The sequence below is a fragment of the Suncus etruscus genome, chromosome 11, assembly GCF_024139225.1.
Source record: "Suncus etruscus isolate mSunEtr1 chromosome 11, mSunEtr1.pri.cur, whole genome shotgun sequence".
Lineage (NCBI taxonomy): Eukaryota > Metazoa > Chordata > Mammalia > Eulipotyphla > Soricidae > Suncus > Suncus etruscus.
In genome coordinates this window covers 8,340,834-8,450,690 of record NC_064858.1, presented here as the reverse complement: position 1 = coordinate 8,450,690, position 109,857 = coordinate 8,340,834, and the positions used below count along the sequence as shown (strand labels likewise).

The following is a 109,857-nucleotide window of genomic DNA, read 5'->3' as shown; positions in this document are numbered from 1 at the left end:
GCGTTTCTGCTGGTTAGTGTATCTGTATGCCGCTGCCTACGTACATAATTCTGCCCACAAAAGATAAGCCCACTTTTTAGAATTGTATATAAACTTAGTATCGTCCCATAACAAATGAACTCTTCTCCCATTTGCACTCTATCTTACGTCTTGTCTATTTTGTGTCTTTGTTTTGTGTTCACTCTCACAGTCTCTTCCAGGTGATCCTGAAGCAGTGTGTCCTGCAGGTCAGGACAAATGTGGGTTAGGGGCCACTTAGATCCTGGCACTGCATGGCTTCCAGTCAGATCCTTGCCAAGGAATCAATGAGCCTGGTCGCCATATACTGCTGGCCAAAACTGCTTAGCACTGCTTGGGTGTCAGCCCAACGTTAAGAGAACCCCCAGGTTTTAATCCTTTGGGTTTGTTTTTTTTTTTTTGCAGGGGGGTTTACACCTGGCAGCACAGGGACAACTCCTGGCTCTGCGCTCAGAAATTGGTGCTGGCAAAAAATAAATAAAAAGGGGCCAGAGAGATAGCATGAAGGTAAGGCATTTGCCTTTCATGCAGAAGGACGGTGGTTCGAATCCTGGCATCCCATATGAACCCCTGAGCCTGCCAGGAGCGATTTCTGAGCGTAGAGCGAGGAATAACCCCTGAGCACTGCTGGGTGTGACCCAAAAACCAAAAAATAAATAAAAAGAAATTGCTGTGGTAGACATGTGGGGGGCGGTCATATGCAATGCTGGGATTCGAACTACCATTTGTCCTACATTGGCTGCATGCAAGGCAAATGCCCTACTACTGTGCTATCTCTCCAACTCCAATCCTTTGGGTTTTTATGGCCACACCCTGTGGTGCTTGGAGCTTCTCCTAGCAGTCTTTGGGGAACCATGTGTGGTGTGGGTAATGGAACCCAGCTCAGCTGAGTGCATGCTAAGTGCCTAACTATCACTCTGACCCCATGTTTCTGCACTGCCAGGAATGATGGATCCTGAAGCACAGAGCCAAGCTCAAACTCCAAGTATCACTTTGTGTGTTACCATACCTACCATACCATACCAGACCAGACCAGTAAGGAAAGGCTCCACCGTCCCCAAAGGGGAAAGGGAGATCCCCAGCTGTTCCGATTGTTGAAGTCGCAATAAATAATTCATACAGATATGAAGGTTATGAGGCTGGAGAGATAGCATGGAGGTAAGGCATTTGCCTTGCATGCAGGTTGGTGGTTTGAATCCTGGCATCCCATAGGGTCTCCCGAGCCTGCCAGGAGCGATTTCTGAGCATAGAGCAGGAGGAACCCCCTGTGCTATTGGGTGTGACCCAAAAACAAAAAAAGTAAAATAGAATTTAAAAAAGGAGAAACGGGCCGGAGAGATAGCACAGCGGCATTTGCCTTGCAAGCAGCCGACCCAGAACCTAAGGTGGTTGGTTCGAATCCCGGCATCCCATATGGTCCCCATGCCTGCCAGGTGCGATTTCTGAGCACAGAGCCAGGAGTAACCCCTGAGCACCGCAGGGTGTGGCCCAAAAACCAAAAAAAAAGAAAAAAGGAGAAACATCAAGTCTCCAAATACTTCACACCACACCACACCATACCATACTGTGCCATACCATACTTTACCATACCATGCCAAACCATATCTTCCACCCCACCCCACCCCACCAAGCTCCCTTTAATCTCAACACATTTCCTAGCTCAGGCCACGACGAGGGCTTCGCGTTTGCAAATGTCCCTGCAGGACACCGTCCGCTTCCCGGCAGGCCGCGCGCCAACATGGCGCCCGCCACTTCCGGCCGGCTGTCATCGCAGGGACTCGTTCTGCGCGAGCGGCGGCGTCGGCGGCTGGAGCCCGGGCCGGGCTGTCGGAGCCCCCCGCGGGTTGGGGCCGGTGCCGCCCACGCCCCGGAGCCGAGCGGGGCCGAGCGGGGCCGAGGTCGGCCGCCATGGCCTTCCCCCACCGGGTGGACGCCCCGGAGCTGCCCGACTTCTCCCTGCTCAAGCGCCTGGCGCGGGACCAGCTCATCTACCTGCTCGAGCAGGTCGGGGTCGCACCCGGGCCCGGGCCAGGCACCCCCGTCCCCCTCGGCCCCTGCGGAGAAAGGCCCGAGCCGGGAGGAGCTTGGGGTGCCCTGATCCCCTGGCCACCGCCCCCCGGCCGGGCCTACCAGGGTCCCCCAATCCCTGGAACAGCTCTAGGAATGCTGCCCCGGGTACCCCGGGTTTGGGGGCTCGGGTTCTCGTCGCCCCCAGAAGACCCTTGCACAAGCAGCCTTCGGGCCTAGTGATTAAGGTCAGATGCGTGTTTCTGGCCCCAAGTTAAAAGGGTGGACTCTTTAAGGTTTTGTGTTTTTTGGGGGGCCGTACTCCCCAGGCTTTAAAAGGCATGCTTTGGGGCCCGAGAGATAGCATGGAGGTCGGGCGTTTGTTTGCCTTGCATGCAGAAGGACGGCGGTTCGAATCCCACATGGCATCCCATAGGGTAGGGTCTCCCTACCTGAGCCTGCCAAAGGCGATGTCTGAGTACAGAGCCAGGAGGAACCCCTGAGCACTGCCGGGTATGACCCAAAAACCAAAAAAGAAAAGAAAAGAGGGGCCGGAGAGATAGCATGGAGGTTGGAAGTAGGATGTTTGCCTTGCATTCAGAAGGACGGCGGTTCGAATCCCATATGGCATCCCATAGGGTAGGGTCCCCCTACCTGAGCCTGCCAAAGGCGATGTCTGAGTACAGAGCCAGGAGGAACCCCTGAGCACTGCCAGGTGTGACCCACAAACCCTAAAAAAAGAAAAAAAAGGTGGACTCTTTTTTTTTTTTTTTTTTTTTTTTTTGGTTTTTGGGCCACACCCGGTGACGCTCAGGGGTTACTCCTGGCTATGCGCTCAGAAGTCGCTCCTGGCTTGGGGGACCATATGGGACGCCGGGGGATCGAACCGCGGTCCGTCTCCTAGGCTAGCGCAGGTAAGGCAGGCACCTTACCTCGAGCGCCACCGCCCGGCCAAAAGGTGGACTCTTTTTTTTTTTTTTTTTTTTTTTTTTTTTTTTTTGGTTTTTGGGCCACACCCGGTGATGCTCAGGGGTTACTCCTGGCTATGCGCTCAGAAGTCGCTCCTGGCTTGGGGGACCATATGGGACGCCGGGGGATCGAACCGCGGTCCGTCTCCTAGGCTAGCGCAGGTAAGGCAGGCACCTTACCTCGAGCGCCACCGCCCGGCCCCAAAAGGTGGACTCTTAATGTTTTGTGTTTTTGGGGGGCTCTACTCCCCGGCCTATAAGAAGCATGCTTTGGGGGGGTCACTTGCATGCGAGAGGGTCTGGTAGTTGGGTGAGTGTTCAGCATGCAACAGAGGTGAGTAAGCAGGGCACAGGGTGTTGCAAGGCAGAGAATGCCTCAGGTGACCCCAGCCACAGTGAGGCGACAGGAAAGTGGCTAGAGAAGTGTCAGCTGTGGATCCACCAGTGGGATGCTGGGCCGCTGAGGGGTGCGCAGCAGGACTTTCTGCCCTGCTGCCTGCATGAGTTTGTGTGTGGCCTGGCTTGGTTTGGCCTGAGCAACTGTCCTGGCTTTTCACTTCACTTGCAGCTGCCTGGGAAGAAGGACTTGTTCATTGAGGCTGATCTCATGAGCCCTTTGGATCGAATTGCCAATGTCTCCATCCTCAAGGTACCCACCAGCCCCATCCGCACAACACCCCTCTTTTATGGGGAAGCTCTGGTGCCTTTGACATTTGGAACAGAGCACCAGATTTGCTGGTAAAAAGAGCACGTCTGTTGGGGGTCGGAGAGATAGCCTGGAGGTAGGGCTTTTGCCTTGCATGCAGAAGGACAGTGGTTTGAATCCGGCATCCCATATAGTCCCCCGAGCCTGCTAGGAGCGATTTCTGAACGTAGAGCCAGGAGTAACCCCTGAGCGCTCCCGGGTGTGACACCCCCCCCCAAAAAAAAAGAGCACATCTGTATGGAGTGGATAGAGCATTTTACTTGTCTTGTTTCCTTCGTGTCATATCTGAAGATGGTTTGAGGGCGCATCAGTGGGGTGGTTGTCTGGAACGATCCATTTCAGAGTCAGCTGAAGGACTTTCTGGTAGGGGCCAGGCCCTGTGGTGGCTGAGCATTCACTCATGATGTCCTATTGGATTCTCCCGGCAGCAACACGAAGTGGACAAGCTGTACAAGGTGGACAATAAGCCACTCGTCAGCTCCAGTGAGCAGTAAGTTTCAGGAGTGGGCAGGCAAGTGGTTCCTGCAAGCCACTTGGGACTGCCCTAAGCTGAAATGGAACATGGCCTGTTGAGCATTCTGAGTTCTGCTCGCTCTGGGATGGAGTCTGGCATGTTTTAGGTTTTGCTCATGCTGAGATGGGACCTGGCATGCTCCAGGTTCAGTTCACACCAAGATGGGGTCTGACTTGTTCTGGGATTTGATCACATACCTTCAGCCTATTGGCATCTTAGCCTCTGAACTTGTCTTAAGCTTTCTGTTCTCTTGCTGCTTTGTCTTTCCCCTCCCTGTCTTGAGTCTAGTATCTTTAAGGAGGAAATGAAGGACCAAAGAAAGGACCCCAAGGAAAGGCTTGTGTTGTGCTTAGGGCATCTCAGGTTTTTACCCTTACAATAACCCCAAACCCCACCCAGTCGAGGGTGCTCTCTCCCTCCCATGGCCCACAGTGCCAAGCCAGTCCCTGCTTCTCTGAGCTCCCATTCCATGCACTTCAATTGGACCCTCTGTTCCCTCTCTATCACCCCCTGCGCGCACTGCTCTAGGGCTTAGTTGTGTTTTTCTGGGCCAATCTTTTCCCATGCCCAGTCAGGGCTGTGTGCCATTTGGTTTCGTGTCTCCCTTGTACGTCTCAGACCTTAGTGACGAGCATCCTCCCATAGGGACTGAATCTCCAGCTCCTCTGAGCACAATCCATGAGTCTGGGCTTGGACCCTTCTCAGTCTCCTCTGGATGTTTCTTGGCCTCTGCCCAGTCTCGGGCATCTCCTTTGCCCAGTTGGTTGTGATTCCGTAAGAGCTGGGACTTAAGAAGGCCGGTCATAGGAAACTTCAGGGGTAGTGGTCTCCTTGTATTTAGACCAAGGCTATTCCTTACTATGACCCCCATATTTTGGTGGGCCTATGCAAACAATATTTGCCACTCTAACACCGTTTTTACTGTGTCCTTTTGACTAACCCTTAAAAAAAAACCTCTTAAACTTTTGATGTTAACTTAAACTAATATGTATGTGCATGAATATATAAAAATACTATGCCTTCAAAGTTAAGGAGTCACATAAATCTCATGGCTTTAGGTTGCTTTGTGTACTGCTAAGAAATGTTATAATGTCCTACGATCTGGGGACTTGTGGACAAAGTAATTGTACATGGGTTCTGCCTTATTTTTCTTAATGATTTTTTGACTGTAAGTTTAATATTTAGGCATCAGTAAGGGGATTTCTTCTGAGAGCTCTGTTTATGGGCGATTGTTCTTTCACTGTAACTTTACCTTGTCCTCTTTGCATCATTGTTCTCATAATTAAAAAAAAAAAAAAAGGCCAATTATAATTCCTCAGCTTACCAGTGTCCCTTTTTCTCAGGGAGTCTTGGATGACTGGTTTGGCCACCAAGAGAGCTGACCCCACTGTAGTTCGGGATGTTACTGTTGCCCTTGGTCGGGGGGCCCTTGTCTGTCTCATCCTGGAATTTTACCCTCATATGCCTCTGCTTGTCCTTCTAACCTGCAGGCTCTGCTTCCTGATCAGGCCCCGAGTGCAGAACCTGCGCTATATCGCCAGTGAGTCTGCCCAGACATCCTGGAGAGGGCGTTGGGCCGAACTGGCTGTAGGTGGGTCTGCTGAGCATCATCCTTCTGTCTGTCTCTAGACCTTGTCAACGCCGACAAGCAGGCAGGCCGCATGCGGAGATATAAGATCATCTTCTGTCCTCAGAAGGTAGCGTGGGGTGAGGGCCTGGGGCCGGAGGGTGAGTGCAGGCAGGCCATAGGAGCCAAGGCAGTGGTGGGGCTCTGGCTCTGCAATGAGGCTTCCCCAAATGCTGGAGTCACACCCCTCAATGCTTGAATGACTTCTTCCTGGTGTGTTCCGCAGGGCTCACTCCAGGGGGTACTGAGGATTCTAACCTGGGCTCCCCCATTGACATAAATGTGCAGCTGTTTAGAGCCCCTTGTGCCCACGCAGGAGCTGTTTAATGAGGAAGGTCCTGGGCCTGCTTGTGGAGCTTCTGAGCTGGATTCCGGGTCCCAGGGGCTCAGTTAGGTCTTAGCGCTGACCCTTCTCCCTGGGCTCACAAACACTCCTCCATGGAATGTGGTTCTGGGTGCCCGAGAACTGAGCCCTGTCACTAGGCGAGAGTTCTGTTGGCTATATCCGGGGCTGCAAAGGAGGTGCTGGGCTCTGTGTTCTGTGCCATTTTGTGGGTCTGAGTTGGGACACTCGGGGAAGCAGTAGAGAACAGGGTGAGTTCCTGACTTGTCTCCACTCCCTCAGTTCTATGCCTGCGAGATGGTGTTGGAGGAAGAGGGCATCTATGGAGGTGAGCACAGTCAGGGATCCCCGTTACTCGTCTCCCCTAGGGGTGTGGGAGCAGGGCCCCAAGTCCCAAGAGGGAACAAGATGTATGGCTGCCCACCCACAGATGTGAGTTGCGACGAGTGGGCCTTCTCCTTGCTGCCGCTTGATGTGGACTTGCTGAGCATGGAACTGCCTGAGTTTTTCAGAGACTACTTCCTGGTAACCCCCCGGCCCACAAGGGCAGACTGGGCATGGGTGGGCTGCCAGCACGGGCATCCCACTGGGCCTGGGAGGGGCATCTGGACAGTGAATACTACTAAAGGATCCCTGGGATTCACTCAGGCGCCTGTGCCAGCCTCCCCCGGACTCTGCCTTCCTGCCTAGGCCTGAAGGCCTGTGGGCTGGAGCATGCCTTGGGGCCTGTGCCTGCAGGAAGGGAATCAGCGCTGGATCAGCACCGTGGCCCAAGCCTTGCAGCTCCTCAACACACTCTACGGGCCCTTTCCCCACTGCTATGGCCTGGGCAGGTGTGCCAAGGTGTGCCCCCCAGGGCAGAGGAGGGCGGCACGGGTAGAAAGGCCAGGGCTCCTACCCTGGGGTTCACTGAGGCTTTTGTGGATCCTGCAGATGGTGCATGAACTGTGGAGGACCCTGGAGGAGGAGGAGGAGGGTGAAGTCAAGGGCCGCCGGCCCGAAATCGGCCATGTTTTCTTCCTGGACCGAGGTAGGCACTGCTGGCCGGCATTAGAGGCAGAGCAATCTTCGTACGTTGGGTCTCCATGGCCCAAAAGCACCTCAGGACAGCCCGGGCTGGGCTCTGCTTTCAGATGTGGACTTTGTGACGGCACTGTGCTCCCAGGTGGTCTACGAGGGCCTAGTGGACGACACCTTCCGAATCAAGTGTGGTGAGTGGCTGCCCTGTGTCCGCAACTTGGGGAAGTGCCTTTGCTGTGCTACCCTCCTAGCTGACCTTTCTTGCAGGGAGCGTGGACTTCGGCCCCGACATCACGGCTTCAGATAAGAGCCTGAAGGTGCTGCTCAATGCTGAGGACAAGGTGAAGGGATCCCTTCCAGCCCTCCTGTTCTCGAGGTGTGCAAGGGCTCCCTATGACTCTGGGCTGCCCAATCCCCTCTCAGGTCTTCAATGAGATCCGCAACGAACACTTCTCCAATGTCTTCAGCTTCCTGAGCCAGAAAGCCCGGAACTTGCAGACTCAGTATGATGTGAGGCTCCACTCCAGCCCTCCCTGCCTTTGGTGGCTCCCCCAGCGGGCTCTGGCTTCAGCTTCTCCTTAGGACTCAGAATCAGAGGGTGGGGTAGAGGCAAGAGCGGGCTGGGTGTGACAAGCTGGACCCCTACAGCGCCGGAGAGGGATGGACATCAAGCAGATGAAGGACTTCGTGTCCCAGGAGCTCAAGGGGCTGAAGCAGGAGCACCGGCTGCTGAGTCTCCGTAAGTGTCTCCAGGGCACTGTCCTGTTCGTCCGAGGTGGGAAGTGGGCTGGCACTGGGCCTTCGGTTGTTCCCTGTGTGAACCCCAGCTCGGGGCTATGGGCCTGGCACCCACAGACACGGTGAATGAAGAACATCTGTGTCTTCTGTGCACATGCCTGGGCCAACCCCTCCTTCCCTGCAGACATCGGGGCCTGCGAATCCATCATGAAGAAGAAAACCCGGCAGGACTTCCAGGAACTCATCAAGACTGAGCATGGTGAGTGGGGAGTGCCAGGCTACGGAAGGCTCCCTGGGGCCCGTGTCCCAGCAGCCTATCTGCCTGCTTGGATACTGGGGAGACGAGCCCTGGCAGAGCATTCACCCTGTCACCCTTTGGCCCATTGCTCATAGCACTGCTGGAGGGCTTTGGCATCCGGGAGAGCATCAGCTACATCGCCGAGCATATAGACCGGCAGGTGAGGGTCAGGCTGGGCCAGCTACACTGGAGAGCATGGACTGGCATTCTAGGCACGGGGTCTATGTACGCTGTGGGGCACAGACTGCCAGTCTGGGGTGCTGAGAGCCCAGCTGTAGAGCACAGAACTGGGGTGCTGAGTGAGGGTGACTTCTTCACAGGTCTCACCCATAGAAAGTCTCCGCCTCATGTGCCTGTTGTCTGTCACTGAGGACGGTGAGTGCCATGGGGTGAGGGGTTTTGGGGGGCTGGTCTAGCCGAACCTCTTAGCAGCTGTGTCTTCACTCTCAGGACTGACCCCGAAGGATTACCGCTCCCTGAAGACACAGTATCTGCAGGTACGGCCGGGGAGAGTTGGTCTGGAGGGCCCTTAGCAGGTGGGCTGAGACCAGCTCAGAGGGGGCAGCAGTGGCCCATTTCCTGTTTGTCATCTCCCACTTCCGGGGTCTCTCCTGCAGATGCCCTTGCCCCTATTCCCACTGCTCCCCTCAGCACAGGTTCCTGCTCTCTCCCAGAGCACCTCTTGAGATCCAGGCTTTTTTTTTCTTTTTTCTTTTTTCTTTTTTTATTTTTTGTTTTTCTGGGCCACACCCAGTGACGCTTAGGGGTTACTCCTGGCTATGCGCTCAGAAATTGCTCCTGGCCTGGGGGACCATATGGGACGCCAAGGTTTGAACCGTGGTTCATCCTCGGTTAGCGCATGCAAGGCAAAAGCCTTACCGTTTGCGCCACCACTCCGGCCCCAGCCTTCTAGGCTTTTCTTGACCCTTCTAGAATTGGGCCCAACAGTTCTGTGTCTGAGGGACTGGGCTTGTTTGAGAATGTGCCCTTGAGAGTTGGGCCCCCATTATGTCCTTCAAGTGACGGCACAGAGCTGGCATGACATGGCCTGACCTGACTGTTGTCCTGGCTGGGCGCTCTCCAGCCCAGTGTACTGTGGCACAGACAGGACTCTGGGGACTCTGGGAGAACATGACCCACTTCTGCCTCTATGTCCCCTCATGGTGTTTCCCCCAGAGCTATGGCCCCGAGCATCTCCTCACCTTCTCCAACCTGCGCCGGGCTGGGCTGCTGACGGAGCAGGCCCCGGGGGACACTCTGACTGCCGTGGAGAGCAAGGTCAGCAAGCTGGTGACTGATAAGGCTGCAGGTGAGAGCCGTCTCCCCCCCATTTGCTAATCCATCTGGGGGGACACAATGTGTGCAGGGGCAGGCTGGGACCCCAGCAGGTTTGCCTCCAGAGCCCCCACTTTGTCCCTGTAAGCAGAATCACCTTGTTCTTGGGCGGCAGAAAAGTGACCAGCATGGTGGGTTCTAGGGGAGTCTAGGCAGTGGCTCAGTAGATGTGGTGTTTGGGGAGGAGATGCCCCTTTAGGAATATGACCCTGGTCTGAGGGTACCTGCTGTCCCCATCCTTCTGTCCAGGCAAGATCACGGATGCCTTCAGCTCTCTGGCCAAGAGGAGCAACTTCCGCGCCATCAGCAAGAAACTGAACCTGGTAGGTGTTGTAGGGCAGATACGGGCAGTTGGGATGGCCCCTCCTGGCCCCACAGAAACCTTCATGCTGTTTACAAGTTCTGACCCTTGCCCCAGCTCCCCCCACCAACACAGTACAAAAGATGCTCAAAGGCCAGCTCCCCCCACCAACACAGTACAAAGGATGCTCAAAGGCAGAACATGTGCTTTTTTTTATTTATTTACTTATTTATTTATTTATTTAATTAGTTTTGGGGTCATAATCAGTGAAGCTCAGGGCTTGCTCCTTGTTCTGTCTTCAATCCTGGCAGGTTTGGCCTGAGCAAGGAAAGTGCCCTCCACGTTGGGCTATTGCTCCAGCCCTGAGCTTGTACTTTGGTCTCTGGCAACAAAAGTTCCCCCAGGCTTCATGGGGTGCCCTGGAGATCTGGGACTGAGTGTCCACAGCCCAACTCCAGCACCCATAAAATAGGAGCTAAAGGGCCTGAGAGAGCATTTGCCTTGCACACGGCTGACCCGGGTTCAATCTCTGTCATCCCATACAGTCTTGAGTCTGCTGGGGGTGAGCCCTGAGCGCAGAGCCAGGACTCAGCCCTGAGCACCATGTATGGTTCCCAAACGAACAAATCTGACAAAAGGAGCCAAACTACTCCTGCCTGCAGTTGACCCCATCAGTGCAGAATAGGCACGTCCCATCCACATGTGCCATGAGCGACCTCGTCTTAACACTGGGGGACTCTCCGTGCCCAGCTGGTCCCTTTCCATGGGCAGGGGCTGCTCCCAGCAACCCTTTCGAGCACACAGCTCCAAACACCTATTGATCCAGCCTTGCCTACTTGTCTCAGATCCCCCGTGTGGACGGCGAATACGACCTCAAAGTGCCCCGAGACATGGCCTACGTCTTCAATGGTGCCTATGTGCCCCTCAGCTGCCGGGTCATCGAGCAGGTGCTGCGGGGGGCACCCCTGCCATCAGCCTTCTCGGGTCCCTGCCATCCTGGCACCTGGCTTCAGCTGGTCCCTTGCTATTCCTGCAGGTCCTGGAGAGGCGCAGCTGGCAGGGCCTGGAGGAGGTGGTGCGGCTACTCAATTGTGGGGAACTGTTGTTTGCAGGTGTGGAGGGCTGTGGGGAGCTGTGAGGAGCTGGTGGGGGGCCCCGCGGGGTGGTGGGTGCTGAATCTCTCCTGGCCCTGTAGACGTGAGCAAGGAGGACAAGGCGCCCAGTGAGTCTTCACGCCTCATCCTGGTGGTGTTCCTGGGCGGATGCACCTTCTCCGAGATCTCAGCCCTGCGCTTCCTGGGCAGGGAGAGAGGTAAGAGCCACAGGTTTGGGCTTTGGTGATGGGACCATGTGGGGGGACGCTCTTCTACCTTCTACCTCCCTGGGATCCCCCACAGGATATAGGTTCATCTTCCTGACCACAGCAGTGACCAACAGTGCGCGCCTCATGGAGGCCATGAGTGAGCTGAAGGGCTGAAGCTGCCCCTTACCGCCCTCCCTGGATGCGCTCCCCACTGGGCTCCCCCCACAAACATGGGGGACAGGACTGATGGGACCCCTGAGTTCCGTGTTCTGCTGGGATTCCTGTGAGTGAAATGCTGTGCTGATAAGATTCTGAGGGACACCCCCTCCTCTGCCTACTCAGCCCAATAAAGCCCTGGATTCCTGCTCACCTGACTCACTCACCCGAATAGCTTACCCAACCTGGTGGAGAAGCATGGGAGTTCAGGCCACACCTGCACACACCTTGTCCTGTGCCTGCTCTGGCCCCCTTTGAGGTCACTGAACTTGCTTTGGGCTGGCTTTGGTTTCCATCACAGGGAGGTTGAGGGGAGGAAGCAGCTGGTCAGGAATCCTCACCGGCCAACATCCTGGGGTTCTCATCACCTCAAATCTGTACCTCGCTGAGCTGCTCTCACGGTGAAGTGTGTGACCCGTTGTAGGGGGTGAGGGTCGTGTCCTGTGAGAGAGCCCTTTCTGGCTGGGACCTTCTGGGTACCAACTTGGTGACCTCTTGTAGCCTTTTGGTTAAATTGAGTTTGAGCCACACCCCAAAGTGCTTTGGCTTTACTTCTGGCTCTGCATCGAGGATCACTCCTGGCAGGCTCAGTGGCCCATATGGGATGCTCCTGGCCTCAGTTTCCCTTTTTATTTGCACACTCATCTGGCCCCATCACCCATAATTTGTAAATGCTTCTAGTTCATCTCCTCCTCATTTCTGATTTTCCCCTGGATTGGTGCAAACCTTTTCCCAGTCACCACGCCCAGCTAGAAGCTGCTAGAAGCTGTTCCCTCCTCTGCCGAGCTGTCCAACCCCTCTGGGGATCGAGCTCAGACATATGTTGCTGGAGGACAGCCCTGGGTAAACAAACACCACGAGGACTAAGAAAACAAGGCATGGGTCCACCAGAGCAACATAGCACAGCAGGTAGGACATTTGCCTTCCATGCAGCTGAACTGGGTTTGATCCCAGGTATCCGATATGGTCCCCTGAGCCTGCCATGAGTAATTTCTGAGTGCAGAGCCAGGAGTGATCCCTGATCACCACAAAGTGTGCCCCCCCCAGAAAAAAAAAAGAAAAAAAAAAAGACAAGACAGGATAGAGAAAAGCATGGGACAGGGGGGCTCCCAGTCTTGTGGACTGAGAGCCCTGAAAGTCTTCCACATACAGTATTTGTTGTATTCATTGACAGTAGACTTGGGAGGGAGGGAGGGCAGCCACCAACAGTCAAATACCTACGTAAGGCTAATTGAGCCTAATTAGGCCTTTACATCTCTCCTTTCTATTTTTTTTTTGGTTTTTGGCTTTTGGGTCACACTGGGCTGTGCTCAGGGGTTACTCCTAGCTCTTTGCTCAGAAATTGCTCCTGGCAGGCTTGGGGACCATATGGGATGCCGGGATTCGAGCCACCGTCCTTTTGCATGCAAGGTAAATGCCCTACCTGCATGATATTTCTCTGGCCCCAGGCCTTTACATCTTAAAAGGACATACTGAGTAATTTAGAAATTAAGAATCCTCAGATCTCTTTCTGCCCCTCTCCTCGGATTTTCTCCTTTCTAGCTAAATTTATTTCTTAGATGTTTTCACGTCAAACACCACCTCTTTTTATTTATTTATTTAGGTTTTTGAGCCACACCCAGCGGCTCTCAGGGATTACTCCTGCTCTGTGCTCAGAAATCCCTTTTGGCAGATAAAGCTCTCCAAAATTTTACCTAGTCCAGCTTACCCAGCTTCTCCGCAAATATTTCTTTCTTTTTTTTTTTTGTGGGGGGGGGGCCACATCCAGCGGTGCTCAGGCTTTACTCCTGGCTGTCTGCTCAGAAATAGCTCCTGGCAGGCACGGGGGACCATATGGGACACCGGGATTCGAACCAATCACCTTTGGTCCTGGATTGGCTGCTTGCAAGGCAAACGCCGCTGTGCTATCTCTCCAGGCCCGCAAATATTTCTTGTTGCAAAAGTTGTATATCCTGAAAAATATTTCCTTGATGAAGCAATATTTTTTTTAACTAGCTCTCAAGAATGCCGTGTTTTTTTATATATTTTGGGAGTTATATATTTATAATTGGGTAAAGTGCCAGTCACATTTTCAACGAGCTTTGGCTTGAAAGTCCCCTAGGAAAAACACTGCTTGCTGCAAATCTGGTATCTGTGTAACAATTAACAAACTAGAATTTCTGTGCAGTTCTTTACAAAATGAGTGGTTTGGACACCCTGTGGAGGGCAGTTCCAGCAGCAGCAGCAATTGATGCTATTAAGTCCTTTTGTTTGTTTGTTTGGGGGCCACAGCCGGTGATGCTCAGGGGTTACTCCTGGCTATGCACTCAGAAATTGCTCCTGGCTTGGGGGATCACATATGATGCTGGGGATCGAACAGCGGTCTAGGCTAGCGCTTGCAAGGCAGACGCTTTACCATTAGTGCCACCACTCCAGCCCCCTTGTAAGTCTTTTGATTTCCCCAAAAGAGCACTGATATAATTTTTTTTTTTTTTTGGTTTTTGGGTCACACCTGGCAGCACTCAGGGGCCACTCCTGGCTCTATGCTCAGAAATAGCCCCTGGCAGGCACAGGGGACCTTACGACTGAACCACTGTCCTTCTGCATAAAAGGCAACGCCTTATCTCCATGCTATCTCTCCGGCCCCCAGATGATATAAAACTTTTTTTTTTGGTTTTTTGGGCCACATCCGTTAGATGCTCAGGGGTTACTCCTGGCTAAGTGCTCAGAAATTGCCCCTGGTTTGGGGGGACCATATGGGACGCTGGGGATCGAACCGTGGTCCTTTCTTGTCTAGCGCTTGCAAGGCAGGCACCTTACCTCTAGCACCACCTTGCCGGCCCCTATAGAAAACTTTTGAGATTTTTTTTCCCAGTATTTATCTAACAAGCTTTCCAAGATAAATACCTAAAGGGAATCTTGCCATGCCCTGGGAAATGTAACTAGCATCCATAAAGCTCAGGCTTTAAGTAAAGGGAATCTCTAGTTTTAAATGATAGGCTCAGGGGCTGGGGAGCTAGCATGGAGGAAGAGCATTTGCTTTGCATGCAGGACAGTGGTTCGAATTCCAGCATCCCATATAGTCCCCAAGCCTGCCAGGAGCGATTTCTGAGTGTAGAGCCAAAAGGAACCCATGAGCACTGCTCGGTGTGACCCAAAAACCTAAATAAATAAATACATAAATAAATAAATGATAGGCTCAAATTCAAACAAGTGATTAGTTTGCAAGAGGTACAGACCAAAGTTCCTTTTTCTTTCTTTTTTTTTGTTTTTGGGCCATAACCCGTGGCAATCAAGGATTACTCCTGGGGCCGGAGAGATAGCATGGAGGTAAGGCATTTGTCTTGCATGCAGAAGGATGGTGGTTCAAATCCCAACATCCCATATATATGGTCCCCCGAGTTTGCCAGGAACGATTTCTGAGTTTAGAGCCAGAAGTAATCCCTGAGCCTGCTGGGTGTGACCCAAAAACATAAATAAAAACAAAAAGGATTACTCCTGTCTCTGTGCTCAGAAATTGCCCCTGCAGGCTCGGGGGATCATATAGGATGCCAGGAATTGAACCTGGGTCCATCCTGGGTCGGCTGCATGCAAGGTGAACAAACGCCATACTGCCATGCCGCTGTGCTATCTCTCCAGCCTCTAAAGTTCTTTTTCTTTATCAGCTTTCCCATCAAGGTAACATAAGGTATTTTTACACAGGTTATATGAAATATGTTTCATTATCTAGTGAAACAAGTTACACTTAATTTCTTTTTTATTTCTTTTTTGGTTTTTGGGCCACACCAGGTGATGCTCAGGGGCTACTCCTGGCTATGTGCTCAGAAATTGCTTCTGGCTTGGGGGGCCATATGTTGGGACTCAGGGGGATCAAACCACGGTCCGACCTAGGCCAACGACAGCAAGGCAGATTCCTTACTGCTCCGTGCCACCGCTCTGGATCCTACATTAATTTCTTGAGTTTAAGTCATCATATCTGGCCAGAAAGTATTTGTGAATCAAACCAGGCCATTCAAGGGGAAAGCCTACTAAACTGTAATGACTTATGGTCTGAGACGATATCTCGCTGTCCTGCAGTGAGTCCTCATGATTATGGTCTTGGCCAATATTCCAGATGCATGTGTGGTGACAGACCTGTAGTGGAAGCCTCAAGCTCCAATCCCTGGAGGATTGGGAAAGTGGGTGTGGAAACAATGCTGACACAGGAAATAATCCATGCAAGGTGAGGGAGATAAGCAGGCTCAGGAATTTCCACCACGAGCTATCTGCAAGCAGCCAAAAGAAATACCTGCAGGCAGACAGGCTAGCTGTGTGTGGGACCTACCGCAAATGGAAGTCTCTCCGACCCAAGTCTTATTGGGAAGAATAGGATCACCCCCATGGTGGAGAACAGGTAGGGGTAGGGGGCCAATCCAGAAGTACTTCCCACCCAGGAGAAAGCTGTGTATGTGTGATGTGGAAATTAAGTCCTTCTGACTTACGGTCTGGGCCAATATCCTGTTATTATGCAGGGTGTTCTCATGACTATGGTCTTGGCCCATGTCCAGCGCTCTTTCCCAGCTCCAACCCTTAACTGGTGTCTTCTATCATGACAGGCCTTTCTCCAGGTGGAGGAGGGGGTTGCCTGAGTTCTGACCCTGCAAGCCTCCCAGAAGTAGTCAGCAGAGACAGGGACCACCTGAAAGCTGTTGACGCTGAAAATGATCCTTACTGATTGATTCCTAACTACTAGGCTTTCCCAGTAACAAATTGCTAAGGTGACCTCCTGATTGTAACCACATTCCCCATATTCCCCACCAGGATACTGGAACTCGTTTCTCCTGCTCTAGAACAAAGGTGGTAAAACTAATCAAGGCTGCAGGATTTGGGTCTGGAGCCTGTGCATTACAGGCTAATAAAACTTGAAATGCTTCCATTTAGGGAGGCACTTGCCTTGCGCTCCAGCAGACCCCTTTTATCCCCTGGCATCCCATTTAGTTTCAGGGCACCGCTAGGAGTAACCCCTGGATAATACTGGATATGGCCTAAAAAGCAAAAACAAGTAATTTTCAGGGACTGAAGAGATAGTATAGCGGTAGGGCATTTGCCTTGCACATGTCGACCAGAGATGGACCAGGGTTCAACTTCTGACATCCCATATAGTCCACTGAGCCTGCCAGGAGCGATTTCTGAGCACAGAGCCAGTACTAATCCCTGTGCATCGCGGGGTGTGGCCCCAAAACAAACATAAAAAATCCAAACTTTCTAGGAGTCTCTCTTGTGTAACCGCCTGTGTGGTCTCTCCCAGGCCACACGACCAAGTGTAGGACCCATGAATCACATGGGGAGGAGAAAATGATGAGAAAAAAAATTTAATTCAATGAAGAAGAAAAAGAAATCTAATTCAAAAAAGCAATTGATGAGCCCGGAGAGAGCACAGCGGCGTTTGCCTTGCAAGCAGCCGATCCAGGAGCAAAGGTGGTTGGTTCGAATCCCGGTGTCCCATATGGTCCCCCGTGCCTGCCAGGAGCTATTTCTGAGCAGACAGCCAGGAGTAACCCCTGAGCAATGCCGGGTGTGGCCCAAAAAACAAAACAAAACAAAAAAGCAACTAATGAAGGGACCAGAAAGTCAACACAGTGGTAGATGCATGCATTTTCCTTGCATGAGACCCACCAGGGACGAACTGGGGTTTGATCCCCAGCATCCCATTTAGTTCCCCAAGCCTGCCAGGAACGGTTTCTAAGAGCAGAGCCAGAAGTAACTTCCCAGAGAGTCACTGGCTGTGTCCCCAAAACCAAAAAAAAAAAAAAAAAAAACCCGGCAACAAATGAAGCCTTTGAAATTTGAAAGAAAACTACTCCCAGGGGAGGGAGGGATGGGGAGGCCTTGCATTTCTTTTCCAAGCCAGCATTGGGGACCACACCCAGCTCTACACTCCAGGGGGGCAAAGGCTGGGGTGGAGCAGCATCTGCCTGGCACAAGGCAGGCACTAACCAGATGGGGCCCCAGCATCTCATCTCATAGGCCCCCCTCCAATCCCTCGAGCCTGCCAGACGTGTCTTCAGGGAGGAAGCAACACCCCTGCCTGCAGGCCACAAGCCAGGCCCAAAAAGCCAAGAAGAAAAGGGGGCGGAGCGTCCCGGGCTAGACTCTGCGGCCCGACTGCGCAGGCGCGGCGGTCTGGGGGCGTGGCCTGGCGCTGCGGGCGTGGCCGGAGGTCGCGGCAGCCAATCGCGGCGCGGCGCGGCGGTCACGTGGCCTGGTTCAAACTCGCGCGGGCGCCAACGGCTCGAGCGGCGGCTGACAGCGGCGGCGTCTTTCGGCTTCCAACTCGAGCGGCGGCGGCGTCCCTGGTGCTCGTCGCGGGGCTGGTCGGGTCGCCCGGCTCGGAGGCGTGTCATCATGAGGAGAAGGTGCGGGGGTGTGGGGAGACCCGAGAGGGTCCCGGGTTCGAGTCCCGCCTGAAGCTGAGGGTTTCTTTTGGGGGGGGTCCCACCCTGCAGCACTCAGGGGCTACTCCTGGCTCCGCACTCAGACATCGCCCCTGGCAGGCTCAGGGGGGACCCTATGGGATTCGAACCCCCGTTCTTCTGCATGCAAGGCAAGCATGTGCCCTACCTCCTCCATGCGCTCTCCTCCCCTGTGCAAGGGTTTGGGGGCGCCCTAGGGCTACACCCCGCAGTGCTGGCCGCACCCCGAAACCCACCCCAATGGCCCAGTTCTGGCTTTCCTTTCCTGTCTGTGATGGGTGGGTAGGAGATCCCCTGGGTTCACCAGCTGCTTGCCCGGCTTCTTTGGGGGGGTGCCACACCCCCTCTCAAAGGCCTGGCCGGCCCAGTCCTGCACCCCAGATGGATTCCACGCCAGTTGCACAGAAAAAAAGCAAGGTTTCTGAGTTTGTTTTGTTTGGGGACCACCACCCCTGTGATGTTGGTGACTGGCTCTGCACTCAGAAATAAATCACTCTTGGTCCAGGGGGCCCCTCTGGGGTGCAGGGACTTAGTGCTCACCCTGCTGGCCTGTGGCTCTGGGCCCTCATGAGTATCTGCCTGTGATGGGGTGTTGGATGAGAGACACACAGCCCTGAGACTGACTATATGGGGTGCCAGGGGATGAAAGGGGTCGGCTGGAGCAGCAAGGCAAGCGCCCTCCCGAAGTTGGAACATTTTAAGTTTTTATTAGCCGGCCAGGAGAGATAGCGCAGCAGTGTTTGCCTTGCAAGCAGCCGATCCAGGACCAAAGGTGGTTGGTTCGAATCCCGGGCGCCCAGATCCAAATCCTGCAGCCTTGATCATGGTTTTTCCACTTTACAGAGTGGGACACTTCGTTCTAGAGCAGGAGAAGCGGTTCCTGTGTCCTGATGGGGGGAATGGGGGGGAATGTGGTTACAATCAGGAGGTCATGATAGCAATTAGTTATTAGAAAAGCCCCAGTAGTTAGGGATCAATCAGTAAGAATCATTTTTAGCGTCAATAGCTTTCAGGTGGTCCCTACCTACTTCTGGAAGGAAGGCTTGCAGGGGTCAGAAATCAGACTTCCACTTGGAGAAGGGCCTGTCATGATTGAAAAGACCAATTAAGAGTTGGAGCTTGGGGGCCGGAGAGATAGCATGGAGTAAGGCGTTTGCCTCTCATGCAGGAAGTCATCGGTTCGAATCCCGGCGTCCCATATATGGTCCTCCCGTGCCTGCCAGGAGCAATTTCTGAGCCTGGAGCCAGGAATAACCCCTGAGCACTGCCGGGTGTGACCCAAAAACCACAAAAAAAAAAAAAAAAGAGTTGGAGCTTGGGGCCGGAGCGGTGGCACGGAGTGATGGAAGGCGTCTGCCTTGCTGGCCCTAGCCTAGCACAGACCGCAGTTTGATCCACTGGCTCCCCATATGGTCCCCCAAGCCAGGAGCGATTTCTGAGCGCAGAGCCAGGATTAACCCCTGAGCGTCACCAGGTGTGGCCCAAAAACCAAAAAAGAAAAAAGAAATTGGAGCTAAGAGAGAAAAGTTGGACATAGGCCAAGACTATAGTCATGATGACTCCCTGCAGGAGAATAGCCGGATATCAGCCCAGACCATAAGTCAGGACTTCATTTCCACATCACACATACACAATTTTCTCCTGAGTAAGAAGTACCTGTGGATTGGCCCTCTACCCCTACCTGTTCCCCACCCATGGGGAGGTCCTACTCTTCCCAATAAGACCTTCCCGGCTGCATCCCACACAGCTAGCCTGTCTGCCTGCGGGTATTTCTTTTGCCTGCTTGCAGATAGCTCGTGGTGGAAATTCCTGAGCCTGCTTATCTCCCTCACCTTGCATGGATTATTTCCTGTGTCAGCATTGTTTCCACACCCACTTTCCCAATACCCCCTGGGATTAGAGCATGAGGCTTCCACTACAGGTGGCCACCACACATGCATCAAGACATTGGCCAGGACCATAGTCATGAGGACTCACTGCAGGATAATAGTGGGAGACCGGCCCAGACCACTAGTCAGAAGAACTGACCACAGGGAGACTGCAACTCAACTGTCTGTAGAGTCTCTGGAAAATTTACAGCCTAAGGGCCCATCACTGCATCCCTTCCCTGCCAGATGCAAACTCTAGAACCAGCTGCAGGATGGTGCATCTAGGGAGACTCTGCAAAGAATTTCGATCATGCATTTTCCAGCAATAAGAAGTGCTCAGGGCAGGGTGAGGTGTTGACAAGCTGCCCAGACTATCCTTGTGCTGTTCAGACTACCTAAGCCGATGTGTTGGGTTTGTGTCCCTATGAACATTGCTGTGCAGCCCCTTTGGTGTCTTTTGAGAGCCGCAGCAAAGACAGTGAACTGGGGGCTGGAGAGATAGCATGGAGGTAAGGCGTTTGCCTTTCATGCAGGAGGTCATCAGTTCGAATCCCAGCGTCCCATATGGTCCCCCGTGCCTGCCAGGAGCAATTTCTGAGCCTGGAGCCAGGAATAACCCCTGAGCACTGCCGGGTGTGACCCAAAAACCACAAAAAAAAAAAAAAAAAGACAGTGAACTGTCCTCATCCTTCCTGAGCTTCGCTCAGTCGCTTGTCTAGGATTGGGGGGGGGTCCAGATTCTCTGTCGTGAAGTGACCTCTAACCTTGTCCCTGCAAGTACCAGATACTGAGGTTTGCTTTGTGGGGCACCGTGGTGGTGGGGCTGGTCAGAAATGAAAAGCTGGAGGCCTCTTGGGGACCAGTTTGTTTAGATTCTGTAATGCTGCTGGGTAGGGCTCCTCAGGAGTCTGCGCATACGCCTGCATGGAGGCTTGAGTCACCCCCCCAGCACCCCCGGCAACCTTCAAGGGCCCTGGCTTTGAGCTGTCCTGTCCATTGGCCCTGCTGAGGGCTTAAACTCAACCTCCCCCTTGGCCTTCTAGCGAGGTGTTGGCTGGGGAGTCCATCCAATGCCTGCAGGAGGCCCTGGCTCGGCTCCGGGATATCTGGGAGCTCATTGGGATTCCGGAGGAGCAGCGCTTCCAGCGGACCGAGGTGGTCAAGCACCATGTCAAGGTGGGCAGACTGGGGTGTGGGGGTGCAGGGGCAGAACCCGACATCTGGCACTGTCCCTCCCAGCCCAGCACAGGCCTTCCCACCCTATGCAGTGTTACCCCTGAGCTCTTGAGTTTCAAATGTTGCCAGTGGCACCAGGATCCCCACAGTCCATAATTAGAGGTTTCTGGAAGCACCTGGGGTCACATCCTGGCACTAGGCACAGAGGGGCGAGTGTTGCTCTCCCCACAGAACCTCTTGGACAAGATGATCGCGGAGGAGGAGAATCTTCGGGAAAGGCTGCTCAAGAGCATCGCCGTGTGCCGGGAGGAGCTCAGCACCCTGTGTCAGGAGCTAGCCCTGGAGTCCAACCAGGTGTGATGCAGAGCTTTGGGGCTTGTGGACTGGGGCTTCCACTTTTGGGCGCCCCACATCTGGTGGTGCTCAGGGATAACTCCCAGCAGGGCTCGGGATCATATGGGATGCTGGGGGTGGAACCCAGGTCGTCCCCAACTCTTGTCCAGTGACTCGGAGGGCCGCACATCTGCTCCCATGCGTGAGTTTGCTGACAGCGAGGGGCGCCTCTTCCCGGCAGGAGGAAGGGGAGAGGACCATCCTGCAGCTCGAGAAAGAGCTGCGCACACAGGTGGAGCTGATGCGCAGGAAGAAGAAGGAGCGAAAGCAGGAGCTGAGGGACCTGCAGGTCCAGGAGCAGGAGCTGTGTGATGTGCTGTGCCTGCCGCCCTCCGACATCGACGCCGCTGCGGTCCCCAGCCTCGAGCAGCTGAGCCAGTTCCGGCAGCACTTGGCCACTTTGAGGGAGACCAAGGTGGGCACTCGCTGCGGGCCTCTGTGGGTGGACTGCGATGCAATGCGGTGCAGAGCCCTGATGTGATGTGGGTTCTCAGGCTTCGCGCCGGGAGGAATTTGTCAACATCAAGCGGCAGATCATCCTGTGTATGGAGGAGCTGGACCATGACCCTGACACCAGCTGCGAGCGAGAACTGATAATCGAAGACGAGGACGCCTTCTGCCTGTCCCTCGAGAATATCGCCACCCTGCGGAAGCTGCTGCAGCGGGTGAGTTATGCCGTGGGGTTAAGTTGAGGGACTGAGCTGACCCGCGACAGAGATGCACTGTCCTGGCATGTGGCGAGCAGGGTTCAATCCCGCCTCACACGTGGGCCCCATGTACCACCAGGAGAGAGTGCATGTTTGTCCCCAAACTCCCCTAATCTGCCCCCCAAAATAGTACTTGAGAAATAGTACAGATGGTGAGGTGCTGAAAACAAAGGGGTGCAAATGTATACAAATAATATGAGTTATCTGGGTGAGTTTAATTTTAATTGACAAGAATTTTTTTTTTTTCTTTCGGTTTTTGGGTCATACCCAGCAGCCTTCAGGGGTTACTCCTGGCACTATGCTCAGAAATCTCTCCTGGCAGGCTCGGGGGACCATATGGGATGCCAGGATTTGAACCACTGTCCTTCTGCATGCAAGGCAAACACTGTACATCCATGCTATCTCTCCAGCCCCGACAAGCATTTTTTTGACTGGGCCAGAAAGTACAGGGATGAAAGTGCTTGTGTTGCATTGTTTTGGGGCCACACCTGGCGGGCGGTACTGGTTGGAGAGGTTTACTCCTGGCAGGCTCCGGGGACCATGTGGGATGCTGGGGATTGAACCTGGGTCACTGTGAATAAGGCAAATGCCCTAATGATAGTTATGCTATCACTCTGACCCCAAAAGTTTGAATCTTGAGCTGAAAAGATAGTTCAGTGGGCTGAAGTATTTGACGTGTTTTGCATGTAGGAGGGTAGGTTTAATCCCTGGCCCCTGATTGTCCCTAAATACTGCCAGGAGCGACCCTCGATAGGACCAAACCAAAAATGTGTGGAAAAGCCGGAGTGATGGTGCAGCGGTAGGGCATTTGTCTTGCACGTAGCTAACCTATGCTAAACCACGCGGTTTGATCCCCCAGCATCCCATATGGTCCCCCAAGCCAGGAGCCATTTCTGAGTGCATAGCCAGGAGTAATCCCTGAGTGCCACCGGGTGTGGCCCAAAAACAAAAAAGTAATAGAACAATGGGGAAGGCGCTTGGTCTTGCATCGACTGATCCATGTTTGATTTAATCCTGGCATCTTCCACATAATCTGAGCGCTGCCAGGAGTGAGTTCTCAAGTAGAGCTGGATGGAGGTTGTGTCCCAGAAACAGACTGAATCTTGTGCCAGGAGAGAGCGGGGCGCAGGGCTGTCCTGAGTCTGGGCCTCTTCCAGCTGGAGAAGCGCAGGTTGCAGAACAAAGCGGCATGTGAGGCTTTGCGGGCTCGCCTCACCGAACTCTGGGACAGGCTGCAGGTACCTGCCGAAGAGAGGGAAGCAGTGACCGCAGAAACCGTGGGGACCAAGGCCAAGGTCCAGAAAGCGGTAAGTAGCCCAAGAGTGTGGCCTGCTCGGGCGACTTCTTAGCTGCATTCTCTGGCTGTGTGAATAATCTGCCCAAGTCTGGCAAGCCCCTTTCTGGCTGTTTCTTGCAGCTGCAACTGGAAGTGGATCGGCTGGAGAAACTACAAAGGGAAAATCTGAAGAAGGTGATTGAGGGCATCCGCGTGGAGCTGGCCCAGTACTGGGACTGCTGCTTCTACGGCGAGGAGCAGAGACGAGCCTTTGCGCCCTACTACCAAGGTCGGTGGGCACCCCCCCTCCCCGCCTGCACTGTAGCATCTCCGGGGTCACGGACGGGGTCAGAGCATAGCATGGCACAAGCTGAACCGGGTTCCATCAGGCCCCTGAGCCTCCCCAGCGGCTTCCAGAGAGAATGGGGGCTGCTCCCACTCTTTAGGCCTAGGGAACCCTGAAGACTGGGAAGAGGTGATATGCTCCCTCGCTTTCTTCTATCTCCAAGGCCCATGATAGCGTGTGTTTGGTCTTAGCTGGGGTCCTCGGGGAAGGGGGGCCAGGTTGGCAGACCCCGGAGAACTCCCTACTGTCTCCCCTCAGAGGACTATACAGAAGATCTGCTCCAGCTCCATGACCTCGAGGTCGGGCGACTGAAAGCCTACTACGACAGTCACAGGGAGCTCTTTGACGGAGTGAAGAAGTGGGAGGAGACCTGGCAGGCTTTCCAGGATTTGGAGGTACGTTTGGCTCAATGTTGTGTTTCCGTCAGAATCCGGGGGCGGCCTCTGTGTGGTGGTTACCTCTGAACACACAAGGGGGAAAAAAACCCATGTGAGCATACATCTGGGCTGCTCTGTAGGCATTGGGGTCCCCTGCTCAGGAAACACTTGAGTGTTGTATTCATTATTAGTTAGAAAGTCCTAGTGGTGCATGGCATGGTGGTGGATGGTGAGGCCTTTCTCTGCCCAGCCCGGCCCTTGTTGCCCCTTCAGCCTGGCAGGTCTGTGGGTGTCAGGGTAAGAGACAGGAAATGATCCCCAGCAGCCGGATGAAGTTTCAGGACACATCAGCTTTATTATAGGGCTCTAACCACCATGTGCCTATTTTTCACGTGACCTCTAGGCTAAGCTTTTGAAGTAGCCTTCTTCAGCAGCCCTCCATCCATCTAACTTCCTCTTCTTCCCTCTTCCCCCTCTCCCTACCCCCCAGGGAACCTCTTAAAGTAGCGATCAGACCCCTCCCATTTGTGGGAGGGTCTCCCTTTCCAGGTGAGAGAGGCAGGAAGTTGGGGGAGGGTAACGCCCCTAAGGCACCTTCAGGCTGTCACCTGTCTGCATGGGCAGAATATCCCAGCTCAGCTCTCTAGCTTCCCTCACAACTTGGCTGGGTGATTTATCAAACAAAGGGCTCTGTTCTGAGATTCCTGCTGCCCTGTGAGAGCAAGTTGGGGGCTCTGGCAGTGAGCACCCAACTCTGGGTCTGCGTCCCACCGTGACCAGTGAATAGGTATGCTACACTGAAGGGTGGTTCGCAGAGCCCCTGAGCAAAGCCCCAGCACTGGAACAATTCGGTAGCTAGTGAGTTAGTGCTGGGCCATCCACAGAGTGTCCTCCTTGCAAAATGAGCGGATTGCCTTGTCCTAAATCTGTTGAAACCCTGTTTTCAGAACAAAGCCTCTGACCCCAGTCGATTTACAAACCGTGGAGGAACTCTTCTAAAAGAAGAAAAGCAAAGAGCAAAGCTGCAGAAAACTCTCCCTAAGGTAAGACAGTTTCAGGGGACAGTCACCCACTCAGCAATGGCGATTGCCTTGCCAGGAGCGATTTCTGAGTGCATAGCCAGGAGTAACCCCTGAGGGTCACCAAGTGTGGCCCCCCCCAAAAAAAAACAAGAAAAAGTAACCATTTGCTTTCCAAAGCACAGTGGATCAGGGTGAGGGACACCCCACCGCAGGCCACTGGGGCTGAATTAGTTTTCCATTTCCGAGCCCCTGGACTTGCCCAGGCCTGGAGAGATTCTCTCCTGCACCGCAGCACTCGTCTAGCCTATCAAGGGGACGGGCCACTTCCCTCTGGGAACTGCCCTCTCCTTGAGATGAGCAATCTCATGCACATCTTGTCTGTCTCCTGTAGCTGGAAGAGGAGCTCAAGGTCCAGATTGAGCTGTGGGAGCAGCAACATGAGAGAGAGTTTGTGGTCAAGGGCCAGCAGTTTGTGAGCTACGTGGCAGAGCAGTGGGAACTCTACCGCCTGGAAAAAGAGCGAGCCAAACAGGAAAGAGTTGAGTGGCAAGTGTTGGGGGGGGACGAGAGGGAAGGGGAAAGGAATAGGGGACGGAGACCTAATGAGGGGCCTTCCTGAACTCCACAGCAACTGAAGAATAAACTGGAAGGCAATACTCCCAGGACACCCAGCAAGCGGCGGGGCCAGATCCCAACCACCCCCGGCAAGGTGCGCAAGGTAGGTCATGGCTTGCTCCTGGCAGGCCTCAGGGACTTGGTGCTGGATTCCTGCCTTTAAAAATCAGGCAGCACTTTGGGGGGGCTGCAGCGATAGGATAGCAGGTGCCATATCCTTTGTTTATTTATTTACCGGTATTTACTTATTGGTTTTTGGGCCACACCGGGTGATACTCACGAGTTAGTCCTGGCTATGTGCTCAGAAATCGCTCCTGGTGGAGTGGGGGAGCCTTATGGGATGCTGGGGATTGAACCCAGGTCCATCCTGAGTCAGCCATGTACAAGGCAAATGCCCTACTGCTGAGCTATTGCTCCGGCCCAACTTTATTGACTGATTGATTGATTGGTTTTGGGACACACCTAACAGCGCTCAGGGGGTTATTCCTGGTTCTGTGCTCAGGTATCCAACCAGGTTCCTCCCATGGGTTCCTCCCATGTTGACCGCATGCAAGGCTGTGCTATATCTCTCTGGCCCTGGTGCCATTTTTTTTCCTTAGTTTTTGAGCCACACTCGACGGTGGTCATGGGTTACTCCTAGCTATGTGCTCAGAAATTGTTCCTGGCTTTGGGAACCATATGAGACACCAGGGATCGAACCCAGGTCTGTCCTGAGTCACCTGTGTGCAAGGGAAATGCCCTACTGCTGCGCTATCGCTCCGGCCCCCAGGTGCCATATTCTTGACTTGCCTGGGTCTGACTCTTGGCACCTCATCGGGTCCCTGGATTACTGCTGGGTGTAGCCCCAAAACCAACACCAACAGAGCATTTGGGCTTTTGAACTCTTGAGGTTCCTGTTGTCACCTGTGAACAATTAGGATCTTAGTGGCAGTAACACATAAACATTCTAAGTGATGGGGACACGTGTCTGTTCAGAACTCAATGTTCCCGTCCCGGCCCCATCACTGATCTGTGGGTCCCTCCCGTCTAGCTGAATGCCACCACCCTGTCCGGTGTTGCGGGCACCGTGCTCCACTCCCCGGCGTTGCGGATGCCACCTTCGGGCAGGAAGGTCAGTCTGCTGCTGAGCTCCACAAGTAGTAAGAGTTGGGGTTGGGGTTGGCGGTGGCCCAGCCTGACTTGACCCGGGGCCTGTCCACAGCCGCTCTCAAACAGCTGCTCAGGGAAGAAGACCCCCCATTCTTCCAGGCGTGATGCAGGCAAGGAGAATATGGAGCCCCACGGCAGCCCGCTGAGCGGTGGGTACCCCGCCTTGGCCCCCTTCCGGCGCAACTTCAGCAGTAATTCTGTTGCCAGCACCTATTCTGAGTTTGCGGTAATTCACCTTTTCTCATGCCGTCCGCTGGGTCCTCCAGGTCAGGGGAGCACAGTGGGCTGTTCCCAGGACCCGCTGCTTGAGGACAGGCCCTGCCAGGTGAGAGGGTCAGAGGACAGCGGTGGGCGGAAGAGTTCAGTAACTCTGGTTCTTTGTTCTTAGACTCCATCCCTCTCTGACAGCTCCACTGTTGGGCTTCAGGTCTGTATGGAACCCTTGCATGCCCATGTCCCCTCCAAACTCGCCTGCTGGCTTCATCCGGCTGGGCACAGGCCCCACTAACCGGACTCCAGGCTACCCAAATTAACAACAAACAGCTCAGACTTGGATTTGGACTTTTGACCCCACCCTCCTGCAAACGTGGGTGCCCAGCTTTGTGTGTTTCCTGTCCTCACTGACCCTCAGGGCTGACTCCCCCTGAGCCGCATCTGCCCGCAGCTCATTCCCAGCTATGCCAATGAGTGTCTCAAAAGGCCTTTAGAGACCCCCGTCCCCATCACAGCAGCTCAGAGCTAGAGGATATCTCTAGTTCAGGTAATGGGACTGGCTCTGCTGCCACTCACCGAAGTTCCTTTCTCCACAGCGAGAGCTCTACAAGGCTGCCAGTTCTGATGCCGCTTCTCGGATTCTCAATTCCACCACCATTCTCACCCCGGGGAGCTCTGAACCCCACGAAACCCTGGTCTTCTCTTCCAGGTGCTTGTAGCTAGCCAACTTTTGCCTAAGGCCTCCGCATGGCCAAGAACTTTGTCCAGAGTCTTGTCTCTGGGTGCAGACCCGACTAGATTTTGCACATCAACACTGGGGCACCCCCCCCCCCAACACATCTGTCACTACTGCGCCCCACCCTCCCCCATGCACTAGTATTTATTCAGACCAGACCGGCGGTCAGTACAAAATGGTTCTCTGCGCTTACCGGAGACAGCTGCTGTATTGCTGTCTGTATATTGTTAAAGTATAAATAGAATTGTTTTAAAGATGTATAGTTAATAAAATGTGTAGCGTTTGCTTCCTTTCAGAATCACTTCTTGGTTGGCTTTAGCTCGAAAAGGGCATAAACAAATGGAGCTCAGTGGGAGACTTGCACGTTGGCTTGATCCCCTGAGACCCCCCCCCAGAATTGTTCAAAGTGTGATTTTTTTTTCTTTTTGGTTTTTGGGCCACACCCAGCGGTGCTCAGGGGTTACTCCTGGCAGTCTGTTCCGAAATAACTCCTGGCAGGCACGGGGGACCATATGGGACACCGAGATTTGAACCAACCACCTTTGGTCCTGGATCGGCTGCTTGCAAGGCAAACGCCACTGTGCTATCTCTCCGGGCCCAATGATTTTTTTTTTTTAATTTTAGATGTTTGTGCCCTAATAAGGCTTTATAAAGGGATACGGTTCTGGAGCTTCTTAGCAACCCTTTTTGTGTGGTCACACGTGACCCAGCACTTGCATATCCCTGGGACGTATTCCAGCTTTTTTTTTTTTTTTTGGGCCACACCTGGCGATGCTCAGGGGTTACTCCTGGCTGTCTGCTCAGAAATAGCTCCTGGCAGGCACGGGGGACCATATGGGACACCGGGATTCGAACCAACCACCTTTGGTCCTGGATCAGCTGCTTGCAAGGCAAACCTTCTGTGCTATCTCTCCGGGCCCGTATTCCAGCTTTTTGCTATGAAAGAGTTGTGGAAGTGGACTGAGCACACGCCACAGGGAATTGGTGGATTCGTTGTGTCATCAGTGAAGCATTTTTCCCTTTTAATAACAGGAAATTAATAAAATTGAGTCAGGTTAGTCATATTCAGGAGAAGTGGAAGCCTTCACAAACGTCTAGAATAAAAAAATCTCAGTTTGTCCCTGAGACCCAAGGTCTTGGTGGGAAAAGAAAGACCACCCCCCTAGGGTGGAGAACAGGGAGGGCAAGGGACCAATTCAGAGGTGCTTCTAGCGAACAGTTGTCCCGAATAGGATGAAAACAGACAGCTCCAAAGGTCGGACTATTTTCTAATTAGCAATTGGACAGTGCAGAGTGGTAACGGTCATGATACAAGGTGGTCTCTTATCTCACTGAACCCTCCGTATTGCCTAAAACCTGAACCCTTCATATTGCCTAAAACCGGGGCAGTCCTGGGCTGTATCCCTGAGCGAGACACCTTTCCACCAGGCAAAACAATGAACAACTCATCTACAGGAGGACAAATCTGTGACTGAACAGATGCTCAGAGCTAGGCCCTGGGGGTGGGAGACCAGGAGTGGTGCAAGGGCGGTAGAGAACATCCCGGGGCAGGGCACCTGAATATCCTACTTGGCAGAGCAAGAACATGCGGGAAAACCTCAGATGCACTGTGGGTGACACATTAGAGCAGACACGGCATCCAACTAGCAAGGGCAAATGGCAGTGCAGCAGGACTGGGTTCAATTCCTCATACCTCAGATGGTGTTCTGAGCCCACCGGGAGTGATTCTGGAGTGCAGAGCCAGCAATGCCAATGTGAACCCCAAGAGGCAGACGTGGGATCACCTCCAACTTGCTAGCAAGGGCAGCATTACCCCAATATCAGAATCAGGAGCAGGTGTAGGTTCGGTTCACTAATGAAAAAATGCAAACCAATCTGAATGAGCCCTTAGATCAAGTGGGGTTGTCACTGGGATGAAAAGTGTCTATGTGGGGCCGGAGAGATAGCATGGAGGTAAGGCGTTTGCCTTGCATGCAGAAGGATGGCGGATCGAAGAATCCCAGCATCCCATATGGTCCCTGAGCCTGCCAGGAGCGATTTCTTTTCTTTTTTTTTTTTGTTTTTGGGTCACACCCGGCAGTGCTCCGGGGTTATTCCTGGCTCCAAGCTCAGAAATTGCTGCCAGGAGCGATTTCTGACAGTAGAGCTAGGAGTAACACCTGAGCACTGCTGGGCGTGACCCAAAGACCAAAAAAAAAAAAGTGTGTCTGCACCAGCCAATCAAGGTCCTATGTGGCACATCAGGAAAAAGCCAGGTCGTTCAGTACACAGGTGTAAGTATCCCACTGAGCACTACAAGCAGCAGGTCTGGAGGGTGTTAGTCTTGTCCCAAGTGGCTGAGGATGGACACGCTCAGCAAATAAAACTTAAGTCTGGAATCCTTAGTCTTATGCCAGGCATGGTGTACGGCTAAAGTGTTGTCTATTTTAGCAAATAAGCAAAACACAATGTCAAAGTAGTAAGAATATAGTTACGGAAGCGAGGTTATCTTAGCTGCCAATAATCCGAAAAAGTCCTATCTTCCATCTTTTTTTGGGGGGGGGCCACACCCAGCAGTGCTCAGGGGGTCCTTTTGGCTCTTGGGTCAGAAATCACTCCTGGGCCCGGAGAGATAGCACAGCGGCGTTTGCCTTGCAAGCAGCTGATCCAGGACCAAAGGTGGTTGGTTCCAAACTCCCGTGTCCCATATGGTCCCCCGTGCTTGCCAGGAGCTATTTCTGAGCAGACAGCCAGGAGTAACCCCTGAGCATCACCGGGTGTGGCCCAAAAACCAAAAAAAAAAAAAAAAAATCACTCCTGAGGTGCCAGAGTGATAGCACAGTAATAGGACGTTTGCCTTGCATGTGGCTGACCCAGGATGGACCTGGATTCGATCCCTGTCATCCCATATGGTCCCCCAAGCCAAGAGTGATTTCTGAGTGCACGGTCAAGAGTAACCCCTGAGTGTCACTATGTGTGACCCAAAAGCCAAGAAACAAAACAAGGCTTGGGAACCATATGGTGTAGAATAATATATTATTGAGCCCTGGATGGTGATGGATGATGGTGAGATGGATAGAGGGGCCTTTCTCTGCTGCCCCAGGCCACATACCTATAACCCCTCCTTCCAGCTGGTGTCTTAGGAAAGTGGTGAGGAAATGATCTACAGACAGGTTAGAGGAGACATCAGCTTTATTCAAGACCCTAGCCGCCTGGGCTAACCTTTTAAGCACACTCCATAAGTAGTCCTGCATTCAAGCCTGTCTCTTCTCCCTCCAACCTGCTTCCATCATCTCCCCAAGAATCCTCTCTTCATCCCCTTTACACCCCTCAGGCAATTCTTTTGTTACCTTTATTTATTTATTTATTTATTTTGGTTTTTGGGCCACACCCGTTTGACACTCAGGGGTTACTCCTGGCTATGTGCTCAGAAATCGCCCCTGGCTTGGGGGGACCTTATAGGACTCCAGGGGATCGAACCGCTGTCCATTCCTTGGCTAGCGCTTGTAAGGCAGACACCTTACCTCTAGCGCCACCTTCCCGGCCCCCTTTTGTTACCTTTAAAGACCCATCCCAGAAACTGGTAGGCCTTACCATCAGGTAAGGGTAGGCAGGAAGATGGGGGTGGGGTGACATCATGGGAGGCTGGAATTCAAACCACTGTCCATCCTGGATCAGCAGCTTGCAAGGCAAACGGCCTACTGCTGTGCTTTATCTCTCCAGCCCTATCTTCGGTCTTAACAAGGATTATTTCAGGGGCTGGAGTGGTGGTGCAGCAGTAGTTCGCTTGCCTTGCATGCGGCTGACCTAGGACAGATCATGGTTTGATCCCCTGGTTTCCCATATGGTCCCTTAAGCCAGGAGTGATTTCTGAGCGCATAGCCTGGAGTAGCTCCTGATAGTCACCGGATGTGGCTCACACACACACACCCCAAAAAAGAAAAACATACAAAAAAAACAAGGATTTTTTCAGAGTGTATAGCTTTTCTGTCACTGGCCTCACCCAGTAGTTAGTTTCAAGTGTTCCCTCCCCAGGAAGTGCCCATTGCTAGGCACAAACACAGGACAGCAAAAGTCACCTATGGAGCCTATTACAAGAAACAACAAAACTCCACAAAGAACTTACAAAGTTCTCCCTGAAACTACACCACATAGTTGTTTTAAGAAGGAGGACCCCATCTCTGGACCTGACTTGTATTATTAATTATAGGGGCCAGAGAGATAGCATGGAGGTAAGGCGTTTGCTTTGCATACAGGTCAGTTCGAATCCCGGCATCCCATATGCTCCCCTGAGCCTGCTAGGAGCGATTTTTGAGCATAGAGCCAGGAGTAAGCCCTGAGCGTGCCTGGTGTGACCAAAAACAAACAAAAAAAATTAATTACAGAGTCCTAGTGGTGGATGATGGTGAGGCCTTTCTCGGCTCAGCCCAGCGCCTGCAGCCCCTTCAGCCAGCAGGTCTGTAGGTGTAGAGTGACAGCAAAGAAATGATCCACAGGCAGTCAATTGAAGTTTCAGCTTTATTACAAGGCCCTAATCGCCATGTGCTTTTTTCACCTGGCCTCTAAGCTAAGCAGCCTCTTTCCTGCAGCTCTGCATCCATCCAGTGTCAGATATCTCTCCTTGCTGCGTCTCCTTCTCTCCTCCCCCCCAAGCAACCCCTAAATTTCCAACCACAGACCCCTCCCAGATGGGTCTCACCATCCAGGTGAGATCAGCATACGGCATGGGGGGAGGGCAACCCTGACTAATGAAGGAAATTCCTCTAATTTTACAAGGTGGCTCCTGTCTCGGGGCCAGACTAGTTAAGGAATCAGTCCCTGCAATAAAACAAGCAAATGGTGACAGGAGTTAATCTCTGCAAACAAAGCCGATATTAGATATTCGAGGTGAGTGGGCAGGTTTACTTAAGACTAGCTGAGTGGGGAGTGGGGGTCTCCAAAAGAAAGAGACGTGGCCAACCTGGGTTTGATGCCCGGCGTCCTAGAGGTCTCTCGAGCCTGCTTGGAGCAATTCTGAGTGCAGAGCCAGGAGTAATCCCTGAGAATTGCCAGATGGTCCGTCCCCCCCCCCCCCCACCGCCCAAAACAAAACAAAACAAAATAAAAAATGGTGCTGAGGAAAGGGAACAGAAAGGAGATGCCAAAAGAAACTGCAATGGGCTGCAGACCCCCCAGGAAGGTTTGGGCCATGCATACACACACACCCACGGCATTGTGAGAGCACCGTAGAGGGAGTACCTTCAACTCTGGTGAGCACACCCTCCCCACAAACACCAAGGCAGGCCCAAGTGTGTCCCTGGTTACTTCTTGATAGCACAAGGGCTGCATGGCCAAACTTGGCCAGCTGATCTTCGGAGTCCAGGTCCATCCCGGTTCAGCAGAGCCGAGTGGCCCCAGAGAAGAACCAGAGGAACCAAACACAAGGGAACAGGAGAGGCCAGCCAGAAACTACTGCTGTAAAAAAGGCTCAGAGCTGGGCTAAGAGTCTCAGGCCTACGCCAGAGCAGCTGAGCAGAGCCCTGGTGTGGGGAAGGGTGGGAGACGGCCTCTCCAAAGCCCTCAGCATCAGGGTTTGTTCAGGACAGGATCTGAATTCAGGAGACCAGATCCCGTGATCTCGCCATGTCCCAGAGAGAGGCATGACCTGGGCGCGAAGCTGCCAGACTCAGTCCTTGGCGATTCCTGACTCCTCTGGCTTCCGGGGCTGTGCTCAGCTGCTCCTCGATGCAGACAAACGTGCTCCAGGGCCCACAACTCACGTTCCGCACACGCAGGTGCTGATCCGCAAAGTACTGCACGCAGCGGGGCTGGTCGGAGCTGGCGGTGTCACCATGGCCGAGTTGCCCATACTTGCCTGGGGAAGGCCCTGGTGCGGGTCAGCGGGTCGCTGGGTCAGCAGGGCCGCGCCCCATCAGGCCACACCAGTACAGAGACACTTACCCCAGCCCCAGGAAAACAGCTCCCCGGTTCCTGCAAGCAAAGAGTGTGATGAGGTGGCAGGGCTAGCTACCTGCTGTCCCTTCTGCTGCCCCCTGGTTGAGGTGTGTCCCCAGGAAAAGGCCAATGCCAGTGAGGACGTAGGATCCTCCCCCTACCCCAGTCACCCCACTCACGTGTCACCACTGCCGTGTGCCGGGACCCACAGCTGGCTGCAACAGCATCTGCGCCACAGAGCAGGTCCAGCAGGGCTGGGAAGGGCTGCACGGAGATGTAGGGGGTCCCAGCACCCTCAGTCCTATCCTCAGCAGTGGCTTCACCATCCAGTCCAGGGCCTGCAGGGGGACAAGAAAGGCATAAAGTGGTCCTAGGGAGTCAGTCAGGGATCCCAAGTGCTGAGTGCTTCTCTGAGGCAGGGCCTCACCTGACATCTTCCTCAGGCTCCACGCGGGCAGGCCCAGCTGGCCGGTCTCATTCCAGCCCCAGGCATACAGGTCTCCAGACTCTGTAAGTGGGGGCTCAGGCTGAGGGGGGCTGTCCTGTCCCTCATATCAGTACTGCACAGGTACTGATATAGTACTGAGCAATGGGGCAGTGGGGAAGGGGCAGAGAGAGCTGAGGACCCCCCTGGGCAGGAACTAATCATTGGGCACAAAGGGTAGGGCGGGCGCTTGCTTTGTACATGGCTAACCCAAGTTCAATCCCCAGCACCCTATGGGGTCTCCTAAGCCCCACCAGGAGTTATCCCTGAGACTGACTGAACCAGGAGTGAGTGAGATCTAAATGAACACTGCTAGTTGTGGCCCCAATAAACCCAATCAAACCAAACCAGCTGGTGCCTGAGCTAGCCAGGCTCGAGCTCCATCGCCTGGGAGCAGCTGAGCCTGCAGTGTCTGCACCCCGAGGCCTCACCGCCTCTGCAGCCCACAGGCATCACGCACCACGGCCACTCCTCGAGTCCTGTCCACTCTCGGCTGTTGCAGTGGACAGGAATATTTGAGAAGAACCGCCAGCAGCGCTGAGCCACAGTGGGGTGCGGGTGCGCAGTGGGTGGTCACTCTGGGAGGGGCCGACCTCAAGAGTCCTGGACCAGACAAGGAGGCTCCGTGCATGGGAGGGCACAGACTGGGCGCCCAGGGACTGGAAGAGAAGAGGCCTGGGGCGGCAGGTCAGGGCTGCTCACTCGCCTGGCCTGCACGGGGAAGGGACAGGGTCGTTCTCTCACCGCTCACACACACTGAGTGCCAGCCTCCGGCGGCCACAGTGGCCATGCGCAGGCCCTGCAGCGCTTCCAGCAGCCGGGGCTCCGATGTGGGCTCCAGCGTCCCATGGCCAAGCTGTCCATGCCTGGCAAAAGGGGTGAATACTGGGGTCTCCCTTGTTGGGGTCACATCCACCGGCTAACCCTGCATGCTCGGCCTGGCCTCGCTCCACGCACCTGCCGGAGCCCCAGGAGAACACCTGGCCCGCCTCGTCCAGTAGCAGAACATGCTCTGTGCCCAGCTCCACTCGGCGTGCCCGCAGCTCAGGGCCCAGCGACAGGTAGTGGGGTGGCTGCGGGCTCACGTAGGCTCGGGCACCGGGCAGCAGGGGCAGCAGTCCAGGGTGACCGTCACCATCGCCTCCGGGGTCCAGCTCGCTGTCACCTTCGCTGTCCAGGAGCCGGGTCCAGAGGGGCTCCCCACGCAGCGCCTTTGCAGGCATCCAGGCCTGCAGCTCAGTGCGCGGCCCCGGGCCTGACCGTGATCGCAGGAGCACCAGCAGCTCCTCTGAGGCCCACACGTCCCTGCAGCCGCTCGCCACGCCGTCCACTGAGCCAGACAGCTGCACCTGGCCGCTACCTGCGGGGACAGCAGAGCTATAGCAAGGGAGGCCGGGCAGGTAGGACACGCAGAGCAGGGCTAGGTTGGGGTGCTCACGGGTCAGCACGGCAGTGTAGCTCCAGCCGGCGCTCACACGGCAAACTTCGGCGTCTGGCAGCCGCTCGGGGCGCAGAACCTGGTGTCCATGGCCGGAGCCAGGCAGCTGCCCAAAGCCACAGAAGCCGAAGACGAACCAGACCTCCTGGCTTGTCCCCATTATGCTTAGTGGCCCGTGGAACGGAGCAGGGTCAAGTCTGCAGTCAGAGACTCTCGCGGCCCCGCTGACCGTCACGTCACTGACCTTCTCCTGGGGTTGCAGCTGCCCGATCTAGAAAACGGAAAATACCAGCGCCTGCCTCCCCCACCCTACGTGCAGACAGATCTGGGCGATCTGGGCCTCCAGGTTCCGAGAAAGGAGCCGAGCACGACGTGGCCTTGACACGGGGACCCTGGTGTAGGGTGGCCCTGCTGGATGGACCCAGGAGGGCCTTCCCTGCCTTGGGCCTCCCCGAGTTTGACCCTTTGACTGTGTATTGGGTCTGGTCCGACCCACACAGCGAGTGGGATTCACTTCTGAAGGCCGGTGTGTAAATGACCGTAGGAGCTTCTTTCTCTCTATTCTAATTTAATTTTACAATAGACACGATTGCAGGGCTGGAGAGATAGCACAGCAGTAGGGTGTCTGTCTTGCAAGCGAACCCAGGATCAATGGTGGTTCAAATCCCGACATCCCATATGGTCCCTCGTGCCTGCCTGGAGTGATTTCTGAGAACGGAGCCAGGAGTAACCCCTGAGCGCTGCCGAGTGTGACCGAAAAAGAACTAACCCAAAACAACGATTGCAACTGGGACTCATCCAGTCATCTTTTACCATCCCTTGTTCTATGTGAAAGACAGGACAGGGGCAGCCGTGGCCCAATGAAGTTGCTGGGCTGGACCAGAACTTCTGAGTCACTTCCTCGCACCCACTCCCAATTGGGTCACAGGTCTTTCCTGCAACCCAAGCTTTTTCGTTTGTGTTTGTTGGGCTACACCCAGTGACACTCGGGTTACTCCTAGCTATGTGCTCAGAAATCGCTCCTGGCTTGGGGGACCATGTGGGAGACTGGGGGGATGGAACCACGGTCTGTCCTAGGTTAGCGCATACAAGGCAAACGCCCTACCGCTTGCGCCACGGCTCTGGTCCCCAAAGCTTTCTTGTCTTGGTTCGACTTGGTTGGGATGCAGGGATCGAACCCGGCTGGCAGCGTGCAAGTGCTGTGGCCCCAGCCCCAAACTTCTTGATCAGTCTGGGGGCTCCGGGCCTGCACTCACTGGACACAAGATCCGCCTTCTGGTTCTTTGTCGTTGATTTCTGGGGGGCCACACCCGTCAGCACTCAGGGGTTACGCCTGGCTCTGTGCTCAGAAATCGCTCCTGGCAGGCTCGGGGGACCCTATGGGATGCCGGGATTCGAACCACCGTCCTTCTGCATGCCAGGCAAACGCCTTACCTCCGTGCTATCTCTCGGGCCCCAAGATCCGCCTTGCGACCTGGATGCAACGACCACACGGAGCAAGATGCTGCGACCAGCCCAGCCTTGGACCACACGGAAAAATATTCAAAACGCCGCACCCCGGCCGAGACGCTCATTGGCTGCCGCGTCCTCCCAACAACCAATCACCGGCGAGAGAAAGCGGTGACGTCACCTGGGAGGCTGGTTCATTGGTTCCTTCTACCCAATCGCGCCCAAGCTCGTCTGAACATGCGCGGCCGGGCGAGGGCGGCTCCGTAAGAGCAAGACCGGCTGGAGCCGCAGGGTTGAAATGATAGCGCACTACTGCGCACGCGCGAGTGAAGCCGAACCGGATGTAGCGCGCTCGCTCCTCGCCCTCCCATTGGCTCACGACCTGTCACTCATCTATGTTCAGCCAATGAGCACTGAGTAGGCGGGACGCAAGCTGTCATGTAGGGTGTCAGGTTACCAGGTTCTACCATATACTCTAGGGCAGGTACCTTGGTGTCTCTACAACAGACCTGCTTATTATCCAAAGGCTCCACTAGGTCTGGATTAATTGCAAAGGGGATTTTCTTTTGGGTATGCACCAGAGATGCTCACCCTGGTATCCACCTGCCCTGTGTAGGGCTTCCCAGCTCTTTCTAGCTTTGCCATTCACTATTCGATCATGCTCAGCCTCCTCCCTCTCCAGAGCCCTTCCCCAGGTACTGGACAGTAATGTGATACCCACACTTTTATTATTGTTGTTGTCATTATTACTGTTATTATTATTACAGGGGAAAAGGGGCCGCTGACGCAGGCTCAGTGACGCTGCCAGATGTGCCCTGTGAATGGTGAAGCTGCCAGATGTGCCCTGTTAGGGCTGGGGCCTTGGTCCAGATGCACAGGCTTGGTCCTGTCCCCAGCTGTGTGTCCCCAGTTGTGCGGGCTGTGACTGAGCGTGGCACAGCAGGGTAGCTGAAGTGGGTCGAATGTTCTCAGTGCTCAGCAGAGGGAGGTAAACAAAGTGCACAACTCACTCTCCACCCTCGTTGGGTTTGATCAGCCCATACTCCACTGCCTTCCCGAGGCAGGCGACAGCCACCCTGGCAACAGGACCCTCCTTGGCCTTGGCCAGCACCGACAAGATTTCCAGAACCTCACTCTCCATCAGGCTGCCTGCCAGCTCCTTGGAGGCCTCTGCCATGTTCAGCACCACCACAGCACCCCGGTGCTGCAACTCCTGGTTGGGGCTCAGCAGAAGGGCCTGCAGGATCTCAAGCCAGTGTGTGGTCTGCAAGGGGAGGGTGGGGGGTGGGAGGTGCAGGTGGTGTGAATACAGGCCAGAATCCAGAAACAGGATGGGGGAAATTCCTCCACCCCCAGGTAGTCCCCACTGACCACTTCAGGGATGCGTTTGCAGAGCGATGGCCGCATGGAGGTGAGCATGGCCAGGCCTCCGGCTGCCGCCTTCCGAAGCAGTTCATCATCCTCACCGCTGTATAGGACTAGCAGCTTGAGCCGGTCATTACCCGTGGCCTCAAAAAGGTCCTGGACCTGAGCACAGAGAAGGACACAGCCTGTCAGGGAAAGCCCAGCCCCCAGCACCGGCTCTCCCAGCCCCCCGAATTTCTTTGCTCCTGGCCTCGGTGGCAGCTGGGTTAGGGAGCTGGACCCCACACCCACCTCTTTGCTCATGGCCATATTGCTCATGCACTCAGTGGCTGCGCGGCGGATCATCTCGTGTTCCTCAAACATATAGCCCTCGATCATGGGCATCGCCTTCTCCTTCAGAATCTTCTGCCTTCGGGGCCGACATCAGCAGCCTTTCATTAAGGACCCCACCCTCCCTGTACTCCCAAACAATCTAAATGAAGGAACCCCCTGGCGCAGGCAGGTGGCCAGAGCACACACACACACACTGCAGGAGTTGGAGGGTCGAATTACCTGGTTGAAGGTAGTGTTGGATCCTTGCTAGCCCAGGAGAAACTGACGCTAGTAGTGCCAGGATTGGCGATGGCTAAAGGCACCTGGGCAGAGCTGCCTCAACTTCCCAACCCCTGCCCACCGGTCTACTCGGACAGTGGGAAACTGAGGTTATCATGCCCAGCTGTGACCACAGCACGCCTTTTTTTTTTTTTTTTTTTTTGGTCACATCTGCCAGCACTCAGAGATTACTCCTGGCTCTATGCTCAGAAATCGCTCCTGGCAGCCTCGGGGGCCATATGGGATTCTGGGAGGGCACTTTCATGCCCTTCTGCATGCAAGGCAAACGCCCTATCTCCATGCTATCTCTCCTGCCCCCTGCCTCTCACTCTTACCGTAGTCGTTCGCTAATGCCCGCCAGGTTGGTCAGTGCCAAAAGCGCCTCGAAGTTCTGCAGACCTGAGCAGTTGAGGTGTAGCAGGGACACTAGGGGCCGAACCACCTCGTAGATCTGTAAACGCCCTTATAGCTGGTCAGGGATGCACCCCACTTGCACCCCCTTCCCGAAGCCACTTCTGGCCCATCTGCAGCACCACGTACCCGCTCCCCAGGGAAGGTCATCTCGGGGTTAGAGGTAATGGTCAGCTTGGCCAGGGCCTGGGCCGCCTTGGTCTGCCCCACATCGGTGCCCTCCAGAGCCAGCGGAAGTAGAGCCTGCAGGATGAGCGGGGCACCTGGGCATCAGGCTTGAGGGGATGTTACCTGCTCAGACTTCATTTCCTCTCCACATGTTTGGACACCCTCAGGACCACCCAAACTCTTGAGGAATCTTTCAGAAGGGCCCGTGGGGGGGCATCTAGGCAGCTCACCTTGCCCCCGCCCTGAGCTACCACGATGCCGCGGTCCTCCACATCCTCCACCAGAGCCAGGAAGACCCTGTAGATAAGGGGTTCAGTGCCGGGGGCTCGCCACCAGGACCCGCTCCCTGGCCCACTGTGCCAGCCCACCTGGAGAGCAGCTCTCGGGAGGCGTTGGTAAGGACAGGGCTGTCGGTTTTCACCATGCAAGTCAGCGCCGACACCACACCGGCTGCCAGCAGCTTCTTCACACGGGCTCGCACGAAGTTTGGTTTGTCCTGCAGAAGGCAGGACTGAGTTGGGGGAGCCGAGAGGACTGGTGCAGAGGGGTAGGCACGGGGAGCTGTAGCTGTGTGGGCAGCTCACCTTGGGGTGCTGCTCGGGCACGTGCTGCTTGGCGTACTTGGCCAGCTCCACCATCTTGGGGTCGGGCTCCTCATAGTCATAGCTGTTGGTGCAGTTCACCAGTGCCGAGGCCGCAGCGAAGAGCACTGACCGCTCATCTGACTGGGAGGGAAGATCCGGGATGGGCATCACCCCCCTGCTGGAATTCAGACCACCACCCTCACCCATTCTGTCTCAGGTAAGACCCTGTGTGGTGCTGAGGATCAAAGCAGGGCAAGTGCCCTCCCACCTATACTCTTTGTCTTTGGCCCTGAGCTCACATCTCTTCGTTTTGGTTTTGGGGTCACAGCCAGCAAAGCTCAGGGCTCACTCCTGACAGTGCTCAGGGAACCCTATTGGGTTCCAGGGATGAATCTGGTTGGCTGCCTGCAAGGCCACCGTCCTTGTTGTGCTCTTACTGGCCTGGCATGAAGCAGAGTCCCGAGGTGGAGGCTGAGACAGCACTGGGGGTCCCCAGCGCTACCTTGCTGAGTTGGAACAGGGCCTTCAAGGCTGCCTCATCCTCCACGAACTCCTCCTTTACGTCAGCATCAAAGGTGAGGTAGGCCAGGCCCTCCACAGCCCAGCGTCGTGTGCTTGAGTCTATGCCCTCACTACACAGCCACCTGCAGATGTGGGGCCAGGGCGGGTCAGAGAGCTGTGCCACGATGGTGGGGCAGGATGGGGGACAGCCCCTCCAGAGGCGGGACCCAGTGCCATGGGCTCAGCAACACTCACTTCCGACACTGCTTGGCCAGCTTGAGGGTGGAGCCTTCTGCAAATTGCTTCATGCTGAAGTCGGTTCCCCCTGCAGAGCCGAGCTTGCACAGGCCCTGAGGAACCAAGAGGTTTCATGGTCACCACCTGGAGGCTACTGGTCCAAGACCCAGGCCCCGAGAGGCCTGCTGACCTGTTTTGGGGAGGCTGAAAAACACTTTGCGGGGGCTAGATATAGTTCAAGGAGATAGGGTGCTTGTCTGGCATGCCTAGGTGCCAACCCCACAACCCATTGGGTCCCTCTAGCCCCTCCGGGAGGGAGGGCGACATGAGACCCTGGCTAAGGTAAAACCTTAGACCATTTACTGTGAGCAGTGATACGCTCAGAGGGCAGTGCTCACATGTAACTCTAAACAGGCTCAGGGTGGGTCATGCATCCATCTGCCCACCTACCCATCTGCAGGGCTTACCACTAGTGCCCGGATGCGGATACTGTCCTTCTCGCTGCGCTTGTACAGGTCCTTGAGCAGCGACACGCCATTGGCTGTGATGAACGAGGCGCGCTTGGCCTTGCCGGCTGCGTGGATCAGCGCCTCCACGGCCACCAGCTGCTCCCGCTCCTGCTCTGAGGCACAGAGCGCTATCACGCTCTCCATGACCCCGCTCAGCTCCAGGGCCCGGTTGCCAGCATCGCATGGGCCCTGCAGGAGGCAGGACACCGTCTGGATGGCCCGGAGTTTCCCGGCCAGCCCGTGGCCCTCAAACCAGCTCCTATGGAGACGGGGTAGCATTCGGTCACATTCAGGGCCAAGCTGGCAAGAAAAAACACCCACGCCAGCCCTGCTCCTGTAATGGGTGGCTGGAAGAAGTGGCAACCCACGGGGCATCATTCTGGACTCCCTACGACCTGGCCCAGCACTGTACCCCGAAACCAGCTTGGCCTAGTGGCCAAGTGTTCCACACCTGATATAATTCTCACAGAGACGGTGGAAATTCTCCCTTTCGGCGTCACACTTGAGGTCGTCGAAAAGCTTGCTGAGGAGGATGGAGGCGCTCATGCGGCTGTCGGCCGTGACTGTGAGCTCCCCGGGGGGGTCCTGCAGTGAGCCCCCCACCTCCAGTATCTTCCTCAGGCCTAGAAAGGCAGAGCTGCATTAGACGTGGGGCTGAGGTCTGGGGCCCGTTCTCCCATCACCCACTAGACCCTCCTACCTTGGTCAATGACCCAGAGGGTCAGATTGTTGTTGGGGTCCTTCGGGGACGGCCGGGGTACCACCTTGATGAGCAGTGTCAGGGCATTGTCGCGGCCCTGCCCGGAGACCCCCGGCTCAGTCAGGAGCTCTAGCAGGTTGCTGAGAAGCACCTTCAGCTCCCGGGCGGGGTCTGGGGGCGGGAAGGTAGGTGGTGACAGCTCCATGAGGGGGAGGGTTTTGCTGCCTGACAGCGACCCCAATGCATTTGCCTGGTCTGGGGATCTATGAGACTGTCACCGGTCACCCCAACTTTGCCTCCTGCGGCCCCCCATGTAAATTGATATTGAGACCCCTGACTCAGACCTTAAGGGGGTGTCCAGACTCCTGACCAGTTTCCATTTAACAAGCGACCTTTGCCCATCCAGATATGCAGGTAAGTACAGTTCAGGATATGCAGTCGAGCAGCACCCCACATCCCAGGTAAGACACAAAGTAGGTTCCAGCTTCTAAGCACCACAAACAAGCCCAAGAGGAACAGCTGGGTATTGCCAGGTGTGGCACCCCTCCAAAAAAATAAAACCACAGAAAAACCCATATCAAAACATAGTTTGGTCAAAGAGACCTGTAGCCGGTGTTCATAAGCTGCACTCACCCACAATCACGGCACCCTCTTTGCCCCGAAAGCCCTTCTTGACACCGGCCTTGAGGGCATCAAAGATGACCTGCAGCAGGTGGCAGGTGGCTAGTGATACGGCCGAATTATCCACGCCCAGGATGGAGACCAGGCGCCGTGTGCCCAGTACGCTCAGAGTGGCCACCGTCTGTGAGGGAAGGCAGTGGGATCCATGTCAGAGTGTGGCCTAGTCAGTGAGTGACTCCCCCAAAGTAAGTCCTGCCCCATCTCCTCGGGAAGGCCATGAAGGATCAACTCATCCTGAAGGCCAGAGGACATATGGGAGGACAGCTAGGCAGGCTAAGGCCTCTTACCCTGGACTGGTGCTCCGAGCAGATGCCCACTAGTGTGCGCAGAGCCGCCAACATGAGGTCGGACTCCCCAGTATCCAGCAGGCGTTGTAGGAGTTGCACCCCATTGCTCCGGAAGATCCGCTCGGCCCCTGCATCCTCTCGGGCCAAAACCACCAGGTTCTGAGATGCCTGTATAGGGTGAAGCATGGTATAGCACCTTGACCTCTCCCTCTGCGAGGGGTAAGGAAACTTGTCCTGAGGGGTCAGAGGTCAGAGGACGGGGTGCCCCCTGCTCCAAGTCCCAGACCCAACTGCGGTGAGTGCTGGGCTCACAGGTACCTTCTGTTTCTTCTCAGTGCCTTTCTCCTGAGGGTCTAGAAGGATCTGGAACATCTGCTCCACTTTGGCATCAGTTGAGGACATGTAGCGCACCTGGGAGGGATGAACCCCGCTGTCCGTCTTACCCTGGTCCCGCCCAGGGCCCTGCTTAGGCGCTCACATCATCCCAGGCAGGAAGAGACTCGCAGGGCCTCTTCTCCCAAACTTCCCTTCCGGCTGCTTCCCGCTTGGGGCGGTGCCTGTCAAGGTGGGGCATGGAGCATGTAGTTCCTGGCACTGGGTTTAGCACTTATATTGCGGCCTTTGCCAACTGTCTCCTTAGCTCCTGAATTCTCCTTTCCTAGGCTTGTTTTATTTATTTTTGGGGGCGGGGCCCACACCTGGAGTTACTCAGGGGTTATTTCTGGCTCTGAGCTTAGAAATCACTCCTGGCAGGCTCAGAAGATCCTATGGGATTGAACTCAGGCTAGTCCTGTGCAAGGAACGAGCCCTCCTCACTATAGTATGGCTCCAGCCCCTCTCCATGGGGAGGCTTCACCTTGACCCCACACTGGTTGGTTCAAGACAGTTTACAACCTAATCTTTATATGCTCTTAACAACCACTGATGCTGCGTCTCCTTAAAAACTAATGAGGGGGTGAAGCCCAGTCTCCTCTGAACACTTCTAGCATCCAGTCTCTCCCCTAGGACACGAGATTAGCATTTTTTTTTTTGTTTGTTTTTGGGTCACACCCGGCAACGCTCAGGGGTTACTCCTGACTCTACACTCAGAAATCGCTCCTAGGGGCCGGGCGGTGGCGCTGGAGGTAAGGTGCCTGCCTTGCCTGCGCTAGCCTAGGACGGACCGCGGTTCGATCCCCCGGCATCCCATATGGTCCCCCAAGCCAGGAGCAACTTCTGAGCACATAGCCAGGAGTAACCCCTGAGTGTCACCGGGTGTGGCCCAAAAACCAAAAAAAAAAAAAAAAAAAAAAAAAAAGAAATCGCTCCTGGCAGACTCAGGGGACCATATGGGATGCTGAGATTCGAACCATAGACCTTCTGCATGCAAGGCAAACGCCTTACCTCCACGGTATCTCTCTGGCCCCAAGAGATTAGCATTTGATATGCACCTTTCAAACACTCAGACCTAAGGGGGTCTCCAGACTCCTGACCATTTCCATTTAACAAGCGACCTTTGCCCATCCAGACATGCAGGTAAGTACAGTCAGGATGTGCAGTCGAGCAGCACCCCACATCCCAGGTAAAACACAAAGTAGGTTCCAGCTTCTAAGCACCACAAACAAGCCCAAGAGGAACAGCTGGGTATTGTCAGGTGTGGCACTCCCCAAAAATAAAACCACAGAAAAACCCATATCAAAACACAGTTTGGGGGGCCGGGCGGTGGCGCAAGAGGTAAGGTGCCTGCCTTACCTGCGCTAGCCTTGGACAGGACCGCGGTTCGATCCCCCGGCGTCCCATATGGTCCCCCAAGCCAGGAGCGACTTCTGAGCACATAGCCAGGAGTAACCCCTGAGCGTCACCGGGTGTGGCCCAAAAACAAAAAAAAAAAAAAAAAACACAGTTTGGTTAAAGAGACTTTGGCCGGTGTTCATAAGTTGCTATTTCCAGGTCGTGGATCTGTGGAGCATCCTCAGGGCCATCGGAATCCATGTCCGACCCCCACCAATGCCCAGTCCCCCCTACAGACCTCACAGCCTCGCCCCAGGCCCCCTACCTTCTCCTGAATCTGGCCCCCAATGTTCCTCAGGGCCTCCTGGAAAACTCGGCTCTTGGGCTCCAAGCTCAGACATCTCTGCAGGTCCAGGACGGCCTGATCCAGGCGGCCCAGCTTCTCCAGGGCCTGGCTCCGGCGGTACAACGCCTTGACATCCCCACCGTCCCTTTCAATGGCTGGGCACAAACAGGACATCTGTCAGCAGCACCCCAGGGAGAGAGCCCCGTCTCCAAGCAGAAGAGGGGGAAAGATCGGCAGCACCAAAGGCGAGGGTAGCTGCAGAGAAGAAAAGGCCCGAGACGTGGGCAAGCTGGAGAAGGCAGGTGGAGGTGTGTCCGGGTGAACCCTGCCTTGCATGCACCGGGGGGACCCTCTTGCCCTTTACCTTTGGACGCCTCCGACTCGGCCTTGTCATAGTCCTCCTGCCCGGGAGAAAAAAGTGGGGAGCATTGAACCACGAGCCCCGGGATCCCGTTGCACCCGTGTCCGGCGCTGGCACACTCACCAGCTTGAGGTGGCAGGCGGCCCGGTTGCGATGCAGCACCGCCTGCTCCTGGGGCGTGGGGTGCAGCTCCAGGGCGCGGGTGTAGACGGCCAGGGCGCCCTCGTAGTCGCCGCCTTTGAAGAGTTCATTGCCTTCCTGGCGCAGCTCCTCCACGGCGCTGGCCTGCGGGGCCGGAAAGGTCAATGCCCGGCCCGGGAAGCAACCGGGGGTACCAGGGAGCCCGGAGAGCTGCTCACCGTCATTGCAAAGCTGAAATCCCCGGGCCCGCGCAGGCGCAGTCTCTGCGTTCGTATTTCCAGGCTCGGGTCTTTGCTCGACGTCGCCCCGCCTTCTTCTTACGTCATAGGGGCGTAGTCTGTCAGCGCGCAGGCTCAGTCGTGTTGGTACTGTCGGGTTCTCGACGGCGCCACGCCCTTTTTACGTCATGGGGGCGTGGTCTCGTGGCGGGAGTGCGCAGGCGGCGCAGTCTCCGCTTGGGTACTTCCGGGCTCGGGGGAAAAGCTTTGCTCGATGTCGCCCCGCCCTCTTTACGTAAAGGGGGCGTGGCGTGGGTGGTGGGCCCGAGCGCGCAGGTGCAGTCTCGGGTGTGCTTCCGGGCTCTTAGGCGTGTCTTCGCTCGAGTCGCCACGCCTTCGTTGCGTCATAGGGGCGTTGGCCTGGGTGAGCCCGAGTGCGCAGGCGCTGACGCCTCTGCGCGCTTAGTTCTATTCCTCCGGGACCTGCAGGGGCCGTGCGGTGGAAGAGGACCTCGAAGGCTGCGCGGGACACCGGGGAGTGGGGTTCCGGGGCGCTGGGCTCGGGCGGCCAAGGCCCCGACCGCGGCAGAAGTGCACAAGGTCCGCGGTCATCAACGCCGCAAGCAGCAGGCTGTAGAAGCCCAGCGCCAGGAGCGGGCCAGGGCCCCTGCGGGAGGGAAATTTTTCAGAGCCCGGTGCAGTGGGGTTTGCAGTAGAAATTCGGGGACCCAAAGGTACCCCAATGCACCCCCCGTGGAGAGATCCGGGATTTAAAAAATAAACGCCAGTTAGGGAGGACGTTTGCCGTGCCCAGGTTTGATCCCCTGCATCTCCTAGGATCCCCCCTTCCAGCCTGCCAAGAGTGTGATTCTTGAGTGCAGAGCCAGATGTCACCCCTGAACAACCCTGAGTGTGGCCCAGAAACAAAAACTAAAAACAAAAGCACAAAGCTATCAGCTAGTGATCTGGAAGAAGCCGAAAACAAGGTTTCCAAGAAAAAGAAGCCGAAATTCTCCCTCAAGGAGGAGCCACTCAGGAGCTCTGAAAAATCTGGTTGCAGCAGTAAGAGCAGTGGCAGAGCCAAGCAAAAGAAAAAAAAAAATCACAAAAATAATCTCAGGAAGACTAAAAGGACACTTGGGTGACGCCCTGGACCCCCAATAAAAACAAATTTAAATTAAAAAAAAAAAGGCAAAGAAAAACCCACAGGCCCCTGTGAAGATAATCTCCAGGCTGCCAGCCTCCCTCCGTGGCCACCCTCCATCCCCAGTCCGCACAGTGCTGTTACCAGCTTTCACACACCCCTTCCCTCTCCAAGACTTGGACCCCTTGCAGCAACTGTTTGCAACTCTGGAATTTCATTCACTGGCTGCCCATACCACCAGCCTGCAGGTTCCAAGAACTCAGACTTGGGAATCTGGAGGCTGGACCCAGCACTGGATTCTGGGCCCAGGGCTCACCGGAAGATGGGTGGGGATGGCAGGGAGGACAGGTTGACCTGATACAGCGCCTCAAATTCTGCGAGGGTGCAGCAGGAGCCCCCCAAAGCCTGCATGTGGCAGCAGTAGGCCTGCTCAGGACTGTCCGAGAGCCGTGGGCAGAAGAAGCCAGGGTAGTGGCGGCCGTCGGCAGTTCGGCTGGTCTCGCACAAGTGGGGGTGGTGGGCCAGAGCTGTGGAGAGGGGCAAGGGGGCTGCAGAGCTCTGGAGTTGGGGGGGACTACCCTCACCTGCCCAAAGTCAACATAGGCCTCCCTCTGCCCAGGGGACTATGTCATACCTGAGAGATCAGTGGGTTGGACCAGGATCCCCCAGCTGAGGAGCAGCAGGCCGGCCAGCAAAGGGCAGCATCTCCTTTGGGAACCCATGAACCCACCTCTGGTCACGCTGCTGCTCCTGGAACCCCAACATCTCTCTCAGCCTAAGCCATGGCTGTAGACAGTGAAGAAAAGAAAGACAGGAGCCCTGGATCCCCTGTGACTCCCCAAACACGAACCTGGGCTTCTGTCTCAGGCTCAGGAGGGGATCAGGGAGCTTGGCCAGTCAGAATGTGACCACTTTGGCCCTCTCGGTTCCCTCTGAGAGGTTGGTGGTTTCTGGAACCTGCAGGGACACAACTCAGAAGGAGCAGACAGTTCTAGACGAATCCAGCTTTGCATTGAGGGCTCCCCAGGCAGCCTTGGGGCTCAGCCTGCCCCATTTCATCCCTCGAGACCTCCCCATTGCGGTCTACACCTTGGCAACCGCCTGTCTAGAGGGAAACCCAGGGCCATCCTCATGTTCCCCCGGGAGTCCCCATGTGCCTGACACCCCCAGTCTCAGGGGGACTGCCCGCTTGGGGTCAGGCCTCGTGCCCTGTAGCTTCCCTACGCTGCGATGGGATTGCTCTGGTAGTTGGGGATCGGCAGCCAGCAGTGATCAGCCCTTAGTCCAACAACATGGAATTCCTGGGACTGTCCTGACAACATCCATTTCCCCGGGGGGCCCCTGTCTGGAGCCTGGGGCCTGAAAACAGCAGCTGGCCCTGGCTGAAATGTACTTTGTGTGTCTGCATCTGAGCACCAGAAGACAGTTCAGGCTGGGCTGTCCTGCCTTTCCTTCCAGGAACCTGAGCCTTGAGAACCTTGAGACAACTCCAGCCCACCAGGCCCCATTCCCAGAAGTGTAAATAGAGGCCTTTGAATTAGTCCTCATCTGTTTCTCAATTGTTTTTGTTTGTTTGTTTGTTTTTGGGCCACACCCGGTGATGATCAGGGGTTACTCCTGGTTATGTGCTCAGAAATCACCCCTGGCTTGGGGGACCATATGGGATGCCAGGGGATTGAATTGTGGTCCGTCCCAGGTTAGCGCATGTAAGGCAAACGCCCTACCAACTGTGCCACCGCTCCGGCCCCCTCAATTGGTTTGGTTTTCTTTGAATTAGTCCTCATATGTATCTCAATTGGTTTGCATTGGTCTTGTTTCCCCATTGCTTTTTCATCTGGCTTTTTCTTCCACTTGGGGGAGTAGGGCTTTGTTTTTGATCTCAATAAATTCGAGTCAGGAGGCTTTAGCTGGGAGCTACCATCTAGGCTTGTGGTTCCACAATGGTGGAGCGACTGGCTTGGGGCTGAACAGCTTGCAGTGTGAGTTTCTTGCCTACTAAAACCTTTAGGGCCAGAGAGATAGCATGGAGGTAAGGCGTTTGCTTTTCATACAGAAGGTCATTGGTTCAAATCCCGGCATCCCATATGGTCCCCAGAGCCTGCCAGGAGCGATTTCTGAGCGTAGAGCCAGGAGTAACCCCTGAGCACTGCCGGGTGTGACCCCCCCCCCAAAAAAAAAACAAAAAACCTTCACATCTGTGTGGCTTATTTATTGCGGGGGGAATTGCTACTGGACCAGCGTCTCTTGTCTTACTCGGACTGGGGACATGGGATTCCTTCTTCCCCCTGAGGATTGTGGAACGCTCAACCTGTTGCTATTCAACACAGAAGGATCCACAGCCGAAATCTTAGAATTCTGCAGGATTCCTTGGGTCCTGGAAAAGTCTGTGCCAGGAGGGAGAATTGCTTTTCCACGGGCATCTACCCCGGTACCTCCAAGCCCTGAACTCAGTGCAGTGCAATTTGAGGGCTGAGTCCTGCAGGGGCCCGGCTTGTTGGTTTGTTTCTGCGAGTTCACCGGGCTGGATCCTTGGACCCTGGACCTTTGGACCTGCCCGCAGTTCTCCCCCAGGCCTCCGTAGCACCAGGCGGCGCTGCGCCTTCTCGTCTCCGGCTTGCCAACGTCTCCTGCCCGGCCAGGCCGGCGTGATGGCCTCGGAAGCTGCGCTGCTGCTGGAGGCGGTGGACTTCGCGGCTCGCAAGCACCGTTGGCAGAGACGGAAAGACCCCGAGGAGACCCCCTACATCAACCACCCGATCGGTGGGCACGATGCGCCGGGAGCTAGGGTTCTGGGGTGCTGGGGATGGGGGGGCGTGCCTGGTCCAGTGCCAGGGACTGTCCAGGCTTGGCTTGAAGTCTCCTTGGCCCCCTGCGCCCTGATCGCCCGCTGTGCCCCGCAGGGGTGGCCCGGATCCTGACCCACGAGGCGGGTGTCACCGACATCACGGTGCTCCAGGTAACTGTGGCCCAGGGGGCGGACCCGGATCCCTCCCCGCCCAGGCCGGTGTACCCCGCGGCTGAGTGGGGGGCCCCTCGTCCCCACCCAGGCAGCCCTGCTCCATGACACCGTGGAAGACACGGACACCACCTTGGACGAGCTGGAGCGACACTTCGGGGCGCAGGTGCGGGGCCTGGTGGAGGAGGTGACAGACGACAAGGAGCTGCCCAAGCTGGAGCGCAAGCGGCTGCAGGTGGAGCGGGCGGCCTGCAGCAGCCCCGGGGCCAAGCTGGTGAAGCTGGCAGACAAGCTGTACAACCTGCGAGACTTGAACCGTTGCACCCCGAAGGGTACTTACTGTCCCACGTCCCTGAGTCAGGGCCCAGGAAGGGGCTTTCCTGGAACCGTCGCTCTGTCTGGGCACTACTTAGGCTGGCACCAAGTTGGCCCTAGTTCTGTCCCTGGCATCCCCTGGTGAGCACAGAGCCGGGAGCAAGCCCCAAGCACCACTGCCTGTGGCCCAAGGAAAACAGAAGTGCCCGTGTTCTGGCAGAGAGGGAGAATACAGGGGAAGGGCAACCCAGGTTCCGTTCCTTGAGGGACATAGGTTTCCTCAAGCCCCACCAGGAATGATCCCTGAGGACAGAGCCAGGAGGAAAGCCTGAGCATCTGCCAGTGTGGTTCAAAATCAAAAAAAAAAAAAAAAAAAAAGAGGGACCGGAGAGATAGCATAGTGGTAGGGTGTTTGCTTTGCAAGCAGCCGACCCAGGACCAATGGTGGTTTGAATCCTGACATCCATATGGTTCCCCCCCTCCCATGCCTGATAGGAGCCATTTCTGGGTAAACCCTAAGCACTGCTGGGTGTGGCCCAAAAAACAAGAAGAAAAAAATCCAAAAAAACCCCCAAAACAACCAAACCTAAAACATGTGTTCTTGGTACTGCCAAGCCTCAGCCTGCTAGGCTTGTAGGACCCAGGGAAGGGAAGTCTCGGGCATCAGAAATGCCCTTGTACCCCAGCCCATCAGACAGATGGGGCCCAAACCCAGAGTGGCTGCCATGCGTGACACGTTTCTGTGATTCTTGCAGGATGGTCCGAAGAGCGGGTGCAGGAATACTTTGAGTGGGCAGCACAGGTGGTCCGGGGGCTGCAGGGGACCAACCGGCAGCTGGAAGAGGCACTCAAGCAGCTGTTTGCAGATCGGGGCCTGAGCCTGTGAGCTGGGCTGGAGGCCCTGGATGGCCTTTCTCACCTTCAGCCCCCGGTAGCCACAGGGTTTCCAGACCAGACACTTGCCCTTTCTTATCCTAAAGGTCACTCCGGCTGACTGCAACTGCGGCACAAGCCCCTCAGTGACTACTGCTCTTCTGAGGGGACAGGGGGTGTCTTTGCCACTCGGTGTCTGGAGCAGCCGTCTTAGGTTGGGCAATAAAGCATTTGCTGCTGCTTGTCCTGCCTCCAGAGTGGGGAGCCAGTGAGCCCTGGGGATGGCAGCTTCCAATTGGGGTGTACCAGTAGAGGGCCTCATCCCTCCAGATACTGGTGTCTTATGTGCTTGTGCTGCAGGGAACCTGCCACGCGGGTGCTCGAAACCTGTGGAAGGCCGCAGGAAGGCGAGAAAGCGAGGACAGGGTTGTCCAGCCTGAGCAGAGACACACTAACAAGTTCTGGTACCCTCTTAGGAATACCAGGCTATGGTACCCTTGTTTCTGGGGCAGCTGTGAGGGATGTTCCTTCTTCCACCAGCCAAGAGCCAGCTGCACAGAAGGCAGTGGCCAAGGTGGCCACCAGCACTGAGCCCCCTGGGCAGTCCACATCAGCTTGCACAGCGCTGTCCAACTCCCCCACATGTGCACACACACTCACACACACCCACACATGTCTGCACGCTACGGAGCAAAGGCCAACAGGAGCCAACAGGAGCCTGGCAGACCCAGAAATCAGTGTTTATGGGTTGTGGGAAGCAGCAGACTGACAAACACGGCAGGTGTCATTTGGGTCAAGTCAGGCCTGGAGCTGGATCTCCAATATTAGGGGCCGACTGGGGGTTCCACGCCAGGACATACTGTAATGACTCCAGCTGCTGGGCCATAGGCAAGCCCGGAACCACAGTTCTCCTTTGTGAAAATCAGGGCGCATGGAAAACCTGAATCAGGCATTTTCACAAGAGATCTAACCGCCACTGAGTGAATTCCTCATCTAAGGAAATGATCAGGTGTTTTCTCGGGTGCTCTGGTCCAGGGGAGGTGCTAGGTGTCATCCCCTCTTGCGTCTCCAGGCTCCCCAGGCTGCCAGGGACCTGAGAGCCTTTCCACACTGCCACGCACTGGGGCTTCCATGGCAGGGAGAAAAAAATGTGCCACCCTAGCACCCCTGGGCCAGAAAGGACTTGGGTACAGTGGGACTGAGTCCAGGAGCCAGGGAGGGTCCCCCACCCTTACCACCAACCCCCAAGTCTGCACTCGGACCAAAAGGGGTTTCTGCTCCCTGCACAAGTTTTTTCACACCCACAGCTCCCTCCAGGCACAGCCGCAGAGCACAGTGGCCGTATCTCTGGTACAACCCTGGGCGGCAGCGCCTCCTGGTGACTCCTTTCCCTCTTGGCTCCTCCATTGCACTAGGGCCTGGGCCTCCTGACCCGAAATGGAGGCTTCCCAGGGCCCCCCACCTTATCTCTGCGCAGCTCGACATCCCAAGTGTGGGAGCTGCTCCCACCCGGAAGCAACAAGTGAGCGGGCGGGCCAGTCATCCCAGCTCTGAGAGGTAGATGAGACCCGGGCCCAGGTGTCTCCATGTTGGGGCTCCAATGGGCAGCCTAGCCCAGGCGCAGCCGGAACGTGGCCACCTCCATGGGCTCCAGGTAGATGTCCGTGCTGTTGGAGGGCGAGGCCAGTGGGTACAGCAAGGTCAGTGAGCTGGGCTGCAGGAAGGTCACGTCCAGGCCCTGGAAGAGGGTTCCCAGGGCCACCTGCAAGATGGGACGAAGGTGCAGGGGGTATGGATGTGTCTGCAGGTCTGGGAGCCGTTCAGAACCTGCCAGAAACTTTGCCCTGATTGCAACACCCACACCCATGTGTATTGGGCAGGAAGCCTAGTCTGTTCAGCTCCTATCAGGAGGCAGAGAAGCTTCCAGAAAGGCTCTGCATGGTGCCATTTTCTGATGGGCCTGGTCGAACCCCAACAGGACACAGGGTCTTTAATGGCCCTGTACCCCACATCTCCACCCCTTCTCTCTTCAGAGCCCCTGCCATGCCCCAGAGTACTAACTGGTATACAGTATACCAGAACCCCCAACCAATAGGGGTATGTCCCTCATCTTGCTTTGGCTGGTCCCAGAACCCCAAAGAACAGGGCGCCCCCTCACCTTGCCTTGGCTGGTGGTACAGTTGAAGCCCAAGTTCTTGGCCTCAAGGCCACAGTCAAAACCTTTCCGGTGTAAGATGAGAGCGGCTTCCCCTGAGGGCAAGGATTCCTCCTGGGGACAGATAGGATGGACGGCGGCATGAGACCTGCTGGTCACAAGTGTGGGCTATGCACCTGCGCACACACACACACACACACAGAGCCAGGCTGCCCTGGGCCTTCAGGGGTGAGTGTGGGCATAGCTAGACACACACACACATCAGGCTACCCCCCCACACACACACAGAGCCAGGCTACACACACACACACACAAACACATACACAGCCAGGCTAGTACCCTGGGCCTTCAGGGGTGGGTGAGGGCATAGCTGGGCTCACCTCGGCTGGCAGCGAACGCAGATTCAGGAGGTGGAAGTCGCAGGGCAGTGGGGACCCCAGCGGGTGGAAGGAGCGCAGGCTAGGCCCAGGGGTCTGGCCCAGGGCCACAGGCAGGGCCTGCACGGGTGCGCTGAGGTGCGCTGCTGTCAGATGGCTGAGGAGGGATGGGTAGCTGGTGGTCAGGGGCTCGGGCACCTGCAGGCCAAGAGGACAGTCAGAGCTCGGGGAGCTCATCTGGGTCCCTCCTTAGCACTTCGCTCGGCAGGACGACGCCCCACCTGCAGATCTCACCTGGTGGCTGGAGGTCACCTGGCGGCGCTCCCACAGGAGTCGGAAGTGATTACGGGTCTTCTTGTTGTCCTTGAGTCCTTGGCCAAGGCCCCGGTTGTCATCTTGCATCAGACGCCGGTCCAGAATCACCTCCAGCTGGCCTGGGTGGGTGGGTGGGAACAGTGAGCCCAGCCCGGGGAATGTCAGGGACAGAGCTCACGACAAAGTGCCAGGAGTGGTGCCTGGCAGACAGAAAGTTGTTGCTTTGTTTTGTTTTCAGGCTACAGCCAGTAGTGCTCAGGAGTGACCCTGTGGTGCTTGGGGGACTGCATGGTGTGTGTGAAGGTTGGGGTCGGGGTCAGCTTTTCTGCTCCATCCTCAGAGGTGCTACCCCGATGACCTTCCTCCTTCCCTCTGCTGGACTCAGGCTGACACTCAAGTCCTTGATCCCTTTCCTGGGCCACCCTGGAGGGTGTCTCCAGAACTTGAAGGGGTCCCTGGCATCTAAACTATTCTGTAGCATGTTTCCTCAGTTAAAAGCTGACAGTATTAAGACAGCAAGATGGTGTTTGCTTTGTTTTAGATGGTTTCTAATTGTCCCTCTCTGCTCTTTTTAGGGAGCCAGAGGGAAGCATTCATCGTCTCACACTCACCATCACTGAGGCTGGACACGCCAAGCGCCTGGGCTGTGTGTAGAGTGAGGCGGCTCTGGGCATCCTGGATGTAGGCCATGACGGGCATCGGGTAGAAGTTGGCCTGCAGAGGCAACTTCCGAAGACGGCGCCGGGGCTGCACCTGGGGGGACCAGGCTGGCACTCAGGGGTGCCCACATGGGAGAGGTGCCAACTTATCTCCCTCACCAGCCCCCCGAGGCCAATGCTGCGGGGACCCCCGGATGAACCTGAAAACCATTGAGGTCGGTGAAGAAGACGTCCTGGCTCTTGATGTCTGTGTGCACGCGCAAGGCCAGCTCCTTGTTCACGTAGTCCCGGATGTCCACCAGGCACGACACGTCCAGGGACAGCCCCTCCACCCCTGGGCATGGACAGAGACTCAATAGCCCGCTAAGGGGCCAGGGGCTGACAGAGACCATAAGCTAAGAGACCAACCACAGGCTAGGTGGGGTTGGAGCCAGGCCCACCCTCTGGCATTCAGGACACAGCCAAGCCAAGCCACACCCACCTGGCAGGTTATAGAGCCGGACCACCAGGTGGACGTGCTCATAGTGTGTGGCCACTTCGGAGAAGAACGGGCCCTCGGTGACCCGCAGCACGGGTAGCTCCTTGGGGACATAGGGCTGGGAAAGGGCCAAGATGGACCATCACCCACCATCTGAGGTAGCAACTGGCCCCGGGCCCAGTGCACGGCAGGTGCCAGTCCCCCAGTGATGGCTACAAGCTCGTGTCCCCCAGCCCGGCCCCCTCTTCCCCTTGGCTCCCCACAGAGACCCCTACCTGGGCCTCGCCATCAGGCAGGAAGAGGTAGGCCCCACTCTTGTCCTTGGATGTGCGGGTGCCGTACACCAGGAGCTCCATGCCCAGCCAGTGCTCCCGCTCCTCGTCTACCCTTCGGACACTCTGCCGAGAAACACAGCCCTGACCCCTGGCCCCACAGCAGCATGTCAGGCCTGCCCCAAGGACCGGCCTGACACCCCCCAGTGCCTCCCGCCTAGGATCCCCGCTGGGTCCGCTCTTAACCCCGCGCCCTTACCTTGGGCAACCCCGTGAGGCCTGAGAACCAGACCTGCATGTACTGGTTGCTGAGAGAGAAGTCACCAGCGCCGGCATCGAGGACACGCAGGGGGAAGGCCCCAGGCTTACTGACTGACAGCCGCCGACCGTGGAGGTAGACCCTCGTGGAGGAAGCCAGCGAGTGGGCCCCGGCCTGGCCCGCCTGCAGCTGCAGCACACTCAGGCCCAGAGCAGGCAGGCGGAGGGGCACAGACACCTACAGGGGCACCAGACGGGCTTCAGTGTCGAGTGGCTGTGACATGGCTGAGCAGCATTGGCAGAGAGACACAGCATCTCACCTGGTAGATGTCGGGGGCCGTGGTAGTGGCTGACTTCCAGTGGGCGCTGACCTGCACGGCCAGGGGTTGCCCATCCTCTGAGAAGACGCGCACGTGGGGTGTGTTGACCAGCAGGGACACCAAGCTGAGCCGCTCCTGGTCCAGTGGGTTGAACAGCACCACGTACCTGGTGGGAGGGACATATGGGCTAGTCCCTGGCTCTGCCAGTTCCCGTCCTCGCTGGCCAGCAAGAGAGACCCAGGGCGGAAGGGAGGGTGCTCACCGGGGCGCAGCATCCAGCTGGATCACAGTGAGCTCAGGCAGGGCATCGTGGCTGGCGCGGCTGTCATCCTGGACCCACAAGCAGGGGGACAGTGCTGGACTGGACTGGGCTGGGCATCCGCCCTATCCCGGCTGCCCCCAGCACCCCCACCCAGCTCACCATCTGCAGGAAGGGGGTGTCGGGGTCGAAGCGGTAGGTGGCCTTGTCTGCCAGTACCAGGAAATGAGCCGCATTGACGATAACTTGCTTCAGGCCCAGCAACGCACGAAGTAGCCTGGGCAGGAACAGGACAGTGGCAAGAATAACTTCTCCCCCTACACCCGAGCCTGCAGGCGTGTCCTGCACCCACCCAGCACTACCGCCGCTTGGGCTTCACCTGACCCCGTAGTCCACCACCACAGCCTCCTTGGCAGTGCCTGTGATGGCATCATGGTGCTGGAATAGCCCCAGGGCACGCCGTGCATCTGTGAGCAGCGCCAGGTTGGAGAGTGGGTACTGGCTGGCTAGCTGGCAGCGTCGGGCGTGCGCCACAGCCAGGCTGTAGAGGATCTCAGCACCGCTGTGGAGAGATGGCAGCACCCGTGTGCCCCTTCTGTGCTCTTGCCCCATAGCCCAGGTTTAAGGTTAAGGGGATGGGGTGGGGAGGACGATTGGGAAAGAGATGGGGAGCTCACCGCAGGTGAGCTTCCAGGACCCGGTCCAGGCTCTTGTAGAACGGTCGGGAGGTGAAGTAGCCAGTCCAGTAGTGGTCCTCCCGATCGGCGTAGGAGAAGAAGTCCCCGCTTAGCACAGGAAAGCTGGGAGGCCGGACGCCCGGCTCCACGCCCGTCTTCTTGTAGAGCGCGTCAAAGTACTCGGACAGGGTGCCGAACTGGGCCTGCGAGCACCCCAGTCCACAACATCAGCTGTGCCCCCATGGCTGGTCCCTGCCCACCTGCCTGTCCGCCTGTGGAACCCCACCTGCACGTGCAGCTCGGGCTTGCTGTTGAGGAAGTCGAAGAGCCGCTGGTAGTTGGAGAACTGAGCGTCCCACTCCTGGGGCTTGTCATAGCGGAAGTCGTCGCCCAGTGGGACCAGGAGCACGTTGGTGCGGAAGAGCCGTGACTTCTTACGGTATTGGTCCAGGAGCAGGGTGGCCCTGGGGGAGCCGCGGGAAGGTGCTGACACGGGGATGGGGGACACTGATGCCCACAGGTCCCAACCCCTCCTCCAGAACCTCCTCAATCTCTGTCTGGAGCTAAAGGGGAATCTTGTCTGCCGTAGGACTCAAGACTCTGGGCTCAGTTCTTTTCTTTTTTTGCAGGCTCAGGGGACCATATAGGATGCTGGGGATTGCACACAGGTCTGTCCTGGATCATCTGCATGCAAGGCAAATGCCCTACCGCTGTACTATCACTCTGACCCTGGACTTGGGTTCTGATCCCCCAGTTGCCCTGCGCTGAATGACCCAGAGCAGCTAAAACCTTCCTAGACCCCTGGGCCCGGAGAGATAGCACAACGGTGTTTGCCTTGCAAACAGCCGACCCAGGACCAAAGGTGGTTGGTTCGAATCCCGGTGTCCCATATGGTCCCCCATGCCTGCCAGGAGCTATTTCTGAGCAGACAGCCAGGAGTCACCCCTGAGCAACGCTGGGTGTGACCCAAAAACCAAAAAAAAAACAAAAAAACAAAAAAAAACAAAACAAAAAAAAACCTTCCTAGACCCCTCCTGAGCCCAGACTCTAGAGGAGTGGTCCTCAAACCATGGTCCACAGGCCAAATACCGTATTTGTTCCCATTTTGTTTCTTCACTTCAAAATAAGATATATGCAGTGTGCATAGAAATTTGTTCATAGTTTTTGTTTTTACTATAGTCCAGCCTCCAATGGTCTGAGGGACAGTGAACTGGCCCCCTGTTTAAAAAGTTTGAGGACCGCTGCTCTAGAGTGTGAGAAGAACATCTGGGCTGGTAACATGCGTCCAAACGAACTATATCCGGACATATAGCAAGGACCATCTGCATCAAGCTCCTACCTCCTTTCTTCCCATCTGAACTCGGGTAAAGGGGCTAAAGAGATAATGCAGTGGGTAGAGCGCTCGCCTCGCCTGTGGCCAAGTCTGGGTTCCATAAGGTTCCTGGTGCCACCAGGAGTGATTCCAAGCATCGAGCCAGGAGCAAGCTCCAAGCACTGCTGGGTGTGGCCCCCAAAACATATTAATGAATAATGCAAAGCATGCAGGGAGACAGCCCCGGAGCACATTTCCAACCTCTTCTAATCCACCTGGCATGTGCATGAAACCCCAGGCCAGTGGCGCTCAATGGGGGGGGCGGTATGTGAGCCCCAAGATATTCCAAGGGAGCTACAGGGGGGCCATATCACAAGACTTGGGAGCCAAGCGCAGGCCAGGGAGAAGGTAAGGAGGTGGGACGTGGCTCCACTGAGCTCAAGCCCCAGAAACAAAGACACTTTCTCTCCAAGTACACCGGTTAGGTTTCACCCCCTCAGACAACCCCAATCAATTCGAGCACTGCAAGTGAAAACCAGTTTGGCTCCTTCCATTCCTGAGGCCAGTCCAACTCCTACACAATCACTGTCACTGTTTCCATCACTCTTTTCTACCTTTGTGTTTGTTTTTTTTTTGGTTTTTGGGCCACACCCGGCAGTGTCAAGGGTTACTCCTGGCTGTCTGCTCAGAAATAGCTCCTGGCAGGCACGGGGGACCATATGGGACACCAGGATTTGAACCAACCACCTTTGGTCCTGGATTGGCTGCTTGCAAGGCAAACGCCACTCTGCTATCTCTCCAGACCTTCTACCTTTGTGTTTTGATTTTGGGGCCACAACTGGCTGTGCAGGGATCATTCCGGATGGGGCTCAGATGCAGGGGATCAAGCCTGGGTCTGCTACATGCAAGACAAGTGCCTTAACCCCTGCCCTATCTCTCTGGCCCCGCCCTTCTGGCTGCATGAGCACCGGGTGGCCTCCCCTTCCAGCACTGGGCTGGGCCGCGCCCATCTCTGGTAGCAGGGCCCAGGCCAAGCTCCAGAGGCAGCAGCGGCACGTACCTCTCGGCCACATTGGCCTCCGTGATAGTCCGAGGCGGCACCTTCCAGGGACAGTTGATGCGGCCACCGGGCAAGCGTTTGAAGTCAAACTGACAGCAGATCTTGGGGTCGGGGCCACAGGTGTGGGGGATGTCGTAGCTGTAGAAAGGCATCATGTGGCAGAGGATATCCGTGCTGGCGTCCGAGTCTGTGGGGGCACACAGGCATGACTGGGGGACGGGTGTGAGACAAAGTTGTCTGGACAATGGGGGTGGCTGGGGGGAGGGGTGGCTGCAGAGACCCCAGGGCCCATGGAGAAAGGCTCACACAAGCTCAGACCCTCGGGACGGATGGCAGGGCCTAGAGGGGCCAGGGGCTGATGTGTCCCCCCACCCATGCAGATCGGGTGCAACTCTGGGCTCCTTGTCCTGGCCTGGCCTCACCCCACGTCTGCCTCCACATGAACTCCAGACTGTGGGTGGCAGAGAAATGCTTCTTGATGATGTAGTGAACTCTCTGGATAAGCATGCTGCTGATGTTGGCACGCCGCAGCAGGTAGGGCATGGTGGAGCTGTGCCCGAACGGGTCCACGGCCCAGCCCGAGCGCGGGGTGGCACCTAGGCAGGGCGTGAAAACCACCAGCCTTGAGGGCCACTCCCTGGGCCCTGCTCCCGCTGGGCCAGTTTGCCAGGCCCAGAGGGTGAAGGACCCCCCACTCCCCACCCCGTGCCCACCAAGCACCCACCAAGGTTCCGCTCCAGCCACTGGTGACCCTCGAGGAGCTGGTCAATGAGCGCGAAATAGTGCGAGTTGGCCTCGTCAGGCATCACCCAGCCGCCCGTTGCCATTTCCAGCTGCCCGTTCCCGACCAGCCTGCAGTGAAGACTCAGTGAATGGAGGCAAGTCCTGCCCGGCAGGCAGGGGATGATAATGCCCCGGGCTAAGCCCAGGCCTGCGAAAAAAGGACAGACCCCAGCCTCTGTCCAGGCTCCTGGGAATGTGCCTCACGCTTCCTCTCCACTTGCGCCGCTTTGGCCTCTCCTAACACTATTGGCTGGGTCCTCTCGTTCTAGGGCCCCTTGCTGCAGCTCTGATCTCTGCTGGGGCCCCACTCCTTCTGCATGCACTGACCTGCGCACGGCGTTCCTCTTCTGGGTGCTGATATTGTCCCACCACTTGGCGAAGAAGGAAACCTCGGCCCAGAGGAAGCGGCGCCGGGGGTCCTCCTGCAGCTTGGTCACCATGCTGTTGAGAATGTGCTGCGTATGCTCCGCGTAGTACTTGTCGAAGGTCTTGACCCAGCCTGCAGGGCCCACAGCAGCCTGTGGGACGGCCTGTCCCATCCACGCAACCCCCACCCCATCATGTCCCCTCCATGCTCATTTACCATCCCATCAGAAAGGGCATGGGGGGGGGGGGGCCGGAGAGATAGCATGGAGGCAAGGCATTTGCCTTTCATGCAGAAGGATGGCGGTTCAAATCCTGGCATCCCATATGGTCCCCTGTGCCTGCCAGGGGCGATTTCTGAGCACAGAGTCAGGAGTAACTCCTGAGCACTGCTGGGTGTGACCCCCCCAAAAAAAGGGGGGGCATGGGGGGGCAAAGAAACAGTACAATGGGGCAGGATGCTGCTTTCAACACTACTGACCCCGGTTTGATTCCTGCCACTGGATGTGGTTTACTAAGCAGAGCTGGAAGTGGGCCCCAAGCACAGAGTGAATCCTGAGCACAGAGCCTGGAGTGAGCTCTGAACACTATTGAGTAACTCCCCACACCCTCAAAACTAAACCCACTAAATGGGGCTGGATGACTCAGGGCTTAAGACGCTTGCCTGACAGCCAACCCCGTTTTGATCCCCAGCTCTACCTAGCCTTTAAGCACAGAGGTGGCGGCAGCCCTGAGCACAGCTGGCCAGGTTGGGCTCACCTGGGTCGTTGTGCGAATGGGGAACCACAAACACCTGCAGGTCCTCCGCGTCCCAGTCGTGCGGGCTGTAGGAGATGTCAAAGCCCTGCTTCCACACGCCACCATCCACGTTGTCAAAAGGCAGCTCCTCGGACACCGTCAGCATCTGCAGCGACAGGCAGGCAGGCAGGGGACACAAGTTCCTCATGAGGTGTGGAGCAGGGATCCTGACCAGCTGGACTCTTTTTATCATTTAAGATTTTCAGTTTTGGGACCACACCCAGAGGTGCTCGGGGGTTACTTCTGCTTCTGCGCTCAGGAATCACTCCTGGCTCAGGGGACCCTTTGGGATGTCAGGATTGAGCCCAGGTTGGCTCCGTGCAAGGCCAGTGTCCTCCCCGCTGTACTGTTGCCCTCCCCAGCTGGGCTCTCACCTGCAGCTCTGGCTTCTGGCCCTGGCCCCCCAGTGCGAACTGGCAGTCTTGCGGGGAGACGGAGAGGAAGCTGGGCCGTGGCTCAGGTGGCACCACCCAGGAGCCATTGGCCGTGTGGTAGGGCAGCAGTGCGGGCGAGCCCTCAGCGTGGGCCGTCAGCTCCAACACCGAGTCTTTGATATGGCTGATGATCTCGTGGTTCTCCTCCAGCAGCTGCTCCAGCTGTTCGATGCGGTTCTGTAGCACAGAAATTTGGCTCTGCCACGAGAACAAAAGGGGTCTGTGTCATCCATCATGGCTCCTGGTGGCCTGGAGAGTGGGCTGGGGGACCCTGCTGCCCAGGCTGATGATGTTGGGCCCTTCCAGATTCAAATAGAGCCTACAGGGAGCAGGCTGGGGTGGGACGGTAGATGCATGAACCACACGTGGCCTGCCACTAGGCCCAGTGGTGTGCCCTGAGGGGCATCCCTGAATGCCACTGTAAATCAGCCATGCCTTCCTGGACCGTGGCCAGGGCAGGGAGCTGTGCTGATGGCTGTTCTTCCTCCCAGCTTTTCTAGAAAGCTGCCCACAGGGAAGGGACGCTCCTGCCTGGGGCTGACCAAACCCAGCCATCTGAGGTGCCAAAGAGCCTAATGAGTCTATTGGTCTGAGTGTGTACATTATGTCTGTGTGTCTATATCTTTGCTGTGTCTACGTGTGTCTCTGCACATGTGTGTGTGTGTGTGTGTGTGTGTGTGTGGCACCAGGCCTGACTCACCCGGGGAAAGTTGCCTCCATTCTGGTGCCGAGATGGATCATGCTGAACACGGTCCAGCATAAGGTAGAGTGAGAAGACGGCCACGCAGAAGATCGCTGCCCCACACACAGTCACCTGCTTCTTTAGCTTCATGGCGTGTACCTGGTGGGAGGGACCAGGTCAGGCAGCAGTTCGGGGGTGGGGGGCAAACCCCACTAGTGGCTCTCCTGCCACTACACTATGGTGGCCCTGGGCTTTCGTGAAGGAGCATCTATTTGCCATGCTCGGGAGCTGTTGGCGGCCAGGTATGTGTGAGCACTGCTTTGAATAGACGCAGGCCTGGGGCTGGAGCAAGAGCACTTGCAAGTGTTTGATCTCCTGAACCCCACCAAGGAGTGACCCCTGAGTTAAGAGTCGGATCTAAGTCATGAACACCACCTGGTGTGGCCCCAAAACTAACAAAAACAAGCTGTGTATCATGGCTGGGAAGCATGAGATCTGACAGAACCGCAGCCCGTCTCAGCTCTGACCCCTGTTCCTCCAACCCACCTTGGGTTTGAGTTTGAAAGCAGCCCCAAGCTCAGGGAGGTTGAAAACTCAGCTGGCTGGGCATGGGCGTGCAGCCATTGCAGTCTGACCTAGGAGCACTTGCCTTGCACGTTGGCGTCTCCAGGTGGGACCCTTGGCACCGCAGAAGCACGCACACACACACACACAGAGACACACCCATACACACACTTAAACACGAGTCCAGGTCAGGTTATGTCTGACTTGCCAACAACAACACAAAGAGAGGGGAGGAGGAGGAGACCAAAAGATCAACCAACACACACGGGGTGGGAGAGATCGCATGGAGGCAGAGCATTTGCCTTGCATGCAGAAGGTCGGGGGTTCGAATCCCATAGGGCATCCCACAGGATCCCCCCACCCCCGAGCCTACCAGGAGGAACCCCTGAGCAAGCCGGGTGCGACCCCAAAACAAAACAGATCAACACACACAGAGGCACCCCATCGCCTGCTTCTGAACCAGCGTGCCCCAGGCTGACCCCACAAGGGCGACAACCGGCCCCTGGAGACGGGCCACGTGGGTCCCTTGGGGTGAAGCAGCTGTCAGTGCCCGTCACGGGCTCCGGGCGGCAAGCGGCGGGGCCCGGCCTGGTCCTGCGACCCTGCGATCCTGGGCCCTGGCTGTCCGTCCCCGGCCTCCCTGCAGGCAGGCCCGGGCGTCGGGGATTCTCTCCCCGGGGGGCCCCATCCCGGGAACGCGGCCGAGCTGTCACTTTCGGGGCCAGGCGTGGGCTCCGGGTGGGCCTCGTCCTGCGGCTGCGGCTCCGGCCCTGCCCACGCCTTACCCCGTCCGCGGCCCGGCTCCGCGCCGCTCGGGCCCGTCACATCCTCCGGGGCCCAGGCGCGTCGCCCCCGCAGCTCCGCGATGTCGCGGGGACCTCGGCGGGCGGGCGGGCGGGCGGGCGGGCAGCCCACCGGTGGCGCCGTTAGCCCCGCGCCGCGACGTCGCCTACAGCCGCCGGGACCCCAGCGTGAGGGCGGGGTCGACCCCGACGCCGGGCCACGCCCCTTCTGCAGGCAGCGGTCCAATTAGGCTCCTCCTAGCCTTGAGAAGCCCCGCCCAGGCGTTTGCCTCCACCAACCGTAAGGCCCAGCCTCGCAGCAGGGTCCCGCCTCCTCCTTAAGGCCACGCCCCTTCCTGTCGTCGGGTCCCGCCCCCGTCAGGCCCCGGTCCAGTCAGATTCCGCGCAGCCTCGAGGCCCCGCCCAGTCTTTTGCGTCCACCAACCGTGAGGCCCCGCCCGTAGCAGATCCCGCCTCCCCAGGCCCCGCCCAATTTCGGTCCAATCAGGTCCCGCTGAGCCTTGATGCCCCGCCCAGTCGGCTGTTCCCACCAATCTTTAGGCCCCGCCCCTCCGCCAGAGCCTCAGGCCCCGGACCTATCAGTGCTCACCTTCCGTCAGACCGGCACAGTCAGACCCGCCCACTCTTCTCCCTCCACCAACCGTAAGGTCCTACCCCACTTTAGGCCCCGCCCCATTAGGCTCCGCCCTGCCTCTAGATTCCGCCTCCTTCAGGCCCCGCCCCGACAGGCCCCAGCCCTATCAGATCTCATCTTCAGTCAGACCGGTCCAATCAGATCCCGCCCAGCATTGAGGCCACGCCCCTCCACTAAACCACGCCCCATACAGGCCCCGCCCTGCGCGGCAGGATCCAAGCCGGCTCCACAGTACGCAGATGCGGTGACGATGATGCCGCACGCACCAGCCACGCCAGGCGGGACGCGTGCCTTGCATATTGTGTTCTGTCCCTCTCGGGCACCGTAGGGCCCACAAATCCAAGAGCCCTGAATCCCTGAAGAATGCTCCTGCTCCTAGCCTCTTATTATAAGATCTATTATAATTATAATGCACACCAGCTGGTGTGCATGCGGTGGGTCCAGCACCCCAGCACCCCAGGGAGGTGTCTGTCTCTCTTCCTTCATCTTCTTAGAGAATTCCCTCAGAGCAAGCGCATGGTCACTCGGTGCAGGGTGCTGAGGCCTTCCCCAAAGCAAGTCTCCCACCAAAAAAGGTGCCACTGGCCGCAGATCACGCTCGCTGAGGTCCGCAGGGGTGCAAGAGAAAGGCGACTTTTCTGTCCACTGGGCAGGACAGTTGTAGGGCCCTGGCAAGGTCCTGGCAAGCCTATTTATGCCACCCGCAGACACTGCACAGCACTTCTGTCTGATCTGGGGCAGGGAATGTGGCTCCCAGGTGCGGAGAGAACAGAGTTTGAATGTGTGAGGCCCTACCTAGGTCTGCTCTTGGATTCCCCATGACCCAAAGAACTCCTAGGGTTCCCCCTGAGCCCTGCCAAGATGATCCCTGAGTGCAGGGCCAGGAGACAGCCCTGCGCATCGCAGGGTGTGGCCCAAAAACCAAAAGAGAAAATATAAGCACACAGAAGCCTTGTGTAATCACGGGGTGCATCATGTGAACTCCCAATCTGTTCTTTCCTCCTGTCTGTAGCGTAGATCTGTGTGTCTGACCCAAAACTGGGAATGGGGTGGAGAAGGGTTGGAGGAAGGCCAACACCTCCTTATCTGCTCAAAAGGAAGGGCTGAGGTGATGGATGGTACCTGGCATTCTGTTGTTCTCTAAGGCATTGGACCCGTGTCCACAAGAAAACTGTAGAAATCTTATTTGGATAATTTGAGATTTGATTCATTAAAATGCCATCTCCGTGTTTCCACTCCCGGCTCTGGGTTCATCACCAGATCCTTGTCTGGATGGATTTGCTAGCTGGGAAGCTTGTCATGAAGGTGTGAGACTTTCTCACCATCCTTCACCTCATTTTGTTTTACCTTGTGTTGTGGGACACTCACCCTCCTTCCTTATGAATTTTTCAGATTAGTAAATCAGAATCTAAAATTTTCATGACTGTTCTCTGAGGGCTGTGTGTGTGTGTGTGTGTGAAAAAGAGACGAGAGAGGAGAGAGAGAGAGAGAGAGAGAGAGAGAGAGAGAGAGAGAGAGAGAGAGAGAGAGAGAGAGAGAGAGAGAGAGAGAGAGAGAGAGAGGAGAGAGAGAGAGAGAGAGAGAGAGAGAGAGAGAGAGAGAGAGAGAGAGAGAGAGAGAGAGAGAGAGAGAGAGAGTCTTTTTGTTTCATTCTGTTTTGGGGGCCATAACCTAAGTGACGTTCCAGTCTTACTCTCAGGGAATCATTCCTGGTAGAGATCTGGTTCCTGGATGAGGTGCTAGGGATGGAACCCAGGCCAGCTGAGTGCAAGGCAAGTGCCTCACTGTGGGGGGAGGTCAAACCCCTTGTTGATGGTCTCCAAGTCTAAGAATGAGTCCCAGAAAGATAAATTGAATCCCATTCTTCCGTCCCCCCTTTTGGGGGAGACTTTGATAATAATATCCGGAGTAAATAATCAACGAATGCAAAAGATTAGGGGACCAAAGGTTCAGCAAAGAAAGTCTTTTGTCAGTTGCAGCCAGCTCCTAAAAGCAAACTGAACAAGCTGTCAGTTCTGGCAAAAGAGCTCCCTATGCCTCCCCAACAAGCTATTTATTTGTTTCCTTAATCACCCCCACCTGGAAGATCCAGGTGGGATGACAGGCAAAAACAATATTACAACAATTACAACAATTACTGTGTGTGTGAGATCCATCAGTGTTGATACATGTATTAATTTATTTGGAATTTGGGGGTTTGCATGTGGGTGCATGTGATGCTGGGATCAAAATGGGGCCAGTGAGATGCAAGACAGGCTCTTTAACTGTTCTACCATGCCACTCCCCTGCCCAAGTTTTTAATTGCTGAATAGATATTTGGGTCATTTCCAGATTGTGTGTGTGTTTGTGTGTTTCAGTTTTGGGGCCATACCCAGCGATGTTCTGGGGTTACTCCTGGCTCTGCATTCAGCAATTACTCCTGCTGGTGCTCATGGGACCCTATAGGATACAACCAGATTTGGTTGCTTGCAAGGCAAGCAATTTACCCACTATACTACCACGCCTGTCACTTTTTACTTTTATTTATTTATTTGTTTATTTATTTATTTATTTATTTATTTATTTGTATTTTCGGGTCACACCCAGCAGCGGTCAGTGTTAATTCTGGCTCTATGCTCAGAAATTGCCTCTGGCAGGCACGGGGGACCATGTGGAATGCCGGGATTCGAACCACTGTCCTTGTACATGCAAGGCAAACGCTCTACCTCCATACCATCTCTCTGGCCCCATCACTTTTTGATTTTTGTTTTGGCTTAGGACTTATTATGTTTAGGACTTATTGCTGGCTCTGTGTTCAGGAATTGCTCCTGGAAGGCTTGGGGGACCATATGGGGTACTGAGGATTGATACCAGATGGCCATGTGTATTGTTTCCAGTTTATTCTACCTCAACCTCCTCTTATGTTAACTCTAATGACTATATCATCTCTCTGGCCCCATCACTTTTTGATTTTTGTTTTGGCTTAGGATTTATTATGTTTAGGACTTATTGCTGGCTCTGTGTTCAGGAATTGCTCCTGGAAGGCTTGGGGGACCATATGGGGTACTGAGGATTGATACCAGATGGCCATGTGTTTCCAGTTTATTCTACCTCAACCTCCTCTTATGTTAACTCTAATGACTATATACTAATGTAAATACTGGGAGAGGTGCTTTCTTCCTTTCCTATCCCTTTTCTTTCTCCTTTTGCATTCATTTTTTCTTTTTTTTAAGTTTTTGATTTTTGGCTTTTGGGTCACACCTGGCAGTGCTCATGGGTTACTCCTGGCTCTGTGCTCAGAAATCGCTCCTGGCAGGCACGGGGGACCAGACCATATGAATTCAAACCATATGGAATTCAAACCTCCCTCTGTCCTGGATCAGCTGTGTGCAAGGCAAACACCCTACCGCTGTGCTATCTCTCTGGCCCCTTTGTATCTTTTTTTTTTGTTTTTTTGTTTTTGTTTTTGTTTTTGGGCCACACCCAGTGGTGCTCAGGGTTACTCCTGGCTGTTTGCTCAGAAATAGCTCCTGGCATGCACGGGGGACTATATGGGACACCGGGATTCGAACCAACCACCTTTGGTCCTGGATCGGCTGCTTGCAAGGCAAACACCGCTGTGCTATCTCTGCGGGCCCTTTGTATCTTATGTAAATTCTTCTATTATTCTGGGGTCACAGCAATACAATAGCAGGTAGGGTGTTTGCCTTGCATGTGCCAACCCGGGTTCGATCCCTGGCATCTCATATGGTCCTCTGAGCCTGCCAAGAGCAATTTCTGAGTGCTAGAGCCAGGAGTAACCCTGAATGCTGCCAGGTATGGCCCAAAAACAAAATTTAAAATTTTCCATTGGGGGGGGGGGGCGGAGAGATAGCACAGTGGCGTTTGCCTTGCAAGCAGTCGATCCAGGACCAAAGGTGGTTGGTTCGAATCCCGGTGTCCCATGTGGTCCCCCGTGCCTGCCAGGAGCTATTTCTGAGCAGACAGCCAGGAACAACCCCTGAGCACCGCTGGGTGTGGCTCAAAAACCAAAAAAAAATTTTTTTTTCCATTTTTTTATCTTCAATATCACTAATCCTGTCTTCTGAGGGATCTAGTCTCAGATAGGGACTTTCTCCTTTAGTTTGTTGAGTTCCTATGAAATTCACATGCTGCAATTACAATTTCAGAGATGGTGTCTCCACTTCCACCTGGGGCTGATGCACCAGAGAAAACAAGCAACAGAAATAGATCCAGAGAAGACTCAGATATTGGGGTTGGCAGATTCGATGTTAAAATAAAGACTGTTATCGGGCCGGAGAGATGGTGTAGTGGTAGGGCATTTGCCTTGCATTGCCAATAACGTGGGGAGGGATCCCATATGGTCCCCCAACTTGCCTAGGGTGATTTCTTTTTTTTTTTTTTTTTTTTTTTTTTTTGGTTTTTGGGCCACACCCAGCGGTGCTCAGGGGTTGCTCCTGGCTGTCTGCTCAGAAATAGCTCCTGGCAGGCACGGGGGGGGGGGGGGGGGGGGGGGGAACGACGACCATATGGGACACCGGGATTCGAACCAACCACCTTTGTTCCTGGATCGGCTGCTTGCAAGGCAAACTCCGCTGTGCTATCTCTCTGGACCCGGGTGATTTCTGAGTGCAGAGTTAGGAGTGAATGATGAGCACTGTAGGGTGTGGCCCAAAAACCAATCATTTAAAAAAAAAAAGACTGTTAATATGTTGCATGGAGATAAAGAGGAAGAAGATAAAAGATAAACAGAATTCCAAGGGTGTTGGAATCTGTGGAAAAGGAATCTGGGGCCAGGTGTGCCTCAGGTGTCAAAATTCAAGTCTTGCAGGCTCCATTCCCTCTGGACTTGCTCTTTCTTTTTTTTGGGGGGTGGGGTGGGGAATTTGGTCTCACCCGGCAGCACTCAGGGATTATTCCTGGCTCTCTACTCAGAAATTGCTCCTGGCAGGCTTGGGGGACCATATGGGATGCCGGGATTCGAACCACCGTCCTTCCGCATGTAAGGCAAACGCCTTATCGCTGTGCTTTCTCTCCTGTCCCGGACTTGCTCTTTCTTTTTTTTTTTTTTTTTTTTTTTTTTGATTTTTGGGCCACACCCGGTAACGCTCAGGGGTTACTCCTGGCTATGCGCTCAGAAGTTGCTCCTGGCTTGGGGGACCATATGGGACGCCGGGGATCGAACTGTGGTCCGTCCAAGGCTAGTGCAGGCAAGGCAGGCACCTTACCTCTTGCGCCACCGCCCGGCCCCGGACTTGCTCTTTCAACCCAGCTCCATTCCTGCCTATGGGGCTCCACAATTGCGCAAAATATTCCATGGGGAAAAGTGGCTCCTCTAATTCAGTGTTCCCAAGGTGAGCAGTTGTGATTGGGGTCATCTTCTTGAGACCATTCTAAGTATATCCTGCAGCAGCCGCTGAGTTTTTCTGTTTGCTGAAGAGGGCGCTTCCTCCGAGCCAGCCACCACACTGAACCTTTTCACTTCATTTCTCCCTTGTTGGTCAGACCACTTCCAGATAACCACATGTCAGCCATCCCCCCCCTTTTCAAGACTTTCTGTAGGCTTCTTTCCATCTTTCCTGGAACATGACTCCATCTGCCCCTCTTTCTTTTTTCTTTTTGATGGTGGTGGGTTTGGGGTTACATCTGGCATTGTTTGGGTGTTTCTCCTAGTAGTACAGAGGAAGGGACCAGGATGGGCCCGAGTGCAAGTTTCTGTGACACTCGTGTCTGCCACCTCACCTGACTCTCATTTCTGCCACCATCGCACTTTCCCTTAAACACCATGCGTGTGGGGGCCAGTACAATACTGCAATGAATGGGGCACCTGCCATGCATGCAGCCTTGCATTCATTCTTTTCTCTGTGTTTTTTGTTTTTGTTTTTGGGTCACATCCGGCAGCGCTCAGGGGTTACTCCTAGCTCTACGCTTAGAAATGGCTCCTGGCAGGCTTCGGGAACCCTATGGGATGCCGGGATTCGAACCACCATCCTTCTGCATGCAAGGTAAATGCCCTACCTTCATGATGTCTCTCTGGCCCTGACTCAAGTTTTATCCCCTAGCACCACCAGGAGTCAATTCTGTGTAGGTCCAGGAGTGATCCCTGAGTGCAGAGCCAGGAGTGAGTCTTGTTTGTTTTTGTTTTTGTTTTTGGGCCACACCCGGTAATGCTCAGTAGTTACTCCTGGCTATGTGCTCAGAAGTTGCTCCTGGCTTGGGGGACCATATGGGACACCGGGGGATCGAACCGCCGGTCCATCCAAGGCTAGCGCAGGCAAGGCAGGTACCTTACCTTTAGTGCCACCGCCCGGCCCCCAGGAGTGAGTCTTGAATACAGAGCCAAGTTGACCCCTAAGTATGGCCAAAAACAATTCCTGAGAGCAGAGCCAGGAGTAAGCCCTGAGCACTGCCAGGAGTGATTTCTGAGCACAAGGCCAGGAGTAAGCCCTGAACACAGAGTAGGCAGTGAGCCTAAGCAATGCTGGGTATATCCCAACCCCCTCGCCCAATAAAATAGAACAGAAACCAGGCTGGCCTCTTCTGCTTCCTTCTAGCAGCTATGGGGGCAGAGGTAGCCTGAGGGACACACTGTGGTCTCCTCCCCAGAAGCAGAAGTTCTCAGCCTGCTGCAAGCGCCCCCTGAGGCCTTGGACCTTAGCAGCTTGATTCCCACCCATTCCCCTTCCTTGATGCTGAACCTGGGGCCTCCCACAGGAAGGCAAGGCCTCACTTTACAGGACCTCTTTGCACACATGCACAATCTTGCATGCAGGCTCTCACCCTGGCCCAGTGCCCCTGTCCAGCCAGCACAAGGCTACTAATTCCATGACACAGATGTGGTCTGAGGGGAGGTGGTCCCCATCACCTGCCTGATTCCTTGTCATGGCAGGTTTCAGCCAGGTTCCTGCCCCCTTCGGATTCCACTGGGGTGATGAGAGAGCTCCACTGGATTGATTTTAGGGGCCTGTGGGCACACACCAGGAGCCCCCACAGCAAGCAAACTAGTCTGGATAGTTGGTTTCTCTCCTTGTGGGTTCCTGTGACCCCAGGAATGCATTATTCGTAGTCCACTCATGGGGCTGTAGACCTGCAAACCCTCAGGCCAGTGCCCTGATGCGACCCCTCCAATCTCCCCACCAAGCCCATCTCAGCGTCGTTCCCTCATCTCCAAGACTTGCATCCAGCAGCCAGTGCATGGGGACCACTGGCCCTTGGGCTCCCCAGTTTGAGCCCCGACCCCGTCTCCGCTCAGGCTTCCAAATCAGCACACCTGCCCACAGCTCCTGTGGCACGAGTGGTTTTATTATTTCCACCTGTACAAGTCGGGGGCACCCCCCAGCAGGAGCTGCATCTGGAGTCCGGGCTGACCATTGCGCTCACCGGTGCCGCTTCCGGATACTCTGCAATTCCTGGTAGATGGCGCTGAAGCTTGGCCGCTGCCAGGGCTCGTGGGCCCAGCACTGCTCCATGAGCCGGAACACGGCATCTGGGCACAACTCGGGGCAGGGCAGGCGGCCCCCTGTGGGCACACGGGTGAGGAGGCAGGAAGGGGCTGGGAGTACCCATCCGAGGGGCTGTCTGACCCCAACCTCCCAGGTGGGGAAATGGGGCCAGCCCTAGGCAGGAGCTATGGGGTTGGGGGTGGGTGGGGAACCAGCGTCAGCTCCCTGGGACAGATGCACCCCCAGCACGTCTTACCCTTTTCCACGAACTCCCGAGTCTGCTGGTTGCTGAGGTTGGGGTATGGCGAGGCGCCCAGGCTGAAGGCCTCCCAGAGCAGGATTCCAAAGCTCCACACATCACTCTCTGAGGAGTAGCGGCCTGTGGGAGGCAGGACCTTGTAAGCAGGCTGTGCGTGTATATGTGTGTCTGTCTGTCTCTGTGTGTGTCTGTGTGTGTGTCTGTGTGTACCTTGTGAGCAGGTTGGGCTGTGTGTGTGTCTACCTAACCCCCCATCCGTGGGGCGCAAATACCATAGTTGAGGGCCTCGGGCGCCGTCCACTTCACTGGGACTTGCCGGAGCCCCCCAGAAGCTGCGTAGACACCATCAGCTTCTTCCCGGGACATCCCGAAGTCACTGATCTTCAGCACGTTCTTCTCGGTCACCAGGCAGTTGCGGGCCGCCAGGTCCCTGCGGGCAGGAGGGGTGGGTTGAGTTCGGGTCCCCACAGCCTACACCCCCTGCCCTTGTCCAGTGCCCACCTGTGGATGCAGCACTTGCTCTCCAGGTATTCCATGCCCGCTGCTGCATCCCCCACCAGCTGCAGCAGCGTCTTCATGCGCAGGCGCGCCCCCTCCGTGCGGAGGAAGGTCAGGAAGTCACCCCCTGAAATGGGAAGAACAGCCCCCCAATTTCAGCTAAGCTTCCCTGGGGAGGGGAATGAGTTAAGCCTGCATCCCAGGAGGTGCCTCACTGTTCTCACCTTGCACCAGCTCCATGACGATGTAAATGGGCTGTTTCTGAGTGCAGACGCCAATGAGACGCACGATGTTGGGGTGGTTGTACTGCTTCAGGATCCTGGGGGAGTGGATCTCACAGGTCACCTCCCCAGCTCGTGCAGGGACTGGGGGATTGCTGCCTGCCCTGCCCCACACCGACCACCCACACACCCACCTGGCTTCCTGCAGGAACTTGGCCTTGAGCTCGGCAGGGAGGGTCTCCCGGCAGGACTTGACGGCCACGGGCATGTTGTCATCTCGCAGGCGCCCGCTGAATACCTCCCCGAAGTTCCCCTGGAAGGGGTACAGTTCTACATAGTTGCCCTGTACCCAGCCCTCCAACTCCAACTGGCTCTGCCCAGGGACAGCTCCCAGGATGGGAAGAACCAACCCTTCCTCACTGCCAGTACTGTGTGGGCCAGACTAGCCATCTGGGTTTCAGGGAATAATTGCTTCCCAGAGGAGCCTTAACCAGGGGTGGCTTCTCCACACACAGGTGGGGGTGGCAGAACTGTGCCTGGGGCAATAGGGTGGCACCATTCCCAGTCGAGATGGGGATAGGTCAGGCAGGGAATGCCAGGATCTGAGGGTACAGCGGGGAATGCAGAGGTGTGCAGAGGGAAGCCAGCAGAACTGGTAAGGGCCTTGAGGCTGCAAGCAAGCCAGCTGGGAGACACTCACCCGCCCAATCTGCTCCCCCAGCACCAGGTCCTCGTGGTTTAGCACCCACTTGTCCTGCAGAGGGGGCAGGGACAGCGTCAGTCAAAAAGTGTGCTGGGGGCCGGAGAGATAGCATGGAGGTAAGGCGTTTGCCTTGCATGCAGATTGATGGTGGTTCGAATCCCGGCATCCCATATGGTCCCCTGAGCCTGCCAGGAGCGATTTCTGAGCGTACAGCTAGGAGTAACCCCTAAGTGCTGTCCGGTATGACCCAAAAACAAAAAACAAAAACAAAAACAAGTGTGCTGGGCCCTGCAGATGACAGAAACCTGCCCCCCAATCTCGGTCTAGGCCCCAGGTGTGTGAGTCTGGAACTGGGGAGACAGTAGAATAGTATGGAGCATGCACTCGGTCCCAAGCACTGCCAGGAGTGGCTTGCAAGCACCGTGAGTGCTGCCCAGAATGGCCCCAAAACAAAGATGAAATTTGATTTACAAAACAATGATAAAGGGGGGGGGCAGAGTCATAGCACAGAAGGGTGGGCACTAGCCTTGTATGTGTCCGGCCCAGGTTTGATTCTCTAGGGTCCCATGGGGTCTCCCTGAACACCACCAGGAGTGATTCCTGAGTACAGAGCTAGGAGTAAGCCCTGAGCACTGCTGGGTGTGGTCCCAAAACAAAATAAATTAAAAAAAAAAAAAAAAGGGGATTAGTCACATGAGAGGCAAAAAGAGGAGGAGGCAGGAACAGGGTACAGAGTCAAAATTTTGGGGGGGACATCATCAATGGTGTTCAGTGTCCCTTTGGGCCTGCTGAGAGGTTCATACTGGAGGCAAAACCATAGAAGTGTCTCTTAAACTGGACCTCAACCCCAAGTGGGGTGGGGTGATTAAATGTTGGGGTGGCAGTCAAGGCATTTGCCTTCCAAACCAAAAATACAAAACCATGATGAAAGGATGGGGACTGGACCACCCAGGAAGGGTGGTGGGATGCTGACCTTGGGTACAGCCCTGCACAGGATTACCCCACTCTTCTTGGTGAGGGGTTGCTGGGAGCGCAGCAGATGGTCGACCAGCAGTGGGATACTGGGAAATCCGTCTCCCTCTAGCCGGTACAGATTCTGCGGGGCAAGGGAGTTGGAGGCTGAGGGGCAGCGGCTCTGAGGGGTCCCACCCCACACCCCCTGGCCCGGCCCTCACGTACGTCGGCTGACTGGATGATGAAGTGTCGCAGCTGCCCATCCCACAGCACCGACAGGACGGCCTCCTGCTTGCCCTGGCTCTCTCGCACCAGGAAGTCCCCCGAGTGCGTCAGCAGTTCGGCCACCTCGGCCCGAGGGATGGCGCCATGGTACCACAGCTGCTCCGACAGGGGCTTCTGCACTTCAGGGACCAGCTGCAGAGGTGGGGGGAGCTGGGCAGAGGAGGGTCACTCAGCCAGTGGGGGGGTCACTTAGAAGCACCTTGCTCACCCCCCACAGTTCCTACTGATGGCCAAGTGGCATGGCAGGGCTACGGACTGGTGGTGGACCCACCGGCCAGGCTTACTCCTGGGGACCCCAAGCATTGTCCCGTGGGAACTTGAGCTATGGTAGCACAAGCAACAGGCCTCTTCATCACTTGTGCAGGGTGGCAAAAATCGGGGAGTCCCCCCCCCCCTATAAAATCCAGAGCAGAGATGCTAGGCGGGGTACAGGGATCAGCAGCTGCCGACCTGGAGCTGGGCCGACCCAGGGCCGGCTGGGCACACGCACCGAGAACTTGGGGCGGAAGATTCCAGAGATATGGCTCTTCAGGAGCTCCAGGGTGGGCGTCCTGCTCCCGTCCCGCTCAGGCTCCTGGGGCCAGGGACACACGTCAGCGCGTGGCCGGGCTTGGGGAGGGGGAGGGCGAAAATGAGGAGGCACACCGGGGCCAGCAGGTGGGCAGGGCGGAGGGCGTGGAAGGCAGGCGGCACACAGCACATGGGCAGCAGGGGGGGTGGACTGGGGCTGGGGCCTGGGGTGGACAGGACGGAGGCACGCACCATGCACGCACACTGGTGGGGATGTACACGCAGGCAGCAGTGCGCACACGCCTAGGCTGGGACATGCATAAGTGGAGGCACAGGCGTGCTTGCTCACCGAGGATGAGGTGGAATGACGATCTTCCTGCAACAGTGGCACAGGTGGCGGCTCCCCCGAGCCCAGTTGTTCCACCTTGGCCTGCAGCAGCTCCTGTTGCGCCTGCAGCTTGGCCTGGCTGCAGAGTGCCACTTGCAGCACTTGCAGTGCCTCCTGCAGCATCTGCTTCTTGCCCAGCAGCTGCACTCTGCAGGGGTGAGAGAGGGCACAGCAGGGCTCAGCTTGGGCGAGGGGTGGGAAACAAATGGGGCACCCGGGGCCCTCGAGGCCCTCACGCCACTCACCGTTGGCGGGGGTGCGTGCTCTGCTCCTCTACCTGGAGCTCCTGCTGCAGCTGCATCACAGCGGCCTGCCGGGTGGAGACCGTCTCGGCGGCCGTGGCCAGCTCCTCGGTCACGGAAGTCAGCCTGCACAGGGCAGCGTTATCACTGGGGGCCTCGCAGGCCACTGGCGCAGGGGATAGTTCCTCCCGGTACCTACATGTGCTGGACACTCTCCACGGTCAGCTCGTTGAGCTGCAACTCCCCTGGCTCCAGGGGTTCCCCCTCATCCAGGAGCGACTCATCGAAGGTGACACAGGGCGGCACATCCGGGGCGGTCCTGTGTGTCCGGGACAGATGTTAGGGCCTGGACAGTGGCTCTGGGAGACGAGCAGGCTGGGCTGGACCTTACTCAGGCCTTACCCATGCTGGCGCAGGAAGCCCTGGTACTCGGCCTCGGGCTGGATGCGGGTGGCAGCGGCCGCCATCTCCTGATGCACTGCCACCATCTCGTCCTGCACCAGGCTGCTGATCTCCAGGTATTCCTGCAGGATCTCCTTCCTTGCCCAAAGAGACCCAGGTTAAGGCCATGTACATAGCAGCATCCAGGGTGCATGGGACAATCCCCCCACCTTAAAGTCCCCCCTCCCATTGCCTTTATTTTATTTAGTTTTTTGGGCCACATTCGGTAGTGTTCAAGGGTTGCTCCTAGCTCTGTCTCAGGACATCTGGCAGATTCAGGGGACCATATGGAATGCTGGGGATTGAACCTGATTTGGTTGGCCGCGTGCAAGGCACATACCCTCCCTGCTGTGCTACTGCTCGGGCCTCTGGATGCTATTTAACTGGAGTAGCCCCCATGGCTGAGACACGGAGGATGATGGGAGTGGTGGCCACAACACGGGGAGAACCAAGATGCCATCATGGGAGTCCCAGATGGTTTGAGCTAACTACTTTGATTGACCCCATAACTCCCGACAACTCCGCCTGCTGAAAGCACCCCAGGCCAGCCCAGCACCCATAAAATCTCACCAGGCCTCTCTCCACCCTTGGGGCTCCTCTCTCTCACATACCCTTTCCACTTTCCCAAAGCAGAGCCCACTGGTATGCACCTCCCAGCTGGGACCTTTTGGTCCTGCGCCAGCCTCTGGTCTGACCTTGCTGATCCTATTCTTGCATGCCCTGGACTCCTCAAGCACGGTGCCTACCTGGCTTCCCAGCTGCTCTGCTCCCCAGGTTAAGGCCATGTACATAGCAGCGTCCAGGGTGCATGGGACAATCCCCCCACCTTAAAGTCCCCTCTCCCATTGCCTTTATTTTATTTGGTTTTTTGGGCCACATTCGGCAGTGTTCAAGGGTGCGCCATTTCAGGCACCTTGTACCCCAGAACCCACCATGGAAGCCCAGGCCTTTTCCCCGCCCCAGGCCCTTCTGAATTCCCCCTCGGGTATGCACAACCTATCCTGTGATGTTCCTTTAATTTTTTGTGTTGGGGGGTCACACCCGGCAGTGTTCAAGAGTTACTCCTGGCTCTGCGCTCAGAAATCACTCCTGGCTGGCTCAAGAGATCATATGGGATGCTGGGATTTAAACCACCGTCAAATGCCCTACTGCTGTGCTATCTCTCCAGCCCTGCTCTGCGATGTTCTTTATCTGCTTATCCTCTTTCCCTGCAAACAGATCCCAGAGAGTAGACATTTCCCTGAGCCCCACTTTCTGCTCAGAGCCCCAGAGCCTAGAAATTGGGGCCCAGACAGCTGCCCTGGGATGGGCTTTGCAGGTGGATGTGTGGGCTCACAGGATTCGGGCCATCTCCTGGTGCAGGTCCTGCATGGACTGGAGCAGCCCTGGCAGGAGGAGCTGGTGGTGGTGCTGGTGGTGCAACTGTGCGGCGCGAACACTAAGCACGTAGCGGTTGTGGTGAGCCAGAAGCTTCCAGAGGCTGCGCACATACTTGTCCTTAGCCTTGTCGCGGTCCTTGTCTGCCAGGTGGGGGAGGAGAGGGATGTGGGGATGGCAGTGGGGAGCTGGGCACTCCCTCCCCGGTATGGGTCTGCTTACGAGCCATCACAAGTTCCCGACACGTACCTTTGCTGGCCTCCTGGTATTTGCGCCGAGCCTGAGCACTGTCCCGTGCCAGAGCCCGGTACTGGCTCTTGAGTTTCTCAATGTCCTGACTGTGGGTCTGGAGAGAGAAGAGGAGAGACCAATGAGGCAGGACACAGGTGGTGGCAGTGTCTGTCTGTCTGTCTGTCTGTCTGTCTGTCTGTCTGTCTCTCTCTCTCTCTCTCTCTCTCTCTCACACACACACACACACACACACACACACACACACACACACACACACGGCTCACGACAGGTCTTGGGAAAGGGCAGCTATGACGGAAAGACCCAGCCACCACATATCACAACTCTAGGATCCTGTGAGGGATGTATGGCTCTTGTGGGGAAATACATATTTTTGGGGGGGGGGCTGGAAGGGGAACCACACTGGACTGTGCTCAGGTCGACTCCTAGTTCTGCACTCAGGGATCCAACTTAGTTGGCTACAAGTAAGGCAAATGCCCCACCCACAGTACTCTCTCCCTGGTCCCCCAAATCCATCCCTTTTTAACTAAAAGTCCCACATTTTCCTCTTGTAAGGAGCTTGTCATTTTTACCAAAGGGAACAAGAGAGGGTCAAGGGGCTGGAGAAATAGCACAGGGGTTAATGTGTTTGCCTTGCATGGGGCCAAACTGGGTCTAATTCCTGGCATCACATATAGTCCTTGAGTACTGCCAAGTGAGGTCCCTGAGCATAGGTCCCCTAATAAAAAGAAATAAAAAAAAAACTAAAAAAGGGTCTAGGGCTGGAGAGATAGCATAAAGGTAGGGCATTTGTTCTGCATGCAGAAGGATGGTGGTTCAAATTCTGGCATCCCATATGGTTCCCTGAGCCTGCCAGAAGTGATTTCTGAGCATAGAGCCAGGAGTGCTGAGTGCTGCCAGATGTGACCCAAAAACCAAAAAAAAAAAAAAAAAAAAAAAAGAAGGGGGGGTGGTGTCTAGACCAGAGTTCTCATTCCATTTAATGGGTTCCTCTGGGCAAGTCCCCCTCACACTCCTTTGAGCCTGAGTGAAACTGAGTGAATCACATAGACGAGACCATTCTGTTCTCTAAAGAGCACGGTGGGGTGAACACGAAGCCTCTGTGGAAATCACTCGTGGAGCAGGGGACCATTGGAGAACAAATGGGTGTCGCTGGGTTCCTGGAAAACCCCCTACAGATGCAATGCGGGCCGAGTCCCGCCACTAGGGGCCGCTGGAGCCTGATGCCAATGGGGCTAGTTCAGTGGGGGACCAAGTCCAGGGCCTGTTCTGCACAGCCTGAGACCAGCGAGCTGCATTAACTCAGACCCAGGCTGTCTGGTTTCCCTGTCCCGGTCCTGCTACTGCTCTGGGATGTTGGGGGGTCTGGAAGGTGTATGGTGCAGGGGATGAGGGTGGCGGGATCAGAGACAAGGGCTCTCAGCTCTGGGGCTCTCACTGCGCCCTGGACACCAGGGCTGTGTGGACAGTGAGTCGATGCCTGCTGGAGAGGAGGAAGCTGTGGCAGGCCAGAGCGGGGCTGTGGTCAGGGCCGCTGACTTCCCCCCCTGGTCCTACCTTGGTGAGGTCCTGCTGTAGCTGCTGCCACTGCTCGCTGTAGCTCTTGCGCAGCTGCTGGCGTTCGTGAATTAGGAGGCTCAGCTTGCTCAGGGGCCCCGAGTTCAGGTCCTCTGCGTGCTGCCTCAGGAGCCGGCTCAGGCCTTCCGTCTGGCGGGTGATCTCGGCCCAGGACTGTGGCACGGGATGGGGGACAGACAGCAGTGTCCACTCGCGCCTGCCCAAAGCTGTTCTCTCTCTCTAACACACACACACTTTCCCCGTGCCCCTCCAGTGGACAGGGCGGTCATGCCATGGGCATTCCCGAACTAGGTGATGGGACTCACTTGGCTGATGGAACTCTCGAGGCCGAGGCCGCGGCTCTGGCCCCCGCTGTCCAGCTGCGACATGTGGTGCAAGAGCCCAGCATACTCGCGGTCACTCTTGACCCGCTGGGCCATCCACTTGCGCATGCCTTCCAGCAGCCGCAGCTCTGCCTCCTGCATCTGCTGCAGGGCCCCGTGGCCCTGGGTGCTGCACAGCTCCGAGGAGAAGCCCATGGCATCAACCTGGATGGAGAAGGCCCGTAAGGAGGAGACAGGTTGGGCCAGGTCTGGTCTGGCTCGCACGGTGGCCCGCCTGGCGTGAGACTGACTCCTGGGCTTCCGGCGTCCGGCCGGGCCCTGGCGTGGGGCCCACGGCTAGGAGCTCCCTCTCCCAGGCTTCCCCCCAAACGCCACAGCAGCCAGGGTGGGTGTGTGCTGAGCCAGAGCTGCCCTTGGCCTGCCCCAGCCAGGATCAGGACAGAGGCCCTAGAGCTGCGCTGCTGCTTCAGAGGCTGCTGCTGAAGGACTCCAGCCCAAGGCCCCACCGACCCTCAGCCTGTTCCTGCTTTGCTGCTTCCTCCTCCGGTGGTTTCAGTTGCTGGGGCCTGGGGCGGGCCACAGAGGGGAAGGGAAGGGAAGGGGCGGGCGGGAGCTTGGCCCCCCTGGCCCCTGGCTGGCCAGCCGAGGAAACGGAAGGGAGGAGGGGCGGGGAAGAATGGCCCAGGAGCCGCCACCGCGCCCTGGAGCCCCGGGAAATGGCCCTGGTGTGCAGGGGTAGGCAGGGGCTGAGGTTCAGCTCCAAGGAAAAAGGGGAGCCCCAGGAATGCTAAGGCACAGCGACCCCTGGACCACGATCCAGCCTGGTTTCAGGCCCTGGTCCTGGGTCCCTTTCTGCCCCAGAGACACAGAGAAAGAGCTGGCCCTGCCCAGGTCCCCTGACTCTGCACTGGACTTCCATCCTGAGGGTCTGAGTCCTTGCAGGCCACGCTGGGCTTATACCGGCCCCCTGGTTCCCAATGTTGCTTCATCCACTCCTCCCGCTGGCCAAGAGGTGACCCCATGTCCCCCAATCCCTGGGTCGCCTGGGCCCCCCACCCCAGAAAGAACAGTCTCAGCACACAGGGCACAGTGCCTGGCTTGCATAGTCTCACGTTTAATCACTTAAAAACCTCTAACATTATCTCATGTCCATTAAATAGAACCAACAACGCTGGGCCTGTTTAAATTACAAGGAAAAAAGAAAATCCCTGTGTACCAACCCAGTATCTTACAAAACCTGCCGGGCTGGCCACAGGGTGGGGTAGGGTGGGGGTGAGAGGACACGGGGCACCCCTGGGCAGGTGGCTGGGTACCCAGAGGGAGGAGGAAGAAAAAGGGGCTCCCGGATAGACGACGGGAGGGGACTGATTGTCCTCGTGGGAGGGGTGCAAAAGGCACGTCAGAAGAGGGGTGTTTGGGGGGCAGGAAGGCTGGGGCGTTCTCCACCAGGGCACAGTGTTGGAGGGGCTCGGGGTGCTTGGGCCCACCCTTGGCACTTGGAGAACCCACAAGCCCTTGGCACAAACCCCTGCGACCGACAGTGGGTGACTGCCCGCCCCTCCCAGCGTGCCCCCTTTCCTGGGCCCGCCTGCCCCTTCCGCAAATGGGGTTCAGCTCCGCTCACTCCTTGGCAACATGCTAGGGCCCCCCCACATATATTTCACGGCCCTGGGCAGATGCGGGGGGGGTCAGCAGTGTGGACACTGGGCGTGGGGAGGTGGGTGGTCCCGCCGCTACCCCCTTAAAAAATACAAAATGAAACGCCCCTTCCCCACAAAAAAAAAAATTAAAAAATTGAAAAGAAACAAGGAATTAGCATCTAAAGTGAAATCGTCACCAAGTGAAAATATATCCTCAAACGGCCCCTGAGGTCCCCACAGGGAAAGCAGCATCGGGTGGGCGCGGGCGGGAGGCCGCTTCGCCACCCACCCAGGGGCTCCGGGTCTGTGAGTGCCAACTGCCCGGCAGCCCTGGGCTCAGAAAACAGGGACCCGGCAGCCCCCCAGGGGCTCAGCGGGCAGCAAGGCTGGGCCAAAGGGGCACTCGCGCTGCCTGGCACCAGCCTGGCTTGGTCCCTTATTGGCTCACCGCTGGGTCGGGGTGGGGTAGGACAGGGTGAGGGTGCCGAAGCCCTTGGAAAGTGGCCGCCTCCGTCACATCCCCCTCGGCCAACCTCCCTGCTGCCTGTGGGGGACCATTATTGCTTTAGGGGGACGAGGAGCGGTGAGGGAACTGCAACCAGCAGGGACTGGAAGAAGAGGCAGCCTGGGAGAGCCGCTCCAGTCCCTCTCCTCTCTCCGCACACGAGGGGCGAGAGCGGGGAGGCCTCCGGGGACCCCCATTTCAGGCATGGCGAGGTCTTGGCCCCCAGAGTTCCCAAGATAGAAAAAAATACTTTGGTGAATGCCGAGGCGAGGTGGCCGGGCGCGTCAGAGCACGCTCTGGTCCTTGATAAAGGCAGTCCTCTCGCTGCGGCCCTCCTCCTCCTCCGAGTCGGACGGGGCCTCCTGCCAGGCGTCGGGGGGCAGCCCCTTGTAGGAGATGAGGCCGCGGTCCATGGTGTACACCTTCATGCTCCGGAAACGGAAGCCCGAGCGCAGCTGCAGCACCAGGAAGACAGTGACAAAGACCAGCACGATGAAGGCGCAGCTGAGGACGGCCATCACCTCGGGCAGGTGCGAGGGCAGCAGCCCGGCGCGCGGCTGCAGCTCTGAGTCCGGCGGGGCGGATGGCTGCCGAGGCGGGGACGCTCGGCTGCTCTGGCTCTGCCTCGAGCACGTCTGCTCCACGGGGTCCAGTGAGGCGTGGCTGGGGCAGCTGAGGCAGTCGGTGGGGGCCGGCCCACGGCAGGTGGCACAGGAGGGGTGGCAGGGCGCACAGACGCTGGCACGGATGGTCTCCACGGCATTCTCGGCGCTATAGTGCGTGGTGAGAAGCTGCGGGGCGAATCCGGCCGGGCAGTGCTGCACGCAGCTCTTACGGTGCAGGGAGAAGCCTTCTTCACACACTGAGGAGGCAAGACAGGGGTGGTTCAACAGGGGATCTGCGCACCCCCATCCTTCTCCAGCCCCCTGAAACCCAGACTGACCCACACAGGCCTGGCTGGATGTAAGGGTCTTGCAGCCGATACTCTCAGGGGACGAGGATGCTCCCTCCGGGGCGGTGCCGTACAGCACCAAGGTGAACTTGGTCAGCGTCCCTGGGGGAAGTGAAAGACACTGCCTCCAGGAACCCGCTTCCTGGGCCCCTCTCTGATCCCTTTTTCTCCCCGTCGAGTTCCCGCCCTACCATAGTTGTTGGCTTCGCTGGTATTCTCAATCTCGAGCACCCACTCTCCAGAAGGGTCCTCGTCCCAGGAATGGGTGGTCATGAAGGCCCAGTCGTTGAAGCCATCTGCCGAGTAGTCGTGCGGCCTGTGGGGACGGGGATCGGGCCACGTGAGGTTCCCTGGTCTCTGAGGACTGTTCCCACCTCCCCTGCAGCACCACCTGGGCTGGATTTCCAGGCCCCAACAGGACTGGGCAAGGGGTACTGGAGAGCCTGAAGCCAAAAGTCCCCCCTATCCCGAATCAGACCCAGAGCAGATCAGGGTTGGGCAGGAGGAGATGGGGAGGCACCTGGCGGCCAGCAGGGTGGATCGGGTGCCCATGGGGCTGACCAGGTGGATGGCCAGGTCGCCGCGCCGGTTGTAGGACAAAGTGAGGCGCGCTTGGACGTGCTCCAGCCGGCGGATGTGACTCGGCTCCCCCAGACAGGCGCTCACTGTCTTTCTCACCTCCAATCGCTTCCCGATGTCCCTGCAGGGGATAGGAGCACCATTGGGGTTGGGTCTGTCAGCAACCCAGCCCGTACCCGATGCCCAGCCTTCATCCTTCCTTACCGGGGCTCTGTGAGGATTTCGAGGACACACTTCCGCTGGGGGCCCACGGAGGTCCAGTTCTGAGCCAGAGCCACCATGGCCCCCGCATCCAACAGGCCATAACCGTAGGAATGGCTTACTGTGGTGGGGTGGTGGGCAGGTGAGAGGTCTGTTCCATGGCAGGGGATCCCCACCTCTACCCACCGTCACCCAGCCCAGGCCGGCTGTGCCACGCTCACCTTTCCGGCCCACCCCATTGGTGGCCCAATCGTTGGCGTTGAGGTGGGCTGGCTTCGAGGTCTGGACCACCAGGTGCTGCATGTCCCGCCATGTGAGGTTCTGACTGTTGAGAAGGGAGCGAGGCCGGGTGTTCAGTGTCAAGGTGGAGCCGAGTGGCCCCCAAGTCCCATCTCCAACGAGAACTCACTTGGCTTCCAGGGTGAGCGCGATGATGCCTGCCGCCAACGGGGCAGAGGCCGAGGTGCCCGTGTGCGACTCTGTGCACTTCTGTCGCAGGTCAGTGGTCACCTGCAGAAGGACCCAGGGTTAAGCTCATGAAGGGCAGCGGAGGCTGGTGGGGTCCCTAGTGGCGAGACTAGCTCACCGTGGGCAAGCTAACACTGGTTCCCAGCCAGGCTTCGGTTTCCTTTTTCGTTTTGTTTTGGGGTCATAGCCAGCAATACTCAGGGGTTATTCCTGGCTCTGTGCTCATAAATCACCCCTGGCAGGCTCGGGGACCATATGAGATGCCGAGGATCAAACCTGGGCCTGTCTCGGGTCAGCAGCATGCAAGGCAAATGCTCTACTACCACTATTTCTCCAGCCCCATTGGGCCTCAGTTTCTCAAGATTCTAGGAGCCTCCAACCCGCTCTCAAGTGCCCCTTCCACTCACAATCTGCTTCTCGTTCTGGTCGCCGCTGCTGTAGGTACTGGCCAGGGTAGAGGAGCAGGCCTCGCTGTACCAGGGCACGTTGCCCCGCTGCGTGGCGCTACTGATGGACAGCGTGTAGATGCTGTTGGTATAGCCATCGCAGTTGCAGCTGTCGTGCTCCCGGCCCCCATTCCCTGAGGCCCAGACGAAGATGGAACCCAGTCCACGGCGGCCCTGCGGACAACAGAAGGCATAGCTCACTGGCCAGCGGGGTGCAGGGGAATGGGGACATAGGGAGGCCAGAAAGTGAGCAGGCATAGCAGGAAAGGCAGGAGCTGTCCAGGCCCCCCAGCACAGATCCCTGTGGGATCAGGCGTGCGTGCAAAAATGCACTTGTTGGTGTGATGCCACCAGGCTGCTCAGTGCCCAGGGCATCAGTTGCTATGTGACGAACATGGGTGTGGAGGGATGGAACTAGGATCTCACATGGGCAAGGCTACCCTGGCCAGGCCAGAGACTGTCCCCAGTTCAGTTCCTCTAATCCCTTAGTCATTTCCTCCTTAACATTTCAATAAACACTTTTTTGGAGGGTTCCTTTTTTGGGCCACACCTGGCAGTGCTCAGGGCTCACTCTTGGCGAGGCTTAGGGTAACCTTATGGGGTGCCAGGGATTGAACCCAGGAGGGCCACATGCAAAGGCCAACACCCTCCCCGCTGTGCTATTGCTGGGGCCACTCAGTCAATATGCTCCTTGCCAAATCAAACATTTTGTTTTGTTTCGTCTCAGGACCCCACCCAGTTGTGCTATCACTCTACCTGCTACAAATTAAACATTTTACAGAAGAAATGGGCCGGAGTGATAGCACCAACGGATAGCACAAAGGGCGTTTGCCTTGTATGCGGCCAACCTAGGACGGACCCAGGTTCGATTCTCAGATCCCATATGGTCCCCCAAGCCTGCCAGGAGCGATTTCTGAGCACAGAGACAGGAGTAATCCTTGAGAGCTGCTGGTGTAACCCCCAAAACCAACAAAACAAAACAAAACATATTATAGAAGAAAGGAGGACGACACGGATGAGAAGTGAGAAGACATATTGATACTTTGGTGATGAGGGTGGTGCAAAGTCTAGATGCCAGAACTCAACTGTGAAAACTGTTGCGTGTCATGCTACTGGCAATATGATGGTTCTAAGAGTTTGACAATATGACCTTTGGACCATGACATCGTATGTCATGCAAAACAAACATGAGTCTTCTGAAGTGCAAAAATAAACAAGATTCCATTTTTGTTTGGTTTGGGGGCCACACCTAGCAGTGCTCAGGGGTTTTCCTGGCTCAGTGCTCAGGAATGACTCCTGGCTGCAGTCTCGGAGGACTTATGGGAATTGAACCCAGGATCAGCTGCGTGCAAGGCAAACGCCCTCCCTGCTGAGCTATAGCTCTGGACTGTAAGATTCAGTTGTTTTTGTTTTTGTTTTTTTAAAAAAGGAAGAAAAAGGGCCGGAGCGATAGCACAGCAATAGGGCATTTGCCTTGCAAGCTGCCAACCCCGGAAGGACTCCATTTTGATTCCCGGAATCCCATAGGTTCCCCAAGCCTGCCAGGAGTGACTTCTGAGCACAGAGCCAAGAGTAACCCCTGAGCACCATGGGGTGACCCAAAAACAAAAAAAAAGGAAAGAAGAAAAAGAGGAAGCTGAAGCAGGAGCTGAGAAGAGTGAACTGTGGGGACCGGCCCTCACCTGGCTGACCCCCCGGAAAAAGGCCTCCTCGGCCAGGCGGGCAGGCCCGTCCACTGTCTTGCCGTCGTCCTCGGGGCCCCAGCTGGCGCTGTAGATGTGGATGTGGTTGGGGTTCAGGCCCAGCGAGCGGGCCTCCACCGCGTCCGTCACTTCACCATCCAGCATGCGTACCCCTGGCCATGGAGGGGCAGGGAGAGGGGGGGCCGCGTGGGTCCAGCTGCCGGGGATGCCCCTGGAGCAGGCCGTGTTCTGCACCCCAGGAATGGCAGGGACGGGGAGCCCCAAGTCCCTTACAAATGATGGCCATACAGAGGTGAAAGCCAGGGATAGAGAGGGGCACACTGTAGGGTCCGGCTGGTGACCAGACCCTTTGGGGGCACGTGGGAGGGGTGAAGGGGGACTCAGGGAGATCCTGTTGCACATGCTCCGCCCTCTATGGACCACCCTCAAAGCAGTCAAAGACCCTCTAAAAACTTGACACGTGGTCCCAGGAATCCACATTGGGCCCAGAGAGCACAGTGGTCAGAGTACAGGGCCCTAGGCACCCTGGTACTGCCCGGCCTCACACTGAATCATGGGTCTGTTTTGAGCTGAGCACTAACTGGGAGTCCCCATCCTCCGTTCTCTGTCCCCTCCCTTGCCCAAATTAATCGAGGCCTTCAAGGAAGGTTTTGGCAAAGTCAGCTCAGGGCTGACTGCGGGCTCTATGCTCAGGGATCACTCTTGGCGGTGCTGGGGCATCCTTTGGGACGCTAGAGATGGAACCCAGATTAGCCACATGCAAGGCAAGCGCCCTCCCGCCGTGCTGTCAAGGGAAGGTGGCAGGGAAATGGGAAGACAAAACTGATCCCTTCAGCCCTTTCCCACAGCAGCTACACCACACCCACCTCCAATTCGAGCGTTGTAGGCCACACCGACACCACAGACTCCGTTGTTGGCAACAGCAGCCACCTCTCCCGCACAGCGGGTACCGTGCCTACAAAGCGAAGCCACAAGTCAGAGGCGGGGCAGGAAGGGGTAGAGGGATCATCCCCAAGACCTACTTAACCACAGCCACCTCCCCTCCACAGTGGGTACTATGCCTGGAGAGTATCGTGCAGCGGGTACCAGACTCAAAGAGCACTGCACAAAGAGTATCACATCTGGAGAGCACTATGCAGTGAGTACCATGCCCAAAGAGCACTGTTTCAGTGGGGGAGGGAAGGAAGGGCAGCAGCACTGTTTTTCTCACCTGTTGTCATTCATTTGCGTGTACCGAGGCTGGGGGTCGGGGTCCTGGTCGTTGACATCAAAGCTGGCATCGGGGTCCTGAGAGGGGTGTTGTGGTATCAGGAGCAAAGTGCTCAGTGTGCACCCCTCCCCCTGCTCCCTTCACTCCTCATCTCCTCCCCTCACCCCGCGCCCTTCACAGGTGCCTCACCCCACCTCCTCACATAATTGCCTGCCAAGTCCGGATGGTTCTTTTCGATGCCGTCATCCAGGATGGAGACCACGATGCCGCGACCCGTGAAGCCTTGGGCCCAAGCCTCCTTCACGTTCAGGTCCCGCTGGGAGACACCAGACTGTGGAGACACCCGCACCATGAAGGGAGACGGGGCCCAAATCCCTCCCCTGCCCCAGGGCCTCCTGAGATGCTGCCAGTGGGAGCTGAGCTACGACACGGGGGTCTGGACTCAGGACAGGGTGGCTGGGGAAGGTCATGTACCAGGTACCACTGCTGGGGGAACTTGGGGTCCGAGGGCTCCCGGAACAAATCCCGCTTGGACCGCCGCTTGGCCACCTGCTGCTCCAGCCACTGGACCTGGACAGGGGCAGGGAGAGGGTTAGAGGCCAGGCACAGAGGAGGAGCAGGGATTGCCCATCCCTGGGGCTGCACTCACCTGAGGCTCCCGCTGCAGCCGGCTGTGGTGCAGGCGGTGAGGTGACAGCGACCGCTTGGTGACAGCACGGTGCCAGAAGTGGTAGTAGTCACCGAAGATCTGTGAGAAAGCAGGGGTAGAGATTGGGGCTCTGGGAGGCGGTGACAGGATGGACGCTGGCTGCCACGAGGCCTACCAGGAAGGGTCCAGGCCCTGCCAGCACTGTGGGGTTCCCTCAGCTGCCACCCCCCCACAGCACACATACCTGGCCCAGGTTTAGGAAGCCATGCTTGCGGGCCAGACTCTCTGCCACGGCCGGGCCACCAGGAATGTTCACGGCCCACGTGTTGGTGAAGACCTTCTGGCCACGGGCGTCGGCGGCCAGCAGGGCCAAGGCTCCTGCTGCAGCTACCACCCAGAGGGCCCAGGGCCTCAGCTCCATCGAGGAACGGGTGGCCGGGCCCCCGGAGCCCCGACTCCCGGGCCTGGTCACAGAGCCTTGGCCCCCACGTGCCTGCTCTCAGCCCGTGGCCTGGGTCTGGCTGGAGGGGGCATGGGGCCGGGTGGGCAGGACTGGCACAGGAAGGTGCGGCTGCCGGCTCTGGAGGACAAGAGAGGAAAAAGGGGGAGGGTTAGCTCTTCCCCAGCCGCTAGGGAAAGCTGTTCCCTGCCCCGGAGCTCTATCCCGGTGGCGAGGGGTGCCAGCCGCCGGCCGATCTGCCTGTACAAAGCTGCCAGCATCCCGCCATGGGCGGACACGGAAGTGGGATGAAGAGAAGTGAGAACTGAGTCACTCACGACCAGAAATGACAAGGAAAGAGGCGCCCACCAGCCTGGATGCGAGGACGGGTCATAGGGCGGAGCGGTTTCCGAGTGGTCTCTTCCTGCCACCCAGAGCCAGAGCTAGGCTCCCACCCACCCCCGTGGACCACGCCCCCTCCCCCCAGCCTCAAGTTGTGCTTTTCTTTTCTCTGTGTTAGTATTTTCCCAACCACCCAGGTCTGTCTTGCAAAGGGATAAAGCTTGGAGCTGGATTTATGTCCTCGGAGGTCTCACCTACACAATTCACCCGAGTTCCCTGGATCAGTAAAGCCGATCTGGGACCCAACGGCATAGGAATGGGAGAGGGTGGCCCTGGGCTAGGGGGATGGGGCTGCGAGACAAAGCTGGACAGGAGACCCAGGGGCCAACAGGGAGACACAGAAGCTCAGCTAGGACTTCAGTTTCCCGAGGAATGCTGGGGCCCTGCCTGGTGGGGCCTGGACATCCCAGCTGACCCCTTGCTCCAGCCTGGCGTAACCTGAGCCAGGGCTATGAGCCACCTGCCTCCAACGTGAGGCTGAATCAATAGCCCAGCAGTGTTTTTCCTCTTTCGCAAACAGACAACAGGACACCTCAGCTGGGTCACATAAATGTCCCCACAGAGGGCCCTGGGAAGAACCAGGAGCCAAACCCCCGGGGTAGTAAGAGGCCAGGAGGTGGAGGCCCAGGCCAGATCTTGGACGCTCTTACACCCCCTGGCTCCACCGAGCACTGGGCTCTCCCAGGCCTTGAGCGGGCACATACCATGGAGGGTCCCCTCCAGCTGGGTGCAGTCCCGCCCCACAGGCTAGGGGGCTCAAAGGCAATTCCCGGTGTATTTTCGGTTTACACCAAAATAACCCGACAGCTGAGGGCAGCAGGCTGGGCGCTCTGGCCTCACGGGGACAGGACAGAGTCTACGAGCCTCTGGCAGAGCCTGGAAGGAGCAGCCCTGGGAAGCTGTGGGAGGCCAAGGTCCAGACAGACAGACAGACAGGCAGACAATCAGAGGAAACTCTGGGCAGCCAGAGAGCCAGGGACAAACCACAGGGCTGGGGGTTGCCGCTGACCCTATAGATATTCGTGGTCTGGAAAAGCTATGGCCACTCTCGGCAGTAAAGGGATCAGATCTGCAGCACCTGGCCGAGGTGGCTCAGGGCACAGCCCCACACCTTGAGCCCAAAGCCCGTTCCCAGAATCTCGCAAACCCTCCAGGCAGACTGGGAGGGAGGGAGAAGCCCTTTCCCCAGGTACAGGGAACAGTGAATGCTGGCCCAGAACTCAACACCCCCACTCGGCTGACTCACCCGCCAGCCAGCACCGGTGAGGCTCAAACCTGAGAGATCCAGGCCGAGTCCAGACTCCGGCACTGGGGTCAGAGAGCAGGAACCTACTGGCGGGGCCTGCTATGAGCGCAGGCAGAGGCCCAGGCACCTCCCACCGGCTGGCAGGGGCCCAAACAGGCCCCAGGGGTCTGCGGGGCAGGCGGGTAAGGGTAGGGCTCCCCGGGAAACGCGATCCTACGACTCCTTCCAGCTCTGGACCCTGAGCCGGGTCCAGTTTCAGGAGCCTCCAAGATGGGGCTGGCCTTGTGAACTTAGACCGGTCCCTTCCCCTCTCCATGGGCCTCAGTCTCCTCCGCTAGGTCACACACAAGCTTTGCAAACTTTTCCTCCCCTTTCCCCTCTCTTTCTCAGTCTAAAGCCCAACTCAGGAAATCATGACACTGGGGGGGGGACGGACGGACCGAGTCCGGCTCGGCCACCCTCCTCCTGGGCTGCGTGCCCACCGTGCCCAGCACCTGCCCGGCCCTTCCTAGACCCCATCCCTGGGTCCTGGCGGCACGTCAGTTCTCGGGTGCAGGGAGAGGAAGGTGCGCGCAACTGAGAAGGAGCAGGGACCCGGGCGAGCTTGGGGGGGTCCGAGGGGAGGGCGGCTGTCAGACGCGTCCAGCCCAGCCCAGCCCAGCCGCCCTTCCACGCGGCCGGCCACCCAGGCAGCCTCCGGGGCCCGCCTGACCTCGCCGAGCTGCGCCGGGGCGCGCGCCCCGGTGAGCGGCATGGGGACACCCACGCGTCCCGGGGCCCAGAGCCCAAGCAGCCCGGCCCGCCCGGCGTCTCTGCCGCCTGTCTCGCCCCCTTCTTGCCGGAGGCCCCCGCAGGGCCGGGCCGGGGCGCCCCGCATGCCGCGCGCGCTGCAACCTCGCTCACCACCCGCGCAGCAGCTCTCCTCCCGGGCGGCCCGGCTGGGCCCGAGCCGGGTCCGGCGGCCAAGAGCCGGCGCGCTCGGCTGGGCGTCTCGGGCCGGCCGCGGCCCCGGCCCCGGCCCCGCGTGCCTGCTCCGGGCGGCTTACCCTGGGGAGCCGGGGCGGGGAAACTTTCCCGGGCGGGCCGAGCCGAGCCGAGCGGGCCTGGCTGGGCTCGGCGCGCTCCGGGCGGGCGGCGGCGGCGGCGTCCCGGCGCGGGCGGGCGGGCGGGCGGGCTGGGCCGGGCTCCAGCAGACTCGGCCCGGCTCGGCGCTCGGGCTCGGGCTCGGCCTGGGCGAGGCTGGGAAGCGCTTCGGCCGGGCCGCGGCGGCGCGGCGCGGCGCGGCTTGTTTACCCGGGGCCGCTGTCAGCGGCTGCGGCGGCCGCGGCTCCTCCTCCTCCGGCCCGCGCTCCGCCCCGCGCCGCCTCCGCCGCCTCCGAGCCCCGCGGCCCGCGCCGACGCCGCCGCCCGCCGCCGCCCGGGATGGAGGGATGGGTGGCCGGGAGGGGCCGGCAGGCGGACGGACCGACGGGCGGGCAGGACAATCGGATGGACGGACAGGTAGACGGACGGGTGGACGGACAGACGGAAGGACAGACAGAAGGACAATCGGACGGACAGACGGTTAGATGGACAGACGGAATGACGGACAGGTAGACAAACGGACAGACAGACGGACGGACAAACAAACAGACGGTCGGGCAGACAGATGGACGGTCAGATGGACAGACGGACGGACAGGTAGACGGACGAATGAACGGACAGACGGGAGGACAGACGGTCAGGTGGATAGACGGACAGGTAGACGGACGGATGGACGGACAGACTGTTGATGGACAGACGGAATGACGGACAGGTAGACAAACGGACGGACGGACGGACGGACGGTCGGGCAGACAGACGGACAGACCGACAGACGGACAGGCAGACGGACGGACTGTCGGGCAGACCGATCGACGGTCAGATGGACAGACGGACAAATGGCCAGACATAAGGACAATCGGACGGACAGACAGACGATTAGATGGACAGACGGGAGGACGGACAGGCGGACAGACAGACGGACAAATGGACAGATGGACGGACGTAAAGGCAGATGGACAGGCAGACAAACGGACGGACGGACGGACAGACGGACGGATCGACAGATGGACAGGCGGACGGACAAGACAGATGGACGAGCAGACGAAGCTGCTCTAGAGGCCTTGCCTGGCCTCCCGGGGTCCGGCCTGTTCTGCTCTCCCTGCGATCCCACACAACCCGACCCCTGGGTCCGAGGGGTCTTAGGCCCCCCACCTGAGCCCCTTGCGGTTGTCCTCTCAGCACGTTGCAGCCTGGACAGGTGGAGGAGCAGAGCCCGGCCCGCAGGCTTTTTGAATTGGGGCGGTGGGGTGGGGCAGGGGCGGGTTTAGGACACACCCTGGCTGTGTCCAGCTGCTTCCAGCTCCGCGCTCCACCACCTAGCCCTAGAGTGCTGTGCAGGGTCTAGAACCCAGGCCTCGGGTAAGCAGGCAGGCAGAGCCTCTTCCCGGTGGATTGGTGGGTCGCTGAGAGTTTGGGAGTTTGGTTTGGGGGCCACACCCGGCTGGGCCCAGGGCTGACTCCTGACTCTGAGCTTGATTGAGGTCAGCTCCTGGCCAGTCAGGACTCCGGGGATCGAACCATGATCCCCAATCGGTTGGTGGGCCACGTGCAAGGCAAACGCCTTACCAGCTGTGCATCATTGCTCTGGCCCCTTGCAAAGCCTCCATCACCCTCATTTCCTTCTCTCCCCAAGTGCTCAGGGACTTCTGTAGCAGGCCTTCGTGTGGGCTGTGTAACCCAGGTCAGCTGCAGGCGAGATCCGAGCCTTCAGCCCTGGGCTAACCCCTACACCAGTCCTCTTTTTTGATTAAAAGAAACAAAACCTGGGCCTGGAGAGATAGCACAGCAGCGTTTGCCTTGCAAGCAGCTGATCTAGGACCAAAGGTGGCTGGTTCGAATCCCGGTGTCCCATAGGGTCCCCCGAGCCTGCCAGGAGCTATTTCTGAGCAGACAACCAGGAGTAACCCCTGAGCACCGCCGGGTGTGGCCCAAAAACCAAAAAAAAAAAAAAAAAAAAAAAAAAAAAAACCTGAGGAGGAAGAGGAGGAGGACTCCAGACTGCTAATCAGGGGCATTCTTAGGGTGGGGAGAAGCAGGTTCAGTGTGTAAGAGACGCTGGGGTCCACACCTGTGCTCTGGGGGCTTTAGTTTGCCGAGGGTCTGCCCATCAAGGCATGTGCCCAAATCCCTGTGCTAGCTCCTGCCTCCCCCCACTTTTAAAACACAACCCCAAACAACCCCTCAACAGGCACCAGGCCAGTTACTTCCCATTATCTCCAATGTACATTATTTAATCCACATAATCCTTTCTGGCTGACGTAATTAATCCCATTTTACAGATAAGGAAACTGAGGTGCACCGGGGTTAAATCATTTTTTTTTGTGTCTGTTTGTTTTGGGGCCACACCTGGTGGTGCTCAGGATTTATTCCTGGCAGACTAGGGGAAACATAATAGGGTATTGGGTGTAGAACCCTGGTTGGCTGTGTGCAAGGCAAATGCCCTACCAGCCGTGGCTTTCAACTAATTTGCCCGGGTTCTTTCCCCTCTGAAGAAGTGTGTGTTCTCTCAGAAACACATATCTCTCTTTCTCTTTTAGTCCCCTAACAGATATCTAAATTTCTTTTTTTTGTGTGTGTGTGGTTTTTGGGTCACACCTGGCAGTGCTCAGGGGTTACTTCTGGCTTCATACTCAGATATTGCTCCTGGCAGGCACGGGGGACCATATGGGATACCGGTTTTCGCACCAATGACCTTCTGCATGAAAGGCAAATGCCTTATCTCCATGCTATCCCTCCGGCCCCAGATATCTAAATTTCTATCAATAAAAATAATTTCAGGCCAGAGAGATAACACAGCGGTAGGGCGTATACCTTATACTCAGCAAACCTGAGATAAACCCAAGTTTGATCTCTGGCATCCCATATGGTTTCCCGAGCCTGCCAGGAGCGATTTCTGAGTCCAGAGCCAGGAGTAACCCCTGAGTGCCTCCGAGTGTGGCCCCAAAACAAAACAAAACAAAACATTATTTTGCTTCACTACAAACAGAAAACAGAGGTCGGAGTGATAGAACGGTGGTGAGGCGCTGGCCTTGAATGCTGCCAGCCTGGGTTCGATCCCTGATACGCTATGTGGTCCCCTGGATACCACTAGGTGTAGTCCCAAGCCAAAAATAAAGTAAATTAAAAATAAATAAAAACTAAAACCAGCAATAAAAAGGTGTCCTGCAACCCATAAGCAGGCCTTGGCTCTCCCTGCTGCTGGAACTGAGAAAGAAAAGGGGCTCCCAGATATTGACTGGCCTATGGCCACCTCACCCTTTTCCTCCCAGGGTCACCTTGTCTGTCCCACTCTCTGAGCTTTTCCAGGAGGCTGAAGAATATCCCCAGACCCCCCTCCGGAATTCTCTATTCTTCTTTGGGCATGACCGAGAGGCCACTTAGCGAGGAGCCAGGACTCCAGGCTGCCCCGGGGAGCCCAGGTACTGCAGGGAACAATACCAGAGCAGGGCACTGGCGTCAGGATTGTCCGGAAGTGAGTCACAGCTCTTCCTCTGTGGAGGAAAGGAGGAACAGGCTTGCTGCACCTCACCCAGGAGTCCCAATTCTTGCCCCAGTTCAGGGTGAAGAAGAAACTTGCCCCATCTCCCTGGGGACCTGTTTTCCCGTCTGGCCTGATCCGGGCTGAGAGCTGCGTCCCCACTGGTAAGTGGGTGCCTGACCTGTCCTGGCTTCCTTCGCCCAGAGCAGGGTCGATCCCTCTTGCCTCAGCTTCATCCTGGCCTGTTTGTCACAGGCAGGAACCTGCCTCTGCTCCAGGCTTTGGAGAGAACCCGGCTGGGTCCCTCAGTTGGACACACTTAGTGGGACATCTACCGGCCCCAGAGCCCGGGTGGGAAGCTGGGAGCATAGTCAGTCGCCCTCCCATTGACATGCAGTCAGTCCTCTGTCTCGCCAAACCCTCCTGGGCTGGCTCTCAGACACCTCAGACAAAGCCTGCACACCTGGTTTCAATCAAAATGTCGCCAGCAGCACACACACGGGCAGATCTCCACGCTCTGGTTACCTGCTGCTGGGGGAAGGTCCAGCCGGCCGGTTGTCAAGCCCTCGGGACTGCCCCGTGTTCTCCCATCTGGCACCAGGCACTTGGGTCGAGCACACTCCGCCTGTCCCACCGCAGGGCAGGGCCTGCCGGCTCTGGCCCTTATATGACAGGCAGGCCCGTGTCTGTGGGCGGGGGGAGGAGCTGTGGGGGATTTGGCGGTGACATCTCGAGTCATGCTGGGATGGTGTCCCAGCTGGCCAGCCCTTCTCACATCCCCAGGTTGGGGGGCAGGTTGGCACCTCCCTGGACCCCCCGTAGAGCCCGGTGCAGGGTGCCAGCCTGACTTACCTCTCAGACTCTGAGGTGGTCTGGGGACTACCTCCAGGCACCGCTTGCTGGGTGAGTTAGACCCACTGCTAACTTTGGGCAGAGCCCCAAGCTCTGTCGAAGTAAGTCGCTAGACCTCTGTGGCCACTGCCTTTTCATCTCCTGAGCCCAGGGCAGCAGAATCAGTTCAACCTCTGAGCTTTTCCCTAGAGGGTCCACACCTGGCAGGGCGTTCTCAGCAATAGTCTTGGGGCCCTTGGAGCCTGCAGTATCTTGGGCTGGGGTCTGTCTTCCAGTCACAAATTAGGCAGGTCAGTGTCAAGACCTTGGAGTCCATAGCGCCTCCACTCCCTAAACTGGCCTGAAATGTCCTCAAATAGTCGCCAGCAAAATCCGGAGAGATGGGGCCTGAGTCCAGGATTATTCGGGCGCTGGACAGGAGCTCCCAAACCCCAAAGCATCTGGCCTTGCACCAGCAAAGGGTCCCTGGAGTGCTTAGACAAACAGCCTCAGGGTCCCCTGCCTGTAAGATAAGGTGGAGCTGAGGAAAGGGACAGTTCTGCCAGGTGCTTTTTACAAGGGACTGTGGGCAGCAGGCAGGCTTCTACTTTTGTTTCTACTTTTGGACCACACCCAGCATTGCTCAGGAGTTACTTCTGGCTCTGCCCTCAGAAATCGCTCCTGACAGGCTCGGGGGACCATATGGGATGCCGGGGATCAAACCTGGGTCCATCCCAGGTTGGCCGCATACAAGGCAAAAGCCCTACTTACTGCTGTGCTATCGCTCCAGCCTCACTGGCAGGCTCCTCGTCTGGTCATGGTCTTGGTTTCAACAAAGCACACGAGTGGCCAAGTGGCCTAGCAGATCGGGTTGGGCACAGCATACGTGTGTGTGTGTGTGTGTGTGTGTGTGTGTGTGTGTGTGTGTGTGTCTGTGTCTGTGTTTGTGTGTCTGTGTGAATATGACATGGATAACACACTCTCCAGACTGCACGAGACTAATTCAAGATTGGTGTTTCAGAAAGTGGCTTGCATTGCTACAAACCCACTTCTTCACTACAAGTGCCCCAGGGGGCAGCCCGAGGGCTTTGTGGTGTTTCACAGACAGAAGTGGGGATACAAGGTCTGTCCTCAGCTTGGTGAGGTGCCCTGCACACCTCCAGCACTGTGTCGGGAGGAAGGAAACCCTGGGCACTGCTGGGTGTGACCCAAGATCAAATCAAGCAAACAATCTCTGGAGGAAAGTTGAACTGGGAGGCAAGAAGGGAGCAGAAGGCAGAGGCTGATCCTGGGCTCAGGGTCCTCCGAGGCCCCTTGAGGCAGGAGCTGGGACCAGGAAGCTGCTCTTAACTGGTAACAAGGGGCCTGGGATGGCTGAGTCACAAATGCCATGCCGTGTGGCCTCTGGGAAACAGACAGGACACAATCTGGGATGACAAACTCAAGCTCTCTTTAATCCCTAAACTAACAGGGCTGAGAGCCAGTGTCTCCCAGAGGGCAGGCGGTCAGTTGCTTAGGGGGAAAGGGGAGATCCAGCACCTTCACAGAGCTGGGACCCTGCAGTGAGAGACTGTGGCCGATAGCTGGAGGCCTGACCTCATGGGAGTCCCAAGTGGGACGAGTAGGGGCTGGATGAAGTGAGAGAGAAAAGTGGGGGGGGGGGTGCTTTACCCCTGCCCAACAGGCCCCTCTCCCAGACCCTGGTTTGGTGGTGGGCGGTGGGTGAGTGGGTGGGATGCTCATGTTGCAGGAAGGAAACAACGGAGGGAAAAGCGGCAGTGGAGGTCATGGAAAATGTCTGCAGGAGCTGATTGAGGCTCTATAGAAGAAAGAGTTGAAGGCCGTGGTTCCAGGTAGAGGAGCAGGAAAACAGGAGATGCTGAGCCGAGGGGAAAAAAAGAGGACTCAATTTGGGGTGTTTCCTCACTTCCTCTCCGTAAAGGGGAGAGTGAGTCTGAGAGTACAATACTGGAGGTTTTGTTTCCTGCACTTAGCCAGGCTGAGGGACAGCCTCGGGGACTCCTGAGCAGGCCTTGTGAGGAGAAACTATGGGGCCACATGACCACAGGCTGTGAGAACTGGTCCGGGTCCTCTGACCTCAGACCCCTGAGTTGACCTTTGAACTCTGGAGGGTATGGTGCAACCCCACTTCATGCAGTGGTGCTTCTAGGGCTAATGGACCAGGCTCTGCCCTCCCTTAATAGGGGAGCATTGCTCTTCACAGAGTCCCTTAGAGTCCTGGGGGGCCCTTTCTGGGAGTCCCCGGGGAAGCTGCAGTTGGCTGAGATCTGAGCTGAGACTGGACCTGTCTTGGGTGTACAGTGAACTCACTGTGGCCCCGCCAGGGTGATTTTGTGAGAAACGATTCCATTGGGAACACCTCTCTTTCCGAAGTACTGGGACAGCCCTGGTGGGACAGGCGAGCCTCTACCGAGACAGGTGCAGCAGATGACCACATCCTAACTGCTGCTGCTGCCTGGTGGGCCTCATCTTCTACTGCTCCTTTCTGAGAGAAAATTAAAAAAAAGAAAAGAATTCTGTACCTCGACACGCATTTTGTCTTCTCTCCCGCCTTTCACACTCCCTCACTTTTGTTTTTTGACCTCGAGGCCACACCTGGCAATGCTTAGGGGTCACTCTCAGTGGAGCCCATAACCCAGAGTGCCAGATGATGCCAGGAATGGGACTCAGGGCTCCAGGAGGCAGAGTGTGGGCTCCACCCCTTGAGCCATCTCCCTGGCCCTTTCCTCCTTCCCTAAAGCAAAAGGTGCCACATGACAACTCATTTTCACTTCCCAGCACATCCTGGAGACAATTTGAAGCGACAGTGTGTGTGTGTGTGTGTGTGTGTGTGTGTGTGTGTGTGTGTGTGTGTGTTGGGGGATGATTATCCAGCAGACATAGGCTAACTAGCAGGGCCAGTGCCTCCTGAGGTTGTCTATGCTAGCTGGGGACTGATCTGCCCTCAATTTGTCTCTGCCCGGATCCCCCGAGCCAATGTGTGCTAAGATGGGCGTTCCAACACCCTTGGCTTCCACGCATCATTTAAACACTGAACCCGCCTCTGTTCTTTCCTTAGTAGCCAGCAGCGATGGAAATGCTCTGCCTGGTGCCAACACAGCCACAACCACCAACACAGACCCGGCCAGTGAAGCACTCTTTGGACACCAGCAGGAAGGTGTCAAAGACATTCTCGTTGTGGTGCTGACCCCCAGCATGCTGGCAGCTGACACTTCCAGACTTCCAGCAAATGCTGGAGCCACCCAGATGAAGCACTCTTGCCCCGCTCCAAGGGCAAGAGCATTAGGTTTCAGGGCTGGTGGGACGGATGAGCCCCAGGTCACAGGGACAGAAAGTGTGGTGGTGAGAATCAGAAGCCACTCAGTTTGGGCCCCTCTGAATGCTGGTAGGAACCTTGCTCTTTGCCATCAGTCTGGGCCTTCATGCCCACCTGGACTCAGGATGAGGGGGCTGAGAGTGGAAGGTGAGTCAATGTTGGGGGAGAGTCATGGCCTGCCAGGACCTCTTTGTCCCTGAGTCCTGGAGAAAGTTGCCCCAGAAAGCCTGGGCTTCTGGCTTCCCATATCCCTGAGAAAAATAAACATACTCACACCTGCCAACAATACCAGATAACGATCTATGTCCTTGACTGGAACGGCACTTGGTGAGATTGTGGCAGATACCAGAAGGTTCCAGTTACTCCTGCCCAGCCCTGGGATGGCAGAGGTGGTGGAGACTGAGAGGCTACGTCACTCCTCATCTCCTTTGTCACTAGCTGATGTTCTTTTTTTGGGGGTGGGGGGGAGTGGTGATCACACCTGACCAGCACTCAGGGGTTACTCCAAGCTCTATGCTCAGAAATCGCTCCTGGCAGGCTCGGGGGACCATATGGGACCTGCACGCAAGGCAAACACACTATACCTCCATGCTATCTCTCCAGCCTCACTAGTTGCTGTTCTGTTTGCTTTAAGGGTTGTTCCCAGTGCTTGGAATGAACCCTCCAGCAAACATGGTGCCAGGGCCTGAACCCTCAGCTCCCACATGTGCTCTGGGTTCTCAAATCATCTCCCCGGCTTCTTGCTGCCTTTTTGAGCCTTCACTGGCCACGACCCATTTGGGAGGCTGGAGCCGAAGGCCTGCCTGGCTCATGCTTAGTCACGAAATCCGAAATCCGTGTCGTGTCTGAGTTCTTGGGTTGGGCAATGGGCATGTTAATTGTTGGAGGTGCAGTCGTGACCCAGCAGAGTTCCGGTGTGCTGCCTGTGTCCTCCTGAAGGGCCCAGGGCAGGGGGTTGTCGCTCGAGCCACTGGGCATTGGGCTTTCCCACAGATGTCCAGGGCCTCAGAGACCCTCTTTTGGGGATGCTGAAGGAGAGACTCTCTGAAGGCACCAACCATCCCCTTTTCTTTTCTTTCTTTCTTTCTTTTTTTTTTTTTTTTTTTTTGGTTTTTGGGCCACACCCGGCGGTGCTCAGGGGTGACTCCTGGCTGTCTACTCAGAAATAGCTCCTGGCAGGCACCGGGGACCATATGGGGACACCGGGATTCGAACCAATCACCTTAGGTCCTGGATCGGCTGATTGCAAGGCAAACAGCACTGTGCTATCTCTCCGGGCCCAACCATCCCCTTTTCTTTGAGGCAGTCCTGGCTTATCGCACGTCTCTTGTTTTCTTTCTTCTCAGGCCACACAGTCGTTCTTGGAAGCGAAGCTCCACTGATTCTCCTTTATTTTTGGCCACACCCAGCAATGTTCAGGGCTGACTCCTGGCTCTGCACTTAGGGATTACTCCTGGGGGATCCTGTGGGATGCAGGGGATGGAATCCATGTTGGGTGTGTGTGCAAGATAAGTGTCCTCGCTGCTGTCCTATTTCTCCAGCCCCCTTGGTCTGTGCCTCTTCTTGATTCCAATACTTTGTTTTGTTTTTGTTTTTGGGCCACACCTGGTGATGCTCAGGGGTTACTCCTGGCTTTGATCTCAGAAATCACTCCTGGCTTGGGGACCATATGGGACTCTGGGGGATCGAACCATAGTCTGTCCTAGGTTAGCACGTGAAAGGCAAACACCTTACTGTTTGCACCATCGCTCCAGCCCCTCCAATACCTTCCTTTTTTTTTTTTTTTTTTTACTTTTTGGGGGGGGGGGCGGAGAGATAGCACAGCGGTAAGGCGTTTGCCTTGCATGCAGAAGGTCGGTGGTTCAAATCCTGGTCACCTGAGCCTGTCAGGGGCAATTTCTGAGCATAGAGCCAGAAACCCCTGAGCGCTGCCGGGTGTAACCCAAAAACCAAAAATCCAAAAAAAAGCCAAACAAACAAAAAAAAAAAACCTTTTTTTTTTAATTGTCTCTAAGTTTCTGTCACTGCCTCCACTTCTAAGTCTTTGGGACCTGTCCCAACAATTGCCAACTCCTGTTCCTCCAGAGGCACCAGACCTCAGGACCTTTGCACTGGATGGTTCCAACTGGAATGCCACCACCTCCTAGCCTTTGCCCGCCAAGAGGACTTGCTTTGCTGCAGCAAACTTCCAATTCCTTCTTTGCTTCCTCATCTTGACCAGAACCTACATTGGACCCCCTCATTTTCTGGTTTGTGCCTTTCTCCCTCCAGAGTGGGGTCTGTCTGTCTGTCTGTCTGTCTGTCTCTATTCTCTGCTATGTCCCCCAATAGTCACAAAAGCCGTTGCTCGCAAAGCAGGGGCTCTGTATGTGCTGAGTGGGTGATTTCACCCAGGAAAACTTGAACCTGCAAAAGCCCGAAGGTGCAGTGCAAGATGTCTCCATGATGCTCTAGCCCCAGCAGCAGAACTGTCCTTGTATCTGGGGGTTCTGGCGTGGAAACATCTGAGGTAGTGCTGTAGTGGTGGTGGCCTTCAGCTCAGGAGAATTCTGGGATCCTGATCATTCCCATCCCATCACCCCCTGCTCCCTGTGCTCCCTGTTTTTTGGGGGGAGGTCACACCCAGTGGTGCTCAGGGGTTACTCCTGGCTATGCACTAAGAAGTCGCTCCTGGCAGGCTCAGGGGGACCATATGGGATGCCGGGATTCGAATTGGGGGTCTGTCCTGTGTTGGCTGCATGCAAGGCAAACACCTTACTGCTGTGTTTTTGCTCTACTCCCCCCACCCCACTCTGCACTTCAGAGCTACTGACAGGCCTGGGCTCCCCTTGGCAGGCCAGGGAGCCCCTGACCCAGTACTGGATAGAAGGAGGTGTGACATCACCTATCCAGGAAAAGGCCAGTGATGAGCTCATCGGGGCTGGACAGCCATGGCGGAGGTGCCGAAAGCCGGACAGGCCAGCAGTGGGTTTGATTGGCTGCATCCACCATGGATGGGACTTAGGCTTCTGCTCCCTGTGCTCACCCTCCCATAATAGACAGTGGGACTGGACTCCCAGGGTATGAGTCTGGCTGGATGCTGGGTGTGTGTGTGTGTGTGTGTGTTGGGGGGGGGTGTTGAGCAGAAGCAGGGGTGCTGCTTGGGACATCAGAGCCTTTGCGTGTTCTCCACTCACATCAAGGACAGCTGTGAGCCGCAGAGGAACCCCGGGGCGGGCGGTTCTGAACACGGGCTGGTTATCTGGGACAGGAAGTGGCTGGGAGGAGTTACAGCAGGGCGAACCCCCTCTTGAGAGCTGCATCATGATTCTTGGGACTCGGTCTCGCAGAAATGAGGTCAGTGGGGCACCTCACCTAAAGGGAGCATTCGGGGAACTCCCTGTAGGCTCACATGGGACAGAGCACTTGGGGGCTCACAGCTGTGGTCAACACAGGCCACCACAGTGCCCACGTGGCAGACGTGACTAATCCACCACCCACCGCGTCGTCCCTGCTTTGGAATCGTGGTCCCCATGTTTCCCAGAAACTCAGGGCTGACCCATCACAACTGGAGCCTGTGAAGAGCAGCAGAGCCATGATAACACAGCAGGAAGGGCGTCTGTTTGCTTTACACATGATTCACCCAGCTTTGATCTCTGGCATCCTTTAGGGACCCCCAAGCCTGCCAGGAGTGATTTCTGAGCACAGAGCCAGGAGTAACCTCTGAGCATCTCTGGGTGTAGCTCCAAAACAAAACAAAAAAATACAATGCTCTGGCCAAACTCTGGGGGGACGAGAAACTTAGCTTCTCTAGACTCGTGGCTGAGGATGCTCTCTTGGGGTCCCCTCCAGTAGTCCCAGGATCAGTGGCCTCCTGTGTGTGCCGGATAGACATGGGGGTAGTGGGGGGGGAGCTATTCCGCCTTGAGGTAGGTGCACAGTAAAGACATTGCATGTGCTCCCTGGGACCTCAGTGCTGCAGGAGGCCTGTGTGTGTGTGTGTGTGTGTGTGTGTGTGTGTGTGTGTGCTAGGTTGTGGAGAGAAGAGTCTCTCTGGCATGTTGACAGAGTTTGCAAACAAAATATTGGCCAGGCTCTGCAAAAGAAAAGAAGCTGTTTACAGGCCAGGATATGGAGTCAGGGCTCAGCTCACATATAGATGGACAAGTGGAGAGGGAGACAGGATTGGGAATCTTTTCTTTCGGTTTGGCTTAGGGGACACACCCGGCAGTGCTCAGACGTTAATCCTGGCTCTGTACTCAGAAATTGCTCCTGGCAGGCCTGGGGGACCATATGGGATGCCGGGATGTAACCGGGGCTCATCCCAGGTCAGCCACGTGTTAGGCAAGCGCCCTAAAGCTTTTTTTTTTTTTTTTTTTATCACTCCAGCCCCTTAGATTCTGTGTCTTGATGCCTTCTTGGAGCTCTTCTTCTTGGAGGGGGCCCCAGGCGGGGAGGGGTAGAGGGCGTCTGTCCTGTGGACATGCTGCCCTTCAGACTGGCGGGTCTCCGTGGCCAAGGATGAGCTTGCATACCAGAAGCCCGCTGGGAACTGGGTCTTGGCCGCCTGAGACGCTCGGGTGACGCTTCCCACTTCCTCTCACCTGTGTGCTGTGCTGGCTGCTGATCGGCTGCTGAGTCAGACCCTGGGGTAGGGGCTGGTGGCAGGAAATGGTCCCCCCACAGGAATTTTGGGCCCCAGGAAACAACAGAGGCTCTAGCGTGTACCACGCTATGGTTTACCCATGCTGGACGGCTCTTCCTGTGTTTCCCAGAAACCTCCCCGCATGCTTCTGGGCAATTCCTCATGCACAGCACACGGTGGCTAGGTGGCCTAGGTCTGTGCTCAGGGCACCTCCAGGACATAGTGATGGCAGAGGCGGGAGACTCTGAGCTTTAGGAGACTCTGAGCTGCCACGCTCTCAGGGCTATGACTTTGCTGAAGTCACTGAATTTAGGGACTCCACTCTACGGGTAGGAGAACTGAGCCCCCCTCCCTGCCGAGTCCACCCGAGCTCTCCTCCCCTCCTGACATGCTGCGTGATGAGGCCACCCCTGACTTGAGGGCCCATCTGCGTCTTTATCTCTCCAGGGCAGAATTTCTCCAGTTGGTTGGTTGATCGTTGGGAAGGCCTGGCAGGGTTGGGACAGCTCTGGTGTGGCTCTGTTAGTTTTGGCTCCGGCCACCTGCAGGTGACAAGGTAGAAGGACTTGGCACATCAGCGGCCAGGTGGACGAGATGTCCTGGCCATGCTCACAGCTGCCCTGTGGGCTCCTGTCACTCGGGTTGAGATGACCAGCACCTCCAGCTCCCAAGCCCCCAGATGCTACCCAAGGCCCATTGGGATTTCTGCCTGTAAAGTTCAGTTTGACGAATATTTCAGCTCCCCCAGGCCTTGTGGCTCCTGGGGGAATGTCTCCCTGGTGCTCTGAGCAGGGCAGAAGAGAAGTTGTGATGGGGCTGGAGTGAAGCATAGTGGGATGAGCATTTCCCTTGCAAGCAACCAACCCGGGTTCAACCCCCAGCATCTCATAGGGTCCCCCAAGCCTGCCAGGGGTGATTCCTTAGTGCAGAGTCAGGATTGACCCCTGGCCAGGTCACACTAGACACCCACCAGAGTCATTCTACGTTGTTTTGAGTCATACTGTAGGGTACTCAGGGCTTACTCCCGGAGTCATGCCAGGCAGGATCCACTGGGTCTTCTCTTGTCCTATGTGTCCAGGTCTAGATGATGATTACTTAATTCCTTTCAGTTGTACCAAGGGCTGGCGGTGCTCTGGCAGCTCAGCTCTGAGCCACCAGCTGGCAAGAGGCCCTGTGTGCCTGCCCCGAGACTTCCCCTTCCCACACACCCTCTGCAGCTTGGGACTCCTGCTGGGCTACTTTTGACAGCATTATATTTTTTGTTTGGTTTTTGTTTTGGGGTTACACTGGCATCACGTAGGGGTTACTTCTGGCTATGCACTCAGAAATTGCTCCTGGCAGGCTCAGGGGACCATAAGGGATGCCGGGGATCGAACCTGGGTCAGATGTGTGCAAGGCAAATGCCCTACCTGTTGTGCTATTGCTTTGGCCTCCTGACAGCATTTTTTTTTTTTTTTTTGATTTTTGGGTCACACCCGGCAGTGCTCAGGGGTTACTCCTGGCTCTACGCTCAGAAATCGCTCCTGACAGGCTCGGGGGACCCTATGGGATGCTGGTTTACGAACCACCGTCCTTCTGCTTGCAAGGCAAAAACGCCTTACCACCATGCTATCTCTCTGGCCCCTTGACAGCATCTTTTAAATTTTATTTTATTTTATTATTTATTTATATTTTATTATATATATTTGAGTTTTGGGGTCACAACTGGCAGTGCTCAGCGGGTTACTCCTGGCTCTGTGCTCAGAAATCGCTCCTGGCAGGCATGGGGGACCATCTGGGATGCCCGGATTCGAACCACTGTCAGTCTTGGGTCGGCTGTGTGCAAGGCAAACGCCCTTCCGCTGTGCTATCTCTCTAGCCCCTGTTTATTATTATATTTCTTTATTTATATATTTTATTTCATTTCAAGGCCACCACCAACACTGTCTGGGCTCGGTCCCAGAGTACTGCCTGGCTGGGGGTGGCTCCCCGAAGTGCTTGGGGATCCCCAGCCCGAACCCTGTGATGCTGGAGATGAAGCCCAGTCACCCCACACTTCCATCGAAGCAAGTGCACTGGTGCACTGGGTCTCAAAGCGAGCACTCCGAGCAGTACACAGGGAGTCGCTGCTGTTGGAAATTGCAAGTCGCAGAGAGCACCGAGGGAGTCGTTTCTCCTCCAGACCTCACAGGCATCTGGGCACAGCTTGTGCGGAATGTTCTCTGCCGGGGGGGATGGTGTTTCCAGTCCAGAAGCCTTGGACGTGCTGTTTTTTATGGTCCTCTCCTATCTCTCCTGGGCCTGAACACAGCCTTCCTCGGTGCTCACCCCACCCACACAGGAGCTGGGGGGCCCTGGCGGTGGGGTTTATGGGAGACCAGAAGCCACCTCAGAGCTCTCAAGCAAGATGTGCAATCTGCCCTTTAAGTCAGGTTCTGGGTTAATTTTTTCTTTTCTATATTATTCTCTGGCTACATTTTTTTCCTTTTCATTGTTTATGTTTTTGGTTTTTTTTTTTTTTTTTTGAGGGGGCCACACCCGGCGGGGCTCAGAGGTTACTCCTGGCTCTGAACTCCGAAATCGCTCCTGGCAGGCTCAGGGGACCATATGGGATGCTGGGAATTTTTTGATTTGTTTTGTTTTGGTTTTGTTTTGGTTTTTGGGTCATACCTGGCAGCACTCAGGGGCTACTCCTGAGTAGCTCTGTGGTCAGAAATCCCTCCTGGCAGGCTCAGGGGACCATATGGGATGCCGGGATTCGAACCACCGTTCTTCTGCATGCAAGGCAAACGCCTTACATCCATGCTATCTCTCCGGCCCCAGATACCGGGGATTTAACCCAGGTCTGCCCTGGATTAGCCGTTTGCAAGGCAAATGCCCTATCGCTGTGCTATCTTTCAGGCCACTCCTTTTTTTTTTATTGTTATAATATTTTGTTTTGGAGTGATAGATAGCTCAGTGGGTAGCATGCTTGCCTTGCACGTAGCCAACCTAGGTTCCATCCCTGACATCCCAGAGGGTCTCCCACGCACTGCTAGGAGTGATTCCTTCGTGCAGAGCCAGGAGTAACCCCTGAACACTGCCTGGTGTGGTCCCCCAAACCAAAAATTTTTGTTTGTTTTGGGGCCACACCCAGTGGCTCTCAGGTCTTACTCCTAGCTCTGTGCTTAGTGATTGCTCTTAGAGATAGTCAGGGGAACCATATGCAGTGGCAGGATTGAACCTGGATCAGCCTCCCTATAAGACAAGCAGCCTTTGATGCTGTACTATCTGTTTGACCCTGCTTCCAGAAATTTTTCTTGTTTTTTTGTTTTTAAAATTTTGTTTTGAGAAGCTGGAGTGATAGCACAGCAGGCAGGGTGTTTGTCTTGCACACGGCTGACCCAGGATCGATCCCTAACATTCCGTATGGCCCCTCAGGCCTGCCAGGAGTAATTTCTGAGAGCAAAGACAGGAAGGAATAACCCCTGAGGGCTGCCTAATGTGGCCCAAAAAGGCAAAAAAATTGAGGGAGGGGGCAAGCAGAGGTGCTCAAGGTTGACTCCTGGCTCTGCACTCAGGGATCAACTCCCAGAGGGTTGGGGTGCGGGGGTATGCCACATGGAGGGGTGTTTGGGGATCGAACCCAGGCTTGGCCTTGTGCAAGGCAAAGGCCTTTTTCACTGTACTATGGCTCTGGCCTCAAGCTGATAATTTTTGGACATAAGATCTTCTGTCCTGTCAGAAGCACTGAGGAGAGGAGACTTTGGAGGGGAGACTTTTCAGTCTGCTGGTTGGGTCCTGTGTTTCAGGCCTGGGTGGGGTGTGCAAAGCCTAGTTCACTGTGAATTCCTATCAGGCTGTGTCCTGATGGCTGCTCCCTGCTCCTTTTTTTTTTTTTTTTTTTAGTTTTTTTTTTGGGGGGGGGTTACACCCGGCAGCGTTCAGGGGTTACTCCTGGCTCTACGCTCAGAAATCACTCCTGGCAGGCTCAGGGGACCATATGGGATGCCGGGATTCGAACCAATGACCTTCTGCATGAAAGGCAAATGCCTTACCTCCATGCTATCTCTCTGGCCCACTCCCTGTTCCTCATACTCAGGGGTATACAACGCAACCAAGTTGGCTTGGAAAAGAGAAATACATTTTTGTTGTTGTTTAAAAAAAGAAATAATTTCTATCTCTGAGATCACAAACATATTTTCCCTCCTAGATCTTCTAAATGGTTTGTTTTTGTTTGTTTGTTTTTTGGGCCACACCTGGTGACGCTCAGGGGTTACTCATGGGTATATGCTCAGAAATCACTCATGGTGGGGCTGGAGAGATAGCATGGAGGTAGGGCATTTGCCTTGCATGCAGAATGATGGTAGTTCAAATCCCGGCATCCCATATGGTCCCCCGAGCCTGCCAGGAGTGATCTGAGCTAGAACCAGGAGGAACCCCTGAGCGCTGCCGGGTGTGACCCCAAAACCAAAAAAAATCACTCGTGGCTTGGGGGGGGCTATATGGGACACGGGAAGATCAAACTGTGTTCGTCCTAGGTGAGCCGCGTGCAAGGCGAACACCCTACCGCTGTGCCAATGCTCCGGCCCATTCTAAATTGTTAAAATATTATTATTTGCTTCTGAGCTGGGGACCCAACTGGAATTGTTATGCTCGCAGCTGGCTGGGGCTCTAATTTTACTTTTTTCATATGGGTCACCACTTGTCCCACTACCATTTTCAAAGCACCAGCTCCTTCCCCACTGGCTAGGCGAGTTGAGTCCTGAGCAAATTCGCTTCTAGCCTGAAGGTTCGAATGCTCAAGTCCCTTTGAGGAGTTTTAGCCACAAGGGCCAAAGAGGTGGCTCAAAGGGCCAGAACACATAGTTTGCAAGCAGGAGCCCAGGTTTGACCCCCAACCTTGCTAGGCCCCTGAGCACTGTGGGGTGGGGCTAACAAAGCTCTCTGAAGGCTGGGAGACAGCCACCACCACTCGAGGCCTTTGGAGTTTTATTGTTTGTTTGTTTGTTTGTTTATGCTTTTGGGCCATATTGGCCATATCTGGCGGCGCTCAGAGGTTACTCCTGGCTCTCTCCTCAGAAATTGCTCCTGGCAGGCTCGGGGGACCATATCGGATGCCGGGATTCAAACCACTGTCCATCCTGGGTCTCTGCGTGCAAGGCAAACACTCTACCGCTGTGCTATCTCTCTGGCCCATTGGGTTTTATTTTTTGTCTTTTTTTTTTTTTTTTTTTTTGAGTGGGGACACACCCTGCAATGCTCAGGGTTTACTCCTGGCTCTGTGCTTCAGGGTCACTCCTGGCAGGGTTTGGGTGCCATTTTGTTGCTGGAGGCAGGAGAGATAGCACAGGATAAGGCAATTGCCTTGCATGCAGACAACTCAGTACAAATCCAGGTTGGATCCCAGCATCCCATTTGGTCCCCTGAGCCTGCCAGGAGCAACCCCTGAGTGCTGTTCGGTGTGGCTCCAAAACAGACAAACAAAAACAAATAAAGAAAATCAAGGGCCAGAGAGATAGCATGGAGGAAGGGCGTTTGCCTTGCATGTAGAAGGATGGTGGTTCAAATCCCGGCATCCCATATGGTCCCCTGAGCCTGCCAGGAACGATTTCTGAGTGTAGAGCCTGGAGTAACCCCTGAGCACTGCCGGGTGTGACCCAAAAACAAACAAGCAAAAATATCCAACCCAGACTGGCCAATTGAAAGCAAGTGCCTTTCTGCTGATCTTTCCGGGTATGACTGAGGTATGACCTGTGAGCATGGAGCCAGGAGTATAGTTTGAGCACCTGCAGGGAATAAAACCCAAGAACAAACAGAGAATATCCAATGGGGAGCAGAGAATGGACACAAGGACGAGAGAAAATGAGTTGGAGACGTGTCTGGGGAGCGAGGACAGTGTGGCCCTGAGGGATGGGCAGGTCTGCAGGACAAGGTGGGAGGACCGAGTGGACAAGCTGGAGCTAAGCTGAAGCCCTAGTGTCTGGACAAAACAGCTCAGAATTGAACAGTGGGGTCCTGAAAACGCAGCCCTTACTGAAGCACAGTCAGGTCCCCCATTAAGAAAGTTCTTCTCAAGTGCCACAGAGAAAGGGACATCTTCCCTGTCCTTGGATTCTGGGTCCCCAGACACAAGCTTACTGAAAGGGGATGAGGAACACATAGACCCTTGAATTCCTCCCAGTCTGCACAAAAATAGTTCACAGGGTCAGAGAGAGAGCACAGTGGTAAGGCATTTGCCTTGCATGCGCCCGACCCGGGAGGAACCCAGTTCAATCCCTGGCATACCATATGGTCTCCCAGCCTGCTAGGGGTGATTTCTGAGTGCAGAGCCAGGAATGATCTCTGAGTGCTGCTGGGTGTGGCCCT

The 109,857-nt window shown here is 56.3% G+C and overlaps 8 protein-coding genes across 8 annotated transcripts; 3 read left to right on the top strand and 5 right to left on the bottom strand.

The window, feature by feature from the left end:
* Positions 1-1,795: 1,795 nt before the first annotated feature.
* Positions 1,796-11,547, top strand: VPS33B (VPS33B late endosome and lysosome associated). The gene is made up of 23 exons (XM_049783307.1): positions 1,796-2,022; positions 3,562-3,642; positions 4,128-4,189; positions 5,704-5,753; positions 5,843-5,910; positions 6,466-6,511; positions 6,614-6,708; positions 6,922-7,026; positions 7,117-7,213; positions 7,317-7,394; positions 7,471-7,544; positions 7,627-7,713; positions 7,852-7,942; positions 8,126-8,200; positions 8,335-8,399; positions 8,560-8,614; positions 8,690-8,736; positions 9,416-9,548; positions 9,824-9,897; positions 10,721-10,822; positions 10,912-10,987; positions 11,071-11,187; positions 11,273-11,547. Exons 1-23 carry the CDS (start codon positions 1,927-1,929, stop codon positions 11,350-11,352), a joined length of 1,854 nt encoding a protein of 617 aa, XP_049639264.1. The 5' UTR covers positions 1,796-1,926; the 3' UTR covers positions 11,353-11,547.
* Positions 11,548-17,736: 6,189 nt separating this feature from the next.
* On the top strand, positions 17,737-27,991 carry PRC1 (protein regulator of cytokinesis 1). The gene is made up of 14 exons (XM_049783308.1): positions 17,737-17,768; positions 20,737-20,869; positions 21,101-21,223; positions 21,444-21,677; positions 21,757-21,927; positions 23,127-23,276; positions 23,387-23,534; positions 23,850-23,986; positions 24,916-25,011; positions 25,382-25,528; positions 25,619-25,708; positions 26,636-26,716; positions 26,807-26,980; positions 27,564-27,991. The coding sequence occupies exons 1-14, from the start codon at positions 17,758-17,760 to the stop codon at positions 27,684-27,686; spliced, it is 1,818 nt and encodes a 605-aa protein (XP_049639265.1). The 5' UTR covers positions 17,737-17,757; the 3' UTR covers positions 27,687-27,991.
* Positions 27,992-33,175: 5,184 nt separating this feature from the next.
* RCCD1 (RCC1 domain containing 1) lies at positions 33,176-35,778 on the bottom strand. Its single transcript, XM_049783931.1, has 8 exons — positions 35,539-35,778; positions 35,058-35,460; positions 34,845-34,966; positions 34,032-34,124; positions 33,796-33,945; positions 33,623-33,652; positions 33,327-33,536; positions 33,176-33,201 (listed from the first exon to the last, which is right to left on the bottom strand). The coding sequence occupies exons 1-8, from the start codon at positions 35,696-35,698 to the stop codon at positions 33,176-33,178; spliced, it is 1,194 nt and encodes a 397-aa protein (XP_049639888.1). The 5' UTR covers positions 35,699-35,778.
* Positions 35,779-37,696: 1,918 nt separating this feature from the next.
* UNC45A (unc-45 myosin chaperone A) lies at positions 37,697-45,824 on the bottom strand. The gene is made up of 20 exons (XM_049783288.1): positions 45,798-45,824; positions 45,562-45,723; positions 45,442-45,478; positions 45,057-45,232; positions 43,340-43,432; positions 43,022-43,189; positions 42,687-42,855; positions 42,054-42,224; positions 41,805-41,976; positions 41,312-41,612; positions 40,863-40,957; positions 40,609-40,750; positions 40,107-40,247; positions 39,891-40,018; positions 39,753-39,819; positions 39,484-39,597; positions 39,279-39,394; positions 38,644-38,761; positions 38,359-38,514; positions 37,697-38,251 (listed from the first exon to the last, which is right to left on the bottom strand). Exons 1-20 carry the CDS (start codon positions 45,801-45,803, stop codon positions 37,994-37,996), a joined length of 2,790 nt encoding a protein of 929 aa, XP_049639245.1. The 5' UTR covers positions 45,804-45,824; the 3' UTR covers positions 37,697-37,993.
* Positions 45,825-49,589: 3,765 nt separating this feature from the next.
* Positions 49,590-51,177, top strand: HDDC3 (HD domain containing 3). Its single transcript, XM_049783301.1, has 4 exons — positions 49,590-49,701; positions 49,842-49,897; positions 49,989-50,229; positions 50,968-51,177. Exons 1-4 carry the CDS (start codon positions 49,590-49,592, stop codon positions 51,096-51,098), a joined length of 540 nt encoding a protein of 179 aa, XP_049639258.1. The 3' UTR covers positions 51,099-51,177.
* Positions 51,178-52,157: 980 nt separating this feature from the next.
* MAN2A2 (mannosidase alpha class 2A member 2) lies at positions 52,158-63,770 on the bottom strand. Its single transcript, XM_049783287.1, has 23 exons — positions 63,637-63,770; positions 62,306-62,446; positions 61,546-61,803; positions 61,133-61,277; positions 60,338-60,509; positions 59,952-60,079; positions 59,650-59,823; positions 59,228-59,414; positions 57,142-57,319; positions 56,856-57,058; positions 56,558-56,740; positions 56,341-56,455; positions 56,182-56,249; positions 55,920-56,085; positions 55,601-55,837; positions 55,345-55,467; positions 55,073-55,187; positions 54,792-54,925; positions 54,544-54,685; positions 53,912-54,051; positions 53,621-53,815; positions 53,244-53,354; positions 52,158-52,847 (listed from the first exon to the last, which is right to left on the bottom strand). The coding sequence occupies exons 2-23, from the start codon at positions 62,435-62,437 to the stop codon at positions 52,695-52,697; spliced, it is 3,459 nt and encodes a 1,152-aa protein (XP_049639244.1). The 5' UTR covers positions 62,438-62,446; positions 63,637-63,770; the 3' UTR covers positions 52,158-52,694.
* A 7,834-nt stretch (positions 63,771-71,604) lies between these two features.
* FES (FES proto-oncogene, tyrosine kinase) lies at positions 71,605-80,303 on the bottom strand. The gene is made up of 19 exons (XM_049783305.1): positions 80,248-80,303; positions 79,720-79,941; positions 79,394-79,567; positions 77,837-77,933; positions 77,547-77,730; positions 76,172-76,309; positions 75,969-76,088; positions 75,773-75,895; positions 75,489-75,675; positions 75,120-75,203; positions 74,570-74,779; positions 74,364-74,486; positions 73,388-73,441; positions 72,882-73,000; positions 72,691-72,785; positions 72,470-72,593; positions 72,241-72,398; positions 71,966-72,088; positions 71,605-71,786 (listed from the first exon to the last, which is right to left on the bottom strand). Exons 2-19 carry the CDS (start codon positions 79,930-79,932, stop codon positions 71,644-71,646), a joined length of 2,469 nt encoding a protein of 822 aa, XP_049639262.1. The 5' UTR covers positions 79,933-79,941; positions 80,248-80,303; the 3' UTR covers positions 71,605-71,643.
* Positions 80,304-80,835: 532 nt separating this feature from the next.
* On the bottom strand, positions 80,836-90,395 carry FURIN (furin, paired basic amino acid cleaving enzyme). The gene is made up of 16 exons (XM_049783289.1): positions 90,178-90,395; positions 88,335-88,670; positions 88,091-88,189; positions 87,916-88,011; positions 87,644-87,772; positions 87,442-87,518; positions 87,098-87,186; positions 86,211-86,383; positions 84,490-84,702; positions 84,024-84,124; positions 83,836-83,939; positions 83,618-83,735; positions 83,355-83,534; positions 83,026-83,150; positions 82,826-82,936; positions 80,836-82,744 (listed from the first exon to the last, which is right to left on the bottom strand). Exons 2-16 carry the CDS (start codon positions 88,509-88,511, stop codon positions 82,167-82,169), a joined length of 2,370 nt encoding a protein of 789 aa, XP_049639246.1. The 5' UTR covers positions 88,512-88,670; positions 90,178-90,395; the 3' UTR covers positions 80,836-82,166.
* Positions 90,396-109,857: the final 19,462 nt, after the last annotated feature.

Excerpts from the sequence above, each read along its gene's own strand:
- FURIN (XM_049783289.1), bottom strand. The coding sequence starts at position 88,511 with ATGGAGCTGAGGCCCTGGGCCCTCTGGGTGGTAGCTGCAGCAGGAGCC. Across the intron at positions 88,190-88,334 it reads GCTTCCTAAACCTGGGCCAG|ATCTTCGGTGACTACTACCA; the intron begins GTATGTGTGCTG and ends GCTTTCTCACAG. Across the intron at positions 83,151-83,354 it reads TCCACCCTGCTGGCCGCCAG|GCCGCACGACTACTCGGCAG; the intron begins GTGCCTCCCCAT and ends CCGTCCCCACAG.
- PRC1 (XM_049783308.1), top strand. Across the intron at positions 21,928-23,126 it reads TGCGGAAGCTGCTGCAGCGG|CTGGAGAAGCGCAGGTTGCA; the intron begins GTGAGTTATGCC and ends GGCCTCTTCCAG. Across the intron at positions 25,012-25,381 it reads TGCAGAAAACTCTCCCTAAG|CTGGAAGAGGAGCTCAAGGT; the intron begins GTAAGACAGTTT and ends TGTCTCCTGTAG.
- HDDC3 (XM_049783301.1), top strand. The coding sequence starts at position 49,590 with ATGGCCTCGGAAGCTGCGCTGCTGCTGGAGGCGGTGGACTTCGCGGCT. Across the intron at positions 49,898-49,988 it reads CCGACATCACGGTGCTCCAG|GCAGCCCTGCTCCATGACAC; the intron begins GTAACTGTGGCC and ends GTCCCCACCCAG. Across the intron at positions 50,230-50,967 it reads GAACCGTTGCACCCCGAAGG|GATGGTCCGAAGAGCGGGTG; the intron begins GTACTTACTGTC and ends TGATTCTTGCAG.
- FES (XM_049783305.1), bottom strand. The coding sequence starts at position 79,932 with ATGGGCTTCTCCTCGGAGCTGTGCAGCACCCAGGGCCACGGGGCCCTG. Across the intron at positions 75,204-75,488 it reads GTCATTCCACCTCATCCTCG|GAGCCTGAGCGGGACGGGAG; the intron begins GTGAGCAAGCAC and ends CCCTGGCCCCAG. Across the intron at positions 73,001-73,387 it reads TGGGGGAGCAGATTGGGCGG|GGGAACTTCGGGGAGGTATT; the intron begins GTGAGTGTCTCC and ends TACCCCTTCCAG.
- UNC45A (XM_049783288.1), bottom strand. Across the intron at positions 42,225-42,686 it reads AGAGGGTGCCGTGATTGTGG|ACCCCGCCCGGGAGCTGAAG; the intron begins GTGAGTGCAGCT and ends TCCCGCCCCCAG. Across the intron at positions 38,252-38,358 it reads GCAAACGCATCCCTGAAGTG|ACCACACACTGGCTTGAGAT; the intron begins GTCAGTGGGGAC and ends CTCCCCTTGCAG.
- VPS33B (XM_049783307.1), top strand. The coding sequence starts at position 1,927 with ATGGCCTTCCCCCACCGGGTGGACGCCCCGGAGCTGCCCGACTTCTCC. Across the intron at positions 7,545-7,626 it reads TGCTCAATGCTGAGGACAAG|GTCTTCAATGAGATCCGCAA; the intron begins GTGAAGGGATCC and ends ATCCCCTCTCAG. Across the intron at positions 11,188-11,272 it reads CTTCCTGGGCAGGGAGAGAG|GATATAGGTTCATCTTCCTG; the intron begins GTAAGAGCCACA and ends GATCCCCCACAG.
- RCCD1 (XM_049783931.1), bottom strand. The coding sequence starts at position 35,698 with ATGGGGACAAGCCAGGAGGTCTGGTTCGTCTTCGGCTTCTGTGGCTTT. Across the intron at positions 34,125-34,844 it reads GCACTCAGTGTGTGTGAGCG|AGTCTGGAGACCTGTATGCC; the intron begins GTGAGAGAACGA and ends CCCCACTTACAG. Across the intron at positions 33,202-33,326 it reads TCTGGCAGCTTCGCGCCCAG|GGCTCTGCTCAGCTGCTCTG; the intron begins GTCATGCCTCTC and ends TCCCCACACCAG.
- MAN2A2 (XM_049783287.1), bottom strand. The coding sequence starts at position 62,437 with ATGAAGCTAAAGAAGCAGGTGACTGTGTGTGGGGCAGCGATCTTCTGC. Across the intron at positions 56,250-56,340 it reads ACACCCCCTTCCTGCAGATG|GATGACAGCCGCGCCAGCCA; the intron begins GTGAGCTGGGTG and ends TTGTGGGTCCAG. Across the intron at positions 53,355-53,620 it reads TGCGTTCGCTGCCAGCCGAG|GAGGAATCCTTGCCCTCAGG; the intron begins GTGAGCCCAGCT and ends ATCTGTCCCCAG.